This window comes from Arvicola amphibius, chromosome 8, assembly GCF_903992535.2.
Source record: "Arvicola amphibius chromosome 8, mArvAmp1.2, whole genome shotgun sequence".
In the NCBI taxonomy this organism is placed as follows: Eukaryota; Metazoa; Chordata; class Mammalia; order Rodentia; family Cricetidae; genus Arvicola; species Arvicola amphibius.
Window position 1 is genome coordinate 75816731 of NC_052054.1, and position 144179 is coordinate 75960909.

General features: G+C 42.5%; 1 protein-coding gene and 2 pseudogenes across 1 annotated transcript; all 3 read right to left on the reverse strand.

Annotated features, from left to right (window-relative positions):
• Positions 1 to 6562: 6562 nt before the first annotated feature.
• Positions 6563 to 7594, reverse strand: LOC119821860 (annotated as a pseudogene).
• Positions 7595 to 9679: 2085 nt separating this feature from the next.
• On the reverse strand, positions 9680 to 11840 carry LOC119820309 (annotated as a pseudogene).
• A 26507-nt stretch (positions 11841 to 38347) lies between these two features.
• LOC119821861 (carcinoembryonic antigen-related cell adhesion molecule 1-like) lies at positions 38348 to 96436 on the reverse strand. Its single transcript, XM_038340968.2, has 11 exons — positions 96373 to 96436; positions 95197 to 95556; positions 93404 to 93682; positions 92679 to 92933; positions 90157 to 90435; positions 89126 to 89277; positions 74563 to 74686; positions 68128 to 68282; positions 67296 to 67488; positions 64345 to 64521; positions 38348 to 38565 (listed from the first exon to the last, which is right to left on the reverse strand). Exons 1-11 carry the CDS (start codon positions 96434 to 96436, stop codon positions 38348 to 38350), a joined length of 2256 nt encoding a protein of 751 aa, XP_038196896.2.
• Positions 96437 to 144179: the final 47743 nt, after the last annotated feature.

Genomic DNA, 144179 nt, shown 5'->3' on the forward strand with positions numbered 1-144179 from the left:
TTTAAATATTTAAAATTTTAAAAATATTTTTATGTCCTTCTAAAAATTTAAAAATATTTTTGTGTTCTCTTGCTTCACAGAAAGCCTTTGGAAGGTAGACCAGTTCTCTATTCTTTTTTTCTCTTTCAAAATTTCAGAGAAAGGGCCAGGAGAAAATTTTGTGTTCTAAGTATTTTTCTTTTTCATCAAAGAGTGAAGAGAATTGGAGCCACTACTTTACAAAACATTTCAAAATTCATTATTTAACAATTCCATACGCATCCAGGTGCACACACATATCAATGCATTTTGGTCATAGGTGACCCCATTACTCTCTCATCGCTTCCCACTCCTACTGAACTCTTCTCTTAAAATGCTCCCCTACTAGAACCTCCACACTGGAACAAAACACTGGACTCCTCAACCAACACCCTAGGCTTTTCTAGATAGCCAGCATAAAGTTTCCTGTGGGTAGACTACCCCCAAACCCAAACCTATCCAGAGACCCATCCAGACTACTAGCCACATTTCGCCACCAACCTGCTTATCCTCCTGCAACCTCGGTAGCACTCTGTAAGACAGCTTGCTCCAATACTGAGGGGACTTAAGGGGTGAGTGAACAGCCACATGGTGGGCCATCCCACTCTCTAGGACCTCCACAGTAGAACAAAACTTGGGGCACCTCCCCAAACTCCTTAGGCTTTTCTTGCCAGCCATCAGGGAGTTTCCTTCAGGTAGGCTCCCCCAAAACCCAGTCCCATCCACTGGACCCCCAAGCTACTAGCCACACCTGGCCTAGGAGCTGAGAGCTTGCTATAATACTGAGGGGACCAAGAGCTTGCCACAACACTGAGAGGATTAAAAGAGAGCACCAAGAGAGCAAACCAGGAGAGAAGACCAAGAGAGCAGGCTTAGAGAGACCTCAGAGGCCTTCTAAGACAGACATTGACAGTACGGAGCAGACCAAGAAAAACTCCCAAACACTCAGGTAGCCATTGCAAAGATTTGATCAAGACACAAAGACACTACCATCGTCATTTGAAGGTAGAGATGAGTATGTGCCAGTGCAAGAATTCCTCCAACAACCTGAAAAGCAACATGGTAATACAGAACCCAGTGGTCACACAACAGGAAGACTTGATCATCCTAACCCAGAAGAAGTAGAAGAAGACAACTTTAAATGTAACTTTATGAAAATGATGGAGACCTTTAAAGAGGAAATGAAAAACTTCCTTAAAGAAATGGAGGAAAACATAAACAAAAATTGGAAAAAATCGATAAATTCCTCAAAGAAACCCAAGAAAACCCAAGAAAAAAACAATCAAACAAGTGAAGCAAACAGTTCAAGACTTGAAGATTGAATTGAGGCAATAAAGAAAACACAAAGCAAGGGAATTCTGGATATGGAAAATCTGGGTAAATGAATAGGAACTACAGAGACAAGTATAACCATCAGAATATAAGAGATAGAAGAAAGAATCTCAGGTGTTGAAGATACTGAAAAGGAAATAGACTCATTGATAAAAGAAAACATTGAATCCAACAAATTTTTAACAGAAATCATTCAGAAAATCTGAGACACCATGAAAAGGCCAAACCTAAGAATAATAGCGGTAGAAGGAAAAGAACTCTAGCTCAAAGGCACAGAAAATATATTCAACAAAATCGTAGAAGGAAACTTTTCCAAACTAAAGAAGGATATCCCTAGGAAGGTACAAGAAGCTTACAGAACACCAAATAGACTGGATCAAAAAAATCCCCTCTCCATATAATAATCAAAACCCAAAACATACAGAATAAAGAAAGAATATTAAGAGCTGCAAAGGAAAAAATGTCAAGTAACATATAAAGGTAAACCTACCAAAATTACACCTGACTTCTCAATGGAAACCATGAAGGCCAGAAAGTCCTGGGCTGATGTGCTCTAGACATTAGGAGACCATGGATGCAAGCCCGGACTACTATACCCAGCAACAATTTCAATCACCATTGAAGGAGAAAACAAGATATTCCATGACAAAACAAATGTATCCACAAACCCCAGCCCTACAAAAGAACTAGAAGGAAAACCTCAATCCAAGGAAGCTAACTGCACCCACAAAAACACAAACATCCGATAACCCCCCACCAGCAAAACCAAAAGAAGGGAAACACACAAACACTACAACCAAAATATAACAGGAATTAACAACCACTGGTCATTAATATCACTTAATATCAATGGACTCAATTCCCTATAAAAAGACATAGGCTAAAAGAATGGATACAAAATCAGGATCTAGCCTTCTGCTGTATACAAGAAACACACATCAACCTCAAAGACTGACACTACCTCAGAGTAAAGGGTTGGGAAAAGATTTTTCCAATCAAATGACCTAAGAAACAAGTGGGTGTAGCTACCCTAATATCTAACAAAATTGATTTCAAACTAAAATCAGTCAGAAGAGATGGAAAAGGACACTTTATACTCATAACAGGAACAATCCATCAAGATGTAGTCTCAATTCTGAACATCTATGCCCCTAATATAAGAGCACCCACATATGCAAAAAATTTTTTATTGATTTTTATTGAGCTCTACATTTTTCTCTGCTCTTCTCCCTGCCTCTCACCTCCCCCTTAAACCCTCCCCCAAGGTCCCCATGCTCCCATTTACTCAGGAGATCTTGTCTTTTTCTACTTTCTACTTCCCATGTAGATTAGATCTATGTAAGTCTCTTTTAGTGTCCTCATTATTGTCTAAGTTCTCTGGGATTGTGGTTTGTAGGCTTTCTTTGCTTTATGTTTAAAAACCACCTATGAGTGAGTACATGTGATAATTGTCTTTCTGGGTCTGGGTTACCTCACTCAAAATAATGCTTTCTAGCTCCATCCATTTTTCTGCAAAATTCAAGATGCTATTTTTTTTCTGCTGTGTAGTACTCCATTGTGTAAATGTACTAAATTTCCTTATCCATCTTTTGGTGGATGGGGTATTTAGGTTGCTTCTAGGTTCTGGTTATGATAAATAAAGCTTCTATGAACATAGTTGAATACATGTCCTTGTGGCACAATTGAGCATCCTTTGGATATATACCCAAAAGTGGTATTACTGGTTCTTGAGGAAGGTTGTTTCCTAATTTTCTGAGAAATCACCACACTGACATCCAAAAGGGTTGTACCAGCTTGCATTCCCACCAGCAATGAGAAAGTGTTCCCTTTTCCCCACAACCTCTCCAGCATAAGTTGTCATCAGTGTTTTTGGTCTTGGCCATTCTGACAGGTGTAAGATGGTATCTCATGGCTGGAGAGATGGCTCAGTGGTTAAGAGCACTGCCTGCTCTTCTAAAGGTCCTGAGTTCAATTCCCAGCAACCACATGGTGGCTCACAACCATCTGTAATAACATCTGGTGCCCTCTTCTGGCCTGAAGGCATGCTTACAGGCAGAATACTGTATACACAATAAATAAATCTTTTTTTAAATGGTATCTCAGAGTTGTTTTGATTTGCATTTCCCTGAGGGCATAAGAACGTTGAACATTTCCTTTAAGTATCTTTTGACATTTTGAGATTCTTCTGTTAGGAATTCTCTGTTTAGTTCTGTAATACATTTTTAATTGGGTTATTTAGAATTTTTATGTCTAATTTCTTGAATTCTTTATATATTTGGAGATCCAGTTCTTTGTCTGATGTGGGGTTGGTGAAGATCTTTTCCCATTCAGTAGGTGCCTTTTGTTTTATTGACTGTGTCTTTTGCTTCACAGAGATTCTCAGTTTCAGGAAAGTCCCATTTATTTATTGTTGCTCTCAGTGTCTGAGCTAATGGGGTTATATTTAGGAAGTGGTCTCTTGTGCCCATGCATTGAACTCTACTTCCCACTTTCTCTACTATCAGGTTCAGTGTGGTCAGATTTATATTGAGGTCTTTAATCCATTTGGACTTGAGGTTTGTGCATGGCGATAGTTATTGATCTATTTTCATTCTTCTATAGGTTGACATCCAGTTATGCCAGCGTCATTTGTTGAAGATACTTTTTTCCATTGTATAATTTTAGCTTCTTTGTCAAAAGTCAGGTGTTCATAGGTGTGTGAATTAATATCTGGGTCTTTGATTCAATTCCATTGGTCAACCTCTCTGTTTTTATGCCAGAACCAAGCTGTTTTCATTACTGTAGCTCTGTAATACAGCGTGATGTCAGGAATGGTGATTCCTTCAGAAGTTCCTTTATTGGGTAGGGTTGTTTTGGCTATCCTGGTTTTTTTTGTTTTTCCACGTGAAGTTGAGTATTGTTCTTTTAAGGTCTGTGAAGAATTGTGTTGGGGTTTTGATGGGGGTTGCATTGAATCTAAGATTGCTTTTGTTAGAAAACCCATTTTTATTATGTTGATTACCTACCTATCCAAGAGCATGGGAGATTTTTTCCATTTCTGTTATCTTCTTCAATTTCTTTCTTCAAAGACTTAAAGTTCTTGTTGAATAGACCTTTTCACTTCTTTGGTTAGTGTTACCCCCGAGATATTTTATGTTATTTGTAGCTATTGTGATGTTTTCTCTGATTTCTCACTTAGCGTTTTTAACATTTGTGTATAGAAGGGCTACTGATTTTTTTATTTGATCTTGTATCCTGTCCACATCACTGAAGGTATTTATCAGCTGTAGGAGTTCTCTGGTAGAGTTTTGGGTTCACTTATATATATATTATCATATCATCTGTAAATAACAAAAGTTTGACTTCTCTTCTTTCCAATTTGAATCCCCTTGATCTCCTTTTGTTGTCTTATTGCTATAGCCAGAACTTCAAGAACTATGTTGAAGAGATGTGGAGAGAGTTGACATCCTTGTCTTGTTCCTGATTTTAGTGGAATTTCTTTGAGTTTCTCTCCATTTAATTTGATGTTGGCTGTCAGTTTGCTGTATATTGCTTATATTATATTTAGATATTTCCTTGTATCCCTGATCTCTCCAAGACATTTATCATGAAGGGGTGTTTGATTTTATCAAATGCTTTTCCAGCATCTAATGAAATGATCATATGGTTTTTTCTTTCAGTTTATTTATAGATGGATTACATAATAGATTTTCATAATTGAACAAGCCCACATCCTCTGAGATGAAGCCGACTTGATCACTGGTGGGATTATTTTTGGGTGTGTTCTTGGATTCAGTTCCAAGTATTTTATTGAGTATTTTTTTTTCTTTCTAGGTTTAAGCTTTTAATAGAATTATATAAAAAACATATTTCAAAATAAGGAATTACAGGTATGTTTTCCCTCTACCCATATTCAAGCATGATTTCTAGCCATTCATAAATTAATGAGAAACAAATACAGAATCAAAGTAGTGTGTCAACAGAAGTGTTGTATTAAAGCTATCATCCTAGAAAACAGAAAACACAAAGTGAACTTGTGCAGCCAGAGAAAGCACTTTACTGTGATAAACAGGACACTGCAGGCAAATCAGCAGGCCCTCTGCTTTCAGAATTCAAAAGTTTAATCATTCTGAAGGGGCAGAGACAAACATATACTGCTGTAAAAAGATCAGCCACTTCCTTACTGCAGGATTTCTTTGAACTTCAGATTCTAAAGTAAGAAGTTACCCTTTCATATTCTTGTAGATATTGAATGATTCCCCTAACCATAACACACAGCTACTTCTATCATTTCAACACCATTTTACTGATGCAGAGGGCATTTCCCCCATCTCTCAGTCTCAAATGACTATTCTTCACTTAAAAAATCAATCCACAATTTATTGGGTCACCATCATGGACTACTGTCACCATTTGGCACTGGTATGGTTTTTACTAGCTTCTGCCACTCTCTTTCATAACATTTCAGTATACGATTGAAATGGCTAGTTCTCTACTCAAACTACAACAACAGATTTAAAGAAGGGGGAACTGAAGCTTTCCAATTGTGTGTTCATTCTTGAGGGGAGACTGCCTTTCAAAGTGATTCATTTTATATAATCTCAGAGAGTCCCAGGATTGCTTCTAAGTCTCAGAACACCATGGAAATAAAGTACTTACAATCTTCACCACTCCCTATATTCAATAAACTACATAGTAATGTCTTACAGTTAAAATGTTTTTGGCCATTTAAACATCTACACACATAAATATCTGAAGCTTTAATATTCGAAAACTGTAGAAGATAGCTATAGGTGCACAGTTAGGCCAGGGATAGGTTTCTCAAACTTGGTACTAGTGATGTCCGTAGCAGCCCACACCCATCTACTTTGACCACCAAAAAACATCTCTGCACAATCCCAAATGTCTTCTGGGAGCCCAAACTCCACTTGTGAATCACTGGATGGGACCTTCACTGTAGACATTATTGCAAACTTGGGGTGCATAAATAAGACAGGACTCAATGCGCTATTACTAATGTGAGTCTAGCAGATCCTCTGCTATTTGTTTGTGGTGGGCACAATATACTATTGAACCACATGGCTACCTATGTGTTACTATTTTTTTTCCTACTAAAAACACTAACTTTAGACAGGGGTGGCGACGGGGTAGCTAATTCACCAACTACCTTTACATCGACTGATGAGAAAAACTACAGTTCATAAACCTTTGCTAAGCAGAGGATGGAGAACAGTCAAAGCAAATGCCCTTTTTTCTGAATTCGCAGTCTCTCCTTCTCCACCAGCAAGCGCTCCTTTTCGATCTGCAGCGTGTCAGACTCAACCTTAAGAACTGCAGCCGATCTTTCTCCAGCTGCAGGCGCTCTCGCTGGAGTTTCAACTTCTATGCTTCTACGTCCTGTGGATGTAGTATAGACTTCTCCCCCTGGTCTAGGTCGTTCTCTAGGGCGGGTTTCTCAGCGCTAACCAACTGCAGCCTCCACTTCCCTCTCTAGATCTGCAGCCGCTCCTTCTCCAGCGGCAGGCGCTCGTGCTCCAGGTCCAGGTGGGCGCTCCTTCTCATTTTGGAGCCGCTCCTTTTCTACCTGCAGCCTTTCTGCCTCAATATCCAGCCGGCATTTTTCCAGCTCCAGTTTCTGTTTCTCTATATTCACGAGCAGATGAGGCTCATCATATGCGGGTCTGGACGGTGTGGAATTGAGGGTGAAAAACTTGTCAATGTAGGGGAAGCCAGGGAGCTCACTTTCCCTCCTGGAATCTGGTATGACAGATGACAACATTTCTTCTTTTTCCTCAGTCTCAAACTCTGGGCTTTGCGGGTCCCTTTCTTCCTCTTCCACTTTGACTTCTGTTAGGGATCCACCTGCATCTCAGAAATCCGCCACATTCTGCCAGTCAAAATTTGCATCATTTCAGAATGCAATTTTTTCATCTATCTCTTCAAGTGAGAGTCGTCGAAATCAGACGTGGGAAGAGGAAACCCAGAACCAACCAGCTTCATGTTGGCCTTCATTCTCTTCCTTTTAATGAGTGCACGCCAGTCAAGGTACTGTCTCTTCGCCTCAGTCCCTGTCCTCTGTTCGCCTTCTCCTACAGCGTTTACGCATTGTGCAATCTCCTCCCAGGCCATTCGCTTCATCACATTTATTTGTTGTGTTGAGTTTCTCGGAAAAAATGACTTCCTTCCTTTTGGTAATTTCTTTCAAAAGGGTCTGAGTTTCCTGAACACTAAAATTGCTTTTCCTTTTCCTTTTCAACTGCTTCATTTTTTTTATCTTTTTTTTATTAAAGATTTCCATCTCCTCCCCCTTCCCTCCCCTCCCTTCCACCCATACCCCCACCACTCCACCCCTCTCCAAGACAAAGAGCCATCAGGGTTCCCTTCACTATGTTAAGTCCAAGGTCCTCCCAATCCCACTCTTGTGAAACTGCTTTGGAAAGCAGTGTGGAGGTTTCTCAGGAAATTTGGGATCAACCTACCCCAGGACCCAGCAATCCCACTCTTGGGAATTTACCCAAGAGATGCCCAATCATATTACAAAAGCATTTGTTCAACTATGTTTATAGCAGCATTATTTGTAATAGCCAGAACCTGGAAACAACCTAGATGCCCTTCAGTGGAAGAATGGATGAAGAAAGTGTGGAATATATACATATTAGAGTACTACTCAGCGGTAAAAAACAATGACATCTTGAATTTTGCATGAAAATGGATGCAAATAGAAAACACCATCCTGAGTGAGGTAACCCAGGCCCAAAAAGATGAACATGGGATGTACTCACTCATAATTGGTTTCTAGCCATAAATAAAGGACATCGAGCCTATAATTTGTAAAAAAAAAAATCCTAGAGAAGCTATATAAGAAGGTGAACCCAAAGAAAAACATATAGTTATCCTCCTGGATACTGGAAGTAGACAAGATTGCCAGACAAAAAATGGGGACATGGGGGTGGGGGGGGGGGGGGGGGGGGGGGGAATGGGGAGAGAAAAGTGTGAAGTGGAGGATGGGAAGAGCTTGGGGGAATAGGATGGTTGGGATATAGGAAAAGTGGATATGGGAACAAGGAATTATATATCTTAATTAAGGGAGCCATTCTAGGGTTGGCAGAGACTTGACTCTAGAGGGGTTCCCAGGTGTCCAGGAAGACGCCCCCAGCTAGGTCCTTGGGCAGCTGAAGAGAGGGTGCCAGAAATGTACAGATCCTATTGCCATACTCATGAATATCTTGCATATCACCATAGAACCTTCACCTGGCATTGGATGGAGAAAATGACAGAGCCCCACATAGGAGCACCGGACTGAGATCCCAAGGTCCCGATGAGCAACTGCTTCATTTTTAAAACTTCAGTGCAGGTTTTAATAGCAGGAAAACTTGTGCAAAAAATGCAAAGAGTATGCTCCAAAGAACGAAGGCCAAGAACAACCCCTTGTTGGCTCTTAGCTAAAAATTAGAGTTTCTATTCATCCAGTCACGGAAGCAGTTTGATATCTGCGACCCCAGCGGCACCATCACAGGATTGCCTTTACTGAGTATTTTTGCATCCATGTTTATGAGTGAGATTGGTCTGTAATTCTTTTTCTTGGTTGAGTCCTTGTGTGGTTTTGGTATCAAGGTAACTGTCGTATCATAAAAAGAGATTGGCAATGTTCCTTCTGTTTCTATCATGTGGAACACTTTGAGGAGTATAGAGGTATTAGCTCTTCTTGGAAGTTCTGGTAGAATTTTGCACTAAAACCATCTGGCTCTGGACTTTTTGTTGTTGTTGGAAGGTTTTTGATCACAGCTTTTATTTTCTTGCAGTTTATAGGTCTATTTAAATTGCTCACCTGGTCTTGATTTAATTTTGGTATATGGTATCTATCCAGAAAATTCTCCATTTCTTTTATGTTTTCCAGTTTTGTGGAGTACAGGTTTTTGTAGTATGACCTAATTATTCTCTGAATTTCCTCAGTGTCTGTTGTTATGTCCCCCTTTTCATTTCTGATTTTGTTTATTTGGATGTGCTCTCTCTGCCTTTTGATTAGTTTTGATAAGTGTTTGTCTATATTTTTTTATTTTCTCAAAGAACCAGCTCTTTGTTTCATTGATTCTTTATATTGTTTTCTTTGTTTCCATGTTGTTGCTTTCAGCCCTCATTTTGATTATTTCCTGTCTTCTACTCCTCCTGGGTAAGTCTGCTTCTTTTTGAACTAGAGCTTTCAAGTGTCCTATTAAGTCTCTAATGTGAGCTTTCTCCATTTTCTTTATGTGGGCACTAGTGCTACAAACTTTCCTCTTAGCACTGCTTTCATAGTGTCCCATAGGTTTGGTTATGTTGTGCCTTCATTTTTTTTTGCCAATTTCAATACTTTTATTAGACATTGCATTTTCCATTTTATTAGACATTGCATTTTCCACTTAGGATACAGTTATAAAGTGCAATGCTTATTTCACTCCCTGTGCACATGTTCCATGTTCAAGTATTGAGAATGCCCAGTAAATTTATTGTAGCAGTTTGAATTTGAAACTGCCATGAAACTTGCTAAATTTGGGTCCTTCAAATGTTTCCCTGTGGAACAAATGCTATATGTCTACTTGGACTGACTTAATCCACCTCTTCAATGGTGGGCCCTGAAGAAGCACCACCAGATGGAGGAGCTCCTCCACCAGAGAAGCCGCCAGGCATTCCTCCAGGCATCCCACCAGCAGTCTGGTACAGCTTGGTAATGATGGGGTTGCAGACTTTCTCCAGTTCTTTCTGCTGGTGTTCAAATTCTTCCTTCTCTGCAGTCTGATTCTTATCCAGCCAACTGATGATCTCGTTGCACTTGTCTAGGATCTTCTGCTTGTCTTCATCATTGATCTTTCCTTGAAGTTTCTCATCTTCAACTGTTGCCTTCATGTTGAAAGCATAAGACTCCAGGGAATTCTTGGAGGAAACCTTATCTCTCTGCTTTTCATCTTCAGCTTTGTATTTCTCAGCTTCCTGGACCATGCGCTCAATATCCTCCTTGCTCAAGCGGTCCTTGTCATTGGTGATGGTGATCTTGTTCTCCTTGTCTGTGCTCTTATCTACAGCAGAAACATTGAGGATGCCATTGGCATTCAATCTGGGGAACACCACGGGGTGCTGGAGGGATGCCTGTAAGTTCAAACTTTCCAAGCAGGTTGTTATCCTTGGTCATGGCTCGTTCACCTTCATACACCTGAAAGAGCACACCCGGCTGGTTATCAGAGTAGGTGGTGAAAGTCTGGGTCTGCTTGGTAGGGATGGTGGTATTGCGCTTGATGAGGACAGTCATGACTCCACCAGCAGTTTCAATACCAAGGGAAAGAGGAGTGACATCCAAGAGCAGCAAATCCTGAACATTCTCAGACTTGTCTCCAGATAGAATGGCCTCCTGGACAGCTGCACCATAAGCAACAGCTTCATCAGGGTTGATGCTCTTGTTCAGCTCTTTTCCATTGAAGAAGTCCTGCAGAAGCTTCTGAATCTTGGGGATTCTGGTAGAACCACCCACCAGGACAATATCCTGGATCTGAGACTTGTCTAGTTTGGCATCTCGAAGGGCCTTTTCTACAGGGTCCAGAGTGCCCCGGAACAGGTCAGCATTTAATTCTTCAAATCGAGCACGGGTAATGGAGGTATAGAAGTCGATTCCCTCATAGAGAGAATCAATCTCAATACTGGCCTGGGTGCTGGAGGAGAGGGTGCGCTTTGCCCGTTCACAGGCAGTACGCAGGCCCGGCGCCTGACAGCTCTCTTGTTCTCACTGATGTCCTTCTTGTGCTTTCGTTTAAACTCAGCAATGAAATGGTTGACCATCCTGTTGTCAAAGTCTTCTCCACCCAAGTGGGTGTCTCCAGCTGTTGATTTGACTTCAAAAAATCCATCCTTAATAGTGAGGATGGACACATCAAAAGTGCCACCTCCCAAGTCAGCTCCAACCTTCTTATCTAGCCCATAGGCAATAGCAGCAGCAGTCGGCTCGTTGATAATTCGAAGCACATTGAGGCCAGCAATAGTTCCAGCATCTTTTGTTGCCTGGCGCTGAGAGTCATTGAAGTAGGCTGGCACTGTGACCACAGCATTGGTAACCGTCTTCCCCAGATAAGCTTCTGCAATCTCCTTCATCTTAGTCAGAACCATAGAGGACACCTCCTCTGGGTAGAAGCTTTTTGTCTCTCCTTTGTACTCTACTTGGACCTTGGGCCTGCCTGTATCGTTCACCACCATGAAGGGCCAGTGCTTCATGTCAGACTGTACAACAGCATCATCAAACCTACGTCCGATCAGACGTTTGGCATCAAAAACTGTATTGGTAGGGTTCATCGCAACCTGATTCTTCGCAGCATCCCCAATCAATCGTTCCGTGTCAGTAAAAGCCACATAGCTCGGTGTGGTTCGGTTACCCTGGTCATTGGCAATTATCTCCACCTTCCCGTGCTGGAAGACGCCCACACAGGAGTAGGTGGTGCCAAGATCAATACCGACTGCAGGTCCCTTAGACATGGTTGCTCCCGTGTAGGCCCGGCTCTGCTGGCGAGGACACCGCACCAATTCCCCCCAAGCTGGCGCCGCGTTCAATGAGACCTTGTGCCTTCATTTTTGTTAAATTCTGTGAAGTCTTTAATTTCTTTCCTTATTTCTTCCTTGACCCAGGGGTGGTTCAGTAGTTCACTCTTCAATTTCCATGAGTTTGTAGGCTTTCTGAGAGTAGTATTGTTGGTAAATTCTAACTTTAATCTATGATGATCCAATAAGACACAGGGGGTTACTCCAATTTTTTTTGTATCTGTGGAAGTTTGCTCCACAATGTGGTCAGTTTTAGAGAAGATTCCATAAGGTGCTGAGAAGAAGGTATATTCTTTCTTGTTTGGGTGGAATGTTCTATAGATATTTGTTAAGTCCATTTGATTCATGACAGTCTCTTATATTTTTCTGTTAAGTTTCTGTGTGGTTGACGTGTCCAGTGGCCAGAGTGGAGTGGTGAAGTCTCCTGCTATTAGTGTGCATGCTTTGGTGTATGATTTAAGTTTTAATAATATTTCTTTTACATATGTGGGTGCTCTTGTATTAGGAACATAGATGTTCAAAATTGAGACTACGTCTTGATGAATTGTTCCTGTTATGAGTATAAAGTGTCCTTTTCCATCTCTTCTGACTGATTTTAGTTTGAAATCAATTTTGTTAGATATTAGGGTCGCTACACCCACTTGTTTCTTAGGTTCATTTGATTGGAAAACCATTTCCCAACCCTTTACTCTGAGGTAGTGTCTGTCTTTGAGGTTGAGGTGTGTCTTGTATACAACAGAAGGCTGGATCCTGATTTTGTATCCACTCTTTTAGCCTATGTCTTTTTAGAGTAAATTGAGTCCCTCGATATTAAGTGATATTAATGACCAGTGGTTGTTAATTCCTGTTATATTTTGGTTGTAGTGTTTGTGTGTTTCCCTTCTTTTGGTTTTGCTGGTGGGGGGGTTATCAGATGCTTGTGTTTTTGTGGGTGCAGTTAGCTTTCTTGTGTTGAGATTTTCCTTTTAGTTCTTTCTATAGCTCTGGGTTTGTGGATACATATTCTTTAAATCTGGTTTTGTCATAGACTATCTTGTTTTCTCCATGATGGTGATTGAAATCTTTGCTGGGTATAGTAGTCTGGGCTTACATCTGTGGTCTCTTTGTGTCTTCAGCCTATTGGCCCAGGACTTTTTGGCTTTCATGGTTTCCATTGAGAAGTCAGGTGTAATTCTGATAGGTTTGCCTTTATATGTTACTTAACCTTTTTCCTTTGCAGCTCTTAATATTCTTTCTTTATTCTGTATATTTTGTATTTTGATTCTTATATGGCGAGGGGATTTTTTTGATCCAGTCTATTTGGTGTTCTGTAAGCTCCTTGTACCTTCCTAGGGATATCCTTCTTTAGTTTGGAAAAGTTTTCTTCTATGATTTTGTTGAATATATTTTCTGTGCCTTTGAGCTAGAGTTCTTTTCCTTCTTCTATCACTATTTATTATTCTTAGGTTTGGCCTTTTCATGGTGTCCCAGATTTCCTGAATGTTTTCTGTTAAAAATTTATTGAATTTAATGTTTTCTTTTATCAATGAGTCTATTTCCTTTTCAGTATCTTCAACACCTGAGATTCTTTCTTCTATCTCTTGTATTCTGATGGTTATACTTGTCTCTGTAGTTCCTATTCATTTACCCAGATTTTCCATATCCAAAATTCCCTGAGTTTGTGTTTTCTTTATTGCCTCAATTCAATTTTCAAGTCTTGAACTGTTTGCTTCACTTGTTTGATTGTTTTTTTCTTGGGTTTTCTTGGGTTTCTTTGAGGAATTTATCGATTTTTTCCAATTTTTGTTTATGTTTTCCTCCATTTCTTTAAGGAAGTTTTTCATTTCCTCTTTAAAGGTCTCCATCATTTTCATAAAGTTACATTTAAAGTTGTTTTCTTCTGCTTCTTCTGGGTTAAGATGATCGAGTCTTCCTGTTGTATGACCACTGGGTTCTGGTGTTACCATGTTGCTTTTCAGGTTGTTGGAGGAATTCTTGCACTGGCACCTACCCATCTCTTCCTTCAAATGAGGCTGGCAGTGTTTTTCCATCTTGGTCCAATCCTTGCAGTTGCTATCTGAGTGTTTGGGAAATTTTCTTGGTCTGCTATATTCTGTCAATATCTGTGTCTCAAGAAGCCTCTGAGGTCTCTCTAAGCCTGCTCTCTTGGTCTTCTCTCCTGGTTTGCTCTCTTGGTGCTCTCTCTTAATCCTTTCAGTGTTGTGGCAAGCTCTTGGTCCCCTCAGTATTGTAGCAAGCTGTGTTTCATAGTCCCACCTGGGTTGCAGGAGGATAGGCAAGTTTGGGTTGGGTGAGGCTTGTAGTTTGCAGGGTTCAGTGGATGGGGTTGAGTAATGGGAGAGCCTACCTTCAGGGAACTCTCCTACCTGCTGGCCAAAAAAAGCCTAGGGAGTTGGAGGAGGGGCCTGTGGTTTTGTCTCACTGTGGAGGTACTAGGGAGAGGGGTGTCCTGCCACATGGCTGTTCACTCACCTCTTAAGTCTCCTCAGAATTGGAGCAAGCTGTGTTTCAGAGTTCCACCGAGGTTGCAGGAGGATAGGTGAGTTTGGCAGTGTGGGGGCTAGTAGCTTGGAGGGTTGGGTGGATTGGGTTGGGTAGTGGAAAACTTACCTGCCCAGAACTCCTCTTTTCCCCTTTGATCTTCCCTCAGGTATCATTTGATGGCTGCTCTACCCCAAACCTTCAGTGGCTCTTTGCAATCATGGGTCTTGTTCAAATGTCTCTGCCTCGTCTTCATGGCCCTGCAGTATATGGCAGTTTCACCCCTGGTTGGCATTACCACAATCTAGACAGAGTCCTCTTTTTTGGAGGGGACCTTTGAGCTGCCACTAGGAGCTGGCATTTCATCTGCCATGGGAAACTTTTTTCATTTGACCCCAAAGGGGTCATTTAAAAATGCCATACTCAGCAGATCTCTGAAGAGCTTTTGGGGGCCATCTCTTGAACATATATCTGAATTTAAATACACTTTGTTTTTAGTTACTTGTTCAGTTTTAACCTTGAAAGCACGCACAGAAAGTGAAATAAAGCTCATCCCTATCAGTGAATCACATTTGTTTTTAGTATGACTGCAAGCAACGTTCTGAGCACTTTAAGGAATTTGATCATTTATGGGGTGGCTGACTATTAGCCTGTATGTCCTCATTATAGTCTAAAAAATTGAAATTCTTGAACTGAAGCACTTTTAGTACTTAAATAAAACTTTAAATCATAAAACAGCTCACAGAGAGACTGGGAACTTTACAAAACCATGCATATAGTCCACAGAGGGATTGGGATCCTCATTTTTTATCTTTTCATAGTGCACCAGTACAGAACATCACAGTTTCTTGTCTCGCTTTGTCCAAACTGAGCTAAAGCTGAACAAAGTCAACAAAGACGAAGAGGCCAGATAATCATTTTCAAGTCAGCCTCTGTGGGCCTGAGTAGACTTAGATAGGGCGAGACAACCCATAGGCTCCGTGCCAAAATGAGTAGGCCATTGTCTCACTGTCGTAAGACAGAAATATCTCAGTCCTTGGTGTGCTAGCGGTGGACCTGACTCCTTATCTTCTCATTTCCTTCCCCATATATTTAATCTTTTTCATCCTAGTTCACCCTAGTTCTCGAGCCTCTGATGTTCTTCATCTAGAACAACACAGCTCACTGCTATCTCAGTATATCCGAACCTCTGGCAAGATCCTATCTCATGACATTAAACTTCTGTTGGTCTTTTTAAGTCAGAAGACCAACTAGGGATGCCAGTCCGTGGCAGCGACTGTCAAGCTGGCATCCATCAAAACCTGGCCAGACAGAGGCAGAGGGCCTCAGCCAAGAGGAGAACTGAGGTGGCTTTTTCTCTTTGAGACAACGTCCTTTCCAAAGCTTCCCTACTTGGTTCTCTTTCTGGCAGCATTTTTGTCTGGGTATTTTAAATGGAGTTCTGAGGCCTAGTCCTCGGGGTCCTGAGTATGTATATTCTATTAGCTTAGGCATGTACCTGTTTAAAGTAAAAACTAGAATTCGCAGAACTGCTGGAAGAAACTTTTTGTGTGTCCAACCACTGATGTTTGCAGACCCAATGAATTTTGAGAATGTCCAAGGACAAGCGTTTTGGTTTAAAGTGTGACATCATTGTGAGATTAATCTAGAGAGGAGAAAATCTTTCTTTAGCCCCATTTTAAGAAGAGCAAAAAGTTACTGAGCACAGCACACAAACCTCATTTGTGTTGCCTTAATTGAGGGATAAAATCTGCTTTTAATCGTCTCAGTGTTTTCAGTGATGTTTCTCCCCATATTTCTCTGTCTGCTCAGGTCTTATATGGAAGACCATGACATAGGTAAGAGAGAATCACTACATTCCCCATCTGTACAGGCTCCATCTGTATTTTTTTCCTTGCATATAGGCGAATGTAAGTACAGCTTTAATATCCTAGCTACCAAATGTATGTCATTTTGAATCCTATTTGTTTAAAGTAAACCTTTTTGTAAAAAAATGTCTTTTTCCTCATTTTTAATTCTTTTCCTTAGGGTAAGAATCAATGCATAAAATACATCCAAATTGATATCTCTGGGACCCACTGTTATTATTTTTTTAAAAAAAAAAAAAGCTTTTTCTTTCAAACAAGAGTTGAATCCAATTTACACATACAGTATGCTGTAGTAAAATAAGATTATAATTACCTACATATAGATTTTCATTATCCACCCTCATGCTATAATGAGTTTTGGGTTAACTTTGGTTAAAGATTTTTTTTTTTACAAAATTGGTTGTTTCTTTTTCCAGACAAGGTTTCTTTGTGTATCTTTGGAGTCTGTCCTCAAATCCATTTTGTAGACTAGACTAGTCTCAAACTCACAGAGATCCACCTGCCTCTGCCTCCAGAGTCCTGGCATTAAAGCCATGCATATTCCTGTTCCATTAGTCCACACAAAAACTTTTGCTAGGAGGAAACTTTTAAATAAGCATTCTGCGTGAGAGCTCAGGGGACCATAACCCAATCCCAGAGTCAGCTTGAACTGCAAAAACAACATTTTAATATCCATACCTAAAAGACTCCTGGTTTCCTGTAAAACTGAATCCAGTCCTGGAGAAGAGACCATATTCAAGCTGAGAACAAAGGCTTAGAGATCAGATCCTTAAAAAAAATAAATCATTTATTTATTTTATACCCCATTGGCATCCCTCCTCCCTCCCAGCTTCTCCCATCCTCTCTCCATTCCCACCCCTCATTCCATTCCTCCCTTTCTGTTCAAGAAAGAACTTGGTTCTCTTGTGGAGCTCCTAACAGTGGAAAAAGAGGTCATTTCTGATTCTTAGCCTGGCTTGTGGGATAAGAACTGTTTGAACTCTGGGTATAGACAGAAGACACTGCAGGGAGGAGCCAAGAGACTCACCAGCCAGTGAGGAGTGTGCCCATACTGCCTCTCCTGCTCCCTCCAACCCCAGGCTTCTACATCTGCAAAAAACTTATGGACACACTAGAAAATGCAGATTCATCAAACAGTAATTTATAAAGATGAACACTCATATGGTCATGTGGGACCAGACAAAAAGACACATTTGGTGTCCACCATCATTCATACACCCAACAGCTGATTTCCATCTTGGTTCTCCCAGTAGGGCCAGTGGCATCCATGTGGTCCGCTGTCTCCAGTTATTCCATAAGACCCAGAAATGCATGCTACAGACAAACAGGATCCTTACCTACACCTCTGGTGGTTTTCTGACCTTTTTCTCACAGCCCAAGCATTGAGAAGCTGCCAGCAGCTCCCTCCAAATGCTGGCCTATCTGATTTCTCAGCTCCCAGTATGTTGGAGCCTCCAGGGTCCCAAGGCTGGCAATGAAAAGATGGTGGATCTGTTTTTTCCAGAATGGTTAGGGTATCACAATCCAGGTGGAGGCATATGTGCCCCACAATCTTCTCTGGAGACCTCAGGGTTACCTCTAGGACCTGCCATTTCTGTCTATCATGTGGAGTTTTCTATTAAACATTTTATATGCCATATTCAGCAGATCTCTGAAGAGTTTGAGGATCATCTGTTACATATACCCGATTGAAACCAACTTTTTGTTTTTAGTTACTTGCTTTAGGCTCAGGTTTGAAAACACATACAGGAGACTCAATAAAGCTTATTACTAAAGAAATTACAAAGCAGTTTATGAAAAGTAACTATTTCAAGATTAGGGTTTTAAAGCTTTTATTCTTGTTAAGTTTGAGTCTTAAAGATTTGAAAATTGTGGTTGAAAAATTTGAATTGGAGATTCTTCAGCATCTAAATAAAACTTTAATCCAAAAATTGCAGTAAACTTTAAACAGCAAATGCAGTCCATAGAGAGAATGGGGACTTTCCTCATCTTTTTAATAGTAGACCCTTTACCCTTAGTCAACATGGATGGTAACTATGTGGTTGTTACCTAAAATGTCTGTTCTTTTAGTAAATTTATTTTTTAAACAAGAGCCGAATCCAAATTACATATATAGTATATTCTAAACAAGAGATGAACCCCATATATGATAAATTGTAGCAAAGTAAGATTGCCCATGTATAGATGTTTTCATATAAGCCTTTTGATATAAACTTAGGCCAAATTTTTATTACATATTTTATAGATGTCTTTTAACCATACCCAATAAACTTACAAACTGTGAGATGGAGCCTACAGCATAGTCTTAAGAGAATTATGAGAGTAGAGTGCAGAGAAATCATACAGATGAAAGATTTTTCAGCATGGGAAGTGGGGAATCCTTAGAGATAAGAAATGTTTAGAAGTGAAGAGTACAGCAAGTTTACATAGAAGAGATTTGGGATCGTTTGTTGCCATAGGAGAGAATTTGAAAATCAAGCATGCCAACCAATCATTGGTCATTGATGGAGCTGCATTGAGATCAAGCTGTTTGGAATCCAGGGAGAAGAGAGATCAGCTCCCAGAAGGAAAGTCCTGGAATTCCATGAGCTCAGGAGGGAGCTGAGACGGAGAGAGCATAGTGGCTGTGGACTGCAGGCAGCTCCTGGGGAAGAGGAACAAGGAAAGGATCTTAGGTGGGGCTCAGATCCTAGGAGGAGTCAAGAGAAAGCAGAGCTGAGGTGGATAAAGTGTGGTTGTGACAATAATTTCCATTGGGGCATCACAGAGCAGAACGGGAAACTTGCCAGAGAGAAAAATGTTCCGGAACAAGGAGGAAAGGCATCCTTCCATCCTTCTTTGACATATAGCCAGGAGAGAGCGAGAGAGCGAGGGAGAGAGAGAAAGAGAGAGAGGGGGTGGGGGAGAGAAGAGAGTGAAGAGAAAGTGAACAGCTGAAGTTTGGGGGGAAAAAAGACAGATTAAGTGTCTTTAGTGGAAATAAGGTCCCACGTGGGCATAACCTGACTGGTGCGGCAGGCCAGAGTGGAGGAGGGCAGAGGGCGTAGAAGGCTCTAGGAGTAAGAGAAAAACTCCTGCAGTAGAGATAGAGAGATCTCATCTATGCCAATCCCACCGTCTCCTCTCAGCTTTAGCTATGGTGTGAGAATGTTTTCAAAAAATAAAAAAGATACGTGCAAAGAGGCCCGGGGCTGCCCACAGCACAGGTGGGAAGAGGCAGCGGATGTGGCATTCGGCTCTAACTAGAAACATGGCCCAGGATGGGGAAGCCAGCACTCCTGCCCCACTGCGACTCTGGCTAGACATTCCGAGAATTCAGTTTCTGCTCTGGTTTCTGCCTTCACCTGAGCACAGGGTTGTGACAGGTGACCACAGGGTCTTTAGATTGTGTCACTTGGAAAGCGACAGGTGGAAAATGGACGGGCACTTGGAGGGTGTTCTCTGGCACCGTTTGGCGTCAGTGCCTGCCGAGAGCAGGACCAGGACTGAAGAGAGAGCACAAGATGAGACCGTGCCCCAGAGAGCAAGCGCCTGGGAGCTGTATTTCCTGGCAGTCCAGGCAGGCCCGATGTCTGAAAAGACTTGTCATCATTATTTCAAGGGTGAAATTGTTAGAGAGTGGCTTAGAATCTAAGCGTTCCACTGTCACCAAATTGTTGGGATTATAAAAGTTCAATTTCAGGGCCAACAAAATGGCTCTTCAATTAAGGTGTCCATCACTGACCCTACGGCCTGGAGATTGATCCCTGAGACTCACATGGTGAAAGAAGTGAGCTGACCTGCAAGTTGTTCTCTGACCCCTTGCCCTTGCCCCCCCCCCCCCGAAACCAATGAAAATGTAACAAAGAAAAAACCCTTCATTTTCAAATGTGACAGTACTCTGTGATGTGGGCTGAGCTGTTTTTGACCTCATTTGCAGTGGATATGAGTGGTTCTGATTCTCTTACCACCTCTGACTGTACTTTGCCCTCCTACCAGCTACGCAGCTCTCCAGTTGAGAATGGTTCAGTATGTTATACCGGTCATAGTCAAAAGGTGGCAGCACAGCCTCATTGGTGTCTAGTGAGCCAATCAGGTAGGTGAGCCTTCATCCAGTGAGTGTTGGAGGCATCTGCAGAGATCCGAGGCCAAACTTTGAACTGAGCTCTGGAGTCCTGCTGAGAGGAGAGAAGAGGGATTGACCATGGGGTCGGGGACATCTCAGGAAAATCCACAGATATGGCTAGCCTGGCTCATGGGAACTCAAGAGTCTGAATCAACAACCGGGGATCCTGCAGGGACTGACCTGTGCATGAAAGTGACAGTTGTGTAGCTTGGCCTATACTTGGCAATGGGAGCAGGGCCGTCCCTGCTGCTTTTTTGGCTGACTCTTGGGAATCTTTTCCCCATGCTGGATTGCCTTGTCCAGCCTGCATACAGGGGGAGACACTGCATCTTGAGGCATCTTGATGTGCCATGCTTTGTTGATGCCCATGGCAGGCCTACCCACTTATGAGTGAATTCTGAGGAGGGTTGCATTGAAGGGGGTGGCAGAGGGGAGGTAGGAGGAGGGGAGGAGAGGAGGAAGGGGAGGCTGGGGTCGGGATGTGAAACAAATAATAAATGAAAAGGGTAGAGTATGTGCCTAGGTCAACTGACCCCACTGGGTCCCTGCAGAGTAACAGAGTTTCTGTGCCTGTGAACCGCTCACATCTAAAATTGGAAGACACTTAGAAAAGAGCTTGTCAGACTTTAACGTGTTTACAAGCAACACAATAACCACACAAAGTTACTGTTTAAATAGAGACTCTGATATTTCTAGTGGGACCTGAAAGCCTCCCTCCCTCCATTCACTCTCTCTCCCTGCCCCTTCCTCCTCCTCCATTCCTTCCTCCCTCCATTCCCCCCTTCTTTCCCCTCCCTCCTACCCAACATACCTGGTCTCTTTGCTGCTTTGGTCTTCCTGTGTCCCCTAGGCTGGTCCTGGACATCTTCACTCCTAATGCAGATAAAATTTGGAAATGCATCACTGCTGGGTGGGGGATTATAACAAGGGTTTAATGATTACTTTAGAGATGGATTTTCATTGCACCTGCTTTGATGTATGGATGAAGTGAGAATGAAGTCTGGAGGGAGAATTTGACTTGTCTGGTGTAGCTATGACTTTAATATACAATGTTTTATTTCATTTTTTTAAGGGAGGTCTTCAATGTGCAGCTTTGGTTGCATTGGAACTCACTACATAGATCACGGATATGCCCTGCCTCTGCCTCCCAAGAGCTGGGGTTAAAGGTGTGCACCACCATGCCCTGCCTGGCATGACTTTTGCCTTTAAATCCAGGGTCTCCCTCTAAGTGCTCGTCTCTCACTGTCCTCTGTCCCTGTCCCCTCTGTCATGGTCAGCAGCTTTCTGGTTTAGAACTCAAAACCCCTGTTTTCACCTTTGACCTTCACTCAGGTGTCATTTGATGGCTCCTTGACCCGAGACCTTCAGTGGTTCTTTGGTGATCACAGGTCTCTTCATATGTCTCTGCCTCATCTTCAGGGCCCTGCGGCATGTGGCAGTTTCACCCCTGGTAGGCATTATCACAATCTAGGTGAAGACCTGTTCTTTGGAGAGGATCTGAGGGTTGCCACAAGGAGCTGGCATCTTGTCTGTCATGGGAATGCTTTTCATTTAACACTTTAAATGCTATACTCACTCAGCAGCTCTCTGAGGAGCTTTTGAGGGCCATCTCTTAAACATATATCTTACTTAAATAAACTGTATTTGATTTTGGTTACTTGTTTAGCTTTAACCTTGAAAGCATACACAGAAGGTGATATAAAGCCTATCCCTGTTGGTGAATCACATTTGTGTTTAGCATGACTGTGAGCATAGCTCTGAGAACTTTATGAGGTTAGAACTATTAACTTGAATATCCTAAAAAATTACAATTTTTGAATTGAAGCTCTTTTAATACATAAATAATCTTTAAGTCATAAAGATATCACATAGAGAGACTAAAAATTTTTGAAAACCATACAAGCAGTCCTTAGAGAGTTTGGGGACTTCATCTTTTTATCTTTTCATAGTACACCAGTACAGAATATCACAGTTTCTTATGTCTCACTTTATCCAAATAGCTAAAGCTGAACAAAGTCAACAAGGACAAAGACGGCTAACATTTTCAAGTCAATCTCTGTGGGCCTGAGTAGACTTAGGTAAGGAGAGGCAACCCATAGGCTTCATGCCAAACTGCTTAGGCCATTGTCTCTCTGTGCCATAAGATAGGAGTATCTCTGTTCTTGGTGTTCTAGCTGTGGTCCAACTCCTAATCGTCTCATCTCCTTCCCCATATATTTAACCTTTCTTTTATCCTTTTTATCCCAATTCACCCTATTTCTCAAGCCTCTGATGTCTCTGTCTAGAGTAACACAGCTTTCTGTTATCTCAGTCTATCCAAACCACTAGCCAGATCCTATCTCATGACATTAAACATTTGTTGACCTTCAGTCAGAAGAGCAGCTAGGGATGCCAATTCCTGATTTTTAAAAAAAAAACTTTGTTTTTTAGTGTCTAGAATTACTTTCCAAACTTCCTCAGGCTTTATGTGGATTTAGCTAGCAAACATTGGAGCGGCAATTTATTATAGGGAGGTTGCTTGTTTGTTTCCAGTTGCTCAGCCCCTAAACCCCTAAATAAGCACAGAAACTAAGTCGCTGCTTGGCTCATTAGTTCTAGCTTCTTATTGGGTAAGACTTACATCTTAATTTAACCCGTCTCCATTAATCTGTGTATCGCTATGAGGCTGTGGTTTACCAGGTAAAGTTCCAGCTCTGTCTCTGGTGGGGCTACATGGTTTTCTCTTGACTCCACTCTCTTTCTCCCAGCATTCAGTTTAGTTTGCCCACCTAGCTCTACTCTACCCTATCAGCCAAGCCAGTTTCTTTATTAATCAATGGTATTCACAGCCTACAGAGGGGAATCACACATCAATTTACTCATCACTTGTTTGAATAGTCATTGTTTTAGTCCAACCTTGTTCACTCATTTGTACTTTCTCCTTGTGTCCTCTACCAAATCAGGATTATTAAAAATATTTATCTATTAATATGCACTTGAGTGTTTTGCTTGCATGTACATCTGTGTGTGCTTGGTGCCTACAGAGTTGAAGAGAGGGTGTCAGATTCTTCCTTCCATCCATCGATTTCTCTTTCTTTTTTATTCAGACAGGATCTCTTTGAACTTAGAACTTGTCAATTACCTTAGACTGATTGGTCAGTGAGACCCCAGAATTTGCCTGTCTCTACCTCTCCCAGTAGTGGTATCACAATCACAAATGTCTAGCTTTTTACATGAGAACAAATTCTGTTCCCCATGCACACATGGCAAGTGGTACTCACTCACAGAGATATTGCTGAGCTCCTCTTTTTTTATTTGTTTGGGTAATGGGGGTTAAATTTAAGCCTTGGGCTTGCTGAGTGAGTGCTCTGCCCCAGGATGCCTTTCAATCTCTTATGAGTCTAGCTTTTTAGGGGTTAGTTTAAATTCTTGCTGCTAACAGTGTCTTCATCCTTTCTTAGAGTAAACTTGTCAGAGATTTTTTTCATAGGGTGTCAGGAAAGGAGCCCTTCTTGCCTTTCTTCCTCTGTTTCTGGTGTGCTTGTATAATGTGTGTGTGTGTGTTGTGTGTGTGTGAGAGAGAGAGAGAGAGAGGAGAGAGAATTGGTGCAATGTGTAGGTGAGCTCATCTGTATGTGCATGTGTGGATGTGTGGAGGCCAGAGATTGTACTTGGTGTCTTTCTATACCTTATTGTATTTTAAGATTTATTTTTACTTATATGTGTATGAATGTTTTTTCCTGCATGTATGCATGTGTATCACGTGCATGCCTGCTCTTTGCAGAAGTCAGAAGATGGCATCATATCCCTGAAACTAGAGAGATAGATGGTTATGAACCACCATGTGGCAGCTAGGAGTCAAACCTCGGTCACTGCAAGTAATAAGTAATTTTTCATCATGGAGCCATCTCTCAAGCGTCTCTACCTTCCTTTTTGAGAGACAGGTCTTTGAGTGAACCCAGATGGTCACTATTTTAGTCAGATTGCCTGTCTATGGGTCTGCCTATCTTTGCCTCCCTCCCTCCCGCCCGCCGGGGTCACAGGTGCATGGGATCTGAACTCAGGACCTCATGCTTGCATGGCAGACACTTTACAGACTGAGCTGTCTCCCTCAGAATTGAATGTTGTTCCCCTAAAAACAATGCTAACTGTTTGAGAATATGAACATGTTTAATTGTGTTTGAACATTGTACAGTGTTTCAAAAGATGGCATTATTCTGTACAATTTTATGCCTTTGTATCAATTAAAAGTAAATTTCATTTGAAAGAGCCCATGATTTCAAGAGAGAGCTGAGCTGTGTGTATTATATAGGAACACCTTAGATGGGAGTAGGGAGAGGAGAAATAATTTAAATATATTTTAATTATTTATTCAGTTAAATGATTTAATAATCAAAACTATAAGTAGGCAAAAATATTTGCTGACACTTTGATCTAGTATCTTCTGAGCTATAATGAGAATGAACTCAGTTGTTAGGGTTGGGTTATAACAGTGTAAGAGCACTAACTATCATATGTGAGTGCTTGTGTCCCATCTTTAGAATTGTGAGTACAACATGCACTCATATGTACAGAGACTCTCTGTTTCTAATTCTGCAGTTATTTCTTTCTTTGAGGTTATTTTTTTGTGTGAAACAGTGTCTTGCCATGTAGCTCTGGATGACTTGGTCTCACTGTGTAGAACTGGATAACCTGGTAATTTTAGTAAACTTCCTGCTTCTGCCTTTCAAACACCAGGATCACAAATGAATACCACTACACCCAGCTGTACATACTCTGGCATGACAAAGGATGGAGCAGTAGTTTCCTGTTTCACATTATATCACAGAGTTGTTCAACCTGTTTTTTTTTTTAGACCGGGACTCTGAAAGAGCTGATCTGTGTATGAGGTGCTGTGCTGAAAAGAATCCTCAGCTGGCACCTCTGCCTGAAACTACATTGTTGTTCAGATCCAACTTCATGCCCATGGTTACATTATCTTGTGGCAATCAGGATTTGGAAGATGTATTTGTGGTTACAAATCAGTAAATTTTGATTAACCTAAAGAAGACTACCTGTATGGATATAATCTAAAGACAGAAGCTCTCCTTTTCTTAAATGGAGGTGACCATAGACAAAACAAGACCTTGGATGTGTCTCCAAAGTCAACTTCAATCTATCACAGCAAGGAACTGAATTGGTGAACCAACAAGTGTTGTTTAAGCATCTACAATTGGTCACATAGTGCTTGCTGTATAGCTCAGTGGGTAGAGAGTCAGCCTGGTATGCCAGAGACCTTGTGTTTGATCCCCAGGATTATCTAAAATAAGACAGTGGAGGTACACAGGCCTGTAGTCTTAGCTGTTCCTGAGGTGGTACCTGGATGATAAGGAATTCAGGTTCACGTGATCTCTAGATAATAAAAGAAAAATTTTATGTAAATATGATAATTTTTACACAGCAATAGAATGTGAGTATTGGTGTTTTGTATCTCATAGATTGAATTAGGTACATATTTTATCATTAATAATTGAGCCAGGGGATAGAAAGATTGCTTATCCATTAAATGTACAGGTACACTTAATGCTCTTCCAGAGGACTCCGGTTGGTTTCCGGGATGCATATGAAGTAGCTTCCAGTAGCCTGTAACTCCAGATACAGAGGTATGATTTCTGATCTATGAAGGCTCCTGCACTCAAGTGCACAAAGTCTACACCCCCAGCTCATATATACACAAATAATATTGAGATAGAGAACAATCATGCCTGATGACCTGAGTGGATCACTAAAGCCCACATGGTAGGAGAGTGCTGATTCACACAGTTGTTCTCTGGCCTCCACATTAATTGTATGGCAATGCACATACATCCCCAATTTTAATGTATGTATATAATGAAGAAATGAGGTGAAATTCAAATCTATTGATGTGTACCTGGGTCTTGGTATATGACTTTGCTTCTTTGGTGCTGACCTCACTCTCCAAGGCTTCATCATATTAAGCCTGCATCTTGTCTTGGGGATTCTCTCTATTCTGTGGTTTTTCTTCAGTTGTGTTAAGGATCTTGCTATTTAACATATACTGGTCTTAAACTCATGGACTGTAACATGAAGGCCTGCTTGTTGGGGTTTCTGTCCTACCCAGTTCCCACAGCTGGTAAGCCCCAAAGAAAAGCACACAGAGGCCTCCATAAGTTATAAGCTGATTGGCCCATTAGCGCAGGCTTCATATTAGCTCTTATAACTTATATTAGCCCATAATTCTAGTATATGTTAGCCATATGGCTCAGTACCTTTTTCAGTGGGGCAGGTCACATCCTGCTTCTTTGGTGTCTGGACAGGACTGTGGAGGAATGGGCTTCCTCCTTCCCAGAATTCTCTTGTTCTCTTTGCCCCACCTCTAGTTCCTGTCTGGTTGTCCCACCTATACTTCCTGCCTGGCTACTGGCCAATCTGTGTTTATTTAAAACATAATTGACAGAATACAGAATTATCCTGCGCCAATGGACTCTAGTGATCCTCCTGCATCAGCCTCTGATGAGCAAGGGTTCTAACATCTTGCTCAGAAGAGGAAGTGTAAAGGTACAACATCAATGAACACAGACCCTGGGAGTCAAGTAGAAGGTTAACAGCAGGCTTGTTTATTTAACAGCAGGGGTGGAGGTGGGGGAAGGGGTGGAGAACTTGCTTATAAACCCTCCCAGCACCCAGGCATTCTGATCCCTGGACACTTTTCATTGCATGGTGGTCTTCATTGGTAAGGCATAATCAGGACCTCTGACAACACCTGTTGCTAGGCCCTCCGAAAACACTGCTTGGTGGCTCCTTAATGGCTAGGCATGGTCAGGACCTCTGACAGCTCCAGGCTGACTCCAGGTTGGCTCCTTTTGGTCTGGTAGACCTTAACTCCCTACAAGCCTCTTCACTAACTGGCAGGCACACACCACCATGTCAACTTACAACCTGAGTTTTAGTAAATACGTAATTGCCACTTGAATTATGTATATGATTTGACTCCCAAATCTCTTTGAACACCTTTGCAGTATATCCCACCTTCAAGTGTCAATTCTTTTTAAATTATTTATTTATTATTATGTATACAATAGTCTGTCGTGTGTGTGCCTGCAGGCCAGAAGAGGCACCAGACCATGTGGTTGCTGGGAATTGAACTCAGGACCTTTGGAAGAGCAGGCAATGCTCTTAACCTCTGAAACATCTCTCCAGCCCCTCAATTCTTTTTTTAAAGTAATAAAAAAGTTGTACATTTGTGGGTGTTATTCTGCATGTTCTGTGTTCCAGTTGTGTATTTTGGTGCCCAAGGAAGCTAGAAGAGGGTCCCCTAGAACTAGAAGTATAGATGGCTATGAGCCACCATATGGTTCTGGGAATGGAATGTGGGTTCTTTAGAAAAGCAGTCAGAGCTATTAAGCTGAGCTAAATCTCCACTCTCCCAAGTGTGAATTCTCAGCACTATAAATTAGAATTGTCTACTCTTGGCAATTTAAATGGCATCGTGTGTGATTGTAGGTATGTAGTTCTGCTGTGCATGGGGTAATATTCTCAAAGTTTATCTTTCCTTAAAATATTCATTTAATTATGTTTGGTGTGTATATATGTGTGTATGTATGTATGTGTGTTTGCAATGTAATGTGTGCAAATGTACACAGCAAGCCAGAAGAGGTTGTTTCATCTTATGATACTGTAGACATAGGTCATTATGAGCCACCCTACATGTGTGCTGGGAACCAAACTTGGTCCTTAGCTGAGCAGCAAGTATTCTTAATTCTGAAGACATTCACCACTTCCTTGTCTTCTGTTTCTGGAGATGGGATTGTGCTCTGTTCAGGATGACTTAAACCTCCGGGTTCGAGTGCTTAGGTATGTGCCACATTACCCAACAGGATTCATACATTTTCTTTTACATAGTTATCTCTTTAAAAGTAGACGAGTATTTGTCCTATGGACACATGATGATCTGTTCAGTTTCTCTGCTGATGAATTTTTTAAATTTTGGTTGATATGATTATTATGCTGTGAACAATGATGGACAACTCTTTATGTATATGTTTATGTTTGTTTTTGAGAAAATATCTAGTGATCTGTTGAAATGCCCTGGGGTGTGTGTGTGTGTGTGTGGTGTGTGTGTGTGTGTGTGTGTTTGATTCCTTTAGAAAGAAACTTTCTACTAGAGTGGTTGTACCCAGTGATGTATTCATAGCATCATGAGCTAAATCTTAGGCTCACACATAAAGGATACTGAGCCCTTACCCTTCATGTGATTAGAATTGTTGCTTTGATGGACTTGGGTAGCAGTGCAGTGCAGATAACAGAAAGAAGATTGCCTTGTGGGCTACTTCTAATTCTTGCACAGGCCTCTTTTTACCAGAGATAGTCTCTTAATTCCTTGCCAATCCAGATACTTAAAGAATCAGGCAGGAATTAAATTACAGGCAGATGGAGTAGCTGAGCTCTCAGAGATAATGGAGTCTCCTGTGCTGTGTATGGGAGAAGCAAAGTCTTTTCCAGGAGGGAATTGAGCTGCAGTATATGGTGATGGACAGACTCAAGACTTGGAATCAGAGACCCCATGTTATCTCCTGGTCCTCACTGACCAAGTGCATGTCTTGGGACACAAGGTACGAGTCCCTTCAGCTGCCCTGACCTCCACTGCTCAGTGAGGACCAGCACCCTCCAAGCCTTTGCTGCTCAGGGCTCCTCCTACAGATAGGTCATGATTAGTCTTCCCATTGAGCTTCCCTGAGAACCTGACAGCCCATCAGAGATCCCACACAGATCAGATCTGGCTGCCATTCAGGTCAGGCCTGAGCTTTAACTGGTCCATTCTTGTCAGGAGTTTGATGTTGATTGACATTGAATCAGGGACCCCTAAAAGAAGCCCGAGTATAGGAAATGATCTATAAGACTCAGGGGCACCTATAGAGTCTCCATGGTAGGGAGGCTGGAGATGTGGCAGTGGACAGATAGCTTGTGCCACCATGGCCTGTGTGACCCTGACTCAGTGACTGTGTTTCCTGCCTCAGTTTCCCTAGAAATAGGACACAGGGTAAATGATCGTTGCCATGCCTACAAGTACCTGAAATGTGAGCAATGGCCTGACCTTCCACCAAGCAGTGTATCTTACTATTTGTCTGCAGGAAACAATCCCAGGGCTGGAACCCCAGAGGGAAGGAGCTCCATTTGTACACTTTTTCTCCATCTCTTAGGGCTCTCCACCTTCCTGCGAGGTCTCAGAAGACCATCAGGACAGCTGGCTGGTTGCCTTTCATACCCCTCCACCTATGCTGAGCACACTGAGTCTCAGGCGGAGATGCCCAGGTGACCTGCCTCAGACATGGCTCTCACGGCTGACGGTCAGCAGACTACCAGCCTACAGTCAATCATTGTCCCTGTCAGCTCAACAGGAGGTAAATTCCAACCCAGTCTATAAGCTTCCCAGAATTCCTGATCCAGTCTGGGGCGGAGTCCAGGAGCAAGGTTTCTGGGTGTTCATGTCTCCGTGATAATCGCATGTGTTTTCAGCCAGGCCCTGCCTGAGTCCTGAAGGGTCTTTCTCAAGGCCATGTTCATGATGAGCATCTAAGACCCTGGGGCGAGTCTGAGATGCCTGGGCTGAGTTACCTCACCCCCTCTCTCTGAGGGTGGATTCAAGTGAGGGGATCCTGATTTTCGCTGTTTCCTCCACTCTGTGTCCTTTACTAAAGGCTTGAGCCACAATGTGGGGACCATAACACAGTCATCCAGCACTGACAATTCTATGTGTGAAGTAGGATTAGCTATACCCATGACCCAGAGGTTACAGAGAATTACTTATGGTGGACATGACTGCACAGATACTTCCGTAGGATCATAGCTTTGCATTAGCATTTGCAACGTCTAGCCTCCGGTGTCATTTTGAGTGACGTTCTGGAAGATCAGGGATCCATTGAGGTATATTGTCTCTCTGCCACTGTATGTAGGCCCTGTTTTATTTACATTAGTTGACGTTATAAATCATGCAATTTCGTTACTGTTATCCGAATTTTTCCCTTGTACCAGTAAAAGTCTTGGGGTGTCTCTGGCAGATTGTGGACAAGTAGAAGAAAATTCGCCACTTCAGCAACGTGGGGCGGAACTGCTTCCACAGTGACTTGGGCCATGGAGGGAGAGCTCCAGAAGATCAAAAGTGAGGCTAAGAGGGAAGAGAGAAAAATCTATCAATATTAGATCTTTGCATTTGGTAGAAATTGAGACCTGAGTGTGTTCAACTCTCAGCCTTGGTGTGTGTCATATTGGGGGGAGGTCAGGGACATCACCCCCATTCCTCGGGTACCCCTGAATCTTTCCACTGAATGAAACTTTTCTCGGATGTCTGCACAGCCAACCCCTTACTCAGATCCCTGCTCACACTCAGAATCTTTGGTGAGTGTAGGCATGTCTTCTCTGACCTCTTCCTCTAAAGTCTTCATTTTCTGACCTTCCCAGCTCTGTTTCTTCTGAAGTCCTTGTCAACCCCTGACCCCACCTTCTAGATGTCCTTGCTGCTCTGTTTTCCTGCCAAGGACTCTATGAGGAGAACTGGTTTAATTTTTGTTTAAACCCCATTGCCTGGAAAAGGCTCAGACACCTGTGAGCAAATCACTGTCCCAGTGCCTGGGATTTATTTGCGGATTCCTCAGGGTCATGTGTATGAAATTTCATACACATTTCATACACATGACCCTGTTTACTGGCACCAGTTTGAGTTTTACTTGGAGCGTCATCCTGATACATTTGTGGGAGTCAGTCTTCAGGGTACAGAGGCCAGTGCTCATAAACTTACAGTGGGGAACCCCTGAGGTTTTCCTCCCCACTTACCAATTCACATTCACTGCGAGCTTCCTGTTGCTCTCAGGCTTCAAGCAGGAGTCATATATCCCCTCTCAGGCACAGAGTCCCCCTCCCAGAAAACCCCATCCAGTCTCTGAGCTCTCCTGTTGTCCACACCCCTGAGGAATGTCTCCTCACCTGCCAGAAGGAGTCTCCTCCAGGGTAGCTGCCCTTTGTGGAGAGGGGCTGAGGAGAGCTCCATGGTCTCTGCTGTGGCCTAGGCTCTTCCTCTGAACAGGAGGTTTGTCTGTCAGGTGATGGAGGAGTGTCTATGTGTTAATTTCATTGGTTAATAAAGAAACTGCCTCGGGCCTTTAATAGGACAGAAAATTAGGTAGGCAGAGTAAACAGAACAGAATTCTGGGTAGAAGGCAGTGAGGCAGACGCTTTAGGCAGTCGCCATGCCTCTCCTCTCCAAGATGAATGCAGGTTAAGATCTCTCCTGGTAAGTGACCACCTCGTGATGCTATATAGATTACTAAATATGGGTTAAAGCAAGATATGAGAATCAACCAATAAGAAGCTACAGATAACGGGCCAGGCTGTATTTAAATGAATACAGTTTCTGTGTAATTATTTCGGGTGTAAAGCTAGCCGGGTGGCAGGACGCAGCCCTCCATCTACAGTCAGGCTGCTGCCAAGTCTGCCTGCTCTGGAGTCTACTCTGTTTTTATTCTCAGACCAGAGCCTCCTCCCAGAGGAGGACGCCTCCTGGAGCCACGTGGGTTGGGGTGGAGTCTGTGTGTCAGTGCTGCCCCACATCATTCTGTTTCTTCCTTTCTGGTTCTGTGTTCTAGAACATACTTTGAGCCACAGGCTGAGAAGTGTCCTGTGTCCTGAGATAACAGCCGCTCACCCAGGGGCCTTGTCCCTGCACTTCCTATAGCCAAGAGTGTATTTCCTTGTGACACAAAACCCAGCAGAGCCCAGTCTGCCTGTGATCTCAATGCTCTGGGAAAGTGGGAGTTACTCCAGGGAGGGGGTGGCAGTTATTTCTAGGGGCTGGAAAACGTCTGAGTGATGACTGGGGAGGAACCAGATCCATGGTCACTGCTGTCACCAGTCAGGTGTCTGATACAAGTTATCTCAGGGGTTCACATCCCTGCGTGCAGGAGGAGATGACCTCTGTGTTCTAGAAAGAAGACTGTGTGCTCCCGCTTCCTATGGAGAGCCCCAGGGAGACACCCTCTTCCCCCCAGCTTCCTGTGCTCTCTGAGTGTGATTCAGGTCTGCCCATGCCCTCCCTGACTCTTCTGGAATTCCTTTGCTCTCCTTGGTGATTGCCCTGTGATTTCCCCATTTTTCCTCATGGGTGTTGCAGGGGGAGGGAACTACATAGGGTCTCCTTGCAGAGTTGGTTTCTCAGAGACACAGGAAATGATTATGTGAGGGAGCTCCAGGACTGTTGGAACTGGGATGGAGACAAGGCTGAAAGATATGTTCAGGCTTCAGGGAGTTAGTTTCCCTGTTGAGTATGTGGTTTCTTGTCGCCCCCTGGTGTCCATGAGGAGACCTGCAGCTCATGTCTGGGCTGCCACAAGGCTACTCCAAGGGCTATAATGGAGCTGAGCACCAAGTTTCCCATGGAAGGTCCCAGTGTGCAGCTGCCTTTGAGGATCCAGTTAGATTTTTGCTGGAGAATATAACAGCTGAGGTGAGACTCACTGCCACTTTGAACTGCAGCTTCCTGAAGGCTGATGGTTGAACCCCCTTTCTCGTGTGTTCATTAGCTTTTTGTACATCTTGTTGAGGGACAGGAATATCCAAGTCCTTTGCTCACTCTAAAATAGTTTTGTTATGACTTTTAAATTTTAAAAGGAAACACATTCATCCACCCAGAAAACCACACTTTAGAACTAGAACATAAAATAAAATGAAAATTAAAGCAAATCAAATCATGCCAGCTTCTCAGTGTTGGTAATTCCTGGCTATGCTAGTTTTGAGATTCAGGGCCAGTAAGTCAGCATTCCCAGGAGTTCTCAAAAATTCCCCAATTATGATGACTTCAGCACACTTTGGACAGCCTCCACTCTCTACAGTTTTTATATCTAGAAATATTGTTTAGAGAACAATGCACCCTATGTTGGTAGTACTTATTCGAATTGCGTTGTAGAGGGACATTTAAATGATGAAAACCTTACCTCCAAACATGGTCCACGGGAGGCAATTTTGTGTTCTAAGTATTTTTCTTTTTCTTCAAAGAGTGAAGAGTATTAGAGCCACTACTTTACAAAATATTTCAAATTCATTGTTTGACAATTGCATATGCATCCAGGTGCACACCCATATCAGTGCATTTCGGTCAGGGGTGACCCCATTACTCTCTCATCACTTCCCAATCCTGCTGAACCCTTCTTCCTAAAGTGCTCCCCACTATGTGTTTCATGTGTGTTTGTGTTAATGAGTGTGGATGTACACCACACTGTGCAGGGTTAAAAGGTTCTCTCCTTCCATTCTTACATGGATCCTGGAGATTAATCTCAGGTCATCTGGCTTTTGCTGCAGCTGCTTTTACTAGACGAGCCATCTCACTGGGCCTCTATCTTTTGTCTGTGTGTCCCACACTATGTTTTATTAGAGTTTCTTACATGAACATGGATGGTGGGGTGGTTAGTTAATATAGTTAATATAGCATAGGCAATTAAGCACTAAAGAAAATTATTTTTTGTCCCTTGGTGACCATTAATTGACCATGGGTTCTGAGGAAGGGGTGTGGCCTCTGGAGCCCCTATCTGGTCCATAGTGTGCTGTTGATGGTCCAATCTCATACGGTCTTGTGCCGCTATGGTTTTATGAGTTTATGGCCAGATCATGTGCAAGAGACAGCATTTTACCTCTTCCTCCCCATCCTCCAGGCCTTAGGTTATTTCATCTCTCCTCTTCCATGATGTTCCCTGAGCCAGGGGGAGTGGGTTATATACAAGTTAAGTTCATGGTCGAGCACTCAACTGCTGTTTATTCTCCCAGTGTTCACCTTCTTGCCTCAAGGGTTCCTCAGACACAAGGGACAAAGAATGGATTCGTGACTAGATGGGGACTGCTCTGCTACTTAAGGAAAAACCTAGTTTGGCCTAGGGCAATGTTCTCCATCTCCTGACCCTAGAGGTTTGTCAGGTGACACCGCCTTCCTGCAGCTTGCACAGCAAGGGTCCTTTGCGATGGGGGTGGGCATAGACTTACCAGGGCAAAGATGTCTGGGGCTCCATATCCTACAAGCAGAGAGGAGGTGACCTGAGTGGTCAGAAGGCCAGGGTCCTAGGCTATGAGGGCTCTGAGAGCCTCAGTGGAGTCACTCCACAGCAAAAAGGAAGGGACCTGGGAAATGGAGAACAGGTTGTCTCCCCGTGTCTCTTCTCCTATGGATAGGTTCTTCATACTGCTTTATTATTATTATTATTATTATTATTATTATTATTATTATTATTATTATTAGTGTGTGTGCGTGTGTTTGACACAGGGTCTCTCAGTGAACTTTGCGGCAGGTGAAAGTCGCCCGACAGAGTTGTCATGCACACCATTGTTTCACACTTCCCTGGTGGATAGAACTGAATTTTCATGTTTACTGCCCATTTGCACTTCTTTTCAGGACTCTGCTCTGTCCATTTCCTGATTTATTTGCCAGATGATTTGAGGATCCCTTGCTATCTGATTCAGTTTTGAACTCTTTCTATGACTACATGTTAATTCCTTGTCAGAAGTGTCTGGCTACCTTCTCACCTATTATGGCTGACTCTTCCCCCCTGTTGTTTCCTTAGCTGTGTGCTAACTTCTCAGTTCCATGCAATCCCATCTGCCAGTTCTTTGAACTTGCTCTGTAGCCCAGGCTGATGTAGAACTCACTCTGTAGCCCAGGCTGGAGTGGAACTCGCTCTGTAGAACAGACTGGCCTTGAACTCACAGAGATCCTCCTGCCTCTACCTTCTGAGAGCTGGAATTAAAGGCGTGCACCACCACCTGGCTTCATCTACCATTTTTTTTTTTTTTTTTTTTGGCATTGTAGCGAACACCTTTAATTCCAGCACTCGGGAGGCAGAGGCAGGGGCTGCATACAAGGAAATGTCAGACAAGAGAAAAGCTGCTGTTTGGTGGTAGCAGGTACTTCTGTCCCATTAAATTACTCATTCTAAAAAATGCTAGAGTTGTTTTCAATGACCTGTGACAATAACCCACCTCTATAACTGACATATCATCTCCTGTCGATGGAAGCATCTGAAAGATGCATGTCCCTTGAGGGAAGGCAAGTGCCTTGCCAATCTCACATAATTCTGACAAGTTGTAAGCATTGAGGTGGTACTGGGGCTGCCACTATTTCCATGCATGAGTTTCAACAACTGGACAGAGATCACTGCTTCTGAGACCTTCATTGGATTATCTGCGAGGGAAAAATTATCCACCCCAAAATCAGCTCTCTGATCTTTGTATGATGTTCTATGGCATTCAATTCACCTTGATTGAAGACATACTTCTTTTATGCTTCTTCCCAATAGAAATGGAGACGTCTTGCTTAGCGCCAGTCACTAAATCCTCATTGTGGCCACTTGTGCTGGCATTCTTTGTGAACAGCTGAAGTTACATAAGATTTGGTGATATTAAATTTCAGTTCGGAAAGCGTATTTTGGGTGATCATTTCAATGGCTGGCACAGAAAGTAGAGTCAGGAGCATAGCATGTAGTAGGAGCTCCAGAAGGAGATGTGGCATCCATCTGAAGAGAATCCAGGTCGACAGAAAGAAGTGGGCTTGTTTCTACTGTAGGAAGGCTCTTGATGCTGCTGAATTTGATCGTTGACCTGTGATTTTGGTTTCCCATCCGCTGTGACGTGAGCTGAGGAGACACAGTGATGGCTAGGAAAGATTGAAACTCAAAAGGGCTGCTAGGGAAAAAAACTACAATTCTAGCTAGAGGTACAGCAGCTCTGAGATTCAGAAATCTAAACTTTCGCCCTAGGCCTTCCCACCTCTCTCTGGGAACTGGCAATGCCTACTCATAGTTCCACTCTGGGAGAGGAGAATCCACAGCACTTGCAGTACCCTGCAGCTACTTATCCTTCCGGCTCTTCCTGATTTACCAGAGGGTCAGTAGAGCTCCACCGCAGTCAACAGCACCTTCTACCATCAGAAAGGGACACGCTGCCTCCAAGACTCTCGCCTTGGAAACCTGGTCCTGACAGACATCCTTACAGAGTCAAAGAAAAAACCCTCACTTCCCTAGTCCATGGGCGCAGCCATGTTGCTGTACGGAATGAGACTCCAAGAGAGATTGGGCCGCTCGTCTCTTTTGTCCTAGGTGCCAGTTTCAAGTATAGGACCAGACTCCTCTCCATAGGAAGACACCGGCTACTAAAAGCCAGGGATCCTGTGCACCGCCTAGCGACCGACACACACACACACACACACACACACACACACACTTCCGGCCACTGCTCTGCCAATTCTTTTTCTGAGACAGTGGAATCCATTTCAGAAAGTAAGTCCTTGCTGCTGCTCGTATCTTGAAGTTTCTTCCTTCAACAGTTTTACAGTTTCAGGTCTCCCATGGATTTTGTGCAGATGAGCAATAGGGACCGCAGTTTTTGTTCTTCTATCAAGTTTCCCCACAGTCATCTGTCAAATTGGCTGTCTTTACTCGCGTCTGTGGTTTTGGCAAAGCAGTTTTGGTCCCAGATCAGCTGCAGCTGCTCAGTTGGTCTCTGGGTCCTAGGTTCCGCTACACTGGTTGAATGTCTCCGCTCTTGCCAGTGACCATGCTGTTCTGTTCCGTTCCTCTCAGGGGTGTTTGACATCAAGTATGGCGATGGCTCCAGTGTTCCTCTTTCTGCGCAGGGTTGCTTTGGCCATTGGGGTCCTCGTTGGCTTCTGTGAGATGTAGTGCTTTCCATTTCCTCTCCACAGATATGTTATATGCTTTTGGAATTTTGATCCCCATTTTGCACTGAATGTGTTTAGATCTCATTTGGTCATATAGATATTTTCACAGTATTAATTCTACCACCCCATGAGTGTGGAACATCTTTCCATTCTATCTGGTGTTTTCATTCGTTCCATTCTTCAGTGTTGAAAGTTTTCTGAAATATAATTTAATTTATTACTAGTATACATATGATGATGTTTGTTTGTGTGCATACATGTACACATGTGTTTATGCAGGCCACAGTGCACATGTGGAGGTCAGAGGATAATTTGGGGAAGCCAGCTCTCTCCTTTCAGCTCAGGTTGCCAGGCTTGTGTGACAGGGCATTGATTGTCTGTGCCACCTCTCCAGCTGGGCATTTATGTTTAGATTTAAAAGTCTCTCACATTGTTGTTTAGGTTACTTTTATTTTTTATTTATTAGGGCTTTTAATCATTTGTTTATTACTAAGCTATTATAAGTGGGATTGTTTACCCACTTATAATTTTGTTTATTACTAAGCTATTATAAGTGGGATTGTTTCCCTGATATCTGTAAAATGTGTCCAATTTAGTTTTCTTTTTCAAGATTATTTTGAATACACTATTTTGTCTTTTTTAAACTGCACTACCTTAGTTCTTAATGGAGGCCATCTCTCCAAGGCCAGGAGTACTTTAGAGGCGATTCTATCTCTGGTCTTTTGGCAGCAGTGCTGAGGAGTTGAGACTGCCTCCCTTAAAGGAATCTAGGCCCTTGAAGTGCCTGTGCCCTGGAGAGGGGTGGTGGGTTCCAGGCTGAGGGCAGTGTGAGCTTTGACAGTTTTGCATATGTTTCTTTCTGAATCCCTGCCACATGTTTCTCCTTGCAGCTGCATCTGCACAGGCCGTGGGGCTATATGGAGTGGCGTGCTGGCAGATTTTATGACATCTGCTGGATGGCAGGACTCGGCATGGTGAGGACATCTGGCACATGCTGGGCCTGGAGCCCTGATCAGGAGACATCCTACTGGACAGATGTGCAGTGTGGTGTCTTCTGCTGTGGACTGGATGGAGCTGGAGGCCCTGGTATTCACATGTTCTCAGCTCCCCAGCTGAGAACTTGGTCCTGGGTTGGTGTTGTCCCTGCAGAAGGATGAGGTAGACAAGGATGGCCATATGTAGGTCTCATCTACCCCAGACAGATGTGAACAAAACTGCGGAGAAAATGTCTCATTCTGTCTGTGTCTTGCCCATGGCAGTGATATAACTTACAGAAAAGCTGCACAAAAGCCAGGAGTCATGTGTGGAGCTGAGCACCAGTCACTGTGGCTGGATGTTAGACAGCTCTTCTCCTGCCCCAGAGCTCTTGGCAATAATATTGTGGCGGTTCTCACAAGAGACACAATGCCAAACCATGCTAAGGTGCAGATGGTCCCACAAGAATGACCATGCCAAAGTATCCACAGGGACAGTTTTGCTGAGAGAACAGGCTCTCAGCAGGTCAGAATAACTGGAGAGGAGGTGTGGCATCAGCAAAACTGCACAGACACCCAGGAGACTTTATCAAAGGGACAAACTTAATCCTTCATTTCATTTTTCTCTTTCGGCTGTTTCTTCTGTTCATTCCCTATGCTGTTTCTCTTCCATAATGTTTTCCTTCTATATTTCTTATTTTACTCCTATTTCTTTTATTTATCTCTTATTCATCCTAAGACAAAAATTTCAAAAAAAAAAAGTTACATGTTTTCCTTAGAAGCCCACAAGTAGTTAAAATTATTTCTTTATGTTAATTTCCCCACCTTAACATCTTTACCCCAAAGCAATGATTCTTTTATAATTGGTTAGCAAAATTTTAAACAAGCCACATATATTTTAATCAGTTCCTTCTCTTGGCAGACACCTACAAAACTCCATTCCAGTTCAGCCAACCATCTATCTTTCTTTACAAACTGTAGGGTAATTTAATTTCCTTCCACGACTTTGTCTTTTCATGGTCCATATGTGGCCTGTGATTAATTCTGTAAGGGACATAACCAAGGAACTCTGGACTAACCTTGGGTGGAAGGACATAATTGCTTTCTTACTCATCAGCCTGTTTGCCCACAGGCAGAGTTCATGGGTCTATAATGCATGAGACTTCTTTGTTATCATTTTCCATCCTCTGCAAATCTCACATCCAATAAAGGGGAAAGCGGCTTTTGCCTATTTTATCTGTTTTTTTTCTCTTAGTGGAGCAATTGGCAGAATAACACAAAACATTTTCCTAATCATCTTCATTACCAGTTTTAGCTACCTGTATCTTCAAGACTGACTCAGAAAGTTCAGTCTAATTATTGATCTAATAAGCATTACTGCTCTTATGAAAATCATCTTCATTATGATCCGCAAGTAAACTGTCCAGTGAGGAGCGGGATTTCCCTAGAAAAAAATCACTCTATCCTAGATATGGTGGGATTCTTTTACATAGTAATCCCACCATGCCAAATACAGCAGGAACACTCACCAAAGATTCTGAGTGTAAGCAGGGATCTGAGGCAGTGAGGGGTGGGCTGTGTAGATACCTGAGAAGACAATTTCATTCAGTGGAAAGATTCAGGGGTACTAAGGAATGGGGGTGATGCTGTTGACCTCCACCCAACAGGACACACACACACACCAAGGTTAAGAGTTGAACACATTCAAATTAAAATTTTTACTACATGCAGAGATCCTAATATTGATAGATTTTTTTTCTCTCTTCCCTTTTAGTCTCTCCCACCACTACCTAAGTTACTATTGAAGCAGTTCTGCCCTATGTTGCTGAAGGTCAGAACATTCTTCTACATGTCCATAATCTGCAAGTGACTGCCTGAGTCTTTTGCTGGTAGAAGGGAAAAACTCTGGTTAATAGGAATGAAATTGCACGATTTCTAGGATTCAAAAGAACAAATAAAACAGGGCCTGCATACAGCGGCAGAGAGAAAATATACGGGACTGGATCCTTGCTCTTCCAGAACGTCACTCAGAAAGATGCAGGGGCCTACATCTATGTATGATAATAGGAAACCTTGAGGTTAGGAGTGCATCTGTGCAGTTCCATGTGCACCCTAAGTAGTTCTCTGTAACCTCTAGTGGAGGAAGCCATGCTGTCTGCCTTGGGAAATGTGTGTATGTTTTGCAATTGGAGCTCTTAGAAGGCAAGGCCCTTTGGAGAATCCCACCCATTTGTCAAGGACCTATGCAAACATTACTGCATCCTAGGGGTGCATTGGCTTCGGGTCTCTCTAACTTTTGCTATGCTTATTCTTACAGTGACTCTTAGTTCTTCTTTGTTAGTTGTGATTGTCCCTGAGTTTATTGGGAACAAAAGACTCCACAGGAAAATTAAATTTCTCTGATCTGTTACAGAAGCCAGTTTCTCTGGTCCTGATTGGCTACATTTGTACTCATCCTGGGTAAGCAGGAGGTACTCACTAAGTTTAATAATTAGGGATTTTTCAATTATTCTAAAAAAGAGATAAGTATACTCCAAAGAACTTGAAACCATGAAAAAATGTTTCTTAAAAGATGATGTTAAAAACTTATAGGAATTGTAAGGAAAAGATATAGGATATGAAAGGTGAGATATTTCTCTGGTGCCAGGACATGAACACTCATATTTTCCCAATGTCAAAATATCTAACAAATTACTCACAAAGTAATCTAAAACTAACAGTACCCTTAAAAGAAAAGTGCATGCCGAAATTGCGAGGAAGAATATAAGTTTAGTCCCAGCAGTTAAAGAGTTAGGTATTGATCATTACTACTTTGAGAATTTACAGAGAATATAATTATAAGTATAGTCTACATAAAAGTAATATACAAAATACTTTGAAATGGAGATACACCTGAAAATGATATCCTAGGCATGAAAATATCTCATCTGATTTCAAAAATATAAAAGTGGCTAGATATAAACATTTTGCTTAGCACTATAATAACTATAGGTAAAGATCAATGATGTCAGGGAGGGGGAATAGGAAGATAAGCATAAAATGAATAAGCGCTAATGATTCTTGAAAAAATGATGTAAAAGAGGAATAATTAGAAACTACTATACTTTAATGTATTTGCAAACTTGTATAGATAAAGACAGCCCTGAACTACTCGGGAGCATCATTTTGAAAGACAACGGGGGGTCAGACTCTTCATTCTTTACCAACTTCACACATCCATTCTGTGGCACAGAACACCATTGGACCTGAAGTCCAGCACTTTGGGTCATGGGTGGAGCTAATCCTACTTCACAGATAGAATTGTCAGTGCTGGATGACTCTGTGTTATGGTTTCTACATTGTGGTTCAAGCATTTAATAAAGGACACAGAGTGGAGGAAACAGCAATAAATCAGGCTGCCTCACTTGAATCTACCCTCAGAGAGAGGGTGTGAGGTAACTCAGCCCAGGCATCTCAGACTCTGCCCAGGGTCTCAGATAATCATCTTGAACATGGCCTCTAGAAAGACCCTTCAGGACTCAGACAGGGCCTGGCTGAGAAAACCATGAGATTCTCACAGAGACATGAGCCCCTGGAACTTTGCTCCAGACCTCCATCCCATAATGGACCAGGAATCCTGAGAAGCTTGTAGACTGTGTTTGAATTTGACCTCCTGTTGGAGCTGACAGGGGACAATGGTTGACTGTAGGCTGGTAGCCTGCTGACCGTCAGCCTGTGAGAGCCATGTCTGAGGCAGGTCACCTGGGCATCTCCTTCTGAGACTCAGTGTGCTCAGCATAGGTGGAGGGGTATGAAAGGCAACCAGCCAGCTGTCCTGATGGTCTTCTGAGACCTCGCAGGAAGGTGGAGAGCCCGAAAGAGATGGGAGAAAAGTGTGCAAATGGCAGCTTTTTACCCTACAGTAGTCCAGGCGGGAGATTATTTAATACAGGCAAATACTCAGAGACACTGCTTGGTGGAAAGTCAGGCCATTGCTCACATTTCAGGTTGACTTGTACGCATGACAATGATCATTTACCCTGTGTCCTATCCTAGGGGAACTGAGACAGGAAACACAGTCACTGATTGTGCATACATAGGCCATGAGAGCCAAGAGCTATCTGTTCACAGCCACATCTCCAACCTCCCTACCATAGATTCCTTAGTAGGTGCCCTTTAGTCCTCTAGATCGTCTCATAGATTCAGCCTTATTTAGAGTTCCCTGATTCATGTCAATCAACATGAATCACATGACAAGAATGTCCCACCTGTGGACAAGCCCGACCTGCATGCCAAGCAAAATCCTGATCTGTGTGCCATCTCTGTCAGGCTGTCAGGTTCTCAGGGAAGCTCAACGGGAATTGTAATTACGACCTATGTGTAGGAGAGGCCTGAGCAGCAAAGGCTTAGACAGCACTGGTCTCCACTGAGGTCAGTAGTCAGTGGAGGTCAGTGAAACTGGAGGGACTCACACATGTGTCCCAAGACATAGAGTGGGTCAGTGAGGACCAGGAGATAACATGAGGTCTCTGATTCCAAGACTTGAGTCTGTCCATCACCACACACTGCAGCTCAGATCAATCATTCAAGAGAAAGTCCTTGCTTCTGCCATACACAGCACAGGAGACCCGACTATCTCTGAATACTCAGATATTCCATATCCCTGTAATTTCATTCCTGCCTGAATCGTTAAGGATCTGGGTTGGCAGGGAGATAAGAGACCATCTGTGGTTGAAAGAGGCCCTTGCAAGAACCAGAGGCACCACTCAGGGCAACCTTCTCTCTGTTGTCTGCACACACAGCACTGCTACCCAAGCCCAGCATCACAAGCAAGAATTCCAATCCCATGGAGGGTGAGGACTCAGTAGCATTAATGTGTGAGCCTAAGACTCAGTTCATGGTGCTATGAAAACATAGCTGTATTCTAGAAGAAAGTTTGATAAGTTCTCACACTTATCCAACACATTCCTCTACAACCTGGGCATCCCACCACATCACTAGAATTTTATCAAAAAACCATAAACATACACACAAAGAACCAGGCCATCAGGATCTACATAGTGAAAACAAAGTCATCCTGAGCTAAATAGCAAGATGTTGTCTCAAAAATAAAACAAACTAAATAACCTGCAGACTTAAGCAGAGAGTCTGTGTACACACGAGTGCATGTTACACTCACAGTGCTAGAGCTGGGACACAAGACTGCACACGTGATAGGTTAGTGCTCTACCACTGAGTACAACCCAACCCTAACAACTGAGCTTATTCTCATCATAGCTCAGGAGATACAAAACCAAAGTGTCAGCAAATTTTTTGCTTAGTTTTAGGCTTGTTTATTAAATCTTATAACTGAATTTTTCAAATTTAAAATATAATTAAATCATTTCTCCCCTCCCTCCCCCCAAGCCCTTCCTATCTAATCCCCCTCCAGCTCCCTCTTAAACTCATGGACTCTTTCAAATGAAATTTATTTTTAATTGATACAAAGACATAAGATTGCACAGAATAATGGAGTACCGTATGATGTTTTAAAACACTGTACAATATTCAAATACAATTAAACATATTCTCAAACAGTTAGCTTTTCTTTAGGGTAATGACATTCAGTTGTGAGGGAGACTGCTCAGTCTGTAAAATACCTGCCATGCGAGCATGAAGTCCTGAGTTCGGATCCCATGCATCTATGACCCTGGCAGGAGGGAGGGAGGGAGGGAGTCAGAGACAGGCAGATCGGAGGGACCCACTGGTCAGACAATCTGACTGAAACAGTGACCTCTGGGCTCACTGAAAGACCCTGTCTCAGAAAGTAAGGCAGAGGAATTCCATGGTGAAAATTACTTATTACTTTGCAGAGGACCCAGGTTTGATCACATGGTAATAACCATCTATCTCTCCAGTTTCAGGGATATGATGCCCTTTTCTGGCCTCTGCAAGCATCAGACACTTATGTGATACACATGAAGACATGCAGGGAAAACACACAGGCACATACAAATAAAAATAAATCTTTTAAAAATCTTAAGGTGTAGAAAGAATCCCTGGTCAATCTCTGGTATCCACACATGCACACACAGATGAATTCACCTACACACACACACACACACACACACCAAACACAGCAGAAAGAAAGAGAGGAAAGAAGGCAAGAAGGGCTCCTTTCCTGTTACTCTATAAAAAAAAGTCTCTGACAAATATACCCTCTAAGGAAGGATGAAGACACTGTTAGCAGCAAGCATTTAAATTAACCCCAAAATACTAGAGTCATAAAAGGTTACAAGGCATCCTGGGGGCAGAGCACTCACTCAGCAAGCCAAGGCTTAGATTTGATACCCATCCCCCCAAAAAGTATACAAAAAGAGGAGCTCAGTGATAACTCAGTGAGTGAGTACCACTTGCCCTGTGAGCATGGAGAAAGGACTTCATTCTCATGTAAAAAGCTAGACATTTGCTACTGCAATACCACTACTGGAAGAGGTAGAGACAGGCAGATTCCAGTGTCTCCCTGACCAATCAGTCTAGGGGAATTCCAAAGTTCCAAGTTCAAGGAGAGATCCTCTCTCAATAAAAACAAGACAGAGAAATAAAGGAAGGGAGGAAGGAAGGGTGTGATTGAGGGGGGAGGGAAGCAGGAAGGGAGAGCGGGAGGGAAGGAGTGGGGAGAGAGGGAGGAAAGAAGGAAGGAAGGAGGTTTCTGTGAGTTCAAGCCTAGCCTGGTCTATGGAGTGAGTTCCAGGCCAGCTAATGAGATCTTGACTCTAAAAGAAAAGGCAATAGGGTAGAAAGTGATGGCTCAGTGGTTAAGAGCACTGACTGCTCTTGCAGAGGACCTGGGTTCATTTACCAACATCAGGTGGAGGCTCACAATTGTCTGTAACTCCAGTTCTAAGGAATCTGACACCCTCTCCCGAACTCTCTATGCACAGAGCACACAGAGGGTACACAGATGTACATACAAGCAAAACACCCAATTTCATATTAATAGATAAAATCTTTTTTTAAAGAAAATCCTGATTTGGTAGAAGAACAGAAAAAGAGAGTACAAATGAGGAAACAAGCTTAGCCTGAATCAGTGACTGATGAAGCGGGCGATGAGTAACATCATTTAGAACTACTTGAAGTTTTCCAGACAGTTGTAAGTCCCTGCTCTCTAGAAGCTGAGAAAGCAGTCAGACGTCCTAACAAATAAAAGTACTATGCTATGCAAGCCTCCAGGACAGCAAGCCTCCAGGACAGCAAGTGACCTGGGACAGATGGAGTAGAAGGTATCACTGAAGTCCTCTTTGACCAGGGCCTTAGACATCCCAGGCCAAAGTGCAGACAGGCATGGGCAGAAATGGCACCACTCTGCCCTTTGCATGACTTATTTGCAGCTACATTGGTGACACGCACAGGTCACAGAGTCCGACCATCTGGGCTGAATTTCTGCTCCTGAGTCCCAGCTGCTGGGAGACCTCAACCAGGTTCTGTACATCTCTGCTCCTCAGATTCTCTATATGAAGAAGGGGCCATAGCAGTCTATACTTAAGGTGGATGGTGTCAAAAGTCAAGAAGGTAATCATTGTGCAAATGCCTACGAGACAGTTTGTGGATAATAAATGCTACCTATCACCCATGCTGCTGGCATCTCTACCCAGCACAGTGGCACATGTTTTGAAAACCTCAACTCATTTATTTGTTACATATTTCCTTTGACTAAAAATTAGCCGAAACTACATTTTTAAGGAAGACTTTATTAAAGGGGGGAGGGTACATGCCACAGAGCACATGTGGAGGTTGGAGAACAACTTTGGTTTTCTCTTTTCACCTTTACAGACATCCTGAACATCACAATCAGGCCATTAGGTTTGCACAATGAGCATCTTTACCCACTCAGCCATCTGGTCAACCCTGTAGAGACTATACTTGATTTGTCTCTATATTCCCAGAACCTAGCCTATGTGTATATCCATGACAGGCCCTGATGACAACTCTCTTTCCTGGTGGCAAGGGAGGGACCACCAACAGCTGTCTCACAGCCTCTTCAAGAGATCCTAAAGAGCTACAACAATCCTAAGACATAGACATCATTTTACTTTATCTCAAACTATGCAACAGAGCCAGAATAACAAAGAAGATGGTCAGGATGGGAGAGATGGCTCAGAGGTTAAGAGCACTGACTACTCCTCCAGAGGTCCTGAGTTCAATTCCACAATACCAGCAACCACATACCACATGGTGGCTCACAACCATCTATAATGGGATCTGGTGTCCTCTTATGACTTCCAGGCATACATGAAAGCAGAACACTGTATACATAATAAATAAATAAATTTTGGAAAAAAACATGCAAGTCATGTTTTTAAAAGTCAGTATTAAAAAAACATGGCACTGGCACAAAACAGAAATGTAAAGCAAACAAATGAAAAAATCCTGAAATGAATGGACACAGCTATACCTGCCTCATATCCGATAAAGATAACAAAAACATACATTAGACAGGGCATGGTAGTGCATACCTTTAATCTTAGCACTCAGGAGACAGAGGCAGGTATATTCTCTGTGAGCTCAAGGTCAGTCTGGTCTACACAGCAAGTTCCAGGCCAATGAGAGCTACATTACATAGAGACCCCCTCTCAAAATCATAACAATAACAACAAAAATTTTGGGAGAAAAGCCTCTCCCACAAATGGTGCTCTGGATAGTCACATAGAGAAGAAAGAAACTAGATCCATATCTCTCACCCTGCTCAAGAACCAACTCAATATGAAGCACAGACTTAAATGTAAGACCTGAAATTATGAAACTGTAAGAAAATACAGGCAAAACAATCCAAGATACATCACTGGGGACTGTGACTCTCAGTCAATAGAGCTCTCAAAACTGTACATATGTTAATACTATTGATTCATCACATGTTGTAAACAAATCACATTCTCCAGGACTGGATCTTTCAAAGCCATGTAAGCAGTTGCTAACCTATAAAACTCCAAAGAAGATGTGTAACTTGTCATCTGTCACCCTTTTTTTTCTTGTGTGGCTTTAATAGGAAGGAAAAAATTTTGCTCTGTTTTTTGTTTCTTTCACTTGGTTGATTTAGTTTTGGGTTTTGAAACAGCATTCTAACTACATAGCACAGGTTAGCTTAAAACTCCAGACTCTCCTGCCTCAGGCTCAAGAGTGCTGAGATTGTAGGCCTACCACCTCTCTTCTCATTTAGGTCCTATATTCTCCAGAGATGTTACTATGGTATAGTGTTTCTCTGGTATAAAAGAGTTTCAACTGTTTTTGTCCAGAGGCCTGCAGGTTCAAGATCCAGGGAGAGAGGACATTTCAGACTGCAGGTTCGGGATCCAGGGAAAGAGGACATTTCAGACTGAATTTGGAAGCAGGAAAAAGCTCATTATCATCTCAGTTCAGAGACAGACAAGAGCATGTAACTCTCTCAGTCAGGGAAGGGTCACCCCTTTTGTTCTGCTGGGGTCTTCTACTGATTTCATTGGACCCATTTTATTGCTAATTTCATCTAAAACTACCCTCACAGAAACACCAAGAATAATACATTGTTATGCCTAAGTTTGTGGTCCCCAGATGAATTCATGAAGCCAGATTTCCAATGCAAATTATATGAGGGTTATTAATAATATTCAGACTCAAGTTTGGACTACACCACTCCAATTCAGTGGGTAAAGGAAGTGCAACCCCAAACCTGGGAAAGGGGAGAACTTTAAAGGGGAAATGCCATAATCAGGGGTGTTCCAGTCCTGTCATCTTGGGATTGGGTAAGGAGTACAGAGGATAAGGTAATTTCTGAACCCATTGCTCAGTTTGGGGACAGGAAAACCTAACAGAGAACCATTAATAACTGACAAGTTATCTTCAACAACAGGATGCCTCCCCAAAATATCTGGACCTCATTAAATTTTATGGCCCTGTTCCCTATCTTCTTAATTGGCCATTTTTAGGGTATCTGTTCAAATTTCTGCTATGGCAATGCATTTCTGGAGCTGAGATTGCCCACCCCACCCTGCCCCAGCTCATTATATAGCTTAAAATGGAGCTTGCAAAGTCAGGTCCTCACAATGTCACCAAATATCTGGACTCTCCACTCCATACTCAATCATGCTAGTTCTTAAAATAACTATTTCACCAAGTTAGTAGTTCAGCAAAACAATTCATTTAACACCTACAAGAACCTGATCATGCAAAAGTACATATAGAACAATTTATTGATGGGCAGTGTAGGCAATTCTCTTTTTTTCACTTTTTAATTGTTTTAATTGAGCTATACATCTTTCTCCACTCCCCTTTAAGAACAAAAAAAATGTCAGCACGTTGCCCAGACAAAGTCTTATCCATGAAGCAGTAGCAAGAATATAAAACACCATATGTTCTAGCTGAATGCTTGAGCAGTCTTAAACTGTTGTTTTCAATAATTCTTTGAGAATTTTATGTGGTATATTTTTTTTTCCTCATGGTTTATTTTTTTTATATTTAAAAATTTCCATCTCCTTCCCTCCTCCTCCCCCATCCCTCCCCTCCTCCTCCCCCTTCCCTCCCCTCCTTCTCCCCCTTCCCTCCCCTCCCCTCCACCCATACCTCCCCTCCCTCCCACTCAAGGCCAAGGAGCCATCAGGGTTCCCCACTCTATGCTAAGACCAAGGTCCTCCCAACTCCCCCCAGGTCCAGGAAGGTGATCGACCAAGCTGAGAAGGCTCCCACAGAGCCCAGCGCCATTGTCCTTTGCTTCTCAGTCAGCCTCCGCTGTTGGCCACAGTCAGAGAGACGGGTTTGGTCGCATGATCCATCAGTCCCATTCCAACTGGAGTTGGTGATCTCCCATTAGTTCTGTCCCACCGTTTCCATGAGTGAACGCACCCCTCTCATTCCTGACTTTCTCCCTCATGTTCTCGCTCCTTCTGCTCCTCATCGGGACCTTGGGAGCTCAGTCCAGTGCTCCAATGTGGGGCTCAGTCACCTTCCCCATCTGACGCCAGCTGGAGGTTCCCTCACGGTCCTGACTTTCTTTCTCATGTTCTCTCTCCTTCTGCTCCTCATCAGGACCTTGGGAGCTCAGTCCGGTGCTCCAATGGTGGGGCTCTGTCATTTTCTTCATCTATCGTCAGGTGGAGGTTCTATGGTGATATGCAAGAAATTCATCAGTATGGCTATAGGAACTGGCCTTTTCAGGCTCCCTCTCCTCAGCTGCCCAAGGAACTAACTGGGGCGTCTCCCTGGAAACCTGGGAACCCCTCTAGGGTCAAGTCTCTTGACAACCCTCAGGTAGCTCCTTAAATTAAGATATATGCTTCCCTGCTCTCATATCCACCCTTCCTATATCCAAGCACCCCATTCCTCCGAGCTCCCCCGCTCTCCCCTTCACACTTTTCTCTCCCCATCTTCCCTTGGCCCAGTCTTGCCCAACCCTCAAGTTCCCAATTTTGCCTGGCGATCGTGTCTACTTCCAATATCCAGGAGGATTACTATATCTTTTTTTGGGAGTTCACCTTCTTATTATCTTCTCAAGGATCCCAAATTTATAGGCTCGATGTCCTTTAATTATGGCTAGAAAACCGAATATGAGTGAGTACATCCCATGTTCATCTTTATGGGTCTGGGTTACCTCACTCAGAATAGTGTTTTCTATTTCCATCCATTTGCCTGCAAAATTCAAGATGTCATTGTTTTTTACCGCTGAGTAGTATTCTAGCATGTATATATTCCACAGTTTCTTCATCCATTCTTCCACTGAAGGGCATCTAGGCTGTCTCCAGGATCTGGCTATTACAAATAATGCTGCTATGAACATAGATGAGCATATGCTTTTGTTGTATGATTGGGCATCTCTTGGGTAGATTCCCAATAGTGGAATTGCTGGGTCCTGGGGTAGGTTGATCCCGAATTTCCTGAGAAACCGCCACACTGCTTTCCAAAGTGGTTGCACAAGTTTGCATTCCCACCAGCAATGGATGAGTGTGCCCCTTACCCCACAACCTCTCCAGCAAAGGTTATTATTGGTGTTTTTGGATTTTAGCCAATCTGACAGGTGTAAGATGATATCTCAAAGTTGTTTTGATTTGCATTTCCCTGATAGCTAGGGAGGTTGAGCATGACCTTAAGTGTCTTTTGGCCATTCGAACTTCTTCTGTTGAGAATTCTCTGTTCAGTTCAGCACCCCATTTTTTAATTGGGTTAATTGGCTTTTTACCGTCTAGTCTCTTGAGTTCCTTATATATTTTAGAGATCAGACCTTTGTCAGTTGCAGGGTTGGTGAAGATCTTTTCCCAGTCAGTAGGCTGCCTTTGTGTCTTAGTGACAATGTCCTTTGCTTTACAGAAGCTGCTCAACTTCAGGAGGTCCCATTTATTCAATGTTGCCCTTAAAGTCTGTGCAGCTGGGGTTATGCATAGGAAACGGTTCCCTGTGCCCATTTGTTGTAGAGTACTTCCCACTTTCTCCTCTATCAAGCTCAATGTGTTCAAATTAATATTGAGGTCTTTAATCCATTTGGACTTGAGTTTTGTGCATGGTGATAGATATGGATCTACTTTCATTCTTCTACAGGTTGACATCCAGTTATGCCAGCACCATTTGTTGAAGATGCCCTCTTTCTTCCATTGTGTACTTTTGGCTCCTTTATCAAAAATCAGGTGTTCATAGGTTTGTGGTTTAAGATCCGGGTCTTCTATACGATTCCATTGGTCAACTTCTCTGTTCTTATGCCAATACCAAGCCGTTTCAATACTGTAGCTTTGTAATAGAGTTTGAAGTCAGGGATGGTAATGCCTCCAGAAGAACCTTTATTGTATAAGATTTTTTTTGGCTATCCTGGGTTTCTTGTTTTCCATATAAAGTTGATTATTGTCCTCTCAATCTCTGTGAAGAATTTTAATGGGACCTTGATTGGGATTGCATTGAATCTATAGATTGCTTTTGGTAGAATTGCCATTTTTACTATGTTGATCCTCCCAATCCACGAGCAGGGGAGATCCTTCCAATTTTCTGGTATCCTCTTCAATTTCTTTCTTCAAAGACTTAAAGTTCTTGTCAAATAAATCCTTCACTTCCTTGGTAGAGATACTCCCAGATATCTTATGCTATTTGTGGCTATTGTGAAAGGTGATACTTCTTGATTTCCCTCTCTGCTTCCTTATCCTTTGTGTATAGGAGGGCGACTGATTTTTTGGAGTTGATCTTGTATCCTGCCACGTTACTGAAGGAGTTTATCAGCTGTAGGAGTTCTTTGGTGGAGTTTTTGGGGTCGCTTATGTATACTATCATATCATCTGCAAATAATGAGAGTTTAACTTCTTCCTTTCCAAATTGAATCCCCTTGATTCCCTTATGTTGTCTTATTGCTATTGCTAGAACTTCAAGCACTATATTGAAGAGATAAGGAGAGAGTGGACAGCCTTGTCGTGTTCCTGAATTTAGTGGGATAGCCTTGAGTTTCTCTCCGTTTAATTTGATGTTAGCTGTCGGCTTGCTGTAAATAGCTTTTATTATATTTAGGAATGACCCTTGTATCCCTAATCTCTCCAAGACCTTTATCATAAAAGGGTGCTGAATTTTGTCAAATGCTTTTTCAGCATCTAATGAGATGACCATATGGTTTTTTTCCTTCAGTTTGTTATATGATGGATTACATTAATAGATTTTCGTATGTTGAACCAGCCCTGCATCTCTGGGATGAAGCCTACTTGATCGTAATGGATAATTTTTCTAATGTGTTCTTGGATTCGGTTTGCCAGTATTTATTGAGAATTTTTGCGTCAATGTTCATGAGTGAGATTGGCCTGTAATTCTCTTTCTTGGTTGAGTCTTTGTGTGGTTTAGGTATCAGGGTAACTGTAGCTTCATAAAGGAATTTGGCAGTGACTCTTGTGTTTCTATATTATGAAATACCTTAAGGAGTATAGGTATTAGGTCTTCTTGGAAGTTCTGGTAGAATTCCGCATTGAAACCATCTGGTCCTGGGCTCTTTTTGGTAGGGAGGTTTCTGATAACAGTTTCTAATTCTTCGCGACTAACAGGACGATTTAGAGCATTTACCTGGTCCTGGTTTAACTTTGGTATATGGTATTTATCTAAAAAACTGTCCATTTCTTTACATTTTCCAATTTTGTGGCATACAGGCTTTTGTAGTAAGATCTAATGATTCTCTGAATTTCCTCTGTGTCTGTGGTTATGTCCCCCTTTTCATTTCTGATCTTGTTAATTTGCGTGTTCTCCCTCTGCCGTTTGATTAGTTTGGCTAAGGGTTTGTCAATCTTGTTGATTTTCTCCAAGAACCAGCTTCTTGTTTCATTGATTCTTTGGATTGTTTTCTGTGTTTCTATTTTGTTGATTTCTGCCCTCAATTTGATTATTTCCAGTCTTCTACTTCTCCTAGGTGAGTCTGCTTCTTTTTTTTCCAGAGCTTTCAGGTGTGCTGTTAAGTCACCAATGAGCGCTTTCTCCATTTTCTTTAAGTGGGCACCTAGTGCTATGAACTTTCCTCTTAGCACTGCTTTCATTGTGTCCCATAGGTTTGAGTATATTGTGTCTTTGTTTCATTAAATTCAAGAAAGACTTTAATTTCTTTCTTATTTCTTCCTTGACCCAGGTGTGGGTCAGTAGTTGACTGTTCAGTTTCCATGAGTTTGTGGGTTTTCTGGGGGTAGCATTGTTGTTGAATTCTAATTTTAATCCATGGTGATCCGATAAGACACAGGTGGTTACTAATATTTTTTTGTAACTGTGGAAGTTTGCTTTGTTACCAAGTATATGGTCAATTTTCGAAAAGGTTCCATGAGCCGCAGAGAAGAAGGTATATTCTTTCCTATTTGGGTGGAATGTTCTATAGATGTCTGTTAAGTCCATTTGGTTCATTACCTCCATTAAGTCTTTCAATTCTCTGTTAGGTTTCTGTCTGATTGACCTGTCCATTGGTGAGAGAGGAGTGTTGAAGTCTCCAACTATTAGTGTGTGTGGTTTGATGGCTGCCTTGAGTTCTAGAAGTGTTTCTTTTACATAAGTGGGAGCTTTTATATTAGGGGCATAGATATTCAGGATTGAGACTTCATTCTGATGGATTTTTCCTGTTATGAGTATAAAGCGTCCCTTTCCATCTCTTCTGATTGATTTTAGTTTGAAGTCAACTTTGTTGGAAATTAGTATGGCCACACCCGCTTGTTTCTTAGGGCCATTTGCTTGATAAACCTTTTCCCAACCCTTTACTCTGAGTAGGTGTCTGTCTTTGTGGTTTAGGTGTGTTTCTTGTAAACAGCAAAATGTTGGATTCTGTTTTCGTATCCAGTCTCTTAGCCTGTGCCTTTTTATAGGTGAATTGAGTCCATTGATATTAAGTGATATTAATGACCAGTGGTTGTTAACTTCAGTCATCTTTAGTAGTAGAGTTTGTGTGTTTCCCTTCTTCTAGTTGTGCTGGTGAAGGGTCGCTAGATGCCTGAGTTATTGTCGGCGTTGTTGGACTCCTTGGTTTGTGATTTTCCTTCTATTACTTTCTGCAAGGCTGGATTTGTGGCTGCGTATTGTTTAAATCTGTTTTTGTCCTGGAATATCTTGTTTTCTCCATCAATGGTGAATGCAAGCTTTGCTGGGTATAATAGTCTAGGCTTGCATCCATGTTCCCTAAGTGTCTGTAGCACATCTATCCAAGCTCTTCTGGCTTTCATGGTTTCCATTGAGAAATCAGGTGTAATTCTGATAGGTTTCCCTTTATATGTTACTTGACCTTTTTCCTTTGCAGCTCTTAATATCTGTTCTTTATTCTGTATGTTTTGTGTTTTGATTATTATATGGCGTGGGGATGCTTTCTTTTGATCCAGTCTATTTGGTGTTCTGTAGGCTTCTTGTACCTTCATAGGAACATCCTTCTTTAGGTTGGGGAAGTTTTCTTCTATAATTTTGTTGAATATGTTTTCTGGGCCTTTGAGTTGTAATTCTTCTCCTTCTTCTACCCCAATTATTCTTAGGTTTGGTCTTTTCATGGTGTCCCAGATTTCCTGAATGTTTTGTGTTAAGAATTTGTTAGATTTGTTTAGTTCTTTAATCTGTGAGTTTATTTCCTCTATAGTATCTTCAGAGTCCGAGATTCTTTCTTCCATCTCTTGTATTCGGTTGGAAATGCTTGTCTCTGAAGTTTCTGTTCGTTTACTCAGAGTTTCCATTTCCAGTCGTCCCTCAGATTGTGTTTTCTTCAATACCTCCATTTCATTTATCAGGTCTTGTACTGTTTCCCTTACCTGTTTGATTGCTTTTTCTTGTTTTTCTTATTTTTCTTGGGTATCTTTGAGAGATTTATTTATTTCGTCTACCTTTTTGTTTGTCATCTCCATTTCTTTATGGCAGTTTTTTACCTCCTGTTTAAGGTCCTCTATTATTTTTCATAAAGTACTGTTTAAGGTCGGTTTCTTCTATATCTTCTGGGGTAGGGTGTTCAATTCTTGTTGTTTCGGGATGTCTGGCTTGTGGTGATGTCATGTTGCCTTTCATGTTGTTGGAGGAGCTCCTGCATTGGCGCCTGCTCATTTCTTCCTTCAAAAGGAGCGCGGAGGTGTTTGGTGTCCCCAAAGAATGATGGATCCTCCTGCAGACTGTCAGGTCCCCTTGCAGGCCAAGCAGCTCTCAGACAAAGGCCTACCTTGCTCCGGGCAGTCAAATGAAGGAGGGGACCTCCCACCGGCCTGGATGCACTCAATTCCAGGTCCCCAGAGCCCCAACATGCTGAGCTGTGGGATTTTGTGGCCCCAAAGACGGGAGGATGAGGAAGGGAGAGGGGGAGAGGATTCTGGGTGCAAGCTGGGAAGGGACAGGGAGAGAGAGAGGCGGTATCCAGGGAGAATAACCCCTGCAGGAAGAGCAGGAAGTGTGCTGGTGACAGGGGGAGTTGTGGAGAGTCGGAGGTCCCTCTCCGGGCAGCTGCCGCGGTTCGGGCACTCACTCCTCACTCACCCCAAAGAATGATGGATCCTCCTGCCGACTGTCAGGTCCCCCTTACAGGCCAAGCAGCTCTCAGACAAAGGCCTACCTTGCTCCTGGGCAGTCAAATGAAGGAGGGGACCTCCCACCGGCCTGGGTGCACTCAATTCCAGGTCCCCAGAACCCAAACAGGCTGAGCTGTGGGATTTTGTGGCCTATGTGGTTATATTTTTATTATGCCCCCACTTCTCCCTAACTCCTCCAGATGTATCCCATATCCGACTCACTCCCAAATTTATATACCCCTCCCTACCTCTGTCTTTCTTTGATGTCAGTTTTTCCCATTTTTCTTATTTAAAATTTACATATTCTCCCCTTCTCCTCCCCCTTCTCCTCCCCTCCCCTCCACCCATACCCCCTTCCCTCCCTCTCCAGGCCAAGGAGCCATCGGGGATCCCTACTCTATGTTAAGACCAAGGCCCTCCCAACTCCCCCCAGTCCAGGAAGGTGATCAACCAAACTGAGAAGGCTCCCACGAGCCTGTCCATGCAGAAGAATCAAAGCCCAGCACCTTTGGCCCTTGGCTTCTCAGTCAGCTTCCACCCTCGGCCACATTCAGAGAGGTCCGGTTGGTCTCATGTTCCATCAGTCCCATTCAACTGGAATTGGTGATCTCCTGTTAGTTCTGTCCACTGTCTCCATAGGTGAACGCACCCCTCACGGTCCTGACTTTCTTCTCATGGTTCTCCCTCCTTCTGCTCCTCATTCAGGACCTTGGTGGGCTCAGTCCGGTGCTCCAATGTGGGGCTCAGTCATTTTCTTCATCTATCGCAGGTGGAGGTTCTATGGTGAGATGCAAGAAATTCATCAGTATGGCTATAGGAACTGGCCTTTTCAGGCTTCCTCTCCTCAGCTGCCCAAGGAACTAGCTTGGGTTGTCCTCCCTGGAAACCCGGTGAACCCCTCTAGAGTCAAGTCTCTTGGCAACCCTCAGATGGCTCCCTTAATTAAGATATATGCTGCCCTGCTCCCATATCCACCCTTCCTATATCCCAAGCATCCCATTGTCCTCCCGAGGCTCCCCCATTCTCCCCATCACACTTTTCTCTCACCCAAGCTTCCGTTTCGCCCCCGTCCTCGCCCCACCCTCAAGTTCCCAATTTTGCCCAGGCGATCGTGGCTACTTCCAATATCCAGGAGGATTACTATATGTTTTTCTTTGGGTTCACCTTCTTATTATCTTCTCAAGGATCCCGAATTATAGGCTCGATGTCCTTTAATTATGGCTAGAAACCGATTATGAGTGAGTACATCCCATGTTCATCATTTTGGGTCTGGGTTACCTCACTCAGAATAGTGTTTTTCTATTTCCATCCATTTGCATGCAAAATTCAAGATGTCATTGTTTTTTACCGCTGAGTAGTATTCTAACATATATATATATTCCACAGTTTCTTCATTCATTCTTCCACTGAAGGACATCTAGGTTGTTTCCAGGTTCTGGCTATTACAAATAATGCTGCTATGAACATAGTTGAGCAAATGCTTTTGTAGTATGATTGGGCATCTCTTGGGTAAATTCCCAAGAGTGGAATTGCTGGGTCCTGGGGTAGGTTGATCCTGAATTTCCTGAGAAACCGCCACACTGCTTTCCAAAGTGGTTGCACAAGTGTGCATTCCCACCAGCAATGGATGAGTATACCCCTTACCCCACAACCTCTCCAGCAAAGGTTATCATTGGTGTTTTGGATTTTAGCCAATCTGACAGGTGTAAGATGGTATCTCAACGCTGTTTTGATTTGCATTTCCCTGATAGCTAAGGAGGTCAAACATGACCTTAAGTGTCTTTTGGCCATTGAACTTCTTCTGTTGAGAATTCTCTGTTCAGTTCAGCACCACCATTTTTTATAATTGGGTTCATAGCATTTTAAAGTCTAATCTCTTAGTTCCTTATATATTTTAGAGATCAGACCTTTGTTGGCTGCAGGGTTGGTGAAGATCTTTTCCCAGTCAGTAGGCTGCCTCTGTGTCTTAGGGACAGTGTCCTTTGCTTACAGAAGCTAACTCAGCTTCAGGAGGTCCCATTTATTCAATGTTGGCCCTTAATGTCTGTGCAGCTGGGGTTTACTAGTAGAACAGGTTCTCCTGTGCCCATTTGTTTGTAGAGTACTTCCCACTTTCTCCTCTATCAAGCTCAATGTGTTCAAATTAATATTGAGGTCTTTAATCCATTGGACTTGAGTTTTTGTGCATGGTGATAGATATGGATCTACTTCATTCTTCTACAGGTTGACATCCAGTTATGCCAGCACCATTTGTTGAAGATGCCCTCTTTCTTCCATTGTGTACTTTGGCTCCTTATATCAAAAATCAGGTGTTCATAGTTTGTGGTTTAAGATCCGGGTCTTCTATACGAGTCCATTGGTCGGCTTCTCTGTTTTTATGCCAATACCAAGCTGTTTTCAATACTGTAGCTCTGTAATAGAGTTTGAAGTCAGGGATGGTAATGCCTCCAGAAGTACCTTTATTGTATAAGATTTTTTGGCTATCCTAGGTTTCTTGTTTTTCCATATAAAGTTGATTATTGTCCTCTCTATATCTGTGAAGGAATTTTGATGGGACCTTGATGGGGATTGCATTGAATCTATAGATTGCTTTTGGTAGAATTGCCATTTTTACTATGTTGATCCTCCCAATCCACGAGCAGGGGAGATCCTTCCATTTTCTGGTATACCTCTCCAATTTCTTTCTTCAAAGACTTAAGTTCTTGTCAAATAAGTCTTTCACGTCCTGGTTAGAGTTACTCCCAGATATCTTATGCTATTTGTGGTATCGTGAAGGTGATACTTCTCTGATTTCCCTCTCTGCTTCCTTATCCTTTGTGTATAGGAGGGCGACTGATTTTTGGAGTTGATCTTGTATCCTACCACGTTACTGAAGGAGTTTATCAGCTGTAGGAGTTCTTTGGTGGAGTTTTTGGGGGTCGCTTATGGACACTATCATATCATCTGCAAATAATGAGAGTTTAACTTCTTCCTTTCCAAATCGAATCCCCTTGATTCCCTATTGTTGTCTTATTGCGATTGCTAGAACTTCAAGCACTTATTGGAAGAGATAAGGAGAGAGTGGACAGCCTTGTCGTGTTCCTGAATTTAGTGGGATAGCCTTGAGTTTCTCTCCATTTAATTTGATGTTAGCTGTCGGCTGCTGTAAATGAGCCGTTATTATATTTAGGAATGACCCTTGTATCCCTAATCTCTCCAAGACCTTTATCATAAAGGGGTGCTGAGTTTTGTCAAATGCTTTTTCAGCATCTAATGAGATGACCATATGGTTTTTATCCTTCAGTTTATTTATATGTATGGATTACATTGATAGATTTTTGTATGTTGAACCAGCCCTGCATCTCTGGGATGAAGCCTACTTGATCATAGTGATAATGTTTTTCTAATGTGTTGCTTGGATTCAGTTTGCCAGTATTTATTGAGAATTTTTGCGTCATGTTCATGAGTGAGATGGGCCTGTAATTCTCTTTCTTGGTTGAGTCTTTGTGTGGTTTAGGTATCAGGGTAACTGTAGCTTCATAAAAGGAATTTGGCAGTGACTCTTGTGTTTCTATATTATGAAATACCTTAAGGACTATAGGTATTAGGTCTTCTTGGAAGTTCTGGTAGAATTCCGCATTGAAACCATCTGGTCCTGGGCTCTTGGTAGGAAGAGGTTTCTGATAACAGTTTTCTAATTCTTCGCGACTAACAGGACGATTTTAGAGCATTTACCTGGTCCTGGTTTACCTTTGGTATATGGTAATTTATCTAAAAAACTGTCCATTTCTTTTACATTTTCCAATTTTGTGGCATACAGGCTTTGTAGTAAGATCTAATGATTCTCTGAATTTCCTCTTGTCTGTGGTTATGTCCCCCCTTTTCATTTCTGATCTTATTAATTTGCATGTTCTCCCTCTTCCGTTTGATTAGTTTGGCTAAGGGTTTGTCAATCTTGTTGATTTTCTCCAAGAACCAGCTTTTTGTTTCATTGATTCTTGGATTGTTTTCTGTGTTTCCTTATTTGTTTGATTCTGTTCTTTTGTTCGATTTCTGCCTCAGTTTGATTATTTCCAGTCTTCTACTTCTCCTAGGTGAGTGTGCTTCTTTTTTTCCCAGAGCTTTCAGGTGTGCTGTTAGTCACCAATGAGTGCTTTCTCTGTTTTCTTTTAAGTGGGCACTTAGTGCTATAACTTTCCGTCTAGCACTGCTTTCATAGTGTCCCATAGGTTTGAGTATATTGTGTCTTTGTTTTCATTAAATTCAAGAAAGACTTTAATTTCTTTCTTTATTTTCTTCCTTGACCCAGGTGTGGGTCGTAGTTGACTGTTCAGTTTCCATGAGTTTGTGGGCTTTCTGGGGGTAACATTGTTGTTGATTTCTATTTTAATCCATGGTGATCCGATAAGACACAGGTGGTTACTAATATTTTTTGTAACTGTGGAAGTTTGCTTTGTTACCAAGTATATGGTCAATTTTCGAAAAGGTTCCATGAGCCGCAGAGAAGAAGGTATATTCTTTCTATTGGGTGGAATGTTCTATAGATGTCTGTTAAGACCATTTGGTTCATTACCTCCATTAAGTCTTTCAATTCTCTGTTAGGTTTCTGTCTGATTGACCTGTCCATTGGTGAGAGAGGAGTGTTGAAGTCTCCAACTATTATGATTGTGTGGTTTGATGGCTGCCTTGAGTTCTAGAGGTGTCTCTTTTATATAAGTGGGAGCTTTTATATTAAGGGCATAGATATTCAGGATTGAGACTTCATTCTGAGGATTTTTCCTGTTATGAATATAAGTGTCCCTTTCCATCTCTTCTGATTGATTTTAGTTTGAAGTCAACTTGTTTAGAAATTAGTATGGCCACACAGGCTTGTTTCTTAGGTCCATTGCTTGATAAAACCGTTTCCCAACCCTTTACTCTGAGTAGGTGTCTGTCTTTGTGGTTGAGGTGTGTTTCTTGTAAACAGCAGAATGTTGGATCCGGTTTTCGTATCCAATCTCTTAGCCTGTGCTTTTTATAGGTGAATTGAGTCTATTGATATTAAGTGATATTAATGACCAGTGGTTGTTAACTCCGGTCATTTTTTTTTGTAGTAGAGATAGTGTGTTTCCCTTCTTCTAGTTGTGCTGGTGAAGGGCGCTAGATGCCTGAGTTATTGTGGGCATTGTTGGACTCCTTGGTTTGTGATTTTCCTTCTATTACTTTCTGCAAGGCTGGATTGTGGCTACGTATTGTGGTAAATCTGTTTTGTCTTGAAATGCCTTGTTTTCTCCATCGATGGTGAATGCAAGCTTTGCTGGTATAGTAGTCCATGCTTGCATCCATTTCCCTTAGTGTCTGTAGCACCATCTATCCAAGCTCTTCTGGCTTTCATGGTTTCCATTGAGAAGCAAGGGTGTAATTCTGATAGGTTTCCCTTATATGTTCCTTGACCTTTTTCCTTTGCAGCTCTTAATATCTGTTCTTTATTCGTATGTTTTGTGTTTTGATTATTATATGGCGTGGGGATGCTTCTTTTGATCCAGTCTATTTGGTGTTCTGTAGGCTTCTTGTACCTTCATAGGACATCCTTCTTTAGGTTGGGGAAGTTTTCTTCTATAATTTGTTGAATATGGTTTTCTGGGCCTTTGAGTTGTAATTCTTCTCCTTCTTTCTACCCCAATTATTCTTAGGTTTGGTCTTTTCAATGGTAGCCCAGATTTCCTGGATATTTTGTGTTAGAATTTGGTTAGATTTGTTTTCCTTCTTTAATCGTGAATTTATTTCTCTATAGTATCTTCAGAGTCCCAGATTCTTTCTTGCTTCCATCTCTTGTATTCGGTTGGAAATACTTGTCTCTGAAGTTTCTGTTCGTTTACTCAGAATTTCCATTTCCAGTCGGCAATTCTCTTTTACCTTTGTAATGTTCTTTGATATAAAGACTGAGCAACAGAAAAATTCAGGGGAAACAACAACTGAAACAAGCTAAGACGATTAAAAAAATACTAAGTTTTTTTTCCTCAATCAAGGCAACATAAAGGAGTTTGGTTTACTTAATCAATAACTTTTTTCCTCTTTTAAAATATGGCTAAATAAAGGCTATGGATGCCAGCTTTATCTCAGAAACTATGTCACACAGTAAACTAAAATGCTTGTCCTTGAATGTTCTCAAAATTCATTGAGCTTAAGAGACATTGGTGGCTGGATCTATACAAAGATTTTTCTCATAATCGTGCTAATTCTATTTTTTGTACATATCCAAGAGAATAGAAATAACCAGCTCAGGACCTTAGACTTCAGAAATCACTTTAAAATGGCAAGGACATAAAATGCTGCCTGAAACAGAACAAAAGAGAAAAGGTCAAATAAAGGAAACTGCCTTTTAAAAAATCACCCCAGGGCACCTCCTGGTTTAGGACTGATTGTTATCTGTCTGACCAGTTTTGATAGTGTTGAGTTGAGAGCAATATCAGGGCCAGCATCCCTAGTCTTCTGGCATGAAAAGACCAACCAGAGGTTTAATGTCATGCGTGAGATAGAATCTGGCAAGGGTTTCAAAGAGACTGATGACTGAAGATAGATGTATTTCCAGATAAAGAATATCAGAGACTCTAGAAATGGAGGTGAACTAGGATCAAAAAAGATCAACATAATTAAATATATGGGGAAGGAGGATGAGAAGCTAAGGAGTCAGACCCATGCTAGAACACACAAGAACTGAGATATTTCTGTCTTATGATACAGTAAGATAATGGCCTAAGCAGTTTGCAGAGAGCCTATGGGTTGTCTCGCCCTACCTAAGTCTACTCAGGCCCACAGAGACTGACTTGAAAATGTATATCTGGCCTCTTTGTTTCTGTTGACTTTGTTCAGCTTTAGCTAGTTAGATAAACTGAGAAATGCAAGAATTGTTGATAAATTCTAGCTTTACTCCATGGTGATCCATAAGACACAGGTGGTTATTCCATTTTTTGTATCTATGGATGCTTTTTTTGATACCAGTATGTGATCAATTTTTCGAAAAAGGTTCCATGATGTGCTGAGAAGAAGGTATATTCTTTCCTGTTTGGTGAATGTTCTATATAGATGTCTGTTAAGTCCATTTGATTCATTACATCTGTTAGTTCTCTTATTTCTCTGTTAAGTTTCTGTCCTGATTAAATCTACCATTAGTGTGTGGGGTTTGATGTTGATTTGAGTTCTAGTCAAGTTTCTTTTACATATGTGGGTACTTTATATTAGGGGCAGAGATATTCAGGAGTGAGAACTTGTCTTGATGAATTGTTCCTGTTATGAGTATAAAAGTGTCCATCTCCATCTTCTTCTGACTAATTTTAGTTTGAAATCAATTTTGTTAGATATTAGGATGGCCACACCTGCTTGTTTCTTAGATTGGTTTGCTTGGAAAACTTTTCCCAACCCTTTACTCTGAGTATGTCTGTCTTTGAGGTTGAGGTGTGTTTTTGTAAACAGCAGAATGTTGGGGCCTGTTTTTGTATCCATTCTCTTATCCTGGGGGCCTTTTTATAGGTGAATTGAGTCCATTGACATTAAGCAATATTAATGACCAGTGGTTGTTAACTCCGGTTATTTTGTGGTAGTGTTGTGTGTTTCCCTTCTTTGAGGTTGTGTTGGTGGAGGGTTATCAAATGTCTGTGCTATTGTGGGTGTGTGTTGGCTTCCTTGGGTTGAGGTTTTCCTTCTATTACTTTCTGTAAGGCTGGGTTTGTGGATACATATTGTTTAAATCTGTTTTTGTCCTGGGATATTCTTGTTTTCTCAATGGTGGAAGAAAGCTTGGCTGGGTATAGTAGTCTGGGCTTGCATCCATGGTCTCTTATTGTCTGCAGCACATCTATCCAAGACTTCTGACATTCTGGTTTCCATTGAGAAGTCAGGTGTAATTCTGATAGGTTTGCCTTTATATGTTACTTGACCTTTCCTTTGCAGCTCTCAATATTTTTTCTTATTATATATGTTTTTGTGTTTTGATTATTATATGGTGAGTAGATTTTTTTTATCCAGGTCTATTTGGTGTTCTGTAAGCTTCTGGTACCTTATAGGAATATCCTTCTTTAGGTTGGGAAAGTTTTCTTCTATAATTTGTTGTTGAATATATTTTCTGGGCCTTTTGAGCTGTAATTCTTCTTCTTCTATCCCTATTATTCTTAGGTTGGTCTTTCATCACAGTGTCCCAGATTTCCTGGATGTTTGTGTTAAGAATTTGTTGGATTTGATATTTTCTCTTGATCAGCGAGTCTATTTCCTCTATTGTATCCTCAGCATATGAGATTCTTTCTTCTAGCTCTTGTATTTTGTTGGATATACTTGTCTCTGTAGTTTCCTGTTCATTTACCCAGATTTTCCATATCACCAGCCATCCCTCGGTTTTGTGTTTTCCTTTTATTAACTCCATTTGGTCTTCAAATCTTGAACTGTTTCCTTTACCTGTTTGATTGCTTTTTCTTGGTTTTCTTGGGTATCTTTGAGGGATTTATTAATTCCTTCTAACTGTTTGTCTTCTCTTCCATTTCTTTAAGGGAGTTTTTCACTTCCTGTTTAAGGGTCTCCACCATTTTCATAAGGTTACATTTGAAATCATTTTCTTCTACTTCCTCTGTGTTAGAATGTTCAAGTCTTCCTGTTGTGTGTTCACTGGATTCTGGTATTATCATGTTGCTTTTCATGTTGTTGGAGGAATTCTTGCATTGGCGCCTGCCCAAACCTCTTCCTTCAAATGAGGCCAGCGGAGTCATGTCATCTTGGTCCAATCTTTGTTGTGTCTGACTGTGTACTTGGGAGTTTTTCTTGGTCTGCCCTCTCTTAGGTCCCCTCAGCACTGGAGCAGGCTCTCAGATAACCTCCACCCTGAAGCAGGCTGTGTTGGGGGATCCAAGGACCTTGCAGATGAAGAGGTGGGCTTGGGCAGGGTAGAATGGGGTAGAGAAAGCCAGCAGCAGGGAACACACCCTGCTGGATGACCAGAAAAGCTTAGGGGATTGGAGGGGACCTGGATTCAGTCCCCCAGACTGCCCCAGGGAATGGCACTTCAGGCTGTCCAGCCATGTGGCCACTTACTCACCTGTCCAGATCCCCTCAGCACAGAGCAGGGTCTCTTTCAGGGCTCTAAGAACCTTGCAGACCAAAAGCGGCTTGGCAGCAGGATGGGATGTAGAAAGAAGTCCCAGCAGCCCCCAAAAGCAGGTTTAAATCAGGTGTATGTAAAATAGTAGTCCTCAACCTCTCAGAGATCTGTTGTATATGATATTTAAAAGGTTTAATAAAAACCTCCACATGATAGACAGAAATGGCAGTCCTAGAGGCAACAGTGATGTCTCCAAAGAAGATGTTAGCAACCTTAACCATTAGGAAAAAAGCTGATCCACCTTCTATTTCTGGCCAGCCTTGGGATCCTGGAGGTGCCAACATATTGGATGCTAACAAATCAGACAGGCCCAATATTTGGAAGGAGCCACTGGCAGCTTCTCAATATCTGGATTGTTAGAAAAGAGTTCAAAAACCACCAGAGGTGTAGGTGAGGATCCTGTTTGTCCTGTAGTGAGCATTGGGGAAAAGCTGGAGTCAGGGGATTGAAACATAGGGATGCTACTAGCCCTCGCTGAAAAGCCAAGATGTGAATCAGCTGTTGGTTGTATGAATGAATGTGCCCAACAAATGTTTGTCTGTGTGGTCTGCCAACTGTGTGGAACGTTCTGCATTTTAAATTACTGTTTGATGGATCTGTGTCTCTGATGTGTTCAGTAAGTTTGCTGTAGATGTAGGAGGCTAGTGCCAGATGAGCAAGGTGAGGAGAGAGGGAAAGAAGTAGCCAGCACCAGTGTGAACACACTCCTAGCTGACTGGTAGCCTCTCAACAACCCCTTTTAGTATCCTCTGCCTATACCCAGAGGGCTTCAAAAAAGTTTCCTATCTCAAGAGTCAATAAAAGAGGTCAGAGACAGCCCACCTGTTTCCCACTATTAGGAGTCCCACAAGAGGACCAAGCCCTTCCTAAACAGAAAGGGAGAAGTAGATAGGGATTAGGAACAGAGGTAGATAGTGGCTGTAGGAACACCTTCAGCCAGTAGCCCTGTTATACCAGCCCACTTGGGCATGGCCTCTTATACTATAAATGCCTATGTAAAGTACAACACTCACTCTAGTCCAGCTTGCTGGATTCAGTTCGGTTTCCCCATTCAGGCAGAGGACTGTGATCTGTGAGTCTACCACTAAATAACATAACCCTTTATTATATTCAATTCTGAGCTAGTGTGGGGATTTCTTTTAACCCACCCAACTTTATCTGGCACCCTTGTCCAATCAATCCAGCTAAAATTATAGTGCCTTTTACTACTAATGAAATTAAAAATTATGGGAAGACAATGAATCTTGGCAAAGAGCTTGTGCTAATTTTATAGGAGAGATTAATTAGCAATTATCCCAAAAGTGGATAGAATTAGCCTTATAAAGAGAACTATTTAGATCCCTTCCCCACATTGCACATGACACACCAATAACTGGAGCTCATACAATCTATACTGATGCAAATAAATCAGGAAAATGCAGGATACAAACCAGAAAGATTTAGGTAAGGGTGGAACAAAGCCCCATAATTCTGTACAAAAGGCAGAATTATATGTTATTCTCATGGGTACTAAGGGATTTTAAGAACCTCTCAATATAGTTTACTGTTTCACAATATGCAGAAAGAGTTGTCTTACATATCAAAACTGCTGAATTTAAACCAGATGATACAGAATTGACTTCAATATTAATTCAGGTTCAAGATATGATCAGGAATAGGCTTTGTCCCATATACATAACACACATCCAATCCCATATAGGTCTGCCAGGTCCTCTAGCACAAGGAAAATGCAGAAATTGATCAATTATGATTTGAGTATGATGAAGGTCTCAGAATTTCAATAAGAAACATCATGTCAATAGCAAAGGTTTAAAGAAATAGTTTTTTATTACATGGCAACAAGCTAAGGAGATTATAAAAGATGTCCTACTTGCTCTCTCTATAATCAAACACCTCTGTCCTGCAGGGAGTGACCCAAGGGTACTCAAAGGAATAAAATCTGGCAGATGGATGTGTTCCACTTTGCAGATTTTGGAAAATTAAACATGTACACCACACCATTGACACTTATTCAGGTTTTTCAATGGGCAACTGCTTTAAACTCAGAAAAGGCTAATTCAGTAATCATGCATTTATTAGAAGTTATGGCCATCATAGATATAACTTCACAAAATAAAGACAGATAAAGGTCCAGCATATGTCTCTAGAAAATGAAACAGTATTTTGCTTATTATAACATAAAGTATATTACAGGTATACCAAAAATTCTACAGGTCAGGCAGTTATAGAAAGAACAAATTGAACTGTAAAGGATATGCTAAACAAACAGAAAGGGAAGGAAAATATCCTCAGAAATAGATTGCATAGTGCTTTATTAACTTTGAATTCTCTTAACACTAATGAGAAAGGAACAACAGCAGAGAGACTAGATAATAGAAAAATCTTTGAATTAAGTCAGCTGGTGTATTTCAAGATGTGGTGACCTCACAATGGAAACTAGGAGATGTACTATGTTGAGGAAGAATGTATTTGCTCTTGTTTCCATAGAAGAAGAAAAGCTATGGAGACCATCAAAATTAATAAAATTCAGTTTGAAAAAGAGAAACCCTTTGAAAAGAGAAATGACAGCTCATCCACAAAGTGATAACCATATAGATGGTAAGGAAACCTCATAAGGGTTGGCCGGGGTTCTGTTCTTGTCTTGCAGGAAAAATACACATCCTTCAAAAAGGTCAAGAGACCCTGGATATTTGGATGCCTAAAGAGGAAAAAGATAACTTTCCAGAAAGGATCAATGAGCAAAGGAGGAATATGACTTATGAGGACAGGTCATCTGTAGGGTAAAATTTTATATCTATTAGTTCTGTACGTATAATATAAATATCTAATTACCCAGTAGAAATATAAATCACTTAAAAACTCTTCAGGCTTCTTGAGCCTCCTTATTCCCCAGGGAATGGTGAGAGCTCTATCCACCAAGCCCACAGCCCCATGATGCAGGATGTTTGTTCCACAGCATCATGATGCAAGACAATCAGACGCAACAGGGAGCCAAGTCAAAGCAAGAACTCAGTTTATTACTGCCAGTATCTGCTTATATATGTTAAGTGACTTCCTGTGATGTGAGGTACCTCCAGTCATTGAGAGGCTGCCAAGCCCTCCGTCTGGCTAGACGGGCGTCTACCTAGTGTTTGCTGTCTCATCCTCACTCAGATGTGAGCCAGGCTTTTCTCTGTCCTACAGGCCTCGAGGTACAGACCCTGAGATAATTTTGGCCCAACATCTCCCCCTTTTGTTTTATAACCCACCCTCTACCCCAATAACCAGGCCAGAATAGAAACCAGGAAGAGAGTATGGGTCAGGGCCACCTCTATCCAGAGTTTCAGCCTGGACACCCTCAAATTGAGAGCTCATCCATGGGATGAAATGTATCAAACCTATCATCATATACTCGAATGGCCATGTACCTGGTGTACCTGTTTTTGCAATGCTTGTTTCAGCCTTTGGAAAACACATGGACCAAAACGGATAAATAAACAAATAGCCATCACCCCAGTTGGGGAGGAGATGAGTGTGGTAAGCCATGGGGTCCAATTAAACCAGGTCTCATAGGGGGTCCTTAACTTAAATGCATCAATGTATTTCTTAACTCTTCTAGGGTTCTTGTAACTATCCTGGAATGGTCTGCATAGAAGCAACATACTTCCCCAAGTGCCCTGCAATTTCCTCCCTGTTCCATAAACAGTAAGTTCAAGCCTCTCCTATTTTGTAAGGTTACCCTTGCTAAGAAATCCAAAGACTTTCGTAAATTGCAATCTCTGTCTTTCCTAATTATGTCCAGCCCAGTCTGCTCACATCCCCAGGAAGAACATTAATAATCAGGAACCCCCACACACACAGTTTCTAATAGCTGAGGCAGTCTAGTTGCTTCCTGGGCACACATAAAAGTGTGTCTACAGGAGGGCATGCCTCCTAAGGACATGAGAACACCCAGGCTCATCAGGATAAAATGCCTGAGGTAGGGTGTATTCCTAAGAACCTCTGCATTCAGGTCTCACTTTTATCCCCTAAATCCAGTCTCCCATGACCCAGCTCCCATGTGCCAAATCTCAAAGGTCAAACATCAGATCAGGCCATCACATTGAAGGTGTCTTCATCTGAGAAGTCTAGTTTAGGATCCCTCCAGTGCCAGCACTCGACAAGATCCATGTCACCCTCTGTGGTTGGTGGGGACTTGCTGCCTGGACCTTGGTCCCTGTGAGAAGAATTAACATGATTGTCACCAGGAGGTTTGTCTGAAATGGATTAACAGGCAACACTCTCCTCAAGGGTTAATTTCCCTTGGGCAGTGGTTATTTTTCTTTTCTTGTGTTTGAATTTAAGGTTTGTTCACCATAATCTCTTTCTTTCTTTATTGGTCATCTTGATCTTCCCCATTGTCCTCAGGGGAGGGAAAAATTTTAAATTACATGTGGGTAGCCATATAAGCATTTCCTATCTGTTTGGAAAGACACATCCATATCTTCAGTCTTGTGTCTGAAATGGATTAATAAAAAATACTGCAGGATTCCTAGATTCCCAGTGGCTGTAGGGCAGAAATGCTGTAGGTCCCTGGGTGGCAGTAGTGGACCACAAGGAGAAACATACAGATGGGCATGCCACGAGACCATGCCACAGGTCTCCGAAGGTGGTTGGTCCTGGGCAGGGAGCCACATGGTAGGTGAGAAACAGAGACATGGATAGGCACACCATGCAGAGTGAGGTTGGTTATTTATTAAGTGGGTTATGGAAGTGGAAGGGAGAGAAGGAGAAGGAGCAGAGGAAGGGGGAGGGGGCAGAGAAAGAGAGGAGGAAGGGGAGAAGTGGGGAGAAGCAGAAGCTGCCTCTTCCAGAGGGAGATGGAAAAGGAAGAGGGTTAGGCTGCAAACAGGAAGAGGGGGGAGTGGGCTTTACATTTCCATTTTTTTTAAAATAAAAAGACAGGAGATTGGCACCACAGGTTAAGGAATTGGGGCAGTGGATTCTCAAGACTGCTTCCTGCTTATTTGTGGGCATCACCTTTGGGGGAAACCTGAGAAGGGCTAGGGTGCTGTCACATTGCTGGGGTAGTTGGTCTCTTGCTCCTATTCGGTGTTTGTGGTATGGAAATGTCTGGTGTCTCTTACACCTGTTTAAGGTATTAGCAGAACAGAAGACAAAGTTAAGGAAAAAAAATTTAGGACCATGGAAATGAGAGGGGTGTATCTGACCTATTTTAGGTGGATCCTTCATTTCAGCTCCCTGGAACTCACAAGAATTCTTTGGGTTTGTGAAACAAAAGTTTTAAACATATACATTATATAAACAGTAGCATATTTATGTCAGGATGACTGTGACAGACATTTTGCAAAATGAAAAGTATTTTTAAGACTATGGAATGCAACATGAGAAAGAAATTTGACAACTTAGGTACACACCTTAATAACTTGTATTTGTAATTTACTGAAATTTGTTTGATGAGGATGTCCTTTTAAACTGACAAAACCTCTCAGCTGTCAAACTGCATCAGAGATCTTTGGGAAGGATAAAATTTTTCTTGAGTTACTGATTAAAAAGAGACAGGGAATTTACTTGGTTGACACCTAGAGCTACTCTGCAGGGTCCTCCATGGTCACTGAAGGTTGTTTGCCTTTTGCTGTTTAGCACAGGGCCTGCCAGGCTTCAGAAGATCCCGTGGGCTAAGAAATCTGTAGGAAGACAACCTACCTTGACCTGAGCAGCTAGGCTGTCGATTCCCAGTGATTTTGTCCACATCTGGAGAGCTTCAGTTTAGATGAAGGCAGTTTTGATCAGTGGTCAGCACTTGGAAGCTGAAGGGAATTGTGGATGGACATTGTTCTGTGCCCATTTGTCTTCTGTATTCTTTGGAGGAAGTAGAGTGCTGCTAGGAGCCAAACTGTCTCTTTTTGTTATGAAATGTTTTTTAATAATTAAATATTTAAATGCCATATTCCCCTGATTTCTGAGCAGTTGAGGACTGTTTATCAGGTGTAACTTGTGGGCCCATATTTCATATAAAATAATTTACAGGCAGGCTCACTGGCCACTAGGCAGATGCAACCCTGCCAAACAAGTAAGACAGCTGCCTAACAAAAGCCAGGATGTATTGCTCCTTTCTCCTTTGTTAAAAATGTAGATTGCCTGGGGAGAGATGTTTGCCAAAGCTGGTGACTAAGTTGCAGGTGTTTCCCTAGCCCCATGTCCCCCAGAAAGAGAATATTAATGAGCTTCCACCTTGGTTTACCTGGGAATTAAAAGGTGTTTTGTATAATAAATGCGGGTAGATCTTCAGGATGGAGGAAGCCTGAGATGCCCTTCCATGATGACTGTGTGCACTGTGTCTGGTTATTTCTCGTGCCTTGGAACCAGTCCAGGTAGGGAAAGATAGTTTCTATGTTGGGGCCTACCGGATCTGACAGTAACTACTGTATAGAATCTGCCTGGAGAGTTGGGTCTGAGCTTGACTGTACTGGCTCTTAACTTAGGTAAGATTTACAATCATAAAAAGACAGAAAGAAGAAAAAACTGCTTGCAATAGAAGGAGAAGGTTAATGGCAGAACTGACAATAGTAGGGAACATCTTAATATATTTTAAATAAGGGTTGGATTAAATATAAGGCATTTTTGTAAGAGACTTAAAAGTACATACCAATTTAAAACATGAGATTTATTGTATTGTAGTCTGAAATAAAATGCAATGAACAGATAATTATAACATTTAACAGTAAACATAGGTGCATTTAAGTTACATGTATGAACACACACACAGAGAGAGACAGAGAGAGAGAGAGAGAGAGAGAGAGAGAGAGAGAGAGAGAGAGAGAACAGGAATTGGGTAAAGTGGATGATGCTCTTGGTGAGCCCTACCAAAGGCATGCCACTACACAAAACACACATGCAATAGAGTTAACAAGAAGAATTGAGACAAAAACATAAGTAAACTGGGGGAACAGGCAGGGTAAGGATGGTCAGTAAAAATGTCAGGACTTGGTCACCTGACCTGGTTCTCAGCCAAGATGGTGGCAAAGACACCTGACCTCGATCAAAATGGCAGCAGTTACATGTTGTATGGAAAAGTCACTCAGTTAAGATGGCATGGTGGTGAAGTCATCTGACCTCAGTTAAGATGGTGATAAGGTCTCATGACCTCAGTTAAGATGGTGGTAAGGTCACCTGACTGCAGTCAAAATGGCAGCAGTCACATGTTATATGGAAAGCTACTCTGTTAAGATGGCGGTAAAGTCACCTGACCTCAGTTAAGATGGTAGTAAGGTAGCCTGACCTCAGTCAAAATGGCAGCAGTCACATGTTGTATTGAAAAGCCACAATTTTTGAGCTGCAGGGATTTAAAGCTCAATAATAAGAGAGGACTAGAGGAATGATCTTCCCTGTTGCTGAGCCACCATGCCACAAGCCATGCAGGGGAGCAAACGGCTGGAATTGAAAAAGCCACCTCATGGATCTTACCAATCTTGTTGGCAGCAGTAGCCATGGCAGGGTCCATTTGCCTGTGTGCTGACAGTAATTAGAAAGCTCCCATAAAAGTGGAGCTGGCAGGACACCAGCAGAGTGAGGGTAGGAGCTGAAGAAGTACAACATTAAGGCCTCTGGTTTTAGGGCTTCTAAAAGGCATTCATCCCAGGGAGGGATGGACATGAATGGCTTGCTACCCATAGCTGAAACCATGAAAACCCACAAAAATGGCAACACCACAAGGCACACAGTGAGATGTCTCTCAGCTGTGGGCGGGGTGTGAAGCAGCTTGACCTTCACAAGACCCGTGGGAGGGCATCCCCTGGCCACGAGTGGAAGGGTAAGGCCTGACTGGATCAGGTTGGGACAAGTTGGAACCCAGAGAAACCAGAGGCTGCTCTGAGTGGCCTTTCATGGCAAGGGGGAAAAAAGAAAAGAAAAGGAAAAAAGAGAAAGAAGAATCTAAGGGACCCTGGGTCCCCAGTTGCAGGTGGATCAGCCCTGGGCCAGTCCAAACACAATTTTAGCTAAGGGAAGCAATTCAGAGATGAATGTCAGCAAAGGGTACAACCTTAGCCTTGAAGACTGTGATTGGGGGCAGTTCCTCTGTTTCTAGGAGCACCAGAAGATTGCTAGGAGCTCATCGGTCAACTCTTTGGGATCAGAGAAACAGTTAAGCTGATCAGAATGGGGTAAACTCACCAATTAAAGCCAGTGGTATGAGTAGAAATCATGCTATAGAAATCTTTCTCAGGCATATGGAACATGTGGTTCTTGTGAAAAAAATACCCAGTTCAGGATTCTGACCCCAGGGGAGGGGCTTGGGGTGAGAGAGCCTTCCAAGTCACAGCACCAATGAAATGGATTAATAAAAATGCTGCAGAATTCCTGAGTAGGTGCAGCAGCAGAAACGCTGCAGGTCCCCAAGCAGCAGCAGGCAGCAGGCCATGTGGTGGCAGGCAGGGGCAGCATGTAGCCAGTCCCAGGAAGGGATGACACATGAGACCACGTCGCAGGTCTCTGAAGGTGGCTGGTCTCAGGCAGGGAGACACACAGAAGAGGGTGAGAGACAGAGACATTGACAGGCACACCATGCAGAGTAAGGTTGGACATTTATTTAGTGGGTTATGGAGGGGGAAAGGAGAAGAGGAGAGAGGCAGACAAAGAAAGAGTGAGAGAGGGGAGAGGGAGGGAGAGAAAAAGAGAGAGGGAGAGATGGAAGCTGCCTCTCTGAGAGGGAGACAGAAAAGGAAGAGAGTCAGGCTGGAAGCAAGAAGGAAGATCTGCCTGCCTCAGTGGATGGGGGAGGGGTGGGCATGGCTTGTCTCTTAAAGAGACAGAACAAATCATTACAGTGTCAAAAAGGAATCTGGGCCCCTCCATTGGTTAGAGGATTCTTCCACCTAACCTTTAGGCAGAGCCTTTTTGGTAGGAATCCCCAATATTTCTGGAATCTATTTTGTTCATCTGATTTTTGAAATTTTAAAATATTGATGGTTAATAATGCCTTTTGCAGGTATAGATGGGGGAGACTTCTCCCCCTTTTGTTTTATAAAGACCTCTTTGAGATATTGGTGATGTCTTTCAACAATCGCTTAACCCCGAGGGTTGTATGGGATCCCGGTGGTATGGGATATATTCCATCTCTGGAAGAATTCTTTAAATGTTTTACTTATAAAACAGAGCCCACTGTCAGTCTTGACCAGTTGTGGTAGTCTCAATGTAGCAAAACATACTGTAAGAAGTGGCTTTTGCTGCCTTTTCCCCTGAGTGGATGGCAGCCTAGCATGCCTTAGAGTATTTTAATTTGCCAAATGAAGGGTAATGTGTTACATCTGTTTGCCAAATAATAATATTGGGTCCTAACCCTCATGGGTACCCTTGTAAAGTGGGGGTGGTGGAGAAACTGTTGGCAAGTCTTACATGTATGAACAATTCTCTTTAATTTTGTTGCAGAGGTCTGGGGGTATAGGTATTTGAGTCCTCTCCAGTTGACATGAGTTAAGTCATGCATTTGGGTAGCATTTTGTATGGGCAGAGTTGAGAATTCTATGAATCAGGCCCCTGAAGTTCCAACATCCGCAGCAGCATTCCTTTCAAAAATGAGGCAAGGAAGGTTTTGGTGTCTTCTGAGATGTTGAATATATAAGGGTTTTTTTTCTTGAATATATATAATGGGAGGGGGAGTTTAACCATCTAAGAGCAATCTGCACTTGGTCCTCATTCAGGTGCTTACACTCATTCAGATGCTCCACCCACTGGTCCAGCTCCTTGGTGAATGCCTTTTCATCTTGCCACCTCTTCTGTCCCCCAGCAGTCCCACTGAATCACAGAGCACACAGACCAAGCCCTGGCTAAGCCCAGCGGGCAGCTGCGGACCATGGCCTCTAGTAGCTACTTCCCCACCTTACCCGGCCCCAGCCACATGTCTATAACATGGCTCAGGGGAGGCTCCAGCCCAAAGGCACCTGCCTGCTGCTTTTGCTGCTGCCATCAGGCCTCTCCATCTGATGAATGAATAATCCATCCTTCTGCATACAAGAAACACATCTCAACCTCAAAGACAGGTATAATCTCAGAGTAAAGGGTTGGAGACAAATATACCAATCTAATGAACCTAAAAGACAAGTGGCTGTAGCTATCCTAATATCTAACAAAATAGACTTCAAACTAAAATCTGTCAAAAGAGACAAAGAAGGTCATTTCGTATTAGTCAAAGAAAAATTCCACCAATACTGAATGTCTATGCCCCAAATACAAGAATATCCTCATATGTAAAAGAAACACCGCCAGGTCAGACATGCTGAATCTTTCCCCATAAGACACCACTCGTGGTGTTACACAGATTATTAGATATGGGTTAGTCAAGATGTGATTAAGAGGCTGAAACTAATGGGCCAGGCAGTGTTTAAATGAATACAGTTTGTGTGTTGTTATTTCGGAACATAAACTAGCCGTGCGGGAGCCAGGCAGGACAAAAAGCAGGCCTGCCTGCAGCATATCTCTACAGCCCCAGGATGCAGAAATTCTGGGATCTGGGACTGGGTGTCCACAAGCACCCACCTTTGATGGTCCCCAATGTGGGGCTAACTCTCATTTCCCAGGTGACAAATGAGTAGCTCCAGCTGCCATGCTCCTGAAAATCAGATGTTCTCTCTCTGTGTTCTACCCCCACCACATCCTCCTGCTACAAGCCACACATTATACAGTAAACTTAAACAACTCTAACTCTATACACTTACCTTCACCTCAGTTTACTGATGATTTTAGTTCAGGACTCTCAAGGACAGGAGAAGGAATAATTAACTGCAACCCAAAGAAGATCCACACACCCACAGTCAGATCAGAATGGCTGATAACAGCATAGCCAGGAACTGATAATTTAGAGGCCTGGGTCTCTTTTTTGCTTAGAGCAGTAAGTTCAACTCCAGACCTCAACCTGTAAAACTTACCATCTGGTGTATGTATTATCTGATCAAGAGCCATCAGCTTCTACCTGACTGTTTAAGTAGGTTGCCTAGTTACCTGGTATCTTCTACGCTGGGAGAAAAGAAGTGGTGTGCTGATTTAAAATACAATCTGTGCCCTATTCATATTTTGCTGAAAATAAACCTTTTAGTTCTATCTACTACCTGGAAGTGTAATGTAACACATTACTTTCCTGTCTAGAAGCCCCTGATGATTTAAGTCCTTTCTTAACTAACTTTCTCCACTAAGGAGTTCACCAGATGTGTATGGATCTGTGTGTGAGTTTGAAAACCCATATCTGAATTTCTATGGGGCCAAAGAACTCCATCCCTGGAACTGCTAGGGCTGGGGAATTGCTAGTTTTAAGGGTATATATGACTGAAATGTTTGTAATTGGTAGAACGATATGGAACAAGGAACAAGGGAGGGCAAGGGGGATTGATAGAAATGAGAAAGAAGATAAAGAAGAGTAAATAAACAAATGTGGACAGATGATGATTCCTGATATGAGTATATTTCTTACCCCTCAGATCTTTATCCTCAGATTTCTAGCCTCCCCCCCACTTAGCTATCTGTGGTGTCTTTAATTGAACTCTGTAAGGGAATCTTAATAGCTAAAACTTTTAAGGCCCTTATTATACTCCCCATCCTACTCAAAGATGGCTCCTTTCCCCCATAGCACAAAAAATAGAGCCACTCCAATTCCTAATATAGGAAGTCCTTCTGTATATGTGTTGCCTTTATTGGTTAATGAATAAAGAAACTTGTTTGGCCTGTGATATGGCAGAGTAGAGCTAGGTGGGAAAACAAAACTGAATGCTGGGAGAAAGAAGGCAGAGTCAGAGAGAGATGCCATGTAGCCACCTCCTGAGACAGGTGTGACAGGAACTTGCCAGTAAGCCACAGCCATTTGGTGATGCACAGATTATTAGAAATGGGTTGATTCAAGACATGAGTAAGGCAGAAATACACTTAAACTATTGGCCAAACAGTATTGCAAATAATATAGTTTCTGTGTGATTATTTCAGGTCTGAGTGGCCAGGCATGAATAAGCAGCCTCCACCTACAAATTCTCATCCATGTTTTCTCTCCAGCCCCCATTGCATTCTCCAGGAAAACCTTTGGCTTAGATTCAAAGTCGAAGAAAACCTCTAAATGGTTTACAATGTGTTAAAAATATATGCAGGCTAAAGGTTAAAGTTCTTAGGGTAAAAAAGGAAGAAGGAGAGTAGTTGGGTGTGGTAGTACACACTTTTATTCCCAACACTTGTGAAGCAGAGGTAGATTGACCTCTGTGACTTCAAGGTATGGTAGCACACACCTTTAATCCCAATGCCTGGGAGGCAGAGACAGACAGATCTCTGTGAGTTCAAGGACAGCCTGGACTACAAAGTTATTTCATGACAACGATATACAGAAAACCTATATCAAAAAATAAAAGTAAAAATAAATAAAATAGAGGTTAAAATAAAGCCACACAAAGATGGAAAATATACAGAGAATCTTGATACTGTAAGTTATTATGCTCTCTTTGAATTATTTGAATGCTGAGCAAGGAGCAAGAGCTGCTAAAAGATATTTGTTTATAAATGCTGCTGAACTAATCCAAGATAGATATTTTGAAAACACCATGATTTAAGAATTTGGATCTAAGAATATAATACTTTGGAAAAAAGATTCTTCTTTTGTTTTTACAGAAAATAAGACCCTGTGGATTGCTTCTATCCCAATATGGTATGATAGACCATGCCCTCCTGAAAGGTTGCTGTGAACACCCTCAAGAAATTACTTTGCTCAACTGCTGACTGAGATGAATCTAGCACACAGGTTATACACCATGAAAGACCTGATTAACAGCGCCTCCATACAGCAGGAAGAAGTTTGGAGAGATAACTACATCCATGTTCCCAAATATTGTTTAAAAATGTTCTGTTACATTTAAAGTGGGATATGATATAATTATGAATAATTTACATTGCTATAAATTTTGCTTCGTTGATATAAATTTAAGGTTAATTTTGTTATATGTATATATATTTCTGATCTTAAGGTATTGTGATTGTGTAGTTCATTTAAAAATGTAATATATAATTAGGAAATATAGGTTGTTAATGAATAATCATTGATAATAGTCAAGCTTGTAGTCATCTTAGTTAGATTTTCTAGATATAGAATGATATGTTTCAGTTAGATAGGCATTCCTAATATCTTTCAAAGACTATAGAATATGGCATTTAAATGCTTTAATAACTTAGGGCTTTTCATGACAATAAGACATGTCTGCTCCTGGCAGCACCAATCTACTTCAAGAGGATGATGGGCATCAAAGAGGATCCTTATGGAATTTGATAGCCATTTGGGCAAGAAACTGCTCTTGCCTGGAATGTTGCATAAACTGGACACAGAGAACCCTGAGAGAGAGGACTGCTGAACTTGCCTAAAGGTAAGATGGTCTTTCAGGGTTCCTGACTCATGAAAGAGTCTGTGAGACATTCTGCAGGACACAGCAGAAAGTGACTGAACTGTCTTTGAAATTTCCTGCTTCATGGAAATATCTTCTGAATACTATGGGCCTGTAGGCCAAAGATGGATGCCCCAATGATACAAAAGAACTTTGGGTGACTGTCCAGGCAACGAGATGTCTCTATCATTTCTAGAGTTTGAAGGTTGCTTATTTCTTGTTTGCTTAGGTAATATTATATCCTTCTGGAGTCTTTGATTGAGTTGAAGTATAGATAGATAGTTATAGTTTTCCATTGTTATGATACAAGATAAAATAGATATAGATTGTAACTGTAATTCTTGATTGATAACTGTTTTGTTACATGAAATTTTACTATGTTAAAGTTAAAGCCTTTCTTTTTGTTTAAACAGAAAAAGGGGAAATGATGGAGGACTCTCATTGGTTAATAAAAAACTACCTTTGCTTTTTGATAGGGCAGGATTTCGATAGGTGGAGTAGACAGAACAGAATGCTGGAAAAAAGGGAAGTGAGGTCAATCGCCATGCCTCTCCTCTCTGGGTCAGACGCCATGGAGCCAGCCACCAGGTCAGACATGCTGAATCTTTGCCTGTAAGACACCACCTCATAGTGCTACATACATTACTAAATATGGATTAAAGCAAGATGTGAGAATTAGCTAATAAGAGGCTGAAACTAATGGGCCAAGCAGTGTTTAAATGAATACAGTTTGGGTATTGTCATTTCGGGTTGTAAGCTAGCCATGCAGTAGCCAGGCAGGACAAAAAGCAGGACTGCCCGCAGCTTTCACTACAGAATGGGGACATAAGCTACCAAGGCAGATAGGATCTGGGAGGCAGGAATGCAGCCCGCTGCTCCCTACAAGTGACAAATCTTTACAATGTACAAGAGCATTGTCCAACAGCATTCTCCTGCTTAAAAAAAAACAGGAACCCTAATTCTAATCTCCTTTGTTTGGTTTTTTATGATCAATATCCATAACAACTTGTAACCAACATGCTAAACTGATGCGGAATGTCCTTGCGTATATGTATTACTTTTATTGGTTTATGAATAAAGCTGTTTCAGTCAACAGCTCAACCAAATAAAGCCAGGCATGTAATCTGAACAGAGATATATAGAGAGAGTAGAAAAACTCAAGCAGATAAACAGCCAACCACTGAGAAAAGAAGACATAGAAAATGAGGTAATGTCACAGCCACATGGAAATACATAGATGAATAGAAATGAGTTAATTTAAGATGTAAGAGCTAGCTAGAAATATGCCTGAGCCTTCGGCTAAACAGTATTATAATTAATATAGTTTCTATGTGACTTTTGAGTCTGGGTGGCCAGATCTTCCACTTGTTTGGTTAGAGTTACTCCGAGATATTTTATGCTATTTGTGGCTATTGTGAATGGTGTTGATTCTCTGATTTCTTCCCCAGCCCTTTTATCATATGTGTACAGAAGGGCTACTGATTTTTTTTAGTTAATCTTGTATACCGCTACATTACTGAAAGTATTTATGAGTTGTAGAAATTCCTTGGTAGAATTTTGGCGATCACTTATGTAAACTATCATATCATCAGCAAATAGTGAGAGTATACCATCTTCTTTTCCAATTTGTATCCCCTTGATCTCCTTTTGTTGTCTTACTGCTCAAGCTAGGACCTCAAGAGCTGTTTTGAATAGATATGGAGAAAGTGGACAACCTTGTCTTGTTCCTGATTTCAGTGGGATCGCTGGGAAATTCTCTCCATTTAGTTTAATGTTGGCTGTTGGCTTGCTGTACATTGCCTTTATTAGGTTTAGGTATGTTCCTTGTATTTCTGTTCTCTCCAAGACCTTTATCATGAAGGAATGTTGTTTTTGCCAAAAGCTTTTGTGGCATCTAATAAGATGATCATGTGATTTTTTTCAGCTTGTTTATAAGGTGGATTACATTGTCAGATTTTTATATGTTTAACCATTCCTGCATCTCTGGGATAAGGCCAACTTGATCATAATGGATGATGGCTCTAATATGTTCTTGGATTTGATTTGCCAATATTTTACTTAGTATTTTTGCATCAATGTAAATAAGTGAGATTGGTCTGTAATTCTCTTTCTTAGTAATGTCTTTCTGTGGTTTGGGTATCAGAGTAAATGCAGCCTCATAAACAGAGTTTTGCAATATTCCCTCTGTTTCTATTGTATGGAATAATTTGAGGAGTATTGGTATTAGTTCTTCTTTGAAAGTCTGGTAGAATTTTGATCTGAAACCCTCTGGTCCTGGGCTTTTTTGGGGTTGGGAGACTTTTGATGACTATTTCTATTTCTTCAGCAGTTATAGGTCTGTTTAATTTGCTTATCTACTCTTGATTTAATTTTGGTAAGTGATATTTATCCAGAAAGTTGTCCATTTCCTTTAAGTTTTCCAATTTTGTGGAGCACAGGTTTTCAAAATATGACTTGATGATTCTCTGTATTTCCTCCGTGTCTGTTGTTCTGTTCCCCTTTTCATTTCTGATTTTGTTAATTTGGATATTCTCTCTCTGCCTTTTGGTTAGTTTGGATAAAGGTTTGTCTATTTTGTTGATTATCTCGAAGAACCAATTCTTTGACTTATTGATTCGTTGTTTTGTTTTCTTTGTTTCTATTTTGTTGATTTCAGCTCTCAATTTGATTATTTGCTGGAGTCTAGTCCTCCTAGGTGAGTTTGCTTCTTTTGTTCTAAAGTTTTCAAATGTTCTGTTAATTCTCTAGTGTGAGATTTTTTTCCAGCTTCTTTATGTAGGCATTTAGTGCTATGAACTTTCCTCTTAACACTGTTTTTATTGTGTACCATTAATTTGTGTATGTTGTGTGGCAATTTTCATTGAATTTTAGGAAGTATTTAATTTTTCCCTTTATTTCTTCCTTGACCCATTGATGATTCAGGTGAGCACTGTTTAATTTTCATGTATTTGTGGGTTTGCTGGAATTAGTATTGCTATTGGCTTCTACTTTTAAACTGTGGTGATTTAATAAGGTACATTGGGTTATTCCAATTCTTTTGTATTTGTTGAGGTTTGTTTTGGTTTGCTTTGGATTTCAGCAGATTTTTTATTACTTTATAAATAATCCCATTCAAAATTTCCACTTCCTCCCTTTCTTCCACTTCCCTCCCCCTCCCCCACTTCCCCTCCTCTCCTTCCCCTCCAGTTCTAAGAGAGGGAAGGTTACCCTGCCCTGTGTAAGTCCAAGGCCATCCTCCCCTCCATCCAGGCTTAAGAAAGTATGCATCCAAATAGAATACAATCCCAAAAGGCCAGTACATGGAGTAGAGACAAACCCCAGTGCCATTATCGTTGGCCTCTTAGTGTGCCCCAATTGTCAGAAAGACACATTCAGGGGGTCCAGTTTGATCCCATGCTCATTAAGTAGAAATCCAGCTGGAGTTAGTGAACTCCCCTTAGATCAGGCACACTATCTCAGTGGGTAGAACAACCCCTCATGGTCCTAACTTCCTTGCTCATATTCTCCCTCCTTCTGCTCTTCAACAGTACCTTGGAGGCTCAGTCTAGTGTTCTGATGTGGGTCTCTGTCTCTATCTCCATCTGTCACAAGATGAAGGTTCTATGGTGATATTCAAAATAGACATCAGTCTGACTATGGGACAAGGCCAGATCAGGCACCCTCTCCTCCACTGCCCAGGGTCCTAGCTGAAGAAATCCCTGTGGACACCTGGGAACCCTTCTAGAGCCAAGCCTCTTGCAAACCCCAAATGGCTTCCTTAATTAAGATATCTTTTTCCCTACTCCCATATATGTCCTTCCTCCATCTCTACTAACCCACTCCACAAAGCTCTCCCCAACCTTCTCCCTTCTCTCTCCCTCTCTCACCTTCCCCCACTTCACCCCCACTTCCATGCTCCCAACTTATTCCTGTCAATCTTGTCTGTTTCCAATTTTAGGAGGACATATATCTGTTTTTCTTTGGGTTCACCTTATTGCTTAGCTTCTCTAGGATGACCAACTATACACTTATTGTCCTTTGTTTATGGCTAGAATCCACTAATGAGTGAACATATACCATATTCATAATTTGGAGTCGGAGTTATCTCACTGAGGATAGTGTTTTCTATTTCCATCCATTTGCAGGCAAAATTCAATATGTCATCCTTTTTTACTGCTGAGTAGTACTCTAATGTGTAGATGTGCCACACTTTCTTTATCCATTCTTCCATTGAGGGGCATCTAGGTTGTTTCCAGGTTCTGGCTATTACAAATAATGCTGCTATGAACATAGTTGAATAAATGATTTTATAGTATGATTGGGCATCTCTTGGATATATTCCCAAGAGTGGTATTGCTGGATCCTGAGATAGATTGATTCCCAATTTCCTAAGAAACCGCCACACTGATTTCCAAAGTAGTTGCACAAGTTTGCATTCCCACCAGTAATGGATGAGTGTTCCCCTTACTCCACATCCTCTCCAGCATAGGCTGTCATTGGTGTTTTTGATTTTAGCCATTCTTACAGGTATAAAATGGTATCTCAAAGTTGTTTTGATTTGCATTTCCCTGATAGCTAAGGAAGTTGAATATGTCCTTAAGTATCTTTTGGCCATTTGAACTTCTTCTGTTGAGAATTCTCTGTTCAGTTCAGTACCCCATTTTTAAATTGGCTTATTTAGAATTTTAATGTCCAGTTTCTTGAGTTCTTTATATATTTTGGAGATCATACCTTTGTCTGATGTGGGGTTCGTGAAGATTTTCTTCTACTCAGTAGGTTGCCTTTTTGTCTTAATGACAGTGTCCTTTGCTTTACAGAAGCTTCTCAGTTTTAGGAGGTCACATTTATTCATTGTTGCTCTTACTGTCTGTGCTACTGTGGTTATACATAGGAAGTGGTCTCCTGTGCCCATGTATTGCAGGCTACTTCCCATTTTCTCTTCTATCAGGTTCAGTGTGGTCAGATTTATATTAAGGTCTTTAATCCATTTTGACTTGAGTTTTGTGCATGGTGATAGATATAGATCTATTTTCATTCTTCTACATGTTAACATCCAGTTATGCCAGCACCATTCCTTAAAGATGCTTTCTTTCTTGCATTGTAGAATTTAAGCTCCTTTGTCAAAACTCAGGTATTCATAGATAGGTGAATTAATACTCGGGTATTCAATTCAATTCTATTGGTCAACATCTCTGTTCTTATGCCAATACCAAGTTGTTTTTATTACTGTAACTCTGTAATAGAGTTTGATGTCAAGGATGGTAATTCCTCTGGAAGTTCCTTTATTGTATGGGATTGTTTTGACTATCCTTGTTGTTTTTTTTTTTTTTTTTGTTTTTCCATATGAAGTTGATTATTGTTCTCTCAAGGTCTGTGAAGAATTTTGTTGGGATTTTGATGGGAATTGCATTGAATCTATAGATTGCCTTTGGTAGAATTGCCATTTTACTATGTTGAGCCTACCAATCCAAGAGCATGGGAGATCCTACCATTTTTCTGGGATCCTCTTCAACTTTTTTCTTCGAAGACTTAAAGTTCTTATCAAATAGAGTTAATCTTGTATCCTGCTACATTACTGAAAATATTTATGAGTTATTGAAGTTCCATGTAGTTTAATGTTGGCTGTTGGCTTTCTGAATATTGCCTTTATTATGTTTCGGAATGTTCCTTTTATCCCTGCTGTCTCCAAGACCTTTATCATGAAGGGGAGTTGTATTTTGTCAATTTCAGCTCTCAATTTGATTATTTCCTGACATCTAGTTCTCTTAGGTGAGTTTGCTCCTTTTGTTCAAAAGATTTCAAATGTTCTTTAATTTACTAGTGTGAGATTTTTTTCAGCTTCTTTATGTAGGCATTTAGTGCTATGAACTTTCCTCTTAACACTGCCTTCATGTGTCCCATAATTTTGTGTATGTTGTATGGTCATTTTTATTGAATTTTAAGAAGACTTATAATTTCTCCCTTTATTTCTTCATTGACCTATTGGTGATTCAGGTGTGCATTATTTAATTTCCATGTGTTTGTGGGCTTTCTGGAATTAGTATTGCTGTTAGCTTCTAGTTTTAAACCATGGTGATCTAATAAGGTACATTGGGTTATTCTATTTTTTTTGTATTTGTTGAGGTTTGTTTTGTTACCATGTGGCCAGTTTTTGAGAAAATTCCATGAGGTGCTGAGAAGAAGGCATGTTCTTTTATGTTTGGGTGGAATATTCTATAGATGTCTGTTAAGTCCATTTGAGTCATAACATCTGTTAGTTCTCTTATTTCTCTGTTCATTTTTTGTTTGAATGACTGTCCAGTGCTGAAAAGAGAGTGTTGATGTATCTCACCATTAGTGTGTGGGGTTTAATGTATGATTTAAGCTTTAGAAGTGTTTCTTTTAAATATGAGGGTGTATTGGGTCATAGATGTTCAATATTGAAATTTCCTCTTGATGGATTTTTCCTGTGACTAATATGAAATGACCTTCTTTGTCTCTTTGGCTAATTTTAGCTTGAAGTCTATTTTGTTATATATTAGGATAGCTACACCAGCTTGTTTCTTAGGTCCATTTTGATTGGTATATTTTTTGAACCCTTTAATCTGAGATGGTGTCTGTCTTTGGGGTTAAGATGTGTATCTTGTATGCAGAAGAAGGATGGATTCTGTTTTAGTGTCCAATCTGTTAGCCTGTGCCTTTTTATAGGTGAGTTGAGTCCTTTTACATTAAAGGATTTTAATGACCACTGATTGCTATCTTCTGTTAATTTAGGTTTCATTGTTGTTGATGTTAATTTGTGCATTTTTCCCTTCTTTGGGATTTGATGCTGTGAGACCATCAATGGTCTGTGTTTTTGTTGGTGTAGCCAACTTCCTTGTGTTGGAGTTTTCCTTCTAGTATTTTGTGTCCAGCTGGGTTTGTGGCTAGGTATTAGTGAAATCTAGATTTGTCATGGAATATCTTGCTTTATCCTTGTATGGTGATTGAAAGTTTTGCTTGGTATAGTAGTCTGGGCTGACATCCATGGTCTCTTAATGTCTGCATAACGCTTGACCATGACCTTATGACTTTTATTGTTTCCAATGAGAAGTCAGCTGTAATTTTGATAGGTTTCCGTTTATATGTTGCTTGGACTTTTTTCTTTTCAGCTCTTAATATTCTTTCTTTACTCTGTATGTTTAGTGTTTTGATTATTATGTGGCAAGAGTATTTTTTTGATCCAGTCTATTTGGTGTTCTGGAGCTTCTTGCATCTTCATAGGCATATCTTTCTTTAGGTTGGGAATGTTTTCTTTTATGGTTTTATTAAATATATTTTCTGTGCTTTTGAGCTGAACTTCTTCTTCTAAACCTATTGTTCTTAGATTTGGCCTTTTCATGGTGTCCCATATTTCTTGGATATTATGGGTTGAGCTTTTGTTAGATTAAAACTTTTCTTTAACTGATGAGTCTATTTCCTCTATTGTATCTTCAGCACTTGAGATTCTCTCTTTCTTCTCCTGTATTCTGCTGTTCATGCTTGCATTTGTGGTTCCTAATCATTTTCTTATGATTTCTGTTTCTAAAATTCCCTTAGCTCTTATTTTCTTTATTATTTCTATTTCAGTTTTTAAGTCCTGAATAGTTTCTTTCATATGTTTGATTTCTTTTTCTTGGTTTTTTTAAGTGATTTGCTGATGTCTTCCAATTTTTTGTTTGTCTTTTCCTCTATTTCTTTAAGGGAATTTCTCATTTTCTCTTTAAGAGGTTCAAACATTTTCTTGAATTTATTTTTTAGGTCATTTTCTACGGCTTGATCCATATTTGGTTGTTCAGGTCTTGCTGTTGTAGGGTCTTTTGGTTTTACTGGTGTTGTGTTGCTCTTTGCAGTGTTGCATGTTCTTACCTTTTCTACTCATCTTTTCTTCTAATATGAGTGGTTGGGGCAGTCTGAGATTCTGTTGAATAATCTTCTAGGTGTCAGTGAATCCAAAGCTCAGATGGTTTTTCCTTGTGATAGGTCAGTGTCAGAGTTTTAGTTACCCCATTGGTTACTCCATGTCCGTGGAGATAGCTCAACACTCCTGTGCATTTCTCTGCTCCCTTGGAGTTTGCTGTCTCAGGCCTACTTGGCCTAAGTTGGTGGTTTTCCCCTATTTCTGTAAATACTGGTCCGGATAACCTCCTGCAGTTCCTGGCTTGGAGTTGGACCTGGAAATGTTTCTGGTTCCAGTCTACTGCCTCAGAGGTCCCAGGCTCAGGTGAGACTAGACACACAGATGACCTGCTTACTCCGTCAGAGGTCCCAGACTAACACTTGGCCCTGCCAAGATCTTTGGTTCCTGCCTATTCCCTCTTAGGTCCCAAGTTCGCTCATACCCAGACTGGCGGAGGTTCTGGATCAGGCCTAGTTCCTGGAAGGTCCTAGACTCACACCCAGACCCACTGGGGTCCTGGCTTAGGTCTACACCCTTGAAGGTCCCAGATTCACATCTGGACCCTAGCAGTCTCTGGCTCTGGCTCACTTGCTCAGCAGTTACTCCCCTGTACCTCTTCTGGTAAGACTGCTGACTCTAGATCTAGTGACTAGCTGAATTCTGATCTGCCAGTGTTTGGGGACTAGGTTGTCTCCCAGAACTGGATGTGCTCCTGGCTTCTGCTCCTAGTGGAGCTTGTTTCCTCAGGCCCTCGCTGTCCTAGATAGCTAGTTCTAACTTCTTAATGCTTAGATTTTCCATCTTAATTTAATCCATTTCTATTATTTTATATTTACCATGAGGCTCATGGCCTACTAGACAGGTTCCAGCATCTGTTTCTGGAAGGGCTCCATGGCTTCTCTCTACCTTCTTCCTCACAGCATTCAGTTTAGTTTCCCCCACATAATGAAGTTCTACCCCTCTATAGGTCCAAAGCAATTTCTTTATTCATTAATGGTATTTACAGGATACAGAGAGGAATCCCACATCACCTCCCCTTTTCTGTTTAAATAAACAAGGAAGGTTTTAACTTTAACATACTAAAATTACATATAGCAAACAGGTATCAAGCATGAATTACAGTTACAATATTGGTATACACTTTATCTTTTATCATAAATAAAGAAAACTATAAATTCTTCAATTCCACCAAAGACTGCAGAAGGATATAATATTATTTAAGTAAACAAGAAGTAAATTATAAGCAACTTCAAAAACTCTAGAATTAACAGAGACAACTTGCTGCCTGGATATCATTGGGGCATCAAATCTTCAGCCCACAGGCCCATAGTATCCACCAGACTTTTCCATGAAGCAGGAAATTTCAAAGACAGTTCAGCCTATGTTGACAGTTTGTCAGTAACATTTTTGTGTGTCCTGCAGAATATCTAGCACACTTGCTCATGAAGCAGGAACACTGAAGGACAATCTCACCTTTAGGCAAGTTCAGCAGTCATTTCTCTGTGGGTCCTACATGTCCAGTTCATACAGCATAAAAACAAGCAGTCCTGATAGCTTGTGCAACCCATGGCCTCTGTGACCCTGACTCAATGACTGTGTTTTCAGTCTCAGTTTCCCTAGAATACAACACAGGGTAAATGATGCTTTGACATGCCTACAAGTTCACTTTAAATGTGAGCAATGACCTGACCTTCTACCAAGCAATGTCTCTTCCTATTTGTCTGCAGGAAAGAATCCTGGGCAGAACCCACAGAGGCTAGGACCTGCCATTCGTACAATTTCCTCCTGTCTCTTTAGGGCACTCCACCTTCCTGCAAGGTCTCAGAAGACCATCAGGACAGCTGGCTGGTTGCCTTTCATACCCCTCCACCTATGCTGAGCACACTGAGTCTCAGGAGGAGATGCCCAGGTGACCTGCCTCAGACATGGCTCTCACAGGCTGATCATCAACAGGCTACCAGCCTACAGTCAATCATTGTCCCCTGTTAACTCTGACAGGAGGTCAAATTCTGAATCAGTCTATAAGCTTCTTAAGATTCCTGGTCAGGTCTGGGATGGATGTCTGGAACAAAGCTTCATTCAGCTTTTCATGTCTCTGTGAAAATTTCATGGTTTCCTCAGCCAGGCCCTACTGAGTCCTGAAGGATCTTTCTCAAGGTCATGTTCATGATGAGCATCGAAGACCCTGGACAGAGTCTGACATGCCTGAGCTGAGTTACCTCACCCCCTCTCTCAGAGGGTAGATTCAAGTGAGGGATTCTGGTTTATTGCTATTTCCTCCACTCTGTGTCCTTTACTAAAGGCTTGAATTACAATGTAGGGACCATAACACACAGTCATCAGGACTGACTATCCTACATGAAGTAGAATTAGCTCCACCCATGACCATGAGTGCCGGAGTCCAGGTCCAGTGGGGTTCTGTGCCGCAGGACAGATGTGAAGTTGGCAAAGAATGAGACTCTGACCACTGGTCTTTCTAACTGATGTTCCCATCTAGCTCAGGCCATCTTTATCTCTATAAGCCCTAATGCCTCCAAGCTTGAGCAGTTTCAAATCATTTCTCTTTAATCACTCTCCAAGAATCACCAACATTTATTCATTATAGTTTTTCTTCTTCCCACTCCCTTGACGTCATTGACCTTTACCCCATATCATTATAGTGCAAGCCAAATGTTTATATCCGGCCAGGCACATCTTATTCATCCTGTGCCCTAGCTGGCGGTGAACATCTGATTACAAACTAAGAGACTTAAGCCCTGCGATTAGCTCTTCACAGTGTGATACTTTCATATCTTTGTCACCAGCTGAGTGTATTGTCACACCTAGGATATCATTCTCAGGTGTGTGCCAGTCTCTAAGTAATCTGTGTATCACCTTTATCTGGACTACAGTTATAATTCTAATCTTTATAAGTTCTGAAAATAGTAATGATTAATAGCTAACGCTTTAACTGCTGGACTAAATTCCTATTCTTCCTGACAATTCCTACCCGTACTTTTCTCTTAAGGGAACTGGGAGTTTTAGATTCCTTTACCAATAAGTTGATATTGGAAGAATATCTTAGTGTTCACGTCCTGGCGGGAGAAATGCCTGACCTTTTGTGTCCTATATCTTTTCCTTTTATGTTCATGTAACTTTTTAATATTATCCTCTAAGAAACCGTTTTCTAAGTTCTTTGGAGGATATTGATCTCTTTCAGAACTGAAAAAGCCATAATCGTTAACCTTAGTGAGCGCCTTCTGCTCACGCAGGATGACTGCAAAAGCAGCCAGGGGCAAGACGAGAAACTAGTTTCTGTAACACACCAGAGAAATTTAATTTTTCTGCAGAGTCTTTAATTCCCAGTAAACTCAGGCACAATCATGACTAACAAAGCAGAACTAAGAGTCACCCTAAGAATAAACATAGTGAAAGTTAGAGAGGCCTGAAGACCATGCACCCCTGGGATCAGCACAGAGGTCTGAAGAATTATTTCCGTAGGTGCTTGACAAATGGATGGGATTCTCCAAAGGGCCTTGCCTCTAAAGAGCTCCATTTGCAAAACATGTATGTTTCATTGCCAGGGGTCACAGCACGGCTTCCTCCACCAGCAGCTACAGAGAATTAATTACTTAGGGTTCACATGGACGTGCACAAGTGCCCTAATATCAAAGTTTGCTATTATCATACGTAGCATATAGGTTCCTTCATCTTTCTTAGTGACGTTCCGGAGGACCAGGGATCCACTTTGGTATATTTTCTCTCTGCCGCTATATGCAGGCCCTGTATTAATTCTTCTATTGGATTTTTGAAATCGTGCAATTTCATTTCTCTCAATCACATTTTCTCCCTTGTACCAGGAAAAGACTCGGACTTCCTCTGGCAGATCATGGACAAGTAGAACAACACTCTTCCCTTCATCAACACGGGGCGGAGCTGCTTCCACAATAACTTCGGGCATGGTGGATGAGCTCCAATAGGTCATAAGAAAGGCTAAGAAAAACATCCATCATTATTAGGACCATTGCATTTCGTAGAAATTGAAATCTGAGTGTGTGTGTGTTTCTGTGCTTGTGTATATATCATATCGAGAGGGGGTCAGCAGTATCACCCCCATTCCTCAGTACCCCTGAATCTTTCTACTGAATAAAACTGTCTTCTCAGGTGTCTGCACAGCACACCCCTCACTCCCTCAGATCCCTGCTCACACTCAGAATCTTTGGTGAGTGTAGGCATGTCTTCTCTGACCTCCTTCTCTAAAGACACCGAGCCTTCATTTTCTGGCCTTCCCAGCTCTGTTTCTTCTGAAGTGCTTGTCAGTCCCAACCCCACCTTCTAGATGTCCTTGCTCCTCTGTCTTCCTGCCCAGAGGCACCAGGATTCTGTAAAGAGAACTAATTTGATTTTGGTTTAAACCCCACTGCCTGAAACAGACTCAGATACCTGTTGGCAAATTACTGTCCCAGAACCTGGTAAACACACCTGTGAATTCCTCAGGGTCATATGTAATGATGTTGCTTAATGACCCCAGTCTGGGTTTTACTTGCAGAGTCACCCTGACAGAGTGGGAAAGTCAGTCTTCAGCATACAGTGGCCGGTGCTGATAATCAATGACCAGGGAGGTTGGGAACTCATAGACAATCACCTGTCTCTAGGTCTGGTGTGCTGGCTGGGATTAAAGGCATGCAGCACCGTGCTCAGCTTACATTTTATTTTATCATGAGATTAACATGCATCCATCACCAAGCTGGCTGTGTTTGTATCCTGAGCCATGTTTTTCTCCTGGTGAATTTTACACATTGTGCACACTGCTGATAAAAAGTTGCCCCACACCCAACACTATGAAGTAAGAATTGAGGGGAGGTCACTCACGTCTTATGTGCAACTGGAATGGGTCACTCCTCTTGGAACTGACTGCATTATATACCTCACACTGATACTCCCCAGAATCCTCCTTCCTGGCATGCGATATGGAGAGGATTCTGTCTTGAATTAAGAATAACCTGTCTGTGAATTCCATTCCCTTGCCATTGAAGAACCAGCGGAATGCAATTGTAGAGTCACTAGTGTTGAAGTCGCAGGTCAGGTGCACAGAGTCTCGTTCTTTGACTTCAGATTTGCTGGCTTGGATGGAGGGTATAGTCACTGGCTCTGTGGATAAACAGTGGAGGGGACCAGGTGAGAGTCCTTTACCCTCAGAGATCTCAGCCAGCTCACGGGGCCCACAGAATGAAAAAGCAAGATCTCATGTTTTGGTTTAAGATATGGTCTCTCAGGTAAGAGCAGAATCTTCCTCTACCCAGATCACCCATAGTAACCCCTGACTCAGGGTATAAGTGTAGATACCACACTAGGAGGCTACTTACCCCACGTGTCCAGAAATCTTAAGGGGGATTGGTAAAGAATCCAAGAATAAGAATATAGAAATGTAGGTTCCAGAAATTAGAATGTAGAAATAAGGAAATATAAAGTTGTAAGCCTAGGAGAATGAAAGCAGGCTGCCAGAGGCTTTCTCAGCACCTTAAGAATTAACTGTTAACAGTGGGTCACTTTGCTATAGAATCCAGAGCTCCATCTGCAAGACTGAAGTGACCCTCTGCAAATTGAGGGACCTCTGTAAACTGAAGGTCAGCCTTCATGTTCCCTGGCCACGCAGGATCAGCAATTGACGTGAGCTGAGTTAATCTTTAAATGATGGCATGTATGTGACTTTTTGCTCGTGCATTTTCCCATTCCTCCCCTGTTATACGAAACTGGCAGTGTCAGGGGGCTGCAGAGCTTTGGTAAACACCATCAGCAAGTGCCAGAGAGAAAGGATGGACTAAACACAAACACCAGTTTAACTGAAAAACACGGTTAATAAATTTTTTTAAAAAAGAGAATTTGTATCTGAGTTTTACCTCGAGATTGTAAAAATTCCTTTGTTCATTGCTAATGCTTGTTGCTTCTTGCTATATAAAGGGGAATTTGGAAACCATCTTTCCACAGCCTTACAAGTCCTTCTCTGATAAACATTTGTGCCCCAGGGAAATTTATTTTTTTAATTTTTTAGTTTTTTTCTGGAATAAAGTTTGCTTCTGGTGTAATAGACTTTGGGAGTTTGTCCGCAATCATTGCTTGACCCCCACGGACCCAGCAATGGGGAGAATGTTTTTCCCATTGATTTTTGTGCAAATTCTTGCACACATTTTCTGTGAGTGTAAACAGTCAGGTCCCTGCATTAGAAAATAGCTTTCTGGGTTTTTTTTATTAAATAATTTATTTGTTATGGGTTTAGGATAGCCCAGCTAATCTTAAAGGTGTTAACTCCTAGAATTCAGGACTTTAAGAAATCCCAAAGTAAAGGATCTCTGTTTGAAGAGAAATTTACGTCCTGCTGCATGGAGATGGATTAAATACCACAGAGAAGACGGGAATGACCACTGAGTTGACCAAAGTCTGCCACTCTAATCTTCCATACCTGTTAGCATTTTGTCTTGTTTTTTGCCTTTTTGTTTTTCAAACAGGGTTGCACTGTACAGTTCTGGCTAGCCTAGAACTTGCCATGTAGACCAGACTTGGCTCAAACTCACACTATCTCCCTGACTCTCCCTCCTTAGTGCTGGCCTTAAAGGCACAAAACAGCACACTTGGCTGACATTTGTTTTTGTTTTTGTTTTTAGTTTATTTATTATTTATTAAAAATTTCCACCTCCTTCCCTCCTCTCATTTCCCTCCCACTCCCCCCCCCACGCTCCCTCCCCTCCCTCTCCAGTCCTAAGAGCAGTCAGTGTTCCCTGCCCTGTGGGAAGTCCATACTTTTGTTTTTAATCCTTGAGAAGAGTAAGGGAGGGAGCAACATCAAGTCCTCAGTGACATGGTTTACCAAAGTCAGAACCAGCTCCCAGGTGCCTTCTCCACCCTCTCTTCCCCTCCCATGGAGTCAGAGCTCAGCCAGTCACCCCTGAGATAGGAGCAGAGCTGGTCCCCATCTGTGGGGAGGGAGGTTTCTTCTCACACTTTTGGAGAAAAAGAATGTGAGCACAGTTGAAATCCCTGAGTGCTCCTCTAAGTCATGGAGTACATAAGAAGAAAATGCAGGGGACAAGAAGGACTGTGTTAGTGACAGAAAGGAATCTTGACCTTAAGGCTCTCCCTCCCCTGGGAAGTCTCTCCCACAACCTGAGGTTTCCAAGGCTGGGAGAAGCTCCTCCTCACACTCCAAGCTCCATCCCTATCAGCCAGGAGAGTCAGAGCAGCAGGAGAAGATCAGACATAGGGATAGAGCAGGATGCTCAGGGGAGTTTTGCTTGTCCCCATAGACATGGGCTGGAAATGAAATTCTGCTGCATCTTCCCAGAAAGCCAAAAGACTCCACTCCAAACCTAGTGCTGACATTTCAGAGATCCACTTACCGAGGACTGTAATGTTCTTGACTGTCGTCTTATTGAGGCCGGTGACAAAGTAATGGATGAGGCAGGTATAGGATCCACTATCGTTAGTAGTGATGTTGGGGATAAGGAGCTCTTGGGAGGATGACAGGAGCTCTCCATTGACAAACCAAGAGTACAGTGCGGGTGGCTTAGCAGCTGAATGGCAGGAAAGCCTGAGGTTTGTCCTTGAACGGAAGTAAGTATTTGAGGGGGATATGATCGGGACATCTGGACCATCTGGAGCAAACACAACAAAGACACATGTGATGTCAGCAGAGGGAACGGCAATCCTGGTCTGCAGAAGGCCACACTATCTCTCTGAGCTGTGCTATAACCCCAGCGGAGCAGGTCCCAAGAGCTCTGGTGCAGATTAGTAGAAGAGTGTTCATGCAGGAGGCACAAATCCTGATCCATCTCAAGCACAGCACACAAACATCCGCACTGCACACTCATGTGTGCACTGAGCCTGAGTCTGAGCTGTCACCTGTCCCCATCACCCTGAGCCTCCCTAGGTAGGAGAAGTCCCTCAAGTCCATTCCAGCTCATGCTGAGCCTGGCTGCATGTACTCGTGCTGGGCCAGGAGGCCCTGGTCAGCCTAGGTATCTGTGTGGTGGGTCTGAACCACCAAATCAAGAGGACTGAGTATCCTAACTCAAACTGTCTGTATTTAGGCAGCTATAAAAAGGATAAAACAGATAATACTCACAGGTAACTTCCAGATAGAATGGATAACTTCGGGAGGTGCTCACTGGGTTCCGGGTTTCACACTCATAGGCTCCTGTGTCATTCCTCACAATACTGAGTAAAGTGAGAGTCCTGTTGTCCTCAGACAGCTTCCGCCTGTCACCTTCTGAGAGGCTCTGGCCATTTCTCCTCCACTGGTAGCTTGTATTCTCAGTCTCAGGCTCACACATTAATGCTATTGCATCCTCACCCTCCATGGGATTGGAATTGTTGCTTGTGATTTTGGGCTTGGGTAGCAGTGCTGTGCAAGCAGACAAGAGAGAGAAGATTGCCCTGTGTGGTGCCTCTGATTCTTGCAAGGGCCTCTTTCAACAGAGATTGTCTCCAATCTCCCCTCAAACCCAGATCCTCAAAGAATCAGGCAGGAAACAAATTACAGGCAGATGGAGTAGCTGAGCTCTCAGAGACAGTGGGGCCTCCTGTGCTGTGTGTGGGAGAAGCAAGGGCTTTCCCAGGAGGGAACTGAGCTGCAGTGTGTGGTGATGGACAGACTCGAGACTTGGAATCAGAGACCTCATGTTATCTCCTGGACCTCACTCACCCATTGCATGTCTTGGGACATAAGGTGCTAGTCCCTTCAGCTGCCCTGACCTCCACTGCTCAGTAAGAATCAGCGCCCTCCAAGCCTTTGCTGTTCAGGGCTCTCCTACAGATAGGTCATGATTAGTCTTCCCATTGAGCTTCCCTGAGAACCTGACAGCCCATCAGAGATCCCACACAGATCAGGATCTGGCTGCCATTCAGGTCAGGCTGAGCTTCAACTGGTCCATTCTTGTCAGGAGTTTGATGTTGATTGACATGAATCAGGGACCCCTAAAAGAAGCCTGAGTCTAGGAAACGATCTAGAAGACTCAGGGGCACCTAATAGAGTCTCCATGGTAGGGAGGCTGGAGATGTGGCTGTGGACAGATAGCTTGTGCCACCCATGGCCTGTGTGACCCTGACTCAGTGACTGTGTTTCCTGCCTCAGTTTCCCTAGAATAGGACACAGGGTAAATGATCGTTGCCATGCCTACAAGTAACCTGAAGTGTGAGCAATGGCCTGACCTTCCACCAAGCAGTGTCTCTTACTATTTGCCTGCAGGAAACAATCCCAGGGCTGGACCCCCAGAGAGAAGGAGCTGCCATTTGTACACTTTTCTCCCATCTCTTTCGGGCTCTCCACCTTCCTGCGAGGTCTCAGAAGACCATCAGGACAGCTGGCTGGTTGCCTTTCATACCCCTCCACCTATGCTGAGCACACTGAGTCTCAGGAGGAGATGCCCAGGTGACCTGCCTCAGACATGGCTCTCACAGGCTGACGGTCAGCAGACTACCAGCCTAAAGTCAAGCATTCTCCCCTGTTAAATCTGACAGGATTTCAAATTTTAGCCCAGTCTATAAGCTTACCAGAATTCCTGGTTGAGTCTGGAACAGAGATCTGGAGCAAAGCTCCTGGTGTTCATGTCTCTGTGAAAATTTCATGGTTTCCTCAGCAAGGCCCTGCCTGAGTCCTGAAGGGTCTTTCTCAAGGCCATGTTCATGATGAGCATCTAAGACCCTGGGCAGAGTCTGACTTGTCTGGACTGAGTTACCTCAGCCCCTCTCTCAGAGGGTGGATTCACGTGAGGGATCCTGATTTATTGCTGTTTCCTCCACTCTGTGTTCTTTACTAAAGGCTTGAGCCACAGTGTGGGGACCATAACACAGTCATCCAGCACTGACAATTCTATGTGTGAAGTAGCATTAGGTCCAAATGACCCAGAGGTTACTTACGGTGTACATAGAACTGCACCGATGCATTCCTAACGTCAAGGTTTCCCATTTTCATATGTAGCATGTATGGTCCTGCATCTTTCTGAGCGACATTCCATAAGAGCAGAGATCCGTTGAGGTATATTTTTACTCTGCCACTGTATGCAGGTCCTGTTTTATATGTTACTTGGGGTTTTATAAATTTTACAATCTCCTTTTTCTCATCCACAGTTTCTCCCTTGTACCAGGAAAAGACTTGGAGTGTCTCGGGCAGATTGTGGACAAGTAGAAGAACATCTGCCCCTTCAGCAACGTGGGGCGGAACTGCTTCCACAGTGACTTGGGCCATGGAGGGAGAGCTCCAGAAGATCAAAAGTGAGGCTGAGAGGGAAGAGAGAAAAATCTATCAATATTAGATCTTTGCATTTGGTAGAAATTGAGACGTGAGCGTGTTCAACTCTCAGCCTTGGTGTGTGTGTGTGTGTGTGTGTCCCGTTGCAGGAAGGTCAGGGACATCGCCCCCATTCCTCTGTACCCCTTAATCTTTCCATTGAATGAAACTCTCTTCTTGGGTGTCCACACAACTCACCCCTCACTCCCTCAGATCCCTGCTCACACTTAGGATCTTTGTGAGTACAGGCATGTATTTTCTGATCTCCTCCTCTAAAGACTCCAAGCCTTCATTTTCTGACCTTCCCAGCTCTGTTTCTTCTGAAGTCCTTGTCAACCCCAACCCCAACTTCTAGATGTCCTTGCTGCTCTGTCTTCTGCCCAAGACTCTGTGAGGAGAACTGGATTGATTTTGGTTTAAACCCCACTGCCTGGAACAGGCTCAGACACCTGTGGGCAAAACAGTGTCCCAGCGCCTGGGGTTTACGTGCGGATTCCTCAGGGTCATGTGTATGAAATGCCCCTGCTTACTGGCCCCAATTTGAGTTTTACTTGGAGAGTCACCCTGACACAGTTGTGGGAGTCAGTCTTCAGGGTACAGAGACCAGTGCTGAGGAACTTACCAGTGGGGAACCCCTGAGGTTTTCCTCCCCACTTACCAATTCACATTCACTGCGAGCTTCCTGTTGCTCTCAGGTTTCAAGCAGGAGTCATATATCCCCTCTCAGGCACAGTCCCCCTCCCAGAAGACCCCATCCAGTCTCTGAGCTCCCCTGCTGCCCACAACCCTGAGGAATGTCTCCTCACCTGCCAGCAGGAGTCTCCTCCAGGGTAGCTGCCCTTTGTGGAGAGAGGCTGAGGAGTGCTCCATGTCTCTGCTGTGGCCTAGGCTCTTCCTCTGGACAGGAGGTTTGCTTCTCAGGCTGCTATCAAGTCTGCCTGCTCTGGAGTCTGCTCTGCTTTTATTCCCAGACCTGAGCCTCTTCCCAGAGGAGGACGCCTCCTGGAGCCACGTGGGCTGGGGGTGGAGTTTGTGTGTCAGTGCTGCCCCACATCCTTCTATTCCTTTCTTTCTTTGTTTTTTTCTTTTTTGGTTTTTTGAGACAGGGTTTCTCTGTGGCTTTTGGAGCCTATCCTGGAACTAGCTCTTGTAGATGGTCTTGAACTCACAGAGATCTGCCTGCCTCTGCTCCCGAGTGCTGGGATTAAAGGTGTGTGCCACCACTGTCCGGCCTTATTCCTTTCTTTCTGGTTCAGTGTTCTAGAACTTTGAGACACAAGGTTCAGAAATGTCCTGTGTCCCAAGAGAACAGCAGCTCACCCCAGGACCTTGCCCCTGCACTTCCTATAGCCAAGTGTGTATTTCCTGTGACACAAAAAACCAGCAGAGCCCAGTTGGCCTGGGATCTCAATGCTCTGGGAAAGTGGGAGTTACTCCCCGGAGGTAGTGACACTTATCTCTAGGGCCTGGAAAAGGTCTGAGTGATAACTGGGGAGGAACCAGATCCATGGTCACTGCTGTCACCAGTCAGGTCTGATACAAGTTATCTCAGGGGATCACATTCCTGCATGCAGGAGGAGGTGACCTCTGTGTCCTAGAAAGAGGACTGTGTGTTCCAGCTTCCTATGGAGAGCCCCAGGGAGACACCCCCTCCCCCCAGCTTCCTGTGAGCTCTGAATGTGTCATGTCTGCCCATGTCCTCCCTGACTCTTCTGGAATGCCTTTGTTCTCTTTGGTGACTGCCCTGTGATCTCCCTGTCTTTCCTCATGGGTGTTGTGAGGGGGAGGGGACTACATAGGGTCTCCTTGTAGAGTTGGGTTCTCAGAGACACAGGAAATGATTATGCGAGGGGGCTCCAGGTCTGTTGGAACTGGGATGGAGACAAGGCTGCAAGACATGCTCAGGCCTCAGGGAGATTTCCTGGTGATTATGTGGTTTCTTGTCGCCCCCTGGTGTCCATGAGGAGACCTGCAGCTCATGTCTGTGTTGTCACAAGGATGGTAGCCAAGCTCCTAAGACTGTAATGGAGCTGAGCACCAAGTTTCCCAGGGAAGGTCCCAGAGTGCTGCTGCCTTTGAGGACCTAGTTAGACTTTTGCTGGAGACTATAACAGCTGAGGTGAGACTCACTGCCACTTTGATCTGCAGTTCCCTGAAGGCTGTTGGTTGAAACCCCTTTCCCAGGTGTTCATTAGCTTGTTGTACATCTCATTCAGGGACTTGAATATCCAAGACCTTTGCTCACTTTAAAATAGCTTTGTTATGACTTTTAAGTTTTAAAGGGAAGAACATTCATCCATTCATATATTTAGAACTAGAAAATAAAATAAAATGAAAATCAAAGCAAACCAAATCATGCCAGCTTTTTGTTTTTGGTAATTCCTGGTGTGTTAGTTTTCAAGATTCAGGCCCAGTAAGTCAGCATTTTCAGGAGTTCTCAAAATTCCCCGATTATGATGATTTAAGCACTCTTTGGACAGCCTTCACTCTCTACGGTTTTTATAGCTAGAATTATTGTTTAGAGAACAATGCACCCTAAGTTGGTAGTACTTATTTGAATTGCTTTGTAGAGGGACATTTAAATGATGAAAACCTTACCTTCAAATATGGTCCTCCCAGTAAGGTGGCAGCATAGAGTCACATTGCTTGTTATGGGACTGTTTTACATCTAAACCGTGCACATGTTGGGAGAGCGTTCAGAGGACCCACAAAGTACAGCATGTATGTGAACTCATTAGGGAGTGTTTTGCCTCTTTAAAATTTCATGTTCTCCTTCTTCAATGTTGCACTGTACCTCTGCATATTTAATTACATGTTTACAGGCTAGGATCCACATACAAGAAAGAACATGTGTTTTCCCCTGATACTGGGTGATCTCACTTAACTTCATACATTCTAAGTCTACCAACTTTCCTTAAATTTTGTGGCTTCATTTTTCTCTAGAGATGAATAATATTTCATTTCGTATATGCACTAGACTGGCATTATGCATTCATCTATTGATGGACATCTAGATTGGCTCCATCTTCTTGACTATTGAATAGAACAGCAGTATTTATGGGGGTGCAAATATCTCTATTGTGGGTACAGGATCTCTGGGTATATGCCCAGTGAGATAGCTGTGTCACATGACATTTCTAATGTCTGAGGGACTCCCACGAGCTTTATAGAATGATTGCATCAATTTACACAAGTGGATGTTGTATTATTTTGCTCTTTGGCACAGCGGCATCGCATGGGGTCCAGAGGTGACTGTGCTGTTTTACACAGCTGCTGGCTCCTTGTCTGCAAAGGAAGGAAGCAATGACCTGGTGACAGCATCTTGTGTTATCACATATGTGACAATGAACATGTTTTTGTGAGTGAATATTTAATTTATTTTGTTATGTGTATCAGTGTTTGCCTGCATGCGTGTCTGGTAGCACTTGTGTGCCTGGTGCCTGCAGAGGCCAGAAGAGAGCATTAGATCCCCTGGAGCTGGAGTTACAGACAGTTGTGAGCTGCTGTGTGGGTGTTGGGTTTGAACCTGCACACTCTGGCAGCCTGTGCTCTTATCCACTGAGCCATGTCTCCAGGCTGGATTTTTTTAATAGGGAAAAGGTCACAACAATAAAAGGGTTAGAGAAGCTCTTAGCTCTGTGGAGACGGATGCAGAACTTGCCATGACTGAAATGACTGACACTCTGGTCAGACGCTGCAAACACCAAGAAATGGCAGCTCAGACACAAGACCTAGGGATAATATCATGCCCCTTTAGGATCCCCAGAGATGTGTGCTTCGTGCGGGCTCATGTGTATGTGACTACCAGAGACCACATGTCTGTGTTGAAGGCTTTCCTCTCACAGGGTCCAAACTAATTTTCTGAGAAAGGCTTCTCACTGCATCTGCTGAATAAAGAGCAGGTGTCTGGGATCAGCCTGTAATGTCCCCCAGTGCTGCAGTTACTATTAGGTTTTTTCTGCCTGGATTTTGCCTGGGTGCAAGGGATTCGAACTCAGGTCCCCATGCTTGCATAGCAAGTACTTAACCCACAGAGTCATCTCTCCTGACTCTAGAAATAACTCTTTTTTGTTTTTGAGACAGGGTTTTTTGTGTAGCCATGGCTGGAATATAATTCACTCTTTAGACTAGGCTGTCCTCAAACTCAGAGATCTATCTGCCTCGTTATCCTGAGTGCTGAGATTAGACAGGTTTGACACAACTGCCCAGCACCAGAAATGTATTTTTAAAACTTAAATCAAAATATAAGATATAAAATAGTTCAATTACTTTGCTCAGTAGTCTGCCCCATCCAAAATAGTCAGTGTTTCTCTATGTAACCCCCGGGCTGTCCTGGAACTCACTCTGGAGACCAGACTGGGCTCAAACACATGGAGTTCCACCTGCCTCTGCCTCCTCGGTGCTGGGATTACAGACATGCACTGCCTTCCTTCCTTCCTTCCATTCTGCCTTTTCCCACAGCACATGAACCATCCCTTCTCTTTGTCTCTCATTTCTATACCACATACTTGCTCACCATAACAGGACCCGCCTGCCCGCTGCTATAGGGTGCCAGCCAGGTCTGAGGATGTCTTTCAGACAGCTCAGTTCGTGTGGACTCAGGTTGGCCTTTGGGTGGCCTGCACCTGCCTGAGCTGGATGAGTACCCTAACATCCATCCCATCTAGGACCTGCTGGAGCTCAGGAAGGGATTTTCCTGGGGAAGGACACCCACCGGATCTCCATGACTCTGGGAGGCAGAGGAATGTCTGAGAGGAGTTCTGGTAAGAACCCACTGATGATGGTCTGCCAGAAACCAGAGGCCTTGAACCAAACCAGTGACTCACTACAGTGAACATTTGCAAGTAAAGCTGATAGGACAAAATGGTCTACAATTTGACATGCCATGCTCTGAACTCCACCAGGGTGAATGAAGATGTCTTGGAGATGTGGGAAAGATGGAGAAGCAAAGAGGTTTTTTCATCTATTTGTTGTTGTTCTGTTTTGTTTTTGTTCTGTTGGACTTTTTGTTTACATTTTTGTTTGCTTGCTTGTTTTGGTTCAGTTCGGCTTGATTTTATTAAAAATTTTTAATTTGAGGACTGCTGTAGGACAAGGAGAGGATATGGAGGAACTGGGAAGTGAGTGGAATTAGAGTGAATGATGCAAAATTCCCAAAGACTCAATAAAGATCAATAAATTGTAGAAAGACCTTTTTGTCCCACCCAGGCATACAGCTGTTCAGTCCCAAAGAAACACACAGAGGCTTATATTAATTATAAACTGTTTGGCCTAATAACTCAGGCTTATTATTAACTAGCTCTTATAACTTACATTAACTCATAATTCTCATCTATGTTTAGCCACATGGTTTTGTGCCTTTTCTAAGTGAGACATTCTCATCTTGGCTCTTCTCCATCTGGCTTGCCAGAGTGTCCCTTTCCTCTTTCCAGAAGTCTCCTAGTCTGGTCACTCCACCTATACTTTCTAACCAGGGACTGGCCAATCAGCATTTTACTAAACCAATCCCAGTGACATATCTTTACAGTGTATAAGAACATTGTCCCACAGCATTTCCCTCCTTTAAAAGAAAAAAGAAGAAACCTAAATCTAATCTCCTTTGTTTATAGCTTTTTTTATAATAAGTATCCATAACAAGTTGTAACCAACATAATAAACTGATGTGGAATGTCCTTCTGTATATGCATTGCTTTTATTGGTTTATGAATAAAGCTGTTTCAGCCAACAGCTCAGCAAAGTAAAGCCAGGCATGAAATCTTAACAGAGATCTATATAGAGAGGGTAGACAGAGTCAAACAGATAAACAGCCAACCGCTGAGGAAAGAAGACTTGTAGAAAATGAGGTACTGTCACAGCCATGTGGTGATACATAGACTAATAGAAATGAGTTAACTTAAGGTGTAAGAGTGAGATAGAAATATGCCTGAGCCTCTGGCTAAACAGTGTTGTAATTAATATAGTTTCTGTGTGACTATTCGAGTCTGGGAGGTCAGGAAATGAAACCACAGTCACTGTTCACCGTAAACAAAGACAAACACTCATAATCCACATTTTGGAAATGTGGGTGCAGTTTTCTAGGCTACTTCCTGTTTATTAGTGGCACTGGTAATCTTTGGGGGATTATCCTGAGAAAATTTAGGATTACGATCAAATCCTGACTGGACTATTCTGTGAGTCTGGATCAACTCAGCCAGCAGTCTTGAAGCTGTGTTGGATGTAGAACTCAGAGAAAACTGCAACAGAGGTGCTCTGAAATGTTGGATCATCTGGGCCATCTATACACATTGGAGATTTCTCAGGGGATCTTCCTTGCCCAAACCTTATTTTTCATAACCAAGAGTGAATCCACAGCCTCTCATTTCCTGTGGAAACAAAGGCTAAATCTCTTCTCCAAAGTAACGTATCTTTTGACTTAAATTTTGAAGTTGAGACATTTTCAAAATATATAGTTTGGATTCGTCCAGCAGCATTTATAGTCAAATGTCTTTTAGTAGCTGTGGCTTTTTCCTCAGCAGTCAAACAATTCAACCACAGAACAACATACAGGATCCAGATTCTCTGTGTATTTTCCATCTCTATGTGGCTTTTATTTACTTTATTTCTTTTATTTTTATTTTTAATTTTTGGGTTTTTTTGAGACAGGATTTTTCTGTGTATCTTTGACTGTACTGATTCTCACTCTGTAGACCACACTGGCCTCAAACTCACAGAGATCTGCCTGTCTATGCTTCCCAAGTGCTGGGATTAAAGGTTTGCATCACCACACCAAGCTACTCTATTTCTTTTTTAAAGAGTTTTCTCTATCCTTTTTCTTTTCTATCTCAAGTCTAAGTATATTTTTAAACACACTGTAAACCATTTAGAGGGATTTTTCCCATCTGAATCTGTCTTTACTGTATAAGCCTATCTTTTTCTAAGCACATGCGTCTTAAATCTGCTAAGCAGCACAGCCAGGGTTAAAGATGTGGGTTTGGCAGCTGACTCCACTCCATTCCGTAGCTTTTTAAGAGTCTTGCTTTATGGCATAGGTACTAATGGTAATCATGGTTATTGTCACAGCTCTGTGGATTTTCAAGGTCCCTGCCACCACCAAGAAGCATGCTACAGACTGCTCATAAACACCATTTAAGTGTTTGGTTGCAGAGTCTCTTAAAAGAGTTATGAGGTTTCTGTGGCTAAAGCTGACTCAGGAAGCCTCTCTTAAAGGAGCTGTGTCTCTACTTGTCTCTATCAAACAGAGCCCATCTGACAAAATGCTGGTACCAAGAGGCAGTGCTTAACTCTGTTCTTTTGTGCCTAGAATCCTTTATTTTTTTAAAAGCTTTCTCAGGCTTTACGTGGAAATCCTTTTCAAAAGTTTAGGCACCAATAAAGAAATCATGTTTATGCAGCAAAAGTAAATAGATAAAGGCCTGTGCCAATACCACCTCGCTTGCTCAGTAGTTTAACAGTCAAATGTGCCTGTTCTAATGGGAGCTCGCCAAATTCAGCTGAACCAGGACTGAATGAGCATTCAATCAAACCGAACTCTTGAATGTGGCTGACAATGGGGGCTGACTGAGAAGCCATTGATAAAGGCACTGGGACTTGTTTCTACTGCATATACTGGCTTTTTGGGACGCTAGTATATTTGGATGCAAAGCTTCCTAGGCCTGAATGTAGGGGGCAGGGCCTTGGACTTCCCACAGGGCAGCATTCAATGCCTTCTCTTAAGGAGGGAGGGGGAGGGAGGAGGATGAGTGGGGGAGCAGAAGGAATTGGGAGGAGGGAGAAAGTATAAATTTTTGAATGGAAAATAAATAAATAATACATACATACATACATACATACATACATACATACATACATACATAGAAATTGGTACCTGTATTATAGAAATGGTTCAGCGGTTAAGAGCACTGACTGCTCTTCCAGAAGAGCTGAGTTCAATTCCCTGTACTGACATGGCAGCCCACAAGTGTCTGTAATTCAAGTTCCAGGGCACTAGACACCCATGACAAAACACCAATGCACATAAAAAAGATCCCCCTGCCTCTGACTCTGCCTCTGCCTCCAGAGTGCTGGGATTAAAGGCATACACATCTCCATTCCATCCTCTACTCCCCACAGATACTTTGGCTTGGAGGTTTTTAACAGACATGCTGGGATTAGAGCTCAGAGGACCATGACCCAAACCCAGAGTCTGCTTTTTGTTGAAATAGGACAGCAAAAATGAACATTTTAGTATAATCCATACCTAAAAGACACCTGGATCCCTGTAAAACTGAATCCAGTGCTGGAGGATGGACCAGAATGAAGCTGAGAACAAAGAAGGCTTAGAGACAAGAACTTTATTTTAAAAAATAAAATAAATTTATTCATTAATTATTCATTATAATCATATTATTAATTATATTAATTATTCTTCTACATCCTAGTAGCAGTATCCTCTTCCTCCTCTCCACACCCCAGTTCTCACCCCTCAATCCACTCTTCCGTTTCTGTTCAAGAAAGGACTTGGTCCTCCTGTAGTAAGAGGGTCTGTCTCTGACTCTTTCCTGGCTCTTGAGATAAGAACTATTCGAGCCCTGGGTATAGACAGAGGACGCTGCAGGAGGGAGCTGAGAGACTCATAACTTAGTGAGGAGTGTGCCCACACTGTAGGTGGCTACTCCTTCCCTCCCTCCCTCCCTCACCTGCTCCATCTGGCTCCAGGATGCCACATCTGCAGTAAACTTATGGATATACCAGAAAACTGAGATACATCAAACAGCAGCTTACAATGACAGAACATTCACACAGTCGGTGGGGGGGGGGGGGGGGGGATGTGGTGGATGGGGCAGACAGAAACAAACATTTGTGGCCATCTTCATTCATATACCCAGTAGCCAATTTCCACCTCAGTTTTTCCAACAGGGATCAGGGGAGTCTCTTTGTTCTCTCTGCAACTTGGGAAACAATGCTGTGTCCACATTTTCCAGTAGTCTCATTGATGCACACTACAGGCAGACAGGATTCTTACCTACACTTCCAGAGGTTTTCTGATTTCTCTCTTTTCTCACAGTCAAGGTGTTGAGAACCAGCCTGTGGGTCCCCCAAATGCTGGATCCATCAGTTTTGCCTACATGTGTGACTGTGCACCTTGTGATGCCTGATGCCCTTGGAGGTCAGGAAGACACAATGGATCCCTTGGAACTGGAGTTACAGATGGTTGTGAGCCACCATGTGGGCCCTGGGAACTGAACCTGCGATTTCTGTAAGAGCCCCCAGTGCTCTTAATGGCTGAGTCATCTCTCCAGCTCCAGGAAGGAGTAGTAATTGGATGAACTTTCATTTTTATCATTCTAGCTCTTCAGTCATCCAAAAAGGACAAAAATAACTATACCCTCTTATTGTTTCTCTGTACATGCAGAGTTTGCCAATGTAGACTCTCAAATATGTTATACAGACAGGTCCTCCAATCCTAGGCTCAAGAACTCCTTCTGCCTTTGACTCCCAAGTAGCTGTGGACACAGGCACATGCCTCTGGCTACAAATTCTTTTCGTAGTTTGACCATTTACAAAATCATCTTTTTAAAAATTATTTATTAATTATGTATACAGAGTTCTTCCTGCATACACGCCTTCATGCCAGAAGAGGGCACCAGATATCATCACTGAGGATTGTGAGCTGTAGCAGGCGTGGTCAGCCAGCAATGGGAAATAACCAAACTAGCCTTATATGAAATACTCAGCTTTAATAAAAGGAGAAAATGGGAGAAACTTACAGAGCCAGAGTTCCAGCGAAAAGCAGGGAACCAAGAGAGTAAACAACCAAAACAGGGATCTTTTCAAGGTATTTTGTGCCCCGGTGGGGTCACGCCCCTCAGACAAGGGATTGGTCAGTCTCCCCAAAATCTTCCCCTTTTGTCTAAATAAGACAGATTCAAAACCAAATACAACTATATACAATGGAAACAGGTAATAAATATAAAATTACAAGCAGCAAACAATATTAAGCAAGGAACATATAACAAAAGTTTTACTAAGCATTCTACTTCAAGAAGTCTAAATAATGTAGAGGGTAGCTACAATTATCTAATCTTCAACCCCATCAAAGTTCTGAGAAGGGAAGTAATATTACTTAAGCAACCAGGAAGTACAAACGAGAAACTTCCAAAATGTGCAACAAATGACAGAGACAACTGACTACCTGGGCAATCATCCAAAGTCTCGTTTGCAATGTTGAGGCAACCAACTTTGGCTAAGGCCTAACACAACCAACATATCACTTTTTTTCAAAGGCAAGGAACATTTAGTAGAATTATCCTACCCTGTCTTGGCAAGATAAGACAATCTTGTTTTATCCACTTATGGATATTCTGTATCTTTGTCAATAGTCGAGGTATGGGCTTTTCCTTGCCCAAAGACCAGTTCTGCCAAGAAAAAGACAACTCCCAGTGGAGTGTCTTTGGTTCTCAACGTTCTCTCAGGGATAGAGCAGTGTTGCCAGGAGTGATTGTGTCTCAAAAGTACAAAACTCTAGGTTAGATTAAAGGCCATTTTCTACAGCTCTTCGAAGAGGTCGAAGATTATACTATCTATACTAAATATAATCTCTATGTATCTAAAAAACCTGATTATCCTAAATATAAATATGACAAGCATATAATTCTCAATACCTATCTAACTTGAAGACTAAGAGAATAAACAATTGTGCAATAAATTAGGGCACTGATTTCCAAATGTAAACAATGTCATTACATATATAATATCAGAGGTAGAAATGTACATTGCAATATGGTAAACAGTGACATTACATAAAAAATATCAGAGGTAGAAATGTACATTGCAATATGGTAAATATCTCAATATAACAATTGTTTTAAACAGAGGTAGAAGCATACTCTCATACAATGTTCAATATATCAATATACAAGAATCAACACCAATACAGTTTTCTAAAAACAATAACTCACAAATATCAATCATCCCATCAAACCAGTTAATCCCTCCTTTTTTTTCAATATACACCCCTGAGTCCATATAATACCTCCCCCATCCCCTTGACCCTATACCAAACACCAATTAGTGTCCCTAAACCTGAGGGCAAACTCTGTTGGGAGAGGGGGCGTCATCCTCTAAGATTACTTCCAGCTGACATGGGGGCGACGTTCTTCTCATAGGGTCCTGTGAAAGCAAATGATGGTAAAATACCCAGGTTAACATTTGATCTAAGAAAATTGTAACTAGCCTCTGAATGTTTTGAGGACATCCAGCAAGAATGTTGTCAAAAATATGTACCATTCAAAAGTGTCCTATGCAGTTGGTACCAAAAAAAGATCTAATTTTAGCGCTATTAAAAGAATAACATCATAATAACCAGTTGGAGTTGGTGTTGTGGGGCCCCATCTTCATCCTGGAAACTTCAAAGATTACTAAAGGAAAATTTGTTGTTTGTTACGGAAAAGGTAAACATTATCTACAAAGACATACACAGACATACACACACACACATATATATATATATGTATATTCAATGAAGAGTGTATTAAAGACAGACACAGATATGAGGGAAGGCAAAGAAAGTTTATCAAGTATATTATTATTATTATTATTATTATTATTATTATTATTATTCTGTCCCATAACATGACTCCTGACCTGAGACAGAAACTCTGAGATATCTCTTATCAACAGGCTTGGAATTGAAGAAGGACTGGGCCAGAGTCCAACTCCAAAACCAGCTCTAAATATTTATAAAGAAATGTACATTGAGACGCATTAAAAAAATGTTTTTCATGCGGAGCTTATATAGTGTTATTGCTGATCCTTAGTGGGTCGTAACTAGTTTCCATCCATCAGTATTTAAATATCCAGGGTCCCTTAAATTCTTTGAAGATGAGTGTTTCCTTTGGAGATAAGAAAAGAACCCTGCCCCCAACTTATGTTTTTCTTACCATCAGTATGATCATCATCCTTGTGTATGAATTGTTATTTTTCTTTTCCAAGGGGCTTCTCCTCTTCAAGCCGAACCTTTATTAACTTTGACGGTATCCACAATTTTTCTTCTCCTGTGGAGACAAGAGCAAAACCCCTTCCCCAACGCAGCACATCTCCTGGCTTCCACTGCGAGGTCAGCACATCCTTGAAATAAACTGGTTGATTTAATTCAGCAGACTTTTCCATTATCCAATGTCTTTCTGCAGCCATTGACCCCTTCTCATCAGTGTTGAGAAAATTCAAGGTTAATAAATCATTATGTAACCTATTTCTGGGGGTATTTTCCACCTCTTTCTGTTCGTATAACATATCCTTTATAGTTCTATTTGATCTTTCAATGACTGCTTGACCCGTAGGATTGTATGGTATACCTGTAACATGCTTAATTTTGTAATAAGCAAAAAAACCATTTCATTTTCCTAGAGACATAAGCTGGACCATTACCCATCTTTATTTGTGCAGGTATACCCATGATGGCCATAACTTCTAATAAATGAGTGATTACTGAATCAGCTTTTTCTGAACTTAAAGCAGTTTGCCCATTGGAAACCTGAATAAGTGTCAATAGTATGGTGTACATATTTTAATTTGCCAAATTCTGCAAAGTGGAACACATCCATCTGCCAGATTTCATTCCTTTTAGTGCCCTTTGGATTAGCCCCTGCAGGCAGTGGTATTTGGTTATAGAAAGAGCAAGTAGGGCATTTCTTTACAATCTCATTAGCTTGTTGCCATGTAATAGAAAACTCTTTCTTCAAGCCTTTGCTATTGACATGATGTTTTTTTATGAAATTCAGAAGCCTGCAGCATACTACCAATCAATAATTAATCAATATCTGCATTACCTTGTGCTAGAGGACCTGGCAGACCCGTATGGGATGGGATGTGTGTTATATACATAGAGCAAAGCCTGTTCCTGATCATGTCTTGTACCTGGATAAACAATGAGGTTAGTTCTGTATCATCAGGTATAAATTCGGCAGTTTCAATATGTAAAACAGCTCTTTCTGAATATTGTGAGTCAGTAACTATATTAGGAGGTCTGAACATACACTTCCAGTTTAATTGAGATCTGCTCTCTAGAACCACTGATATCAAATGAATCCAATCGTTTGGTGTTGGTCTGGTACTTATGGACCATGATTTTAGCATCTCCTTAACAAAGGAGCTATGTATCCCAAAATTCATAACAGCCTGTTTAATTTCTTTCAAATCATTCATACGGATGGGTTCCCATGTATATTCCTTGGTGACCTTAGAGTTTTTAGAACCAGTCACCTTCTCTGTTGTTATTACTGGAAAGACAGGCAAGGTCTTGTGGAAATTATCCCGGAGAGTTCTATTCACTGATGGGGTTAAGATTTTCTTTTGTACCATTTGCTCCTGTTCATCAGAGTCTATACTTTCCTCAATCTTTTCAAATCTGTTTACCATTGCCTTCTGCAAGGCCTGAATCTCTTGTCCAGAATTATGTTCCAAGGCCTTCATAGAGGATTCTAAGATATGAAGTTTGTCCAATACAGATAGTATCTCATCCTTGGATAGAATTTTCATGGCATGAATTCTGTCGTCTTGTATTGAAATTCTGTCCATTAATCTTTCATAGCCCTTTGATAAAGTCTTATTAATACATTCAACAGATTGAATCTTCTCAGATAATGTTTCAGTTCCTACAGACAGGGACTGAAATTTATGGTTCAAATCAGCTGTTCCCTCCTCTACAGCAATGAATTTTTTCTCAATAGCAGACTGAACCTGTTCTAAATTTTGCTCAATTGACAGAGTCATATCAGACAAAGATCTATTCCTTTCCTCAAGAACTTCAAACTGTTTCTTGATGTGGTTATTGTCAATCTGAATTGTTTTTTAAATTACCTCAACCAGTTGGAAGTTGTCTCTCAAAACAGTCGTGCCCTTTCTTAACTTTTCAACTTCTGCCTTAAGAATCCTGGATTCGTCCTGTAAGGACTCTATCATTTTCCTATTGTCCAACCACATTATAATGAAAAAAATAAAAATAAGAAAAATACCAAGCCCTGTAAATATCCAACCAAAGAAAACCTCATTTGCCTCCTGCCATAACTCAGTCATTGGGCAATCAAACTATAAAATTTTTCAACGGTGATATTATCAGACATTTTCAATCAGATCTGTATTTATTTTTAAGTATTTATGTATTTATTTATTTTTAATCGAAAGAAATTTTACCTGTAATGACCATTGCCTGCCAGTAGATGGTGGGGTGCACCTGGATCCACATGGCCAAGAAAGTCAGACCCAGAAAGGAAATTCTAAAAAATAGAAGCTCACAGACCCTGCACTGGGTGGATTATAAAATGGGCAGAGGAGCTGCTCTTACGCGGCTGGGGTCAGAGTCATGGGTAGCCTCAAAGCCAGCCATCTGTGTAAGAATGCGCAGGGCGCAGGGGCCTGAGCTCTTTTTGCTTGAGTGTGCTGTGAAAGCTGCACAGGCTATTGCGGGCTAGCCGGCCAGGCGGGTATGGTGCACAGTCCCGTCAGGCAGGGCTGGAGCCGCCGAGTCGTGGCTGTGCACCAAATAGTTGTGGGGTGCCTGGCAATTGAGCCAGGTGAGCGTTGTGCCTGTAAGCCACGAGCTGCGAGCCACTCTGCTGTTGTCCAGCAGTCAGGCCTGCCGTGGGCTAGCGGGGAGGGGTAAGCCCGGTTGCCGGTTCCTGGCAGCCGTGAAGCAACCCGGGGTAGCTAAAAAAGCCTCACGTGGGCACCAAAATATAGCGTGCATGGTTGGCCGGCAATGGGAAATAACCAAACTAGCCTTCTATGAAATACTCAGCTTTAATAAAAGGAGAACATGGGAGAAACTTACAGAGCCAGAGTTCCAGGGAAGAGCAGGAAACCAAGAGAGTAAACAATCAAAACACGAATCTTTTCAAGGTATTTTGTGCCCCGGAGGGGTCACACCCCTCAGACAAGGGATTGGTCAGCCTCCCCAACAGTGAACCATCATGTGGTTGCTGGGAATAGAACTCAAGACCTGTGGAAAAGCAGTCAGTGCTCTTAACCTCTGAGCCATCTTATCAGCCCCTATAAAATCATCTTACAAGAGTTACCTTATTCTTCCCACAGTCTTTGAAGGTGGCTAGGCAGGTGCTTGTCTGGGCAAGGAGAGGTTGGCAAGAAGTCTTCCATATGGAGCCTCGTTATTCTAAGCTCACTGTTCCTCAGGGAGGAGATAGGAGCTCACTCCTCCCAATCAGTCCACTCAGTGCATATTGACCAAGTGCTCAGGGTGCTCTGTAAACCAGACGTCCTCAGAAGGCATGTGCTCAAGAAAAAGTGTGTTTTCCCAGGTTATTTATTAAGAAAAATTGTTAAGCAGGAGACATTAATTAATTAATTAAGAAAAATTGTTAAGCAGGAGACAGACATATATTGACTTTGTTAATATTTTTTTTCCAAATTATAGCTTAATGGGCCTCAGCAAGGTGGAGCAGAACAGAAGAACCTTGCTACCATGCTCCTTAAGGGAAGCTGAGCAAAGCCAGGCAGAAAAACAGTAACAACTTTTCACCAGAGCTGGAAGAGATTGCTACATTTCTGTAGGGGCTTTCTCCCATTAACATTAGAGTGTTAGCAAAAGAAGAAACATCTTGTGCAGGAGAAGAAGCAGATAGCTCTGCTAGGACCTTCTCTTAAGGGAACAGAGCAGAACTCAGCTGTAGAATCTCTCTAGGATCATTATATCCTATGGGGAGACCACCGAACCACACCCCAGCTTCAGATAGCCTGGCTTTCCAATAGTCAGGACACCTGTTCTCCAGGGCTAAGCTGTCCTATTGCAGCTCCACCCCTCCAGAACTGTCCTATTGCAGCTCCACCCCTCCAGAGCTGTCCTAATGTGACTCTACACCTCCAGAGCTGTCCTATTGCAGCTCCACCCCTCCAGAACTGTCCTATTGCAGCTCCACTCCTCCAGAACTGTCCTATTGTGACTCTACACCTCCAGAGCTGTCCTATTGTGACTCTACACAAGTATATCTGGCTTTCCGATAGGTCAGGCGATCTCTGCAACACTACAACTGTAACACATTCCCCTACAAGTATGGAGTAGAGTGTCCAGATATATGATAACACATTTATTCTGGTTGTTTCTCTGAGGGTAGATTTGAATTAAATTAACATTTGAATGAGTCCACTAAGTAAAGGCATTTGCTCTTCCTACCATGGGTGGGTCTTATACAATCAGTCACAGACCCCAGTAGAACAAAAGGGCTGACCCTTCCCTGCTGGAGAGAGCTGTTCCTGTTGGCCTGCCTCTGAACTGAGATGATAATGGGCTTTCAAACTCAGTTTGAAATGTCATATCTCTACCTAAACATAATAAAGGCAATATACAGCAAGTCAACAGGCAACATCAAACTAAATGGAGAGAAACTCCCAGTGATCCCACTGAAATCAGAAACATGACAAGGTTGTTCACTCTCTCCATATCTATTCAATATAGTTCTTGATGTCCTAGCTAGAGCAATAAGACAACAAAAGGAGATCAAGGGGGTACAAATTGGAAAAGAAGGCAAACTCTCACTATTTGCTGATGATATGATAGTTTACATAAGTGATCCCAAAAATTCTTCCAAGAAACTCTTACAACTCATAAACACTTTCAGTAATATAGCAGGATACAAGATTAACTCAAAAAATCAGTAGCCCTCCTGTACACAGATAATAAAAAGGGCTGGGAAAGAAATCAGAGAAACAACACCCTTCACAATAGCCACAAATAGCATAAAATATCTCCAAGTAACTCTAACCAAACAAGTAGAAGACTCGTATGACAAGAACTTTAAATCTCTGAAGAAAGAAATTGAAGAAGACACCAGAAAGTGGAAAGATCTACCATGCTCTTGGGTAGGCAGGATTAACAGATTAAAAATGGCAATCTTACCAAAAGCAATCTACAGATTCAACACAGTGCCCATCAAAATCCCAGCAAAGTTCTTCAGAAACCTTGAAGAACGGCACCTAACTTCACATGGAAAAGCAAAGAAACGAGATAGCCAGAAGAATCCTGTATGACAGAAGAACTTCTAGAGGCATCACAATCCCTGACTTCAAACTCTACTACAGAGCTACAATACTGAAAACAGCCTGATATGGGCATAAGAACAGACAGGAGGACCAATGAAACTAAATAGAAGACCCAGATAAAAATCCACAAATCTTTGAACACCTGATTTTTGACAAAGAAGCAAAAAATATCGAATGGAAAAGAGAAACCATATTTAACAAGTGGTGCTGGCATAACTGGATATCAACATGTAGAAGAATGAAAATAAACCCATATCTATCACCATACACAAAACTCAAGTCCAAATGGATCAAAGATCTGAACATAAAGACAGCTACCCTGAACCTTATAGAAGAGAAAGTGGGAATTACACTTGAACACATTGGCACAGGAGACCACTTCCTAGATATAACCCCAGCAACACAGATACTGAGAGAAACAATTAATAAATGGGACCTCCTGAAACTTAAAAGCTTCTGTAAAGCAAAGGATATGGTCAACAAAACAAAACAACAGCCTACAGAATGGGAAAAAATCTTCACTAACCCAACATCAGACAGAGGTCTGATATCCAAAATATACAAAGAACTCAAGAAATTGGTCATCAAAAGAACATATAATCCAATAAAAAATGGAGTACAGACCTAAACAGAGAACTCTCAACAGAGGAATCTAAAATGGCTGAAAGACACTTAAGGAAATGTTCAACATACTTAGTCATCAGAAAAATGCAAGTCAAAACAACTCTTGAGATTCCATCTTGTACCTGTAAGAATGGCCAAGATCAAAAACACTAATGACAACTGATGTTGTGGGGGAAAAGGGAACACTTCTGCTTTGCTGGTGGGAATGCAAGCTGGTACATCCCCTTTGGATGTCACTGTGGCAATTTCTCAGAAAATTAGGAAACAACCTTCCTCAAGACCCAGTAATACCACTTTTGGGTATATATCCAAAGATGTTCATTCAGGCCACAAGGACATCTGCTCACTTATGTTCATAGCAGCTTTGTTTGTCATAGCCATAACCTAAATGCCCCTTGACTGAAGAATGGATAAGAAAAATGTGGTACATTTACACAATGGAGTACTACACAGCAGAAAAAAATGATGACATCTGAATTTTGCAGGAAAATGGATGGAGCTAGAAAACATTATTTTAATGAGGTAATCCAGACAGTGACAGACAATTACCATATGTACTCACTCATAGATGGTTTTTAAACATAAAACAAAAAAAACAGCCTACAAACCACAATTCCAGAGAACTTAGACAACAATGAGGACATTAAGAGAGACTTACATAGATATAATCTACATGGGAAGTAAAAAAATACAAGATCTCCTGAGTAACTTGGGAGCATGGGGACCTTGGGGAAGAGTTGAAGAGGAGAGGGGAGCAGAGAAAAATATAGAGCTCAATAAAAATCAATAGTAAAAGGGGAAAAAAGAAATGTCATATCCCCCTAGATCCTGAGCCTGCTGGCCTCTGGACAAAAAATACTGGGTCTGTCTCATACATTCAGCTTGCTGACTCACTTTGATGCATGATCCTTATTGCTGGATTTCTATAAAGAGCCCGAAATGATAGCACTTAGACTCTGAGTTTTAGAATTATTACATGGAAAGAGGAAGAATTTTATCTACCATTCCTGGGACTGCATTGATAGAAGGCAGCTTTGAAAATGATACTAATCTTTGGTGCATTCATCTGCAGAAATCCTCATTAGCTGAACTTTTCTACCTTCCCATGGTTTCAGGCACATAGGACTTAGGTGGTATCCTCGGCCACCAGTGTACCATCTGCTTCAGGCCTGCCTTGCTCTTCACTGAAGTCCTGTTCTCCTTACCTCTGTGTGCTTTTCCCTGCCCTAACTCATCTGAAGCCTGACTTAGTGAAACAGACTGGCTACTTGGTGACTATGGGACAGAAATTAGACTGTCTGGGTGATTCATCTGGTGCTGCAGAACAGTCTACTCTCATAATCACTTGATAATAAAATGATAATTTCAGACCAGACCAGGACCATCTTTAAATAATTGTACCACGTGCCTGCAATGGAGCCTTCCTCCAGGAGTGTCAGGGTCAGCACCCTGTGTCCTTACTGCTATGATGGATCATTCCTGCCCCACCTGTGAAGTCATAGCCTCTCCTAAACGGTACCAGAGAAACACTGCTACAGCAATAGCACTGAAGAGCCTGGGGCCTAGATGAGAGGAGAGGCAGCAGGTCTACAATCCCAGCACTCTGGAGGCTGAGGCAGGAGGATTTGTAGTTCCAAGCTAGCCTGTGTTTTGTAGTTGAGATGCTGTTTTAGAATCTAAAACTAGACCAACCAAGTGAAACAACTCAAAAAAGAGCAAAAGTCCCCCCCCATTAAAACCACACAAGCAAAAGGAAGGGTGACAGATGATAACTATTTACATATCTCCATTGGCACTTTATAGGTTAGCGGCTACTTATATGGCTTTGAGAGATCCAGTTCAAAAGAATATGGTTTGTTTACAACATGAGCTGAATCGATAGTATTAAAATATTTGCAGTGTTGAGGATTGAGCCTAGGGTTTCACAAATGCAAGCACTCTACTGACTGAGAGTCACCAGTCCCAGATGCTAGATTTTGAATTGTTTTGCTTGTATTTTGTTATAGTTTCATCATTTCAGGTCTTACATTAAAGTCTGTGCTTCATCTGGAATTGGGTCGTGTGTGGGGTAGGAGATACAGATGTAGTTTCCTTCTTTTCCTTGAGACTATCCAAAGCACCATTTATGGGAGAATTTTTTCTCCCAATGTATGTTTGTTGTTATTGTTATGGTTTTGAGACAGGGTCTCTATGTAATACAGTTCAGGCTGGCCTGAATCTTGCTGTGTAGACCAGGCTCACCATGAGCTAAAAAAAGAATTTATCTGCCTCTGCATCCTAAGTACTAAGATTAGAGGTGTGTATTACCATGCCCTGTCTAATGAATGCTTTTTTCTCATTTTTTTATTAAAAGTTTCCATCTCCTCCCATCCTCCCCCTTCCCTCCCCTCCCCTCCACCCATACCCCTACTCCCTCCCTCTCCAGGCCAAAGAGCCGTCAGGGTTCCCTACACTATGGTAAGTCCAAGGTCCTCCCAACTCCCCCCAGGACCAGGAAGGTGAGCCACCAAACTGACAAGGCTCACAGAGAGCCAGTCCATGCCATAGAATCAAAGCCCAGAGCCATTGTCCTTGGCTTCTCAGTCAGCCTCCACCATCAGCCACATTCAGAGGGTCCGGTTTGATCACATGTTCCATCAGTTCCATTTCAATTGGTCTTGGTGATCTCCCGTTAGTTCTGTCCCACGGTCTCAGGGGAGGAAGGGGAGAGCTTGGGGGAATGGGATGGTTGGGATATAGGAAGGGTGGATATGGGAGCAGGGAAACATATATCTTAATTAAGGGAGCCATTTTAGAGTTGTCAAAAGACTTGACTCTAGCCTTCATTTGACTGCCCGGAGCAAGGTAGGCCTTTGTCTGAGAGCTGCTTGGCCTGCAAGGGGACCTGAAAGTCTGCAGGAGGATCCATCGTTCTTTGGGCTCAGCCTGTTTGGGCTCTGGGGACCCGGAATTGAGTGCACCCAGGCCGGTGGGAGGTCCCCTCCTTCATTTGACTGCCCGGAGCAAGGTAGGCCTTTGTCTGAGAGCTGCTTGGCCTGCAAGGGGACCTCACAGTCTGCAGAAGGATCCATCATTCTTTGGGGTGAGTGAGGAGTGAGTGCCCGAACCGCGGCAGCTGCCCGGAGAGGGACCACCGACTCTCCACAACTCCCCCTGCCACCAGCACACTTCCTGCTCTTCCTGCAGGGGTTATTCTCCCCGGATACTGCCTCTCTCTTCCTGTCCCTTCCCAGCTTGCACCCAGAATCCTCCCCCCCTCCCCTTGCCTCATCCTCCCGTCTTTGGGGCCACAAAATCCCACAGCTCAGCCTGTTTGGGCTCTGGGGACCTGGAATTGAGTGCACCCAGGCCGGTGGGAGGTCCTCTCCTTCATTTGACTGCCCGGAGCAAGGTAGGCCTTTGTCTGAGAGCTGCTTGGCCTGCAAGGGGACCTGAAAGTCTGCAGGAGGATCCATCGTTCTTTGGGGTGAGTGAGGAGTGAGTGCCCGAACAGCGGCAGCTGCCCGGAGAGGGACCACCGACTCTCCACAACTCCCCCTGCCACCAGCACACTTCCTGCTCTTCCTGCAGGGGTTATTCTCCCCGGATACTGCCTCTCTCTCCCTGTCCCTTCCCAGCTTGCACCCAGAACCCTCCCCCCCTCCCCCTTCCTCATCTTCCCGTCTTTGGGGCCACAACATCCCACAGCTCAGCCTGTTTGGGCTTTGGGGACCCGGAATTGAGTGCACCCAGGCCGGTGGGAGGTCCCCTCCTTCATTTGACTGCCCGGAGCAAGGTAGGCCTTTGTCTGAGAGCTGCTTGGCCTGCAAGGGGACCTGAAAGTCTGCAGGAGGATCCATCGTTCTTTGGGGTGAGTGAGGAGTGAGTGCCCGAACCGCGGCAGCTGCCGGGAGAGGGACCACCGACTCTCCACAACTCCCCCTGCCACCAGCACACTTCCTGCTCTTCCTGCAGGGGTTATTCTCCCCGGATACCGCCTCTCTCTCCCTGTCCCTTCCCAGCTTGCACCCAGAATTCTCCCCCCCTCCCCCTTCCTCATCCTCCCGTCTTTGGGGCCACAAAATCCCACAGCTCAGCCTGTTTGGGCTCTGGGGACCCGGAATTGAGTGCACCCAGGCCGGTGGGAGGTCCCCTCCTTCATTTGACTGCCCGGAGCAAGGTAGGCCTTTGTCTGAGAGCTGCTTGGCCTGCAAGGGGACCTCACAGTCTGCAGAAGGATCCATCGTTCTTTGGGGACGATCCATCATTCTTTGGGGACACCAAACACCTCCGCGCTCCTTTTGAAGGAAGAGATGGGCAGGCGCCAATGCAGGAGCTCCTCCAACAACATGAAAGGCAACATGACATCACCACAAGCCAGACATCCCGAAACAACAAGAATTGAACACCCTACCCCAGAAGATATAGAAGAAACCGACATTAAACAGTACTTTATAAAAATAATAGAGGACCTTAAACAGGAGGTAAAAAACTGCCATAAAGAAATGGAGATGACAAACAAAAAGGTAGACGAAATAAATAAATCTCTCAAAGATACCCAAGAAAAACAAGAAAAACAAGAAAAAGCAATCAAACAGGTAAGGGAAACAGTACAAGACCTGATAAATGAAATGGAGGTATTGAAGAAAACACAATCTGAGGGACGACTGGAAATGGAAACTCTGAGTAAACGAACAGAAACTTCAGAGACAAGTATTTCCAACCGAATACAAGAGATGGAAGAAAGAATCTCGGACTCTGAAGATACTATAGAGGAAATAAACTCACAGATTAAAGAACTAAACAAATCTAACAAATTCTTAACACAAAACATTCAGGAAATCTGGGACACCATGAAAAGACCAAACCTAAGAATAATTGGGGTAGAAGAAGGAGAAGAATTACAACTCAAAGGCCCAGAAAACATATTCAACAAAATTATAGAAGAAAACTTCCCCAACCTAAAGAAGGATGTTCCTATGAAGGTACAAGAAGCCTACAGAACACCAAATAGACTGGATCAAAAGAAAGCATCCCCACGCCATATAATAATCAAAACACAAAACATACAGAATAAAGAACAGATATTAAGAGCTGCAAAGGAAAAAGGTCAAATAACATATAAAGGGAAACCTATCAGAATTACACCTGATTTCTCAATGGAAACCATGAAAGCCAGAAGAGCTTGGATAGATGTGCTACAGACACTAAGGGAACATGGATGCAAGCCTAGACTACTATACCCAGCAAAGCTTGCATTCACCATTGATGGAGAAAACAAGATATTCCAGGACAAAAACAGATTTAAACAATACGCAGCCACAAATCCAGCCTTGCAGAAAGTAATAGAAGGAAAATCACAAACCAAGGAGTCCAACAACGCCGACAATAACTCAGGCATCTAGCGACCCTTCACCAGCACAACTAGAAGAAGGGAAACATACAAACTCTACTACTAAAAATGACTGAAGTTAACAACCACTGGTCATTAATATCACTTAATATCAATGGACTCAATTCACCTATAAAAAGGCACAGGCTAAGAGACTGGATACGAAAACAGAATCCAACATTTTGCTGTTTACAAGAAACACACCTCAACCACAAAGACAGGCACCTACTCAGAGTAAAGGGTTGGGAAAAGGTTTATCAAGCAAATGGCCCTAAGAAACAAGCGGGTGTGGCCATACTAATTTCCAACAAAGTTGACTTCAAACTAAAATCAATCAGAAGAGATGGAAAGGGACACTTTATACTCATAACAGGAAAAATCCTTCAGAATGAAGTCTCAATCCTGAATATCTATGCCCCTAATATAAAAGCTCCCACTTATGTAAAAGAAACACTTCTAGAACTCAAGGCAGCCATCAAACCACACACACTAATAGTTGGAGACTTCAACACTCCTCTCTCACCAATGGACAGGTCAATCAGACAGAAACCTAACAGAGAATTGAAAGACTTAATGGAGGTAATGAACCAAATGGACTTAACAGACATCTATAGAACATTCCACCCAAATAGGAAAGAATATACCTTCTTCTCTGCGGCTCATGGAACCTTTTCGAAAATTGACCATATACTTGGTAACAAAGCAAACTTCCACAGTTACAAAAAAATATTAGTAACCACCTGTGTCTTATCGGATCACCATGGATTAAAATTAGAATTCAACAACAATGCTACCCCCAGAAGGCCCACAAACTCATGGAAACTGAACAGTCAACTACTGACCCACACCTGGGTCAAGGAAGAAATAAAGAAAGAAATTAAAGTCTTTCTTGAATTTAATGAAAACAAAGACACAACATACTCAAACCTATGGGACACAATGAAAGCAGTGCTAAGAGGAAAGTTCATAGCACTAAGTGCCCACTTAAAGAAAACGGAGAAAGCACTCATTGGTGACTTAACAGCACACCTGAAAGCTCTGGAAAAAAAAGAAGCAGACTCACCTAGGAGAAGTAGAAGACTGGAAATAATCAAACTGAGGGCAGAAATCAACAAAATAGAAACACAGAAAACAATCCAAAGAATCAATGAAACAAGAAGCTGGTTCTTGGAGAAAATCAACAAGATTGACAAACCCTTAGCCAAACTAATCAAACGGCAGAGGGAGAACACGCAAATTAACAAGATCAGAAATGAAAAGGGGGACATAACCACAGACACAGAGGAAATTCAGAAAATCATTAGATCTTACTACAAAAGCCTGTATGCCACAAAATTGGAAAATGTAAAAGAAATGGACAGTTTTTTAGATAAATACCATATACCAAAGTTAAACCAGGACCAGGTAAATGCTCTAAATCGTCCTGTTAGTCGCGAAGAATTAGAAACTGTTATCAGAAACCTCCCTACCAAAAAGAGCCCAGGACCAGATGGTTTCAATGCGGAATTCTACCAGAACTTCCAAGAAGACCTAATACCTATACTCCTTAAGGTATTTCATAATATAGAAACACAAGAGTCACTGCCAAATTCCTTCTATGAAGCTACAGTTACCCTGATACCTAAACCACACAAAGACTCAACCAAGAAAGAGAATTACAGGCCAATCTCACTCATGAACATGGACGCAAAAATTCTCAATAAAATACTGGCAAACCGAATCCAAGAACACATTAGAAAAATTATCCATTACGATCAAGTAGGCTTCATCCCAGAGATGCAGGGCTGGTTCAACATACGAAAATCTATTAATGTAATCCATCATATAAACAAACTGAAGGAAAAAAACCATATGGTCATCTCATTAGATGCTGAAAAAGCATTTGACAAAATTCAGCACCCTTTTATGATAAAGGTCTTGGAGAGATTAGGGATACAAGGGTCATTCCTAAATATAATAAAAGCTATTTACAGCAAGCCGACAGCTAACATCAAATTAAACGGAGAGAAACTCAAGGCTATCCCACTAAATTCAGGAACACGACAAGGCTGTCCACTCTCTCCTTATCTCTTCAATATAGTGCTTGAAGTTCTAGCAATAGCAATAAGACAACATAAGGGAATCAAGGGGATTCAATTTGGAAAGGAAGAAGTTAAACTTTCATTATTTGCAGATGATATGATAGTATACATAAGCGACCCCAAAAACTCCACCAAAGAACTCCTACAGCTGATAAACTCCTTCAGTAACGTGGCAGGATACAAGATCAACTCCAAAAAATCAGTCGCCCTCCTATACACAAAGGATAAGGAAGCAGAGAGGGAAATCAGAGAAGTATCACCTTTCACAATAGCCACAAATAGCATAAGATATCTGGGAGTATCGCTAACCAAGGAAGTGAAGGATTTATTTGACAAGAACTTTAAGTCTTTGAAGAAAGAAATTGAAGAGGATACCAGAAAATGGAAGGATCTCCCCTGCTCGTGGATTGGGAGGATCAACATAGTAAAAATGGCAATTCTACCAAAAGCAATCTATAGATTCAATGCAATCCCAATCAAGGTCCCATTAAAATTCTTCACAGAGATTGAGAGGACAATAATCAACTTTATATGGAAAAACAAGAAACCCAGGATAGCCAAAAAAATCTTATACAATAAAGGTACTTCTGGAGGCATTACCATCCCTGACTTCAAACTCTATTACAGAGCTACAGTATTGAAAACAGCTTGGTATTGGCATAAGAACAGAGAAGTTGACCAATGGAATCGTATAGAAGACCCGGATCTTAAACCACAAACCTATGAACACCTGATTTTTGATAATGGAGCCAAAAGTACACAATGGAAAAAAGAGGGCATCTTCAACAAATGGTGCTGGCATAACTGGATGTCAACCTGTAGAAGAATGAAAGTAGATCCATATCTATCACCATGCACAAAACTCAAGTCCAAATGGATTAAAGACCTCAATATTAATTTGAACACATTGAGATTGATAGAGGAGAAAGTGGGAAGTACGCTACAACAAATGGGCACAGGGAACCGTTTCCTATGCATAACCCCAGCTGCACAGACTTTAAGGGCAACATTGAATAAATGGGACCTCCTGAAGTTGAGCAGCTTCTGTAAAGCAAAGGACATTGTCACTAAGACACAAAGGCAGCCTACTGACTGGGAAAAGATCTTCACCAACCCTGCAACTGACAAAGGTCTGATCTCTAAAATATATAAGGAACTCAAGAGACTAGACGGTAAAATGCCAATTAACCCAATTAAAAAATGGGGCGATGAACTGAACAGAGAATTCTCAACAGAAGAAGTTCGAATGGCCAAAAGACACTTAAGGTCATGCTCAACCTCCCTAGCTATCAGGGAAATGCAAATCAAAACAACTTTGAGATATCATCTTACACCTGTCAGATTGGCTAAAATCCAAAACACCAATAATAACCTTTGCTGGAGAGGTTGTGGGGTAAGGGGCACGCTCATCCATTGCTGGTGGGAATGCAAACTTGTGCAACCACTTTGGAAAGCAGTGTGGCGGTTTCTCAGGAAATTCGGGATCAACCTACCCCAGGACCCAGCAATTCCACTATTGGGAATCTACCCAAGAGATGCCCAATCATACAACAAAAGCATATGCTCATCTATGTTCATAGCAGCATTATTTGTAATAGCCAGATCCTGGAGACAGCCTAGATGCCCTTCAGTGGAAGAATGGATGAAGAAACTGTGGAATATATACATGCTAGAATACTACTCAGCGGTAAAAAACAATGACATCTTGAATTTTGCAGGCAAATGGATGGAAATAGAAAACACTATTCTGAGTGAGGTAACCCAGACCCATAAAGATGAACATGGAATGTACTCACTCATATTCGGTTTCTAGCCATGATTAAAGGACATCGAGCCTATAAGTTTGGGATCCTTGAGAAGATAATAAGAAGGTGAACTCCCAAAAAAGATATAGTAATCCTCCTGGATATTGGAAGTAGACACGATCGCCAGGCAAAATTGGGAACTTGAGGGTTGGGCAAGACTGGGCCAAGGGAAGATGGGGAGAGAAAAGTGTGAAGGGGAGAGCGGGGGGAGCTCGGAGCAATGGGATGCTTGGGATATAGGAAGGGTGGATATGAGAGCAGGGAAGCATATATCTGAATTTAAGGAGCTACCTGAGGGTTGTCAAGAGACTTGACCCTAGAGGGGTTCCCAGGTTTCCAGGGAGACGCCCCCAGTTAGTTCCTTGGGCAGCTGAGGAGAGGGAGCCTGAAAAGGCCAGTTCCTACAGCCATACTGATGAATTTCTTGCATATCACCATAGAACCTCCACCTGACGATAGATGAAGAAAATGACAGAGCCCCACCTTGGAGCACCGGACTGAGCTCCCAAGGTCCTGATGAGGAGCAGAAGGAGAGAGAACATGAGAAAGAAAGTCAGGACCGTGAGGGAACCTCCAGCTGGCGACAGATGGGGAAGGTGACTGAGCCCCACATTGGAGCACTGGACTGAGCTCCCAAGGTCCCGATGAGGAGCAGAAGGAGCGAGAACATGAGGGAGAAAGTCAGGAACGAGAGGGGTGCGTTCACTCATGGAGACGGTGGGACAGAACTAATGGGAGATCACCAACTCCAGTTGGAATGGGACTGATGGATCATGCGACCAAACCCGTCTCTCTGAGTGTGGCCAACAGCGGGGGCTGACTGAGAAGCAAAGGACAATGGCTCTGGGCTCTGATTGTTCTTCATGGACGGGCTCTGTGGGAGCCTTCTCAGCTTGGTCGATCACCTTCCTGGACCTGGGGGGAGTTGGGAGGACCTTGGTCTTAGCATAGAGTGGGGAACCCTGATGGCTCCTTGGCCTTGAGAGGGAGGGAGGGGAGGTATGGGTGGAGGGAAGGGGAGGGAAGGGGGAGAAGGAGGGGAGGGAAGGGGGAAGAGGAGCGGAGGGAGGGGGGAGGAGGAGGGAAGGAGATGGAAATTTTTAAATATAAAAAAAAATAAACCATGAGAAATGATAAAAAAAAAAAAAGACTTGACTCTAGAGGGGTTCCCAGGTGTCCAGGGAGATGCCCCCAGTTACATCCTTAGGCAGCTGAGGAGAAGGAGCCAGAAAAGGCCAGATCCTATAACCATTCTCATGAATATCTTGCATATCACCATAGAACCTTCACCTGGCAATGGATGGAGATGGTAAGATTGCCATTTTTAATCCTGCCTACCCAAGAGCATGGTAGATCTTTCCACTTTCTGGTGTCTTCTTCAATTTCTTTCTTCAGAGATTTAAAGTTCTTGTCATACAATTCTTCTACTTGTTTGGTTAGAGTTACTTGGAGATATTTTGTGTTATTTGTGGCTATTGTGAAGGGTGTTGTTTCGCTAATTTCTTCCCCAGTCATTTTATCATCCGTGTACAGGAGGGCTACTGATTGTTTTGAGTTAACCCTGCTACATTATTGAAAGTATTTATGAGTTGTAGAAGTTCCTTGATAGAATTTTTGGGATCACTTATGTAAACTATCATATCATCAGCAAACAGTGAGGGTTAAATTCTTCTTTTTCAATTTGTATTCCTCTTGATCTCCTTTTGTTGTCTTATTGCTCTAGCTAGGACCTCAAGAGCTATATTGAATAGATATGGAGAGAGCGGACAACCTTGTCTTGTTCCTGATTTCAGTGGGATTGCTGGGAGCTTCTCTCCATTTAGTTTGATGTTGGCTGTTGACTTGCTGTATATTGCCTTTATTATGTTTAGGTATGTTCCTTGTATCTCTGCACTCTCCGAGACCTTTACCATGAGGGGATGTTGTATTTTGCCAAAAGCTTTTGTGGTATCTAATGAGATGCTCATGTGGTTTTTATTTTTCAGCTTGTTTATAAGGTGGATCCCATTGTCAAATTTTCATATGTTGAACTATTCCTGCATCTCTGGGATGAAGCCAACTTGACATGATGGATGATGGCTCTGGTGTGTTCTTGGATTTGATTTGCCAGTATTTTATTTAGTATTTTTGCTTCAATGTTAATGAGTGAGATTGGTCTGTAATTCTCTTTCTTAGTAATGTCTTTCTGTGGTTTGGGTATTAGGGTAATTGTAGCCTCATAAATAGAGTTTGGCAATGTTCCTTCTGTTTCTATTTTGTGGAATAACTTGAGGAGTATTGGTATTTCTCTGGTTCTTCTTTGAAAGTCTTGTAGAATTCTAAACTGAAACCATCTGGTTTTTTTTTGATCGAGAGACTTTTGATGACTATTTATATTTCTTCAGCAGTTATAGGTCTGTTTAATTTGCTTATCTGCTCTTGATTTAATTTTGATAAGTGATATTTATACAAAAAGTTGTTCATTTCCTTTAAGTTTTCCAATTTTGTGGAGTACAGGTTTTCTAAATATGACTTGATGATTCTCTGTATTTCCTCCGGGTCTGTTGTTATGTACCCCTTTTCGTTTCTGATTTTGTTAATTTGTATAATCTCTCTCTGCCTTTTGGTTAGTTTGGATAAAGTTTTGTTGATTTTGTTGATTTTCTCAAAGAACCAACTCTTTGTCTCATTAATTCTTTGTATTCTTTTCTTTGTTTCTATTTTGTTGATTTCAGCTTTAACTTTGATTATTTGCTGGATTTTAGTTTGTTTAAGTGAGTTTGCTTCTTTTTGTTCTAAAGTTTTCAAATTATTTGTTAATTCACAAGTTTGAGATTTTTCCAGCTCTTTATATAGGCATTTAGTGCTATGAACTTTCCTTGATACTGCTTTTATTGTGTCCCATAAATTTGGGTATGTTGTGTGGTCATTTTCATTGAATTTTAGAAAGTCTTCAATTTCTCCCTTTATTTCTTCCTTGACACATTGATGATTCTGGTGAGCATTGTTTAATTTCCATGTGTTTGTGGGTTTTCTAGAATTAGTATTGCTGTTAACTTCTAGGTTTAAACAATGGTGATCTGATAAGGTACATTGGGTTATTCCAATTTTTTTGTATTTGTTGAGGTTTGTTTTGTTTTGTTATTCAGCAAATTAATTTTTATTACTTTATAAATAATACCATTCAAAATTTCCACTTCCTCCCTTTGTCCCACTTTCCTCCCACTCCCCACTCACCCTTCTCCCCTACCCCTCCAGTTCTAAAAGAGGGAAAGTTACCCTGTACTGTGTGAAGTCCTAGGCCCTCCCCTCTCCATCCAAACTTAGGAAGGTATGCATCCAAATAGAATAGGATCACAAAAAGCCAATACATGCAGTAGAGACAAATCCCAGTGCCATTATCATTGGCTTCTTAGTCTACACCAATTGTCAGATACATTCAAGGGGTCCAGGTTGACCCCATGCTCATTCAGTCCCACTCCAGCTGAAGTTGCTGAGCTCCCATTAGATCAGGCACACTGTCTCAATGAGTGGACCAACCCCTCTTGGTCCTGACTTCCTTATTCAAATTCTCCCTCCTTCTGTTCTTCAACTGGACCTAGGGAGCTAGTCCAGTGTTCCGATGTGGGTCTCTGTCTCTATCTCCATCTGTCACCAGAAGAAGGTTCTATGGTGATATTCAAAATAGTCATCAGTCTGACTACAGGACAAAACTAGTTCAGGCACCCTCTACTCCACTGCCCAGGGTCCTAGCTGGGGACATCCCCGTGGACACCTGGAAACCCCTCTAGAGCCAAGCCTCTTGCCAACCCCAAAATGGCTCCCTTAAGTAAGATATCTGCTTCCCTACTCTCATATCTGTCCTTCCACTACCTCAACCATCCCACTCCCCCAAGCTCTCCCCAACACTCCCCTTCTCCCTTCTGTCTACCTCTCTCTCCTTCATCCCACACCTGTTTACATGCTCCTAATGTTTGCCTGGTGATCTTGTCTGCTTACAATTTTAGGAAGACCTATATTTGTTTTTCTTTGGCTTAACCTTATTATTTAGTTTCTCTAGGATCACCAACTATATGCTCAATGTCTTTTGTTAATGGCTAGAATCCACTAATGAGTGAGTACATACCATATTCATAGTTTGGGGTCTGGGTTATCTCACTCAGGATAGTGTTTTCTAATTCCATCCATTTGCATGCAAAATTCAAGACGTCATTGTTTTTTACTGCTGAGTAGTACTCTAATGTGTAGATGTGCCACACTTTCTTTATCCATTCTTCCATTGAGGGGAATCGAGGTTGCTTCCAGGTTCTGGCTATTACAAATAATGCTGCTATGAACATAGCTGAACAAATGCTTTTGTAGTATGATTGGGCATCTCTTAGGTATATTCCCAAGAGTGGTATTGCTGGATCCTGAGGTAGATTGATTTCCAATTTCCTGAGAAACCACCACACTGATTTCCAAAGTGGTTGCACAAGTTTGTATTCCCACCAGCAATGGATGAGTGCTCCCATTACTCCACATCTTCTCCAGCATAGGTTATCACTGGTGTTTTTTATTTTAACCATTCTGACAGGTGTAAGATGGTATCTCAGAGTTGTTTTGATTTGCATTTCCCTGATCACTAAGGAAGTTGAACATGCCCTTAAGTATCTTTTGGCCATTTGAAATTCTTCTGTTGAGAATTCTCTGTTCAGTTCAGTACCCCATTTTTTAATTGGGTTATTTAGAATTTTAAAGTCCAGTTTCTTGAGTTCTTTATGTATTTTGGAGATCAGGCCTTTGTCTGATGTGGGGTTGATGAAAATCATCTCCCATTCAATAGGTTGCTTTTTTGTCTTAATGATTGTGTCCTTTCTTTACAGAAGCTTCTCAGTTTCAGGAGGTCCCATTTATTCATTGTTGCTCTTACTGTCTGTGCTACTGGAGTTATATGCAGGAAGTGGTCTCCTATGCCCATGTGTTGCAGTTTATTCCCACTTTCTCTTCTATTAGGTTCAGGGTGGTAAGATTAATATTAAGGTCTTTAATCCATTTGGACTTGAGTTTTGTGCATGGTGATAGATATGGATCTATTTTCATTATTCTACAGGTTGACATCTAGTTATACCAGCACCATTCCTTAAAGATGCTTTCTTTCTTGCATTGTATAATCTTTAGCTCCTTTATCAAAAATCAGTTGTTCATACATTAGTGAATATCTGGGTCTTTGATTCTTGGTCAACATCTATATTTTTATGCCAATACCAAGCTGTATACATTACTGTAGCTCTGTAATAGAGTTTGAAGTCAGGGATGGTAATGCCTCCGGAAGTTCCTTTATTGTATAGGATTGTTTTGGCTATCTGGGTTTTTTTGTTTTTCCATATGAAGTTGATTATTGTTCTCTCAAGGTCTGTGAAGAATTTTGTTGGGATTTTGATGGGGATTGAATTGAATCTATAGATTGCCTTTGGTAGAATTGCCGTTTTTACTATGTTGATCCTATCAATCCAAGGACATGGGAGATCTTTCCATTTTTCTGGTATCCTCTACAATTTCTTTCTTCAAAGACTTAAAGTTCTTATCAAATAGAGTTAATCTTGTATCCTGCTACATTACTGAAGGTATTTATGAGTCATAGAAGTTCCATGTAGTTTGATGTTGGCTGTTGGCTTGCTGTATATTGCCTTTATTATGTTTAGGAATGTTCTTTTTATTCCTGCTCTCTCCAAGACCTTTATCATGAAGGGATGTTGTATTTTATCAATTTCAAAAATCAATTTGATTGCTTCCTGCCATCTAGTTCTCTTAGGTGAGTTTGCTTCTATTTGTTCTAAAGTTTTCGAGTGTTCTGTTAATTTGCTACTGTGAGATTTTTTTCATCTTCTTAGCTGAAAGTTCATAGCATGAACTTTCATCTTAACACTGCTTTCATGTGTCCCATAATTTTGGGTATGTTGTATTGTAGTTTTCATTGAATTTTAAGAAGTCTTTAATTTCTCCCTTTAATTCTTACTTGATCCTTTGATGATTAAGGTGTACATTGTTTAATTTCCATGTGTTGGTGAGATATCTGGAATTAGTATTGGTGTTAACTTCTAGTTTTAAACCATGGTGATCTGATAAGGTACATTGGGTTATTCCAATACAATTTTTTTTTATTTGTTGAGGTTTGTTTTGTTACCAAGTATATGGGCAATTTTTGAGAAGGTTCCATGAGGTGCTGAGAAGAAGGAATATTCTTTTCTGTTTGGATGGAATATTCTATAGATTTCTGTTAAGTCCATTTGAGTCATAACATCTGTTAGTTCTCTTATTTCTCTGTTCATTTTTTGTCTGAATGACTGTCCAGTGGTGAGAGGGGAGCATTGAAGTCTCTCACTTTTAGTGTGTGGAGTTTGATGTATGATTTAAAATTTAGAAGTGTTTCTTTTAAATATGAGGGTGCCCTTGTATTGGGGGCATAGATGTTCAGTATTGAAATTTACTCTTGATGGATTTTTCCTGTGACTAATATGAAATAACCTTCTTTGTCTCTCTTGACTGATTTTAGCTTGAAGAGTATTTGGTTAGATATTAAGATAGCTACACCCACTTGTTTCTAAGGTCCATTTGATTGGTATATTTTTCCCAACCCTTTACTCTGAGACAATGTCTGTCTTTGAGGTTGAGATGTGTACCTTGTATGCAGAAGAAGGATGGATTCTGTTTTCGTATCCAATCTGTTAGCCTGTGCCTTTTTATACGTGAGTTGATTCCATTTACATTAAGGGATTTTAATGACCAGTGATTGCTATCTCTCGTTAATTTAGTTTTAATTGTTGTTGATGTTAATTTGTGCGTTTTTCCCTTCTTTGGGATTTGCTGCTGTGAGACTATCAATTGTCTGTGTTTAGTTGGTGTAGCCAACTTCCTTGTGTTGGAGTTTTCCTTCTAGTATTTTGTGTCCAGCTGGGTTTGTGGCTAGGTATTGGTGAAATATAGATTTGCCATGGAATATCTTGATGTGTCCTTGTATGGTGATTGAAAGTTTTGTTGGGTATAATAGTCTGGGCTGGCATCCATGGTCCCTTAATGTCTGTATAACGCTTGACCATGACCTTATGGCTTTCATTGTTTCCAATGAGAAGTCAGCTGTAATTTTGATAGGTTTCCATTTATATTACTTGGCCTTTTTCCTTTTCAGCTCTTAATATTCTTTCTTTACTCTGTATGTTTAGTGTTTTGATTATTATGTGGCAAAAGGATTTTTTGTGATCCAGTCTACTTGGTGTTCTGTGAGCTTCTTGTATTTTCATAGGCATATCTTCCTTTAGGTTGGGAAAGTTTTCTTCTATGGTTTTGTTAAATATATTTTCTGTGCTTTTGAGCTGAACTTCTCCTCCTTCTAAACCTATTATTCTTAGATTTGGCCTTTTCATGGTGTCCCATATTTCTTGGATATTATGGGTTAAGCTTTTGTTAGATTTAAACTTTTCTTTAACTGATGAGTCTATTTCTTCTATTGTATCTTCAGCACTTAAGATTCTCTCTTCCATCTCTTATATTTTGCTGTCCATGCTTGCATTTGTGGTTTCTAATTGTTTTCTTATGATTTCTGTTTCTAAAATTCCCTTAGCTCTTATTTTCTTTATTGTCTCTATTTCAGTTTTCAAGTGCTGAATAGTTTCTTTCATATGTTTGATTTCCTTTTCTTGGTTTTTTTTTTAAGTGATTTGCTGATGTCTTCCAATTTTTTGTTTGTCTTTTCCTCTAATTCTTTAAGGGAATTTCTCATTTCCTCTTTAAGAGTTTCAAACATTCTCTTGAATGTATTTTTTAGGTCATTTTCTTCGGCTTCATTCATATTTAGTTGTTCAGGTCTTGCTGTTGTAGGGTCTTTAGGTTTTACTGGTGTTGTGTTGCTCTTTGTGGTGTTGCATGTGTTCTTACCAGAGACAAGCCACGCCCACTCCTTCCCCCATCTGCTGAGGCAGGCTGATCTTCAGCTTCTGGCCTGAGCTCGCTCTCTTTTCCATCTTCCTCTCGGAGAGGCAGCTTCGCTTCTGCCTCTCTCCCCACTTCTCCGCTTCCCCGTCCCTCTCCCTCTCTCTCTCTCTCTCTCTCTCTCTCTCTCTCTCTCTCTCTTCCTTTCTCCCTCCCCCACCTTCCCGCTTCCCCTTCATAACCCCCTGAATAAATCTTCAACCTCACTCTGCATGTCGTGTCTATCCATGTCTCTGTCTCCCGGCTGCATGGCCTGCCATCACTGCTTGGGCCACCGCTCTGGGACCGGCAGCCATCTCTGCCCCTGGACTGGCTGTTTGCAGAGTCCACTGCCTGCCTACAGCTGCCGCCTGGGACTTTATAGCATTTAGAAAAAGAACAACATTTGGTGCTGTGACTCAGATGACTTGCCTGCCCCGGATTTCCACCCGAGGCAGGAGCTCTGGCTTCTGGCACTGCCCAGGGCTCCAACCTCCCTCCCAATGCACGGTCAGGACCAAGGACCATCTCTACAATGACCCACGTGTTCCATCTGCCTGGGCACAGCTCCATGAACAACAGCGGCTTGTAATCGTGATTGTTTCCCTTCCAACTAGCCTAACTGCTCCTTTTAACCCGGGAATTGACCGTTGAGCTCCCGGCAACCTCCCGGTGTTTCTAGGGTGAGGGGGGACTTCCCTTGTTTCCCCCTTTGCTGGCACTACCGGCTTGTCTCCTGTGCTAAGCCCGTGCCTGGAACAGCGTAGCCTCCCAGCCCACCCACAACTGGAGGCCCAGGGTCTCCAGTTCTCTCTCTCTTTTTTCCTTCCTTTTCTTCCTTCCTTCGTTGACAGCTGCTATGGTGCAACTTGGCCTTTGCTGCATTCCTCCTGCCTGAGAAGCCATCCTTGTCGTTGGCTTTCAATTCCAGCCGTAGCATTGTACGGTTTTTTAATCCCAGACTTTTGCTCCCCGCTGTGGCTTGTGCCATGGTGCTGCTTTTTTCAATCCCAGCCTTTTTCTCCCTGCTGCAGCTTGTGGCATGGTGGCTCAGTGACAGGGTGGATCATGCTTCTAGGTCTCTCTTATTATTAAGCTTAAAATACCTGCAGCTCAAAATTTGTGGCTTTTCCATCTCTTATTGAGCTTAAAACCCCTACAGCTCAAAAATTATGGCTTTTTTTCATACAACATGTGACTGCTGCATTTTGACTGAGGTCATGTGACCTTACCACCATCTTAACTAAAGTCAGGTGACTTCACTTCCATCTTAACTAAGTAACTTTTTCAGGTAGCATGTGACTGCTGCCATTTTGACTGAGGTCATATGACCTCACCACCATCTTAACTGAGGTCAAGTGACTTCACCGCCATCTTAACTGAGTGATTTTTCAGTACAACATGTGGTCACCGCCATGTTCATTGGGGTCAGGTGACTTTGTTGCCACCTTGGCTGCTTCAATCGGTGAGTCTCTCCCTGTTCTGCTACGATTGCTTTCCTTTACTGGAATCATATTTGGACTGATCCCAGGGGTCAGTCCGCCCACGCATTAGCACTGCACACTCTATGTACAGTGCATTCAACTGGGGACCCGGGGTTCTCAGTTTCTTTTCTCTTGTCATAATCGCTGCTTGGAGTGCCCCCCAGCCTCCCTGGTTTCTGGGTCATCAGACCAGATCCAGCAAGGCCATAACACACCACCCATGGACAGAGGATGCTCTTCCACATGGTCTTGGGTGTTTGCGCTGTTTTGTGGGCTTTTACGATTTTGGCTCTGGATAGCAACCAGCTCCCCAGCTCTTTTAAATTCCAGCCAGCCTTTTCAATTCCAGCCATGGCATGGGGCAGTTTTTTTTCGGTTCCAGCCTTTTGCCCCCCTCTGTGGCTTGTGTTATGGCATGGCGGCTCACCAACAGAGCAGATCACGCCTTTAGGTCCCTCTCCTTAATACAACATGTGGCTGTCGCCATCTTGGCTGAGAGCCAGGTCAGGTGACCAAGCTTTCCCACTTTTACTTCTGCATACCCTGCCTCTTCACCCGGTCTTCACTAAATTCATGTTAACCTTCTGCTACATGTGTTTTGCGCAATGGCATGTCTTTGATAGGGCCCATCAAAGACATCCACGTTGCCCAATTCCTGTTCACTCTTTCTGTGTATAATAATTGTTCATTACATCTCATTTCAGATTACAAAATCATAAGTCTCCTATTTTAAACTGGTATGTACTTTTATTTAATGTTAATATTAAGCTGTTTTCTACCATTGTCAGTTCTTTCATTAACCTTCCATTGCCAGCAGTTTCTTCTTTCTGCCTTTTTACGAGTGTGGATCTTACCTCTTAAAAGCCAATGCAGTCAAGCTCAGACCAACCTTCCAGACAGATAAACAGCCCTCAACTGCTCAGAGATCTGGGGAATATGATATTTAAGTATTTAATTATTAAAAAAACTTTTCACAACAAAAAAGAGACAGGTTGGCTCCTAGAAGCAGCTCTCTGCTTCCTCCAAAGAAGACAGAAGACAGATGCATGCAGAACAATGTCCTTCTGTGGTTAGCTTCGACTGCTAAGCACTGACCATTGGACAAACTGCCTTTCATCTAAACTAAAGACCTCCAGACGTGGACAAAATCGCTGGAATTGGCAGCCTAACTGCTCAAGTCAAGGAGTTCTTATGAGTTCCAGGGAGCTGAATTAAAGAATCCACCTTAAACAGGATAAGAGACACCAGACATTTCCAGGCCACAGACATGGGTCAGAAGCAAAGAGACCAGCTATGCCAGGATGTGGCCAGCACACAGCCTTCTCAGGTTCCCCCCCCCCAAAGACAATGCCCACAAATCAGCAGGAAGCAGTTTTGAGAATTCACCGCCCCAATTCCTTCAAACTGTGGTATCTAATCTCCTGCTTTTTATTATAAGGAAGACCTGGGAATGTTATGGTTTTGGCCCCTGTCCCTTTAAGAGACAAGCCATGCCCACTCCCTCCCCCATCTGCTGAGGCAGGCTGATCTTCAGCTTCCGGCCTGAGCTCGCTCTCTTTTCCATCTTCCTCTCAGAGAGGCAGCTTGGCTTCTGCCTCTCTCCCCACTTCTCCACTTCCCCCATCCTTCTTCCTCTCTCTCTCTATCTCTATCTCTCTCTCTCTCTCTCTCTCTCTCTCTCTCTCTCTCTCTCTCTCTCTCTCTCTCTCCTTCCCTCCCCCACCTTCCCCCTTCCCCTTCATAACCCCCTGAATAAATCTTCAACCTCACTCTGCATGTCGTGTCTATCCATGTCTCTGTCTCCCAGCCGCATGGCCTGCCATCACTGCTCAGGCCACCACTCTGGGACTGGCAGCCATCTCTGCCTTGGGACTGGCTGCTTGCAGAGTCCACTGCCTGCCTACAGCTGCCTGCCACCTGGGACTCAATAGCATTTAGAAAAAGAACAACAGTTGTTCCTTGTGGGAATTCAGTGTCACAGTTTTAGTTACCCTGTCGGTTACTCCATGTTCCTGGAGATAGCTTGGCACTCCTGTGCTTTGCTCTGCTCCCTTGGAGTTTGCTGTCTCAGGCCTACTTTGCCTAGGTTGGTGGTTTTGACCTGTTTCTGTAAATACTGGTCTGGATCCCCTCCTGCAGATGTCCCTGGCTTGAAGTTGGACCTGGAAAGTTTTCTGGTTCCTGTCTACTGACTCAGAGGTCCCAGGCTCAGGTGTGACTGGACCCACAGAGGACCTGCTTACTCCCTCAGAGGTCCAAGACTCACTTGGACCCATTGAGACCTTTGGTTTCTGCCTATTCCCTTGGGAGGTCCCAGGTTCACTCACATGCAGACTGGCCGAGTTCCTGTCTCAGGCCTAATTCCTGGGAGGTCCTAGACTCACACCCAGGCCCACCCTGGTCCTGGCTTAGGTCTATTCCCTTGAAGGTCCCAGATTCACATCCGGACCCTAGCCGTCTCTGGCTCTGGCTCACTTGCTCAGCAGTTACTCCCCTGTACCTGTTCTGCTGGAGATCGCTGACTCTGGATCTGGTCACTAGCTTAATCTTGATCTGCTAGTGTCCCGGGGCTAGGTTGGCTCCAAGGACTGGATTTGCTCCTGGCTTATGCTCCCAGTGGAGCTTGTTTGCTCCCTGTTGTAGATAGCTGGTGCTGTCCCACTCCATTTCTGGTGGAGATCACTGACTCTGAGTCAGGTTGTTGGCTCAGTCCTGATCCACCAGTATCCCAGGACTGCGTTGGCTCCTAGGACTGGATTTGCTCCTGGCTTCTGCTCCCAGTGGAGCTTGTTTTCTCAGAACATCTCTGTCCCAGATATGTAGCTATAACTTCTTATTGGCTAGATTTTACATCTTCATTTAACCCATTTCTATTATTTTATATTTTACCATGAGGCTTGAGGCCTCCCAGCAAGGTTCCAGAATCTGTCTCTGGTGGGGCTCCATGGCTTCTCTCTGACTCTGCCTTCTTCCTCCCAGCATTCAGTTTAGTTTTCCCCACCTAGCTAAGTTCTGCCCTGCTATAGGTCCAAAGCAATTTCTTTATTCATTAATGGTATTTTCAGTATACAGAGGGGAATCCCAAATCACCTCCCCTTTTCTGTTTAAAAAAAAGTTAAAGTTTAACTTTAAGATAGTAAAATTACATATAACAAAACAGGTATCAAGCAAGAATTACAGTTACAATATTTGTATCCACTTTATCTTTTAACTATATAACTATAAATTCTTCAACTCCTCCAAAGACTGCAGAAGGATATAATATTACCTAAGTAAACAAGAACATTGGAAGCAACTCCCAAAAATGTAGAAGTAACAGAGACATCTCACTGCCTGGACATCATTGGGGCATCAAATCTTCAGCCCACAGGCCCATAGTATCCACCAGACTTTTCCACGAAGCAGGAAATTTCAAAGACAGTTCAGTCTATATTGGCAGTTTGTCAGTAACATTTTTATGTGTCCTGCAGAATGTCAGGCATACTCGTTCATGAAGCTGGAACACTGAAGGACAATCTCACCTTTAGGCAAGTCATTTCTCTGTGGGTCCTATATGTCCAGTTCATACAGCATAAAAACAAGCAGTCCTGATAGCTTGTGCAACCCATGGCCTCTGTGACCCTGACTCAGTGACTGTGTTTCCAGTCTCCGTTTCCCTAGAATACAACACAGGGTAAATAAATGATCCTTTTCCATGCCTACAAGTTAACCTGAAATGTGAGCAATGACCTGACTTTCCACCAAGCAATGTCTCTTAGTATTTGCCTGCAGAAAATAATCTCTGGGCTGGACCCCCAGAGGCAGGAGTTGCCATTTGTACAATTTCCTCCCGTCTCTTTGGGCCTCTACACCTTCCTGTGAGGTCTCAGAAGACCATCAGGACAGCTGGCTGGTTGCCTTTCATACCCCTCCACCTATGCTGAGCACACTGAGTCTCAGGAGGAGATGCCCAGGTGACCTGCCTCAAACATGGCTCTCACAGGCTGATGGTCAGCAGGCTACCAGCCTACAATCAAACATTGTCCCCTGTCAGCTCCAACAGGAAATAAATTCCAAACCAGTCTATAAACTTGTTAGGATTCCTGGAACAGTCTGGGATGGAGGTCTGGAGCAAAGCTCCGGGTGTTCATGTCTCTGTGAAAATCCCATGGTTTTGTCAGCCAGGCCCTACTGGAGTCCTGAAGAGTCTTTCTCAAGGCCATGTTCATGATGATTATCTGAGACCCTGGGCAGAGTCTGACATGCCGGGGCTGAATCACCTCACCCCAGTCTGAGGGTGGATTCAAGTGAGGCAGCCTGATTTATTGCTGTTTCCTCCACTCTGTGTCCTTTCTGAAAGGCTTGAACCACAATGTAGGGACCATAACACACAGTCATCAGGGCTGACTATTCTACATGAAGTAGAATTAGCTCCACCTATGACGCAGAATGCCGGAGTCCAGGTCCAGCGGGGTTCTGTGCCGCAGGACAGATGTGAAGTTGGCAAAGAATGAGAGTCTGACCACTGGTCTTTCTAACTGATGTTCACATCTAGCTCCAGCCATCTTTATCTCTATAAGCCCTAATGCCTCCAAGCATGAGCAGTTTCAAATCATTTCTCTTTAATCACTCTCCAAGAATCACCAACATTTATTCATTACAGTTTTTCTTCTTCCCACTCCCTTGACGTCATTGACCTTTACCCCATATCATTATAGTGCAAGCCAAATGTTTATATCCGGCCAGGCACATCTTATTTATCCTGTCCCCTAGCTGGCGGTGAACATCTGATTACAAACTAAGAGACTTAAGCCCTGCGATTAGCTCTTCACAATGTGATACTTTCATATCTTTGTCACCAGCTGAGTGTATTGTCACACCTAGGATATCATTCTCAGGTGTGTGCCAGTCTCTAAGTAATCTGTGTATCACCTTTATCTGGACTACAGTTATGATTCAAATCTTTATAAGTTCTGAAAATAGTAATGATTAATAGCTAACGTTTTAACTGCTGGACTAAATTCCTATTCTTCCTGACAATTCCTTCCTGTAGTTTTTTTCTTAAGGGAACTGGGAGTCTTAGATTCCTTTATTGCTAAGTTGACACTGGAAGAATAACTGAGTGTTCATGTCCTGGCGGGAGAAATGACTGACCTTTTATATCCTATATCTTTTCCTTTTATGTTCATGTAACTTTTTAATGTTATTCTTTAAGAAACCATTTTCTAAGTTCTTTGGAGGATATTGATCTCTATTAGAACTAAAAAAGTCATAATCGTTAACCTTAGTGAGCTCCTCCTGCTCATGCAGGATGACTGCAAAGGCAGCCAGGGGCAAGAGGAGAAACTGGTTTCTGTAACACGCCAGAAAAATTTAATTTTTCTGCAGAGTTTTTAATTCCCAGTAAACTCAGGAACAATCATGACTAACAAAGCAGAACTAAGAGTCACCCTAAGAATAAACATAGTGAAAGTTAGAGAGGCCTGAAGCCCATGCACCCCTGGGATCAGCGCAGAGGTCTGAAGAATCGTTTCCGTAGGTGCTTGACAAATGGATGGGATTCTCCAAAGGGCCTTGCCTCTAAAGAGCTCCATTTGCAAAACATGTATGTGTCATTCCCAGGGGGTCACAGCACAGCTTCGTCCACCAGCAGCTACAGAGAATTACTTAGGGTTCACATGGATGTGCACAAGTTCCCTAACATCAATGCCTGCTATTATCATACATAGCATATAGGTTCCTTCATCTTTCTTAGTGACGTTCCGGAAGACCAGGGATCCACTTTGGTATATTTTCTCTCTGCCGCTATATGCAGGCCCTGTATTAATTCTTCTATTGGATTTTTGCAATCGTGCAATTTCATTTCTCTCAATCACATTTTCTCCCTTGTACCGGGAAAAGACTCGGACTTCCTCTGGCAGATCATGGACAAGTAGAACAACACTCTTCCCTTCATCAACACGGGGCGGAGCTGCTTCCACAGTAACTTCGGGCATGGTGGATGAGCTCCAATAGGTCATAAGAAAGGCCAAGAAAAACATCCATCATTATTAGGACCTTTGCATCTGGTAGAAACTGAAACCTGAGTGTGTTCAACTCTCAGCCTTGGTGTGTGTGTCCTGCTTGGTGGTCAGCAGCATCACACTCATTCCTCAGTACTCCTGAATCTTTCCAATGAATGAAACTGTCTTCTCGGGTCTCTGTACAGCACACCCATCACTCCCTCAGATCCCTGCTCACACTCAGAATCTTTGGTGAGTGTAGGCATGTCTTCTCTGACCTCCTTCTCTAAAAACCCCAAGCCTTCATTTTCTGGCCTTCCCAGCTGTTTCTTCTGAAGTGCTTGCCAGTCCCAACCCCACCTTCTAGATGTCCTTGCTGCTCTGTCTTCCTGCCCAGAGGCACCAGGATTCTGTAAAGAGAACTAATTTGATTTTGGTTTAAACCCCACCGCCTGAAACAGGCTCAGATACCTGTGGGCAAATTAGTGTCCCAGAACGTGGGGTTTACTTGTGGATTCCTCAGGGTCATATGTAATGATGTTGCTTAATGACCCCAGTCTGGGTTTTACTTGCAGAGTCACACTGACAGAGTGGGAAAGTCAGTCTTAAGCATACAGTGGCTGGTGCTGATAATCAATGACCAGGGAGGTTGGGAACTCATAGACAATCACCTGTCTCTAGGTCTGGTGTGCTGGCTGGGATTAAAGGCATGCAGCACCGTGCTCAGCTTACAAGTTATTTTATCATGAGATTAACATGCATACACCATCAAGCTGGCTGTGTTTGTATCCTGAGCCATGTTTTTCTCCTGGTGAATTTTACACATTGTGCACACTGCTGATTAAAAAATTGTCCCACCCCCAACACTATGAAGTAAGAAGGAAGGAGAGGTCACTCACGTCTTATGTTCAACTAGAACGGGTCACTCCTCTTGGAACTGACTGCATTGTATACCTCACACTGATACTCCCCAGAATCCTCCTTCCTGGCATGCGATATGGAGAGGATTATGTCTTGAATTAAGAATACCCTGTCTGTGAATTCCATTCCCTTGCCATTGGAGAACCAGCAGAATGCGATTATAGAGTCACTAGCATTGAAGTTGCAGATCAGATACACAGTCTTGTTCTTTGACTCGGGTTTTGGAGGCTTGGATGGAGGGTATAGTCACTGGCTCTGTGGATAAACAGTGGAGGGGACCAGGTGAGAGTCCTTTACCCTCAGAGATCTCAGCCAGCTCACAGGACCCACAGAATGAAGAAACAAGATCTCATGTTTTGTTTAAGATATGGTCTCTCAGGAAAGAGCAGAATCCTCCTCCTACCCAGATCACCCATAGTGACCCCTGACTCAGGGTATACATGTAGATTCCACACTAGGAGGCTACTTACCCCACGTGTCCATAAATCTTAAGGGGGATTGGTGAAGAATCCAAGAATAAGAATATAGAAATGTAGGTTCCAGAAATTAGAATGCAGAAATAAGGAAATATAAGGTCATAAACCTAGAGGAATGAGAGCAAGCTGTCAGCGGCTTGCTCAGCAGCTTAAAAATTAACTGAGAACCTGACAGCGATCCCACACAGATCAGGATCTGGCTGCCATTCAGGTCAGGCTGGGCTTCAGCTGGGCCATTCTTGTCAGGAGTTTGATGTTCATTGACCTGAATCAGGGACCCATAAAAGAAGCCCAAGTCTAGGAAATAATCTATAGGACTCAGGGGCACATAATAGAGTCTCCATGGTAGGGAGGCTGGAGATGTGGCTGTGGACAGATAGCTTGTGCCACCCATGGTCTGTGCGACACTGACTGAGTGACTGTGTTTCCTGCCTCAGTTTCCCTAAAATACAACACAGGATAAATGATCGTTGCCTGCAAGTTCACCTGAAATGTGAGCAGTGGCCTGACCTTCCGCCAAGCAGTGTCTCTTACTATTTGTCAGCAGGAAATAATCCCAGGACTGGACCCCCAGAGGGAAGGAGCTGCCATTTGTACACTTTTCTCCCATCTCTTTAGGGCTCTCCACCTTCCTGCGAGGTCTCAGAAGACCATCAGGACAGCTGGCTGGTTGTCTTTCATACCCTTCCACCTATGCTGAGCACACTGAGTCTCAGGAGGAGATGCCCAGGTGACCTGCCTCAGACATGGCTCTCACAGGCTGACGGTCAGCAGGCTACCAGCCTACAGTCAATCATTGTCCCCTGTCAGCTCCAACAGGAGGTCAAATTCCAACCCAGTCTATAAACTTCTCAGGATTCCTGTTCATGTCTTTGTGAAAAATCTCATGGTTTCCTCAGCCAGGCCCTGTCTGAGCCCTGAAGGATTTTTCTCAAGGCCATGCTCAGGATGAGCATATAAGACCCTGGGCAGAGTCTGACTTGTCTGGACTGAGTTACCTCACCCCCTCTCTCTGAGGGTGGATTCATCTGAGGCAGCCTGATTTATTGCTGTTTCCTCCACTCTGTGTCCTTTACTAAAGGCTTGAGCCACAGTGTTGGGACCATAACACAGTCATCCAGCACTGACAATTCTATGTGTGAAGTAGGATTAGGTCCTCCATGACACAGAGGAGACTTACAGTGTACATGGAACTGCACGGATGCACTCATCCACATTGTCTTCCTTGTACCAGTAAAACACTTGGAGTGTCTCTGGCAGATTGAGGACAAATAGAACATTAGGACCTTCAGCAACGTGGGGCGGAACTGCTTCCACAGTGACTTGAGCAGTGGAGGGAGAGCTCTAGTAGATCAAAAGTGAGGCTGAGAGGGAAGAGAGAAAAATCTATCAATATTAGATTTTTGCATTTGATAGAAATTGAGACCTGGGTGTGTTCAATTCTCAGCCTTGGGGTGTGTGTGTGTGTGTGTGTGTGTGTGTGTGTGTGTGATATTGGGGGGAGGTCAGTAGCATCACCCCCATTCCTCAGAAGTACTGAATCTTTCCAATGAATGAAACTGTCTTCTCGGGTGTCTGCACAGCCAACCCCTCACTCCCTCAGATCTCTACTCACACTCAGAATCTTTGGTGAGTGTAGGCATGTCTTCTTTGACCTCCTCCTCTAAAGACTCCGTGCCTTCATTTTCTGACCTTCCCAGCTCTGTTTCTTCTGAAGTCCTTGTCATCACCAACCCCACCTTCTAGATGTCCTTACTGCTCTGTCTTCCTGCTCCATAGCACCAGGACTCTGTGAGGAGGACTGGTTTGATTTTGGTTTAAACCCCACTGCCTGGAGCAGGCTCAGACACCTGTGGGCAAATCACTGCCCTAGCGCCTGGGGTTTACGTGCGGATTTCTCAGATCGTGTGCATGAAATGACCCTGTTCACTGGCCCCAGTTTGAGTTTTACTTGGAGAGTCATCCTGACACAGTTGTGGGAGTCAGTCTTCAGGGTACAGAGACCAGTGCTGATAAACTTACAATGGGGAACCCCTAAGTTTTTCCTCCCCACTTACCAATTCACATTCACTGCGAGCTTCCTGTTGCTCTCAGGCTTCAAGCAGGAGTCATATATCCCCTCTCAGGCACAGTCCCTGTTGGGGCAGCTGGCCCAATCCCTGCGTTCAGGGGCGTGGCTGCCCCAGGGGAGTAGGATACCCTTAAAAAGGATCGGGGCGCCCGAAGGAGCCCTGTTTTGCTATCCCCCGTGTTACCTTCTGCTTCGCTGGACCCTTGGTTCTGTAAGTTCCCTTATTTCCCCTTTTATTAAAACTGATTTATTATAAAAGGACTATTTTGGTTATTTCCAAACTCCTCTGACCGCCGGTACACGTGGCGCTCCACGTGGGGCAAAACCCCTGCGGCAGTAGCCACCGGAGACCACCTGTACCCCACAGTCTGCTTCTACAGGGGTGACAGCCATTCTACCTGGGTGAGCTGGTGTCTCACAGTAGTTTGAATTTGCATTTCCCTGATGAGCAGGGGTCACTGTTTTCCTGAGTTTTACAGTTGTTTACTCTGAACACAAAAGCCATATCATATATGACTTACAATATGTTTTCCTGTTCTGTAGGTTGTCCTTTCAGTTTGTCGTTTTACTTCATAAACTTGCTGTCTGAGGGTCGCTGTTGCTGTGATGAAACACCATGATCAAAAGGAACTTGAGGGAGGAGCAGGTTTATTTAGCTTATACTTCTACATCACTATTCATCACTGAAGGACGTCAGGACAGGAAGTCAAAGAAAGCAGGAACCTGGATGCAGGAGCTGATGCAGAGGCCATGGAGGATGCTGCTTACTGGCTTGTTCCTCATGGCTTACTCTGCCTGTCTTCTTATAGAACCACGTACCCAGGGATGGCTCCACCCATAATGGGCTGGCCCCTCCCCCATCAGTCACTAATTAAGAAAATACTCTTCAGGTTTGCCTACAGCCCAATTTTTTGTTCCTTTTATTACATTTTTTTTCATTTATTTTACATACCAACTACAGATTCTCCTCCCTCTTCTCTTCCCACTCCCTCCACCTACTTCCCATCCACGCCCCAATCTACTCCTCCTCCACTCAGAAATGGGCAGGCTTCCCATGGGAGTCAACAAAGCATGGCCTATCAGTTGAGGCTACTCCCCTTGCGTCAAGACTGGGTGAGGCATCTCAGCATCGGGAATGGGTTCCGAAAAGCCAGTTCATGTACCAGGGACAAGTCCCGATCCCATCGCTAGGGACACCACAAACAGATCAAACTACACAACTGTCACACACATGCAGAAGGCCTAGGTGGGTCCCATACAAGCTCCCTAGCTGTCAGTCTCAGGCCAGTACTTGGCTGTGAATCTGCTTCCATTGGTTGTTGGATGAAGGCTCTGTGATGACAAACAGGGTAGTCACCAATCTGATAACAGGAGGCGGCTAGTTCAGGCACCCTCTCCACTATCGCTAGGAGTCTTCACTGGATACATCCTTGTGTATTTGTGGGAGTTTCCCTGGCATAGTTTCTCACTAACCCCTAAATGGCTCCCTCTATCAAGATATATTTTTTATTATTCTTCCCCTCTGTCCTGGTCCCATCTCAGCCAACCCAATCCCTCATGTCACCATCCCCTCCCTACTGCTCCCCACCCCACTGCCAGTTTACCCAGGAAACCTCATCTATTTCCCCTTCCCAGAGAAATCCATGTGTCCCCCTTAGGGTCCTCCTTGTTACTGAGCTTCTCTGGGGCTGTGGATTGCAGCCTGGTCATCCTTTGCTTTACATTATGGAAGCTTCTTAGTTTCAGGAGGTTGTTGTAGAATATTATTTTAAGGTGTATTACTTCTGTTTATACTCTGGAACATTTGTTTAGTGATGCAAAGATGTGTTAGATTGAATAAAATTTATCTGCTGGCCGGAGGCTGTGTCAGCAACTAGCTGACAGGAAGTTGTAGGGAGGAGCCAGGTGGAGAAGGGTTTATAAGGAGGGATGAGGAGAAACAGGAGAACTTCTTGGAGACACAAGGAGGCAACTAGGTAAGCTGCTTACTATTTAGCTTCTCTGGGAAGCAGGATTTTACTTCAACCTTTGAATCTTGAGTTCTTTAGCAGGACAGAGATTTAGATAAGTTATCTTAGTAGTATTGAAAGAGTTGGTGCTTGAGGGAACAGAATTTCTTCAGGCAGTGTCTCTTAGCCACGGAGTTGCCGTTGTTGACTAGGATAGACATAGTTTAAAAGGTAGACAATTAAAAAAGAGGACAACAGGAGGTTCCATTTTACTAATTATCTATTCAGTGTCTGTGCAACTGGTGTTATATTCAGGAAAGTGGCTCCTGTGCCAATGGGTTCAAGGCTAGTTCCCACTTTCTCTGCTATCAGGTTCAGTGTAACTGGATTTATGTTGAGGTCTTTGACCCACTTGGACTTGAGTTCTGTACAGGGTGATAGATAAGGATCTATTTGCATTTCCTCTACATTTGAACATCCAGCTATGCCAGCGCTATAGATGTTGAAGATGTACAGCCCGATCTTATGGAGGTATTTTCTCAGCGGGTGTTCCCTCCTCTCACACGACTCTAACCTGTGTCAAGCTGACATCAAATTGTCCAGTATACTTACTGAGTAAATTTGACTAAAGCATGAAGTTCAGTACGTGTTCACAAAATCAAATTTAGTTCTTTATAGTGAATTCTCCTAGAATTTAAAAGCAAATTAATTTTTCACATTTTAAAATCTTTTAAAAAGTATTTTTAAAAAATTTTAAAGTATTTTTGTGTCCTTTTGCTTCTCAGAAAGCCTTTGGGAGGTAGACCAGTTCTCTATTCTTTTTTTTCCCCTCTTTCAAGGTTTCAAAGAAAGGGCCAGGGGAGGCAGTTTTGTGTTCTAAGTGTTTTTCTTTTTCT

Bases quoted from the DNA above. Each gene is read 5' to 3' on its own strand.
- LOC119821861 (XM_038340968.2), bottom strand. From the start codon at position 96,436: ATGGAGCACTCCTCAGCCTCTCTCCACAAAGGGCAGCTACCCTGGAGG. The intron at 68,283-74,562 runs GTGGGTGCTTGT...AATCCATTTCAG, and splicing joins CACATTGGGGACCATCAAAG to ACAAACCTCCTGGTGACAAT. The intron at 67,489-68,127 runs GTGATGGCCTGA...TGTTTTCCAAAG, and splicing joins CAGATGAAGACACCTTCAAT to GCTGAAACAAGCATTGCAAA.